Source organism: Zosterops lateralis (assembly GCF_965231275.1).
Source record: "Zosterops lateralis genome assembly, chromosome: 5".
In the NCBI taxonomy this organism is placed as follows: Eukaryota; Metazoa; Chordata; class Aves; order Passeriformes; family Zosteropidae; genus Zosterops; species Zosterops lateralis.
Window position 1 is genome coordinate 66,369,989 of NC_139766.1, and position 144,179 is coordinate 66,514,167.

General features: G+C 39.8%; 2 protein-coding genes across 4 annotated transcripts; both read right to left on the reverse strand.

Moving 5' to 3' along the window:
- Positions 1 to 13,787: 13,787 nt before the first annotated feature.
- On the reverse strand, positions 13,788 to 35,494 carry HSPA4L (heat shock protein family A (Hsp70) member 4 like). Its single transcript, XM_083861575.1, has 19 exons — positions 35,352 to 35,494; positions 32,062 to 32,119; positions 31,302 to 31,442; positions 30,261 to 30,383; positions 28,844 to 28,943; positions 27,831 to 27,964; positions 26,822 to 27,066; positions 26,660 to 26,736; positions 25,373 to 25,524; positions 24,786 to 24,892; positions 24,233 to 24,366; positions 22,799 to 23,001; positions 20,649 to 20,750; positions 20,013 to 20,150; positions 19,538 to 19,663; positions 18,802 to 18,909; positions 17,705 to 17,824; positions 17,227 to 17,388; positions 13,788 to 16,788 (listed from the first exon to the last, which is right to left on the reverse strand). The coding sequence occupies exons 1-19, from the start codon at positions 35,456 to 35,458 to the stop codon at positions 16,594 to 16,596; spliced, it is 2,532 nt and encodes an 843-aa protein (XP_083717701.1). The 5' UTR covers positions 35,459 to 35,494; the 3' UTR covers positions 13,788 to 16,593.
- Positions 35,495 to 38,383: 2,889 nt separating this feature from the next.
- On the reverse strand, positions 38,384 to 81,646 carry INTU (inturned planar cell polarity protein; the record flags this gene model as incomplete). 3 transcript variants are annotated; one of them, XM_083861574.1, is made up of 16 exons in its annotated part: positions 38,384 to 43,770; positions 44,695 to 44,849; positions 46,532 to 46,721; positions 47,347 to 47,444; positions 47,926 to 48,348; positions 48,699 to 48,920; positions 49,897 to 49,959; positions 51,106 to 51,159; positions 53,879 to 54,071; positions 54,833 to 54,910; positions 55,322 to 55,411; positions 55,543 to 55,661; positions 59,280 to 59,483; positions 64,794 to 64,879; positions 72,946 to 73,532; positions 81,543 to 81,646. In XM_083861574.1, 16 exons carry the CDS (start codon positions 81,629 to 81,631, stop codon positions 43,659 to 43,661), a joined length of 2,763 nt encoding a protein of 920 aa, XP_083717700.1. In that variant the 3' UTR covers positions 38,384 to 43,658. The 3 variants fall into 3 exon arrangements, 2 of the variants coding, with proteins under 2 accessions (XP_083717700.1, XP_083717699.1); XM_083861573.1 differs by lacking the exon at positions 81,543 to 81,646 and adding an exon at positions 77,204 to 77,337; XR_014590109.1 differs by having other exon boundaries at positions 43,649 to 43,770; positions 44,695 to 44,860.
- Positions 81,647 to 144,179: the final 62,533 nt, after the last annotated feature.

Here is a 144,179-nt window from a genome sequence, read left to right on the forward strand (position 1 = left end):
TATCCTCATAGGGCAGGTGCTTCACTCCTCATCAGCCTTGTGGCCCTCCTCAGACAGTTCTGTGTCCTAATGTCGGGGACACCAGAACTGTGAGCAGCACTCCAGTCTCACCAGGGCAGAGGGAAATAATTCCCTCCTTTTCCCTGCTGGCCATGGTCCTTTGGATGCAGCCCAGGATTTCCTTGGCTTTCTGGGCCGTGAGGGCTCACTGCCAGCTCATGCTGAGTTTTTTATCAATCATCACCCCCAAGGCTTTCTCTGCAGGGCCGCTCTCCATCACTTCTCTGCCCAGCCTGGGATTGCCACCAGCCAGGTGTAGGGCCTGGCACTTGGCTTTGTTGGACTTTGTGAGGTTTGCTCAGCCCACTCTCAGGCCTGCCAAGGTCCCCCAGGATCCATCACCTCACTCCAGTGTGTCACTGCTCCACACAGCTCGGAGCTGCCAGCAAATCTGCAGAGGGTGCACTTGACCCCATTGTCTGTGTCACTGACCAAGGTGTTGAACAGTACTGACCCCAGTACTGATCCAAGGGACACTGCTTTTAGCTGTAACTCATAGTTTTTTATGAACAAATTCCTCTTGAGTCTTTAACCTTTTTCAAAGGTACTGGAAGTCCCACTTCTGTCAGTGTGTTCCAGTCTAATAGGAGGAGTTCCAGATAGGAATTGTGCTGGTTTTGTAGTGATTGTTGTGTTGTAATTATTGTTTGAATACAGCACAGCTTTTTTTTTGAATTGTCTTCTCTGCCAAGGAGGTGTCAGGCAAAACTGAGAGGCCATTGCAGCTGCCTTAATCCTTTTGTGGACTTAATTTCCAAGTACCTTGTTTAATTTTCTGAAAATGCCGTTTCCAACTATTTTTTCTGCTGAAATAGTTTCTGAACTGCAAGTTTACAGAAAAACACAAGAGAAGATAATCAGGAATGAACCTCATTCCATCACCCATGCTTAGCACGCTCTTCTCGACACAAATATTCCTTTAATCTGAGGTGCAAACACTTTATTGGGCAGACCTCTGAGTGATGTGCCTGCATGTGACTTTAAAAGTATTTATTGACTCTTTTGTAGTGTGTTTTATCTAAAATACAAAACCCTGGAGCCATGTGTGGGGATTCTCACATGTCCCTCAGCTCCTTCATTTAACTTTTGTTTATTTTGTCACAGTAGCAATTAGACCTGGTCCACAGCGCTTCGTGGCTGATGTGAAACAAAGCAACAGAGTTGAAACAAATTTATTTTTATGGGATAGACGCTTTCTATCCTGTCTATTTATGGGATAGACCTGGCTGGATGCCAGGTGTCATTGATGAATTTCCTTACTGTAGAAAAGATGAATTTAAAAAGTGAGGGAACATCTTCAAGCTCCATTTACCTCATGGCTGTAAACTCGAGCAGTTCCCCCACAACCTGCCAACTTCCACTGTTGAAATAAAATACAGAGGTGGCTTGTAATCGAGCTGCACTTTCTCCTTCGTGCACTCCTTAATGGGTGTAAAATGGATTGTGGATAAATGTGTCAGTCCCTGAAAATCCTTACAGCTAAACCAGGAGCTGTGTCAGTGATTAAACAGACCCGGTTTGTGCAGCTGTGGAACATTAACAGTCATCACTAGCTTCAGTACCTCGGGTGGAAGATTAGTAAAAAGGAGAGTTTTAATTTAATTTCAAGGCTAGATGATTTACCTGAAGAGTGATGAAGCTGCACCTCCACTGCTTGTCCAGCCTGCAACTTGCGGTGAAATGATGCTTTCCTCTGTTAAAAAGGACCTCGAATCCCTCTTCTGTTGTTGGGCTGCGTTTATGACTGCAGGGGTCAGCATCTGCTGCGAGCAGAGCCTGAGACACAAACCAAAGATGTAACAAATCCTTTGCTGACTCTTTTTATCGGAGAGCACAGACCCCTTATCTTATTCTCAAGGCTTAAGCATTGAAAGAAATGCTAGCATAAGGTCTTCTTTAAAGAGTTTTTAGATAGTAATATCTAAAAATCCCTTAAAACAGGGCATGCAGACCTTCCGTCAGCTTTATTTCATGACCAAAATGTGAAGGTTTAGGACATACTTCATCAAGTGAAGAAGTCCACCTTTTAATCAAAATAAGTTGCTGGTATTAAATTAACACTTAGTGGGTGATGCTGTTCTTTTAGTAGAAATACTTTTCCTGGTACTTTGGAAGATCACATTTTACTTTTTCAGTCCTGTTATACTGGCAGTTTGTAATAGTTTTCATGACAATTGCATTCAAATCCTTCCTTTGTTACCATTTTTCAAGTTTAGAAGCATCTTATCATAACATAATTTTTTTTTTATTAATCCACACAGGCATGACCCTTCAATGTGTATCACTGGATTTTATTTCAGCTCTGTTACTGAAATTCTGAGAGTCATCTGATTCATCCTCTAGGATACCCAGCCCTCTGGTTTTATGATGCCCCCTAATTCTGTGCTGTCAATAAAGCCTGTTCTGGCAGCCCTCATGTTTTTATAACAGGGACATCAATGGTAATCTACGTTTTCAACATTTTGCACCTTTGATAAAAAACAAATCTAAGCTTTCTCCACATTTCTATTCCAAAATTTTCATATCAAAGAATTGTATTTTTGCTGAACTGAGACATAAATGATAGTTCTGTGATTATTTTCTATAAGCAGGGGTTTTTAGTGGTCATTTTGGTGGTTGCCAGTCCAGATTCCAAGTAGTGCCACCCCTCTCTGTCTCTGTATCTGTGACCAGGACTGTCATGGAGCTTCTTTGAAACTGCTGAACTCTTTTCTCACACTGACACAATACTCTCTAATATTTCTTCTTCTAATCACACAATAACACTTCACCAGTATTTAAGTCCGATTCCCTCTCTTCTGGACTTTTTACCCCACCCCAATGGGGTGTATGAATCCCAGTTTGGAATCCCCTGGTTGATTTGACCCTGCTCTATTGATGGTAGTTCTGGCTTATTTTGTCTGTCACATCATCAACATGTTCTACAATCTTAACAACAAAATTGATTGAGTTAGGCTTTCTGCAGTAATTATTAAATTAGATTTGTCATTTGAGACCAAAAGTTTTGCCTTTTGCCAAACATGTGCCTAAAATATGCTCAGACCAAGAGAGAAATGAAGAAACCCTTGAGTTACTCTGCTGCAGCTGCCGTGAGTAGACAGACTACGTTGTTGTCTATGCTGAAGAGAAGCAGGAGCATTGGTAATGTGTTTACCTCTCTTTTTTAAAATTTTGCATAACTACTGTCACTTATGACTGCCTTAATGTGTGAAGATGAGAGAAGTAACACATTCAGCTTGAGCTCAGGCGAAGGGGAGAAAAGGACATGATCCACACAGTGCATCATTTACTCACTTCAGGCAATTAAGGTGTGGCACAGGAAGGTGTTGGAAGGATCCCTGTCTGATTTTGTTTTGATATTTCAACTTTCCATTCAAAGTATTTGAATAAATGGTGCCTTATCTTCCCCAGCACCTGCTCAGGAGGAGGCTGTGACAGATGTCATGTTTCAGTGTCACTGCAGCTGGGGCAGCACAGCAGGACAGGCACCCACCAGCCCTGTGAGCCTGCCAGGCTGTGTCAGCAACCTCAGAGAGTCAGTGCAATTCTGTGGCCAACTCCTGCTGTCAAGAACAATTTATTTTTAAAAACTGAGTTTTGTAGTGATACAGTCCCAAAACTTAGTGGGGTATTTTCATGCCTAACAGCACTGAAATGCATGTTTTGTTTTCCTGTTTATCATGAGCCCCTTGTGAAAGAGGAGCCCATTTCAGGTACTGCTATAGATTGTTTTCTTCCATATTCTTCATTCTGGATGGTGATGCTACAAAACTTGGTCAGGGAAGGAATGATTTACCCAAACCAAAATTGAATCAAATCCAGATTATGTTTGCAGTGGATTTCTTATGTATTTTTTGGTAATTTGCTTTATTCAAGGGGAAGTATGTGATCATGGAGACTTGGCTGCTTCTGTCTCTTTTTCACTAATTGAATTCTGTGTTTCTACAAAGAATATAAAATTTTATCAAATGAGAATTTGCTTTGATTTTGTGCCCACTCGCACAAATGCTTTTGGAGCTCACCTTTCAGCTTTGCTTTCAGAGATGAGAAACCCTGCTCTTCTCATTTAGAATCCCCTGTTGATAAAAACTTGAGTGGTGAAAAGCAAAATTTCTGTCAGTAACAATTCATTTCCAGACACTTGTTTCAGTCTGGTATTTCAGCAATTTGATGAGGAATTTTGGAATGTACTTGCTGGATGTTTGCTGTTTACAGTGGTCTGCAGTCTTCACACCCTGCTTCTTTTAAGTTAAATGTAGTTATGTCATAATTGCAGTAAGTACATCTTATAGATGAGCACAAAAAGAGGTTTCCACTCAAATACTTTATCTTAAAAGAAACTGGGCCAAAATTTGTGAGAACAAAATCTCTGTGTCTTGATTATGCTAAAGCTTGGAGTGAAACTCATTACAATTTTGGCTTTGACTGTGGTCCATTAGGAGCATATGACCTGTTCCTTATGGTTATTATCCACACCTTCACTGTAAATTTATTTTGTGCTCTAATTTACAATCTAGCCAAATAATTTAGTGTTATTCTATGACTCAGAAGATAACCTGGGGAAAACCAAAACCAAAACCAAAACCAACCAAACAAACAAACAAAAAAAAAAACACCCAAAGAATGCTTTTTTTTTTTTTTTTTTTTTTTGCTTATGCAAGGCACATTCCACCTCTGACTTAATCTGAGCTGAATTCAGCCTAAAAAATGAGGAGGCTGCAGCATCAATTTATTGCCAATGCATTTTATTCATGTTAAGGCTTCAGTCAAATATTTCTCTTTCCATCTTGAGCATCACGATATCCAGAGGTGATGCTGGTCTCCAGTTTATCCTCAGCTGGAATTTTCCCTGTTTCTCTCCTGCTCTGTAAACCTTTTCACCTGTGTTTTCTTTGCCTTTTCTCTTGGCAGCTGAGTGCCACAGTCACTGGAAATGCAGCCCTGCACAGACAGGCGTGGGGTGAAGTGTAAAAAAAAAAGTGTAAAACTCAGTGTGGTTTGGTGTCTGAGGATTCACTGGTCTTACAAGCAAAGGTGGACTGTTCCCTTAGGCACCATTCCTGTGTTAATGGTGTTTCCGAGCCACATCGAGCTATGCAACAGTCATGAGAGTAATTATTGTCTTATATTTTAATCCCTTTCTTAATTAGCATTTATTCTTATATATATTTGTTCTTGTTTTCAGAACACTGACCTGCACACTGAGCTCACTTTGAGCACATGAAGCTTGCCTGTGTTCCACAGAAAGCAAAAAGACCTCTGAATAAAAAGAAACAACTGGTTTTTGAGTGGCATATTAATGCCTCCGTGCAGGAAGACTCAGAAAGAAACAGTTTTGATATTAAATAAATGGAGCATTCATAGCTCAACAGTCTTTTAGAGTTAAAAAGGCCACATGTTATTGAGTAGAGAGCTTCTTTTAAGACATCCTGGGTGAAAAGATTGAGTTAATCTGCCTTGGTAAAACTGTTTATTCTTCTGTCAGAAGAGAATGAATGGATTTACTCTGTCTTATGCTTCACACAAGCAGCAAAGGAAGAATCATACATACCTGTCACATGCAGCACAGTGTATTTATTTGTCCTGTGAATATATAGGATTATTCACTCAGCCATCAGGCATTACCTTGTGTCACATGAAGTGTAGAAGCTTTGCTGTGGGAATGAACCAGCTGAAGTGACCATTGCTGTATTCCTGGGATCCCAGACAACCTGGGACATCCATGTAGCTGCTGGGCTGTAACAACCTCAGCTTCCTCTTCCTCTAAAATAAGAGGAGCTTAGGAAAGGAGAATAAGATTTCTGTCAGTTTTAGCAGTAGAAACAATCACTGATTAAATGAATGTGGTTATTGCCCATCATCTTGGCTGAAAATAAGTTTGAAGTGCCTGCTCAGACCATGCAACTCCTCTGAAGCAATCATAGGACAGCATTTTCCAAGGACAGAAACAGTAGCGGACTATTTTCAGCTGTAAGTATCAGCAGCTGTAGTTCCATTGAAATTAGAGAAGTTGTATAGCTTTGTACAAAGGCACAATTTGATTCCTAGGTTGGGATTTACATTTTTCAAAAGCAAGGATGTCATATTTCTTCTGTGACATTTGCAGCTCAAGAGTGGACAGCTTTGCTCATGAAGAAAAATCAGAATAATGGTTTGTTTGGTTGTTTTTTTTTTCACCGAGTGAAATTCACATTTGATTAGTTTGTTTGGGTTTTTTTCCCTTCTGCATCTTACAGTCTCAGAAATACTTTGAGTTAATTGCTTTCACATCTGTGTCACTTCTCTTACAACCGTGTGTGCCTGGTTTTACTGGAGCCTGAGGCTGGGCCTGTGTTTGAGAATGAAGTAGCCTGTGTTGAGCTTTGTGTGGCTGTGGCTGCACCAGGGCTCAGACAAGGCAGTTTCAAACTGGCAGGGGTGTATTTGCAGTGTGCCTGAAGTTTGGAGCAGTGTGTTCAAAGCTTAGCTTTGAAACTCCTTTCTTAAGCAAAACCATGTGCTCAGCTTTAATTACTGAGCTCTTAGTTCTCCTCCCTGATATTCTCTCCTGCCAGGGAGACCCGACTGGTTTCCTTGAGAACTTTCCATGGCATGTTTATTGCTTAAGTCTGACTAACAGCAGCATAGCTACAGTGCAGTACAGCCTCCGTTTTCACTTTCAGTAGCCCAGGTTTTGGTTGGGTTTTTTTTTTAACTTTCTCCACTTCAGATTCCTCATGTAGCTGCTCAGGAGAATGACATTTCTCTCCTCAGCATGCTCAGAGGAAATGTGAATTCAGATGGCAGAATGTTTGTGTTGATTCAGGCTGGGAGTTGAACAAACATCTGGATCACTTTTGCTGCTTTGCCTCACCCAGGAAAGGGCTGCAGGTCTCACCTGTCTGTGTGATGTTCTCCACATCTCCAGATGTGGAACAGAGTTCTCCAGAGGGAACAGCTTTCAGACAGAAACAAAGAACTGAAAACTTCTTCATCCTGGAACTGACTGTGCCACTGCTGTGCTGAGCAAGAAAAAAGATTTGGAAAAAATTGTTTCCTCACCTCCCCTACTTCTTTTGTAGTGAAATTCAGTTTATTTCAGAAAAGGGATTTTTTATTTAAATCTGTATCTTTAAGAAACAAGTCAAACTTGTTATCCATGTGATTCAGTTTACTCATCTGTAAAGCTGACAACATGTTTCAGCCTTAGCTGAGGAGTGTGGCCGGAGGGAAGTCATGGGTAATATAAGTGAAGAAAAAAATAGTTTGTTAAAAGAATGATTGTTCCTGAGAGGCTGGTTATTAAACATAATCTGTTTTGAGTAAAATCCTTGGTGTGGCAGAAAGCTTTGTTGCAATGACTAGCGCATTTTTATGGACATTCCAACTTTGAACCCTCCTATGAAGTTACTGGCCCTGCAGCAGTGGCCTGAAGTCTGTGCTACAGCAATCTTGTGTTGCTTGTGTTAATGCTGTCAAAAACACAAGTGGGTGTTTTGTTTCTACTGATTGTGTTGGACCATAATGGCAGCATTTGGTAGCCCAGTGGGACATTTATGCCAGATAAGCTTTTTGCCCCTCAGATCATTTGTCCATCTTAGTGAAGCTAGAGAACTGTAACTTTGTGTGGAATGGTTGGGCCTGTCTCTGTAGATACCAAGGGTGAGCTTAGTCAGTGGTTTAGCACGAGAGGCAGGCTGACATCATGCCTGTGTTATGGAAACAATGAGCTCGTTGGAATGATTTGCTAATTTGGCCGATGCCTGTGTGTTTGTTGCTGTATGGAACACAGCCCCACATTGTGCCCTGTTCCTGAGCAGGGCATGAACCACTGTGCAAGTTTTTCCACTTGCCTTTTCTGTGATTCTCTTGACTGTACTGCACTTGTGAGCACTGAGTGATAGCTTCTAGTAGAGAAAACTTTTGCAAGTCAAAATAAATTCCATGAAAAAGGGTGGTCTCAGTATTTGAACTGGTTTTTAAGAAGACTTGGCTTGTTCTGGAATTTTCATTAAATCCATCACACAGTGCAGAAACTCACAGCAGTGAAAAGAATTCCTCACCCCAAAGTGAAAGTAACATTATCACAGCACAGCTGAAGGAGTTTCAAACCAGTGGAGATACTCAGGGTTAGCACCTGCATCATAAGTGTGCCCTTATGAGTGATGTTCTGTCCTGCAAAGTGAGACAAACTGAAAACCAAGGACAGATTTCTCGGTGTAGCAACGCTGCTATTTGGATACCTAGAGCTAAAACCCAATTTAAATACAAATCTATTCAGTATTTTCCTAGGCTGTTCTGTTGGAAATCTTGACTGACTCCCTTTGAAGTAGTTTTTGTAAATTTTTAGCTGTAACTAGCACTTAGTTACCAAGCAAGCAGCTGGATTTGGAAAGAAGCTGAATCACTTGGGTAATCATATCTGCTGAGTTCATTCAGGTGCATGTCAAGATGGTAACAATGGATGCAGTGTGAGATTTGAAGGCTTCCTCAACAAAATGTAATTTAATTGTCCTAAGTGTAACTAAAATACTAATTATATTTCCCCTCCTTTTTTTTTCAGATCATACTTCACCATCAGGATATGTGTCTGGCTTTGAAAATCAGTTTACTGATGTAATCCATGAAAACAAAATGTCACCAGCATAAAGGTGTAATTTTTGCATTTGTCCAGTTGTTTAGAAAGGATTTTGATCAACAGTTTAGAATATTAAGACAAATATGAAGACATTTCTTACTGTTGTTTTGGGGGCAAGCAGGTTGTTGTGGTGTTTTTTTCTGACAAGATATTAAAGGAAAGCAATACAAAATACTTCTCTAGTGGCTTGTTCCACCCCCAGGATGATACTAAAAAATAAGTTTATGTTGTCTGAGCTCGGTTAGTTTGTCTTGAAAAAGCACCATCATGAGAATTTAGCAAATTGGTCTATGGATGTTTATTTTCTTGCAAGCAAAAACAAATGCAAATACTCAAATTGTGTAATTAAAACTTGTAGGAAAATTATCTTTACAATTTCCATAGTCTTGGCAACTTAGTGAATTCAGATACATTTTATATTTCTACCAGTCAAATGAGATTTATGGATATGTATTTCATACTTTGTGTAATGTGGAAGAAAATGAAAGTTTCCTGTGGCAGAAGCTTGCTTCTGTTTGACTACCTGAATACATCCTCCTCTGTCATTCTAAAGCCCAGAGGTGTCAGTCTGGTGAACTTTTGTTGGTGTTTGTGAACTTGATGTTACAGGAAAATGCTTTTGAAAAAGCAACAGAGAAATAAGCTGGCTTGTTTATTCTTTGTACATTAACACTCAAAGCCAGCAAAGGTAATGCCAGTGACTTTTCTGAAATATCTGTGAGCTGGTTGTTAATCTTCACTTAATAAGAGCTTGCAAGAGCTGGTGTGATAATTTCATCAGTGACTTTGCAAAGTACAGGTTTAGAGATGCCATCATAAATAGAGTGAGTGATCTTTGGATCTCATTTCCCATCTCCACCCTCTGTGCTAAAATCACCATATAAGAGTATTTTGATATTGTAGGCAAGGCAGTGCAGGTAGATGATGGAGTAGGTGAGGAATATTTATTGCAACAGGATCATCTGAAAGGTGTGAAAAGAGCAAGTAAAATGGGAAAGGTTATTTTTGTTCAAGAAAGGAAGCTTCTTGGGCCATGTCTTCCTGTAGTGTTGTCAAGACAAATGTTTCTTGTTTTGTTTTGTCATTTTATTTTCCAAGCAGGAGGAACTCAAAGCTCTGGCCTAGGATTTTTGTGCTGGTGTGTTGCCTTCCTGGTGCTGTTGGCTCCCTTTCTGGGAATGGAGCATGCAGATATTTTGTGACTTGACTGATTAACTTAATTTCACTGTCTTTCAGAGGTGTAAGTAATAACCCACATTTACTTTTGTCTGTTCAATGCTTATAAAATGTTTGGTTTTATTCCTGAGTGTTCTCTCATGTGAGGATAAGGCTGAAGAAATTTGCAAGTAAAATGCTCTTGACCAGTAGTTTTTAAACGTTTTATTTGCTGTAGAAGGTGTCAATTTCTTCTTTGTAATTTCAAGTGCTTCAGCACTACTGAAAATCTAACCTTACAAAAGGAAGAGCACACTGATATTTGTAGGGAGAATGAAGCAATGTAGGATACAGTTAAGCTGAGAAGGTAAACGATAATATTTAGTTGCAGCCATGGCAATGATCACGGGGACACTCTTGTTTCAGCAGCTCTGTGACAAACACAATCCCTGGAAATAAATTGTTTTTATTCTGCAAGCAGCTTCTTTCTCCCTGAAACTGCACCGAGCCAGCCCCTTGAGGCAGTGTGAGGATATTACAGTCCAGAGAAACTGTTTTCAGGCAAAATTTGAAATCTAAGGCCTCACAATGTATTTCAGTATTTTGATGGAAATACCATCAGCCTCACATCGTGCCTGTGCTTTTAATTCCTTGAGAGTTTTATCTGGCTGCCTTCAGCTGGCAGCACCCGAGGGAATGGCTTCGAAGCCATGTCAGGGGAGGGTTAGGTTGGGTAATAGGAAAAGTTTTTTCCCCCAGAGGGTGGCTGGGCACTGGCACAGACTCCCCAGGGAAGTGGCCACAGCATCAACCTGACAGAGCACAGGAAGCATTTGGACAATGCTCAGGGTACATGGTGGGAATGCTGGGGTGTCCTGCTCAGGGCCAGGAGTTGGACTTGGGTGATACTTGTGGGTCCCTTTCAACTCAGGATTCTTTCAACATTCACCTGATTTTGCTAGAACAGTAATTTTGCAGTGACATTCACCTTATTTTGCTAGAACAGTCCTTTTGCAGTGTGACAATGGGATACTTTTCCTGGTGGTGAACATCCTTGCAGCACAGCTGGTAAATCCTGGAGTGTGAAGGGGCTGATTGAATGGTCTGAGGTGCTGAGACAGCAGAGCAGGTTAAGGGCAGTTATTTCTCCCTGTATTGATAAGGTATCAAGTTGATTTTTACATATGCATAAATACATGTAAATATATAGATTTTTCAATAGGAAGGACCTTTCCTCACTCCTAAATCCCAAACCTAGCCTGTGGAATTAATATAGCTGAAATATTTCATTATTTTTTATAGAGATCTAAGAATGCAAAGCCTGGAAGAAATGCAGACTTCGAGGAGCTTTTGAAGTGTACTGAGGAAGAGGGATATAAAAATGTTGAATCATGTTGTTTTGGTGCATTTGTATTGGTTATGCAGAAGTCTACACTCACTGCATCCTGGTGGAGGACACAGGGATTCCTGTTACACTGCTAGCACATTAAAAAATTCCTGGAGGAATCCCACAGGTTGCTGCTTTCCAGCTGCACTTCTGCATGTGCTCAGAGAATCAACTGTGCCCAAAGCCATCCATTTCTCCCAGCAGTTCAGGGCACACAAAAACCACCTGGAACTTGTATGTTGCAGTAAGTCATTCATGAAAGATGAATTACTGGAAACTTGGGAATCTGTGCTTATCCAGACACAGAGATGTGATGGCAGCTGTGGAAATAACTGCAGTTCCCCAAAGCAGGAGAAAAGCCACAGCAGGACAGGTGAGGTACCAAAAATGTCTTTATCTTACCTGTGGCCTTGTGGACAAACTCACATTTCATCAACTCACGATATCAGACAAAGTTGCTTTTAACAACACTGCTGCAAAAACGAGGTCTTGGCTGGTCATTTATGGTTCAAGTAGCGGTTTATATATTTATTATCATTATACACAACCTTGACAATCTATATTGCCATTCAAAAATAAATTGAAGTCTTGTCAATTTGCACATGATCTGTCACTACTAAGAATCCCATTTACAGACATGGTAAACATTTGCCAGACTTTAAACACCGCTTGAAATTCTGACACTCCCATCTCTTCCCCCCTCAACCCGTGGAGATATGAGAAGTTATTGACCATGGAAAGAAACTTGTCCAACCACTGCAACATTCAGAGACTACCAGCTTTATTAAACTATTTCAACACTTGGTAGAGCTGGCTGGTGGGTATAGCTCTTAACTGCATTTTTGTTTAAAATTATTCTTGATGGATTTCATTGCAATAATTCCTGGTTTTCATTGCTTGATGTATTTCCTTCTGACCAGGAAAGAAGGAAACCAAGGTTTAACAGCTGTATCAAGTCACATCACATTCCTAGTTTAGTATTCTGCAGTGCCAACAGTCACATTTAGTTGTTTTCACTGTTATTTACATGTGTTGTAAGTGGTTGAAGTCTTCAAATTTCAACTGCAGAGAATTAAAAATTCAGCTAGGAGTCAGCCAGCAAACACCTTCTGTAGCTTGTCTTTATACTCCAACTGCTATCTTGGGAGTTCAAAATTAAAATCTATGAAGCATTAACTCCTTTTGTTAAGCAACATGTTTTTTACCACCTCTTTTGAGTGTTTCTTCTCTGGTGCCTGAAAGAGAAAACTTAAAGAGTAGCAGAAGTGTAAGAGGCAACAGAATATTCCTCCATCCAGTTAATAAACTCACAGCTAGTGGCAATTGATAGAAGCATCCTTGGAGCAGGCAGACCTTGTATCAGTGCTCAACTCAAGTTCAGACATCTGAGCTTCACTTGAGAAGGGCTTACAGAAGTGTGGAAGTATTAGTGTGATCACACAGCAATGGAAAGTCCTGCTTTGAGGAATGAGGCTCTGATCTCTAGGAATTGAATTTAGCTTCTTTTCCTGCAGCACCTGGACAGGTGCTTTGAACCAGGAAATGCAGTGTTTGCAACAAGGCTTTGTGTTTTGGATGCTGGCATTGCTTAACTGAGCAGCATGGAAAACTGGAGCTCTGAGAAGTGTGGATTCTAAGTTTTGTTAGGGCTGTTAATTTTTCACACTGGTGTCAAAAAATAACAGGGAAGAAAAGCCTCCTGCCAGCTCCTTGCTTGTTTCCTGAAATGACACTTACATAATCCTTACAGGAAAACCCCCACTTAAATATGGAGTATTTGAGAACTGTTAGCAATCTGTAGGAGAGACTGGAGTTCAGCACACAGAAATGCTGGAAAATATGAAGGAATTTCAAATGTTGAAGAGACAAAGGAATCTCATCAACATATAGACTGGATGCTTTACATGAACAGCTCCCACTCCCACTTGTACGTGGAAGAACCAAAACCTCCATCCCATTCACCACGAGGTGTCCCGAATGCTGGAGCTGCACCGCAGACACTGCCGTGCCACAGACAGGGCACCTTCCCCTCACTCTGTCCCGCGGCCTGGGGAGGCAGAGCAGAAATACAGGTTGTGGGATACAGGTTGGCAGTTTCCCAGCTGCCTCTGAGCACTCAGGACCCAGCTGCTCACTCCAGGCTTTGCAAGCATGCCCCAAAGGCAGTATATAAGCAGTGCAAGGACACTGCCAGAAGCCAGCAAGGGAGAGGAGTCTTCATTCAAATACAGACAGACAAAATCAAAACCTTCATTCAATATTCAAGGAGTATTTTGTCATGAAGCAGCAGCTTCAAGAAAGAAGAGCATAAAATCCTAACTTAAAAGTTACAAATCTGCTTATATTACATTCAAAGTTTATGTTAAATTCAAAGAAACTCCTTGGAGTCTAAAGTACTGTAATAAAAAAAAAGTGGAAAGGAACTCATGAATCAGTTCTAAACTAAACTTAGTTTAGTAAAGAAAACTAAACTAATTTTGAAGTCCTTTCTTGAGCAAGTCCATGAATAATCCAGACAAAAGACAATGAATGAGTCCTCTTTAAAGGAAAGAAAGAAGCTCTTACTGGTAAAATGAAACAATGTATTTATGCTGGTTGGTAATTAGATCTTTACATGAAACTTTAGAACCTGATTTACAAAACTTTTGTTTTTTAAACAAACTCTATGGCCTTTACAAAGATAGTGTTGTTTCCTTTTTTCTTTTTGTGGGACAGAGGGCCCACAAAATATTCTAATATTTTCAAGTATTAGAAATGTATCTTGCCCTCAGCAGAAAGTTTCAAGTAAGATTATCAACAATTATCTGCTGTTATAATATACAAAATGCAGAGCAGCAGAGCACTGCTGGTTCCCTAACAAAACTTTATGTTGCAAAGACACTCACTCTGGTGCTGTCAGGGCAGGCAGAGGGAATTTGCTTGTTGAGTCTGACACACAAAACCTCAAGCTGTGCGTAGTGTGTACGTACCTAAATCTGTCAAATTACGTATGAGCAAGTAATGTATTAATGTGAACCTCAGTGTGGAAAGATCAACTCTGCTCTCCCAAACAGGAGTCCTGACATGGACCTCAGAGCCAGCTTCTGGGGGCAGCATTCCCCTTCAGCAGGGATCTAGAGACAGACCAAATGCACAGCAAAAAACCCCCTGTTCTAGAAGATTTGACTACAACTGTTTGTCTGAACTATATCTGCTTTGAAATGTGCAGAATTATTCTAGCCTTTATTCTAAGCATTGCCTCGAACATCTGTGATGTATTAAGCATCTGATGGCCATGAGCAGAGGACACTCTGTTCTTGCACATGACCTTTTTAGCTACTGGAGAGCTGACACTGGAGATTTCTGCAGTTTTGTGCTCTTTTGCCACAGGTACCAAGAAGTCTACCTAGACAAATTATTGTGCAGCTGGATTTTAGGAAGCCAGTATTTGAGAATGCTACTCCTGACACTGCTGTGGTAAAAGCCATTAGGATATAAATGGCGTTAAAGCCAGCTCAGCCTGACTGAGAGGACAGATGATGCTGCTGTACAGTCACCCCCTCAGTGCCAGAGGTGTGACTACCGTGGCAGAACTCAAGACTGAGGTTGCAGAGGAGCTGCAGAACAGCTCTCCTCAGGGTCACTCAGTTTTTGGTCAAGGGCATTAAACATGCCAACTTACAGCTGAGTAAGAGGAACAGCAATGAGAGCAAAGTACATGCACCTCAGTCACTTGATGTCAGTCATGAAGATACAATTCCAGCACCTGAACTAGTCTGGCAGATTTATGTACAGCCATAAATGATGCTTCTTTTTCTGTGAAGATATGGGAGAGTTGAATTCACCTCTCCCAGGAGCCATGAACTACTTTTTGTAGCATGAGCAGTGGTAGAAGATGAAGGGCACAGCTGAAGATAGAACAGCTGCCAAACCCCGAAATAAGATTGTGATTCTTGAGTTGTTTACAACAGCAATGCCTCCTATGGTAGAACTGCAGCAGCAGTGCCTGGTTAACATCTGGATTTGTTTCTGGGACAGAGTTCAAGTCACTAAAGCATTACACTACAACTTATTTTTGTGTCTTATGCTGGGTAAAGAAAACACTTTTCATAGTCAGAGTAGCCCATTCCCACTCTGGTAACAGAAGAGTGGTTTGAAGTCAAAAGTGACTGGCTTTAGTAAGTGCTGCAGTACCTCAGTGACTGACAGAAGCATTTGGAATATATTTGGAATATATACACTGGACCTTGACAACGTTTAAGACCTATGGAAGAAAACAGTGATCCTACTGTGTAATACATTGTAGACACTTTCATTAGAGAGCTAAATGACCACAGCTAAGTGGTAAGCTATGCAAGTTCATCAAGTAGATTCCATCTTCAGGGTAGCAATATCCAGTTTTTAAGCTCTTTTGTTTTGGTCCTTGACCAAAAAAACTACATGCTGAGCATCAAGGCTTAAATAAGATCTCAGCATTTGAGTTTGCACCAAACAGCGTTTAAGCAACTTCAGAATCAGGGTGGTTATACCCAGTTTGCACAGCACTGTTTCTGTTGTTTCTCCTCCCCAGCATGAGATACAATCAGGATGTAAACTGAATTCAAAACAAGAGAAGTGGAAATAACTGAATGTGCAATAAGACACTTCCAAGGGAAAGCTACGCAGCAGGCCTTGAATGTTCTCCCCAGCATCACCCTGTCCTAAGCACAGCAGGGTATGTACAGCAGTGTGCAGAGACCAGGAATGCCAGCACATGGCAGAGCCACCGTGCTGGAGCAGTTTGTTATGGAGACTGGAAGTGGAACGGGAACCCAAAAACGTTTAAGCTCGTATTATTTAGTTCCTATGAAAAAGACCGTACAATTCTCATGGTACATCAACAAGATGGACTGGTATGCCAACTAACCTCTATTTTAATATTTAAATTATAACAATACAATAACTAGAAAAGGTCAGTGCTTAAGTGACAGGTTTTGCCACTTCAATTCCGATAGTTTTCCAAAATAAAGATGCAATTAGATCTACACTTGAGCATCAGTAGTGCAATACAGTATCCTTTCCTGAATAAAGGAGCTGAGGTTTATCCACAATAAAAGCTTTAAATAAGGTAGATTGTTGCCATTTATATATCAATTCTGTATGTTTGATATAAAATATATTGGGAAAGCTTCAACTGACTTATACAATCTACATTTGGCTAAAGCTCCACGTAAGCAGCATCAGTGGAAATGAACATCAGAAGTGTACTTAATATAAAACACTTTCAAAACTACTCAGCAACAAATGACAGAAGTTTGGCTAGAGAATAACTGAACATTTGAGGTGTGTACCAGACAAAAAGAATGGACCCTGTGGTTACTTGCACTATTTTAATGAAGTAAAAGAAATGCAAGGTTTAGTCCACTTCCATCTCTCCGGGGGGTTTGGTCTGCTGAGGGTTGTCCTTGGCCGGTTCAGGTTTTGTTTCGGTGGCGCTCTGTCCGTTCACCGGCCCGTTGTGTTCCCCGTTGGCTTTGGACTGCCCGTCACCGGGAGCTTCTATCTTCGGCTTGGGCTTGGACAGAATGGGATTACACAACCCATCCAGCTCCTGGTTGTGTGTGACACAAGGGAGACAGCAAGGTCATTCGGTGGCACAGCAACTGCACTCAACTACAATATCTCTACTTTCTTTCTGGCCCATAATTTCATTGGCAAGGACCAGACTTCTCTATTCTATCAAGTCTAGAAACTTCAAAAAAAGCCTTTCACTACCCAAGGAGCTTCTGATTTGTTACAAACCTGTATGACAATCCATTCTGTAGAAACCTGGTGCTGTGACTCAGGGTACTTTAAAAAGCCTTTTGCAGAGGTACTACTGCAAATCAAGACCCAGCACTGAAGAGTTCTATAACTGCTCCCTCTGTATAGATCTTTTAATAGCTTAAAAATCTCTGCTGATGCAGAGATTCTAGCTCAGATCTAGGCTAAAATCTGGTTCAGGAAAAGATGATTAGAATGCAACAAGTAATTTTTTTTTTTTTTTTACCTTAGATTTTGCTATTATTTCTGCCACTTTGACAACTGGATCCTGAGTTAGACTGAGTTTGTTCTGGGCATTCATTTTGCTGTTCAACCAATTCATGGCCTCATTAATGTATTTTTCAACTTTCTCCATCTCAGCAGGATCTAGGTGGTCATATTTTTCATCCTAAGGAGAGAGACAGGTATTTGTATCACTAATTAAAAAATGCTGAAATGCTGCTCACCCAATTAAGTTCATCTTAGAGGTTACAGAAACACCAGTAACAGCTGTAAATTAGAGATCCACTACGAGTGGTACCAGCCACCATAAAACCACATAAATCTTTATGTTCTCATGAAGCAGCTCTTTCTGCTAACAATGCAGAACTGGTTTAAAGTTCTCAGGAGCAAAAGTACAACAGCTCCTCTAAAGCAGTGTAAGAGGTAACTTTACAGGATTTGTTTAACAAAAACCACTGAATCATTGAATCATTTGGCTTTACCTTATTTTTGTATGCTTCTACTGCTTTCATAAGGAGCTGAATCTTCTTTCCCAGTTCATTTAGAACTTTTGGTCTCTCTTCATGTTCCATGCATCTTTCCTGGATAGGCTGTCCAAATTTCTGGAATACCAAGCACAAAGATCTTTACAAAACATGTATTTCCTTTAGTGTGCTCTAAGAATCTCTAAGAATACAATGCAGCATAGGAAGGAAGGCTGCCTTTAACTCCTTTTCTCACCTGTTCAAAATGCCAAGTCTTTGCATATTGCTTTAGTACCACAACAAAAAAGTTTAAACACAGGAACAGACTGTCCTTTCTAGGGTTGATATTTTGCTGTTCTCTGCATAAAGAGCATTTGGAACAATGCATTTGAAACTGAAACCAGTTAGGCTTCAAGAGATGCTTTAATTTTCAAGTAGCTAATCTGAAAACTTATAAATTTTATCCACTGTTTGCTTTTTCCTTCTCTTGAATACTGGTATCCAGGCAGTTGCCTGGATCTAACCGCAGTTTCCATTAGTTATTCCTCCCCCTGAGGAAATGTGACTGCAGAGTAAACAGCTGGAACCCAAGGGCTAGACACATACTTCAACTTACTACAAAGCTGGTAGTTATTCATCAGAACGCACATTTTCCCCATGAGATCCTTAAAACCTGAAGCATTTAGAGGGTATTTGTCATCAATAATCAAATGATACAATGGAAGTTACTGTTAAAGCACTCCAGAGCCTTTATTGTTGGATATTAGACCAAAAAAATTGGTCTTACTATATATCTATAGAAGACCACTGAGAACAGGAAAAACAGAGTATGTATTCTGGAATGGAATTCTCATTACCCAGGAGTGCAGTCAAACTACTCAAAACCTCTTTCAGACTGTAAGAAGTGCGACAAAAAAAATTCCCACAGTGATTACATCTACTGTCATTAGTGACAGTCTGCTTCATTTCAACCATTTTCAATTTAGGAGCACAACTCACATTAAACTGTACATCTAGTTCTACATACCATGTTCACTTAATAACTGAACATACACAACCCTGAACACCCCAAACATACATGAGTGAGTTTTCTAGAAAACAACACAAAACCTTACCTTTAATTCCTGAAGCTTATCCATGTACACTTGTTTTGGCTGGTCCTCTCCATCTTCATAAAGCCAGTTTTCTGTGTCCTCCAACATCAAGGTCAGCTTGTTTGAATCCTACAAAGCAAGTTATGGATACTCCAAGTCACAAAGGAACACATCAAATGAGACTCCTCTCCCTGGCACAAACCCACCCTACTCCAAAAAGGACTGCTTCATCAGCTTCAAATATTCAAAGTGATTGTGAAGGAAAACAGTAATTAAGAGACTTCAAAGCCAAGATTTTACAGTGATGAGAGAGGCAGGACAGCCCTACTCATGTGATTTGCAGGTGAAGTTTATCAGAGTTATAAAATCAATCCTGAGGCTATTTAAGTCAGTCCATGCACCTCTGAAGAGTGTTCCATATTATCTGTTCATTTCCTTTTTTTATTCCTACCCACTCATGCCATTCAGAAGCTTGTGGTGATGTGTCCTACTTTCCTATGCTGACCATAGGGTTTTTGCTTTCTGCCTGCATCCCTGATCCTTCCTTGCCACTCAGGAGCTTCTCAGGCAATAAAGAACTCTGCAAGTCAAATGTCAGGTGTAAGTGTTAACTGAAGCTTCCCTGCTGGAAGTCAAGCCATCTCCTATTCCAAAACTAGTCAAAGAGACCCCCTGCAGCCTCCACAAAACACACCCCCAACATTTATAAATACAAAGGAACCTTTTCCAACAGCTGAAACATACAAGCAAGTCTTACCTCTTCAGTGATAAATTTCTCAAAGACTCCACACAGCTTGTCTCTGAATTCATACACATATTCCTCAACAGCATTCTTTGCATCATTTCGCTCTTTCTCAAGCTTGTCTTGCATCATCATCTTCCCCTAGGGTGGACAAAGGCACACTTAAAACTGAAAGCATTTGCAGTGTTAAGCTTAGTGACTACTCTTGAAACTGCACCAGAGAACCTGGCAGAGGCCTGATAATTCACAATTACTGATAAAAACACTCACTCTGTGTAAGTCATCACCACAAGCACAACCAGAATGTGCTAAGTTAAATCCAGAGAAATGGGGTCATTTCACCAAAAACCCAAACCACAACAAAACCCGTTACAATTAAGGGCAACTTCCTAAAGAACGCTAAATTAGCTAAGTCAATGATTGCAAATACTTTTTAGATATTTATTTACAGTGACATGAATTTGAGTGATCACCTCTTTATGCTGCTTACCTCATTTTCTATATAGGAATTGATCAGATCTTGTCCCAGCTGCCTATAGAGGCTTGCCTGTATAGGGAGGTCAATACTCTTAACTTTTGTTTTAGCCTTTGGCTGCGAGAGATGATCTTGCTTTTCTCCAGCAGCAGCCTATGAAAAGAATGACACTACTAAGAAACTTTCCGAAATCGAATTATTACTACAGTCTCAAAAAAGAGACACAAATGAAACTAGTTAAGACAGCTACAAATTAATATTCTTATACAGATTCTTTTGTAAATTAAGCACCTCATTATTCCTTTGTATTCAAAATCACTATTACCTTAGTTTGGAACCAAACAGGTGAAATTTAATTTCTTTAAAGAACTGTTAAGAAAACGTGTTCCATAGTGTAAAGCACTGCATATTATTCTTCACAATGTTTCCCAATCTCCCTAAATTCCATCTTCATTACAAAACCAGGGTGAACAGCAGAAACCTACTTCAAAGTCTCAATCATGCTACATTAAAAATTAAAGTGCTATGGTAGTATTCCTTACTTAACCATCTCAATATAGCTGTCCTCTAAACACAGTCCCATGATTTTCAGCTATCAAAATCAGTAAGAATACTGGGCAAAAAAATGTCTTATCAAAACTGAATACAAACCTTTGTTTCAGTTCCAGCATTTTCAGTTTCCTCATCTGCTTGGTTCTGTTGTTCAGCTTGACTTTTCTGCACACCTTCTTCCTGATCAATCTGCATTTTATCCTGCAGAGAGTTACATAACTGAATGCAAAGGTCTGCTGTAAGATTTAGGAATGATACCAATTACAGTAAATCACAGACAACATATGAACTTCAGAATCAATCTTAAAAATGTATGCTTCACCATGTTTAAACAGGCATTTTGATGTAGTATTCGTATTTTTATTTCTATCTTTCAAATTAAATGAAAATTCTACTCTGCTGCTTGATGTTGCTGTTTGTTTTATATAACTACACTAAGCCTTGTGAATACTCATTTTAAATTAGAAACAAATACATATAAAATGAAATCAAAGAACATTCTAGCAACACACCACCAACACAGGAAACAACAAAAGGATTCTCTATGGAACAGCCAGAACTTTGACCTTCTATCACTTTTGACCTAAACTTTAAAGTCTGCAGCCCAAAGCAGAAGTAATTTCATCACTGCAATCACCTGCATCTGCTTCACAAGACAGTGGAATCAATAAAAATTAGTTTCTGTAGTAGTAGCCTCTTAGGAGTACATGAACAACTATCTTCCCTCCTTGCCACCCAAAATAAAGAGAGCCTCACTTAAATTTTTCAGTAAGTTTATCACTTACACCTTATTCTAAATGTAACAGTCTGAAAGACCGTTAAATTACTACTGCAGATCACTTGGTTTAAGTAATACAGCTCAATGTCATCACTGAAAAACACTTTTAATAACATAGTAATGGGTAAGCCTGAAGTTTCTAGGATGATTTTAATACTCAGAGATCCAGAGCATTTATAACTAACAAACTGTATCTAAGGTCTGAAAGGTCCCAGATTGCCTCCCTCACAAGGAATTAACATTTCTGGATTCACAAACTACATAGAATAATTTACCAGTAGTTCTGCAAAGTAATAAAAACGATTGTTTAAGGATTTCAAACTCCAGCACAGGTGCTTATGTTGCAGTTTAAAGTGGAAAACAAGAAGGCTCCTTCTACCAAATTTAAAGTTTTGTCACTTCAGATTAGGAAGAAAGTAATACCTAAATCCTCATTTGCTGTTCTTACTGTTCACACAGAAAAGCCAACAACTGGAAGGAACTGCTTTGCCTACAGGAAACAGCTAGAGAGGGGAGAACAGGACACAGAGACACCACAAACCTCCTCCTCAGAGTCGAGGGGATCATCCTCAATACTGAAAGGTAATTGCTGACAAGCACCATTGTAAAACAGAAGATGTGTTAGATGAATTAAGTGCTACAAATGGAAAGCCTGAGCATGGAAGCAGCTGCTCTCACACTGAACCCAGCACACTCTCAGTAAGTTCCACATGCCTCTTACACTAAATGCCAGCTCCAGCAGTTCCAACCTTTGCTCACTTGATCATGAACATCACATATGGAACACTTGCCCACAAGGAACTGCACCATGCTCAGCATTTCAAATATGCCCACATTCTTGGAAAGCAGTGTAGCATTTAAGAAGTTGCTTATACCAATTATGTAAGGGTAGTTCTGTAACCACTTGCTCTCATTTCTGTAGAATATCCAACTAAAGTGGGAGAAGCTATGGCCAAACCTTAGGAGAAGGTGTTGCTGTTTCCAGCTCCAAAGTGTTCACTGACACCCAGTCCTCAACTCTGCACTGCAAAGGGGCACAGCTGTACCTCACAGGGAGCTACTTTCAGGAGGCAGTGCAGTTTTCCATGTAGAAAGAAATACCAGATTTTTTTACTCATTGAAAACACAGATCGTGAGGAAAAGCCTTTAGAATTAATTTGTCAACAGATCTCATTAAATGCTCTGCCTTTTGCCAGCGACACTAGATAATGCTAAGAATAGCAGAGAGATGATAAAGAACAATGAAGAAACTACTTTATTTTTTTAGAATCCATTTTTCCATTCTTTGTTCTTAATACCACGCTTCACCAGCACTTAAGCAACGAACATGAAGAAACGTGTTACATAACCAAAAAAAATAATTTAAGGGTGGAGAAGCAGTAACTGTGAGAAGCGGAACGCGGCGATTTACCCTACAATTACGGGCTCTGTTGTCAGAATGACAGTGTAGATGTTTACAAGCTTTACATACCAGCTCCTCATCTCTGCCTTGGCTCTTACTTGCTGACTCTGTGTCCATGGGGGTGTCGTTGTGCTCCCCCTCGATGCTCTGCTTCTCTATGATGGAGGCGCTGGCCACACTGAACAGCCCGTGGATGTTGACGCGCACCTTCACCTTCACCTTGGAGTTGTCGCCGTCGTGCTGGGGACCAACGTTCTGAATGGTGAAACGCCCTTGGAAACAACAGAGGTGCCTTTAATTGCTGTCCCAAAATGCAGAGAAAGAGGAAAAAAAACACCCAAACACCTTCCATTAAGGGTGTTAATTTAAACAGTAATTTCACGTAACTGAAACTATTTGGAAACTTTCTACTTAAGTTGACAAATGCTACAGTGCGAGCTGCAGGCAGATAAACTAAAAGCTGGCTCCCCAATTATTATCAGTTCACTGATAATTAGTAAGATGCTTTTGCTTTATCTGTATTTCATAAAAAAACAAGACAGTACTTTACTAGGTGTTCTACTTCTCTGTTGCCTTCTGTAACCAGCACACTAGAGAAACTACTCTGATTCATCTCAAATGGTTTCTTTTGTCCACGTAACTCAAACTTCACACTGAAAAATAAAACGTTAACAGAGATAAAAGATTCTGTTTGAATTTGATAACATGGCTGCACTACACTTTCTGGAGAATGAACAGTGCTTAGCAAGGTTTCCGAAAGCAGTGGGGTTGATACTTTATTTTGCAACTTGCTGAAAACTTAAAGTGTAGATGATATGCAAATGTGAAGGAGAATGTTTCATCGTCAAGACCACTGACTTCTTGCACAGACAGCCAGATTGCAGCAAGTTTGTACCTGATTCATAGATCAGTGAATAAAATAATGAATTACAGACCCCAAGGAGTGTACTAATAACTGCAAGTAAGAAGATATTAAACAACAAAATGAACAAGAAACCTATTTATGTAATCTAATTCTTTAGACTCTACTACTTGAGGTGCTTGAGGAAACACCTATATTTTATATTCTCAGATTAACAGAAAGAGACATGACAGAGAGCATGAGAGAAGTTATTTGTCCAGAGAGGCAACAGCTCATTTTGTCTAATTTCTTTGAAAAATCCAGGCTGGCAGGTACATAAGATCCTTATCAATTTTATAGAGGCTGAAAGAACCAGACAAGAGAGCACTAAACTCCTTGTGCCTACTTCTTTTAAAGCACTCAGAAACTGTGAAGACAGATAGAAGGAAGAACGCAGAATTTTTTTCAGGCATGTCAAACAGAGATGTCAATATGGTTTGCTCACCACATTTAAATCAAGAAGCCTGTGCTAAGCCTTTCTAAAGAACCTAAGAATTTCTGTAAGCTAGAAAATATGGAAGTAACATCTTACAAGAAAGGAGAACCACTTTTTCCTGTATCAACAGGAGTTAGGGATGGGGGTTTTATTCCCATGTCCTTACCTATTCTGGAGTCAGGATAAGGCACTTCATGTGGATGGGTATAATAAGCTTCCAAGTCAAAAGGCTCTTTCTTGTGGAAAGTAATTACTTTTGAGAATGGAGCAGCATGGTTCTTACTGAAGACTTCACACTCCCTAAAGCAATAAACGTTAGACAACATGAAATCTCTGAGCATAACTTCATGGACAATCAAAGACAACGTGTGTTAACAATCAGCAGCCTTGCTAACCAAGCAACAGAGTGGTTTAGTTTAAGTCAGTTTTTAATAGGAGTTGGAGGCTGAAGGCCTCTGTGTCTCAAAAGCTGGACTCTGCATTTATGTCACACTTATTAAAAATTAGGCAACCTCACCCCAACATTTTAATTAATCATATTTCCAACTGTTAAGCAGTAACTGGAACCCAAAAGGTAAAATGCTAAAAAAGAAAATTAGAAAATTAAAATTTCAAGTGTTCAAGTGTGTGACAGCTTCAAAGCTTGAGGCCCTTTTTTTCCACAGCTCAACCTTTTTATATCCAAACACACACTGTTTTGTAGGCACTGCACAACTTACCCTGTTCCTTCTTCATAAGATGATTTCCATCTCAGTGTTATAGAGTAAGGAACAACATCTGTGATGGAAAACTCACGCACTTTAAAAGCTGGAGAAAGAATTGCACACTAGGAAAAAAAAAAAGACCAAAAATTTATTATATCCATGTAGTCAAATAAAGAGCAAGTACAAGAATTAATACTTATCATATAGGCCACATGGAGGTCCTGCTTATCAGAGACATTTTTCTTTTTAACAGAAACTTCCTAGACTTAATTAAACTGAAAGACTTAACTAAAGTAATAGATGTCATTTCCTCTGTGATTTTCAGTAAAGACACCCAGCAAAGGTTCCAAGTGATGACACAGAAGTGGAACAGCAGAATTTGGGTTCTCAAATTTAGCAGGTCTTCTTAACAAACGTGATACAGCAGCAAATTAAAGAAGTAACAGAATAATTTCTGACATGGTCACTGTCACCAATCAGTGAAAGAACAAGTAAGACTGCAGCTTTTCTCAGCTGCAGTACCTTTGGCTTGTGGTTAGCTGTATTTCATTAGTACATTATGTTAAAGAAGCAATTCTAAAGTTTTATTTCAGGAACTATACCTGCAAGGCACAGCCTCTTGCAACAGCTTCATCAGCATTTAGCGTGGTGCTTATCTCTTTACAGAAAAAGTTAGAGATCTGTTCCTTCACTGCTGGAATTCTAGTAGCCCCACCTACTATTTCTATACTGTAGATATCTTCACGCTGAAGTTCTAGAAAAGAGAGTGCATGCCCTTAAGTTATCATCAAGATACTAGAAAGCTATCTTTGGAAACAAAAAGAAAAAAAAAAGTTCTCTTATTATTTAGACACTGTGACAAGCACTGAATATATTCCATGGCTGACAAGATCTTTCCAACTCTTTGTCTCTCCTGTAAGCCACAAAGTTTTCTAGTTGCATAAACCTGGGAAATGCAGAAGCCAAGCATCAATGAGAACAGCTGTTCTTTAAAGTGTGTTGTCCACGTGCATCCTCTTTCTGGCTGTGCATGAACACAGAAGGGTGAAATCGGGTCTTCTGCACTACTGGACAATACCTCACCTCTCCCAAACAAAACCAACAAAATGAAACCCAAATAGATCTCATTTTATGCACGTCTGGCTTAATTTTGCTTGCCAAAAGAGAAAAGAAAACCTTTTAAGCCAATGTATCTAATAAATAGCACACTGTGCTTGCACATTAACTTTTTAATTTTGGAATCAGGTTATGTGTATGAAGTCATCTCAAACAACTCTCAGTCCTTGAACAGCTCTGCTCAGCAATTATGAAGGTTTATTTAATTCCTGTACTTGCTATCTAGCCAAGTCACAAGACCAGCAGAATTCTTCCCTTTCTTTTAGCAGTAAGTGCTGGAACTGGGGGTAAAACCTTTCCTGTTGAAGTCTAATTCCCTCCTTTACACTACATTAGGCAGAAAAAAAAAATTTACTTTGTTATTGGCACATGCTTTAGGTAATTCATTTTAAGAATATACTGCCAAATTACCAGTATGTAAGTATTACATGGAACAGGCTGGCCAGAAGGTTGCAGTCCAGATTAGTATCTTTTACCATCATCATTTTAGTTTGGTTGAGTGGTGTTTTTTTTAATAAATCCAGAGTGCCAACCTTTTCCATGACACGGGGTGAACGAGGGTCAATAACCAAGGCTGCAGAGTAGCATGTGCACTAAATGAGGCAGGAATGGGATCATGCATTCATGGCAAGCATATGAATGGAACTTACATTTAACTTTTCAGTATTTAGCTTTGCAATTCTAATAAATACAAAAATACATTGAAAAGATAATCATTAAAGAGATCAGGAATGACTGGATTACTAGCAGCACCTCAAGTGACTTCTACTTACTGGCTTGATCCATGGCTGCTCTTAGAGGAGGCTCCACTCTGGCCAGAAGGGCAGCACACAACTGCTCGAACTGAGCTCTGCAGGGCAGGGAGAGTGCTTGGTGTTACCAGGCTGCTCAGAGACCACAACCCTCTGCCCCTCAGTGGGAACAACACCCAGTACCTGTTCATCTTACTGGAGACATCCAGGTCGTTCATGAAGCACTCGATGTTGAGCGGAAGGTCAGAGGCATTCGCACTCATCAGCTTCTTGAGCTTCTCACATTCCTGATACAATCGCAGCAGGGCTCGGGGGTTCTCTTTTACATTCAGTTTGTATTTTGTCCGAAATTCTTCGGAGAAGTAATCTACCAAAGCCTCATCAAAATTCCTACCACCTACAAAAGGGTCAAAGGTAGTGGCCAAGACCTGGCAGAAGTCAAAGAACAAGATCAGGAGTTATTAGACGAGGTTTGTTCTGTGCCATTTACTCAGCGCAGCAAGACATGCCATCATTGCCTTCTACACAGCTTCAGATGGCACTTGGCTACCAGAGACAGGACCACAAAGGCATTCAGCCAGCAGGTCACAGACAAAAAAAGCCTCCAAACCAGGAAGCAAACACTGTTCAGCCTGACTTCACATCCCACTGGATTTATAGAATTACAGAATATTCTGAGTTGGAAGGGATGCACAAGAATCATTGAGTCCAACTCTGAAGTGAATGGCCCATACAGGGACTGAACACACAAACCATGGTGGTTTTCTCACAAGGCTCTAACCAACTGGGCCATTCAGACTTTGAACTGTCATGGAGGGCACAAAAAAACCCCCAACATCTTGGAGCAACTCAAGACAGTTCAAGGATCTCCCATGAGTGAATGAGTCAGCTACCCAACTACAATGCTTAGGACACTCCCTGACTATGCAAATACCTCAGGGATATGACACAAAAACTGTGCAGGGTCCTTAATTATCAACACTTTCCAAAACACACTTTAGGATGCTTCACTTCTGCATTTTACAAAAACTGACTTGATGAAATAGCCAAAATTTAACAGAAAGGTTTTGTATTCCACATTAGAATAATATTTTCTAAAGACTTTTATTTTTTAAAAAACCTAATCTTTCCACAGAGCAGCATTTTGAGTTTTAAATACTTCAGGCTTTTCATGTATGACTTAAAAGATTACCTTCAGTTTTCCCTTGTTAAAAGCACAGATGGAAACCTGATATGCAGAATGCCCCATATCTACAAAGACCACATTTCTTGGCTTCTCTTCCAAGGCTGGCAGATCTTGCTTGTATATTCCATAGGCCAGTGCAACTGGAAAACACCAACCCATAGGAGGTAAGGGCAGGCCACACACAGCTGCAGACCATGCATTAAAAGCACTACCAAGAGACACACACTGCCCACGTTTAACCCTTATAAACACCTTCACAACTCTTATTAAAAAGTCAAAAACATGTTGAAAACACATTTTTCATTGTCAAGAGATGTCAAGTGAAGGTTTAGCACTAATAAAGACTCACCCTGCATTTCAATTCTGCTTGTAGCCAAATTAACACTGCAGTTTGTGAAACTGCACAGATTAAGACTCATGCCTACACCTCTCCCTTGAAATGCCCTACTTTCAGATTTTTTTTACTTCAGCTTTGAAAAATTCAAGCATGCCCAAGAAATAGAGAAAGTGTTTTGGAATGCTAGTTTACATGAATTTAAGCTTTCACTACCAGCTCTCATTTGGAAAGCTTTTTGAGACTTTCTAACAGCAAAGAGAATCAAGAAAAATAAAAATTACTGATTTAAGCAGCTCCAACTTTAGTCCCCATGAAGTGTTATGTATTTCTATGCTCTACCCTAGAATTCACCAAAACCAGAAGAGGGGAATAAATTACTTAATAGAAACAGTTGTGCTTCTGTTATAGCTGACAGGATTGCCACAACTTTAAGGACAGATCCCAAGTTCCTTTCCAAAGCTATTCCCAAGTGTCACCGTGCTCAGGTTAGCAACCCCCAGCTCTGATGGTGCCTCCCAAGTGCTGCACACACCACTCCAGTGCTGTGTTTCCAGTTCCCAAACTGGATAGGGCAGTACCAGCCTGGACAGCTCTCTGCCAGACTCCTCATTGTGTAACAGCAGGCTGTCATCACCCTCACATTCAACAGCCTCAAAGGACAAAAAGAGACCCGGCCCTTTACCTGCTGTAGTTTCATTCATCAGCTTCAGACAATTTAATCCTGCAATCTGTGCAGCTGCCATTACAGACCTCCTTTCTGCATCAGTGAAGAAACTAGGGACCTGTTTCCGAAAATAATGACATTGGATATTATGGGTTATGGATTTTTTAATTTAGGGTAGTCAGACTTGCCTATATAAATGTCATTACCACAAGAAACTGTTATAAGCTAACCTCAAATTAATAAGGCTGTCTGAATAGAACAGCTAGCTAATTCATTTAATATTTTAATTAAAAGTTCAAAATATGACAAAAATGAAGTGGCATCCAGGGTTATTTTAAATAAAGCAGATTTTAACACACACAAAAAAGAAATCTTGAAAATGCTTTCTCAGATTGTTTTAATGAATCTTTCATCTTAAAATCATCACCAGTTTCTGGAAACATCTGTGCAGGACAAAGTCAACCCAACAAATATCCACACACAGCCCCACAGTAAGTCAATGGCAGAAGCACTGCAGTGATGCTGCAATCAAACCTGAACCTGTCTCCATTTTTCAGATCTCACTGCCACCACAGTGCCAGCTTACAGCGTGCTACAAGGTTCAGTGCCACCAAAAATAGCCACAGCACCATCAGAGCCCATTTAGGATCTGGCTGCGATCAGCTGGCACCTCTTCAGCAGATGTAGAGCTCTCCATTTTGTTGTGTGTTCTGTTGGCTACCACTGTGGGGAATTGCCAAGGATGCCTGGCTGTGTGGGAGGTATCCTCCCAGTGTCTCTGTACGCCGTAAAGAAGCACAGGAAAAGATCAAAGCAGATTTCTAACAGCTGAAGTATGCAGCTTTCCAGCTCCCATGTCTCTGCAATCCTTTATGCCCAAACCTCCCACCAGGGCCAGTAAACAAAGAACATGTGAAAAGCAGACACAGGACTTCATATCCAACAAAATAAAAAGACTTTTTCAAACAAAGCTAAGTAGTTTAGGTGCGTCAGATTCTCAACAGACCCTCAGAGCTCTAAGTTCAGGCAACTCCCAACTGCACTACAACAGTGCTCACCCATGTAACAAGAAAGAAATGTAACATGAATTTAGGAAGGTTCTTTGGAAGCAAGGAGGACAAGCTTACACCTAGGACAGCTCCCATTTCTAACAAGCACTACAGTAATCAGAAATACTGTCTGTAGCCCTTGGAGACAGACGGACTGGATCAGCTTAAGCACTGTGTACTTTTTGAAAATACACTCTTGATCTAACAACTTTTTCATCTCCTTAAACATGCCTCGAGAAGTACTCTCACGTGGAAAACCTATAACAAAGGCCCATTTTTGGGGATATGATTTCTATCACTTGTACCTCTTACATTGCACCATGGTATAAATGGTCCTAGCTTGCATAAAGCTGACTGTGGATTGCAATACATATACCACAACTTACTGAAATCACACAGTCGGCCACTGGCTTCTTCAAAGCGCTTTCTGAAGTCTCCTTCAGTTTGGCCAGCAGCATTCCTGTGATCTGCTCCACTGCAAACAGTCTCTCTTCATCCAGGTACCTCACCTGAAGACAGAGAATTGGGATTCTGTGATCAATCACCCCACCTTTGCTCTCAAGATGTGCAGTTTGGACATTACTCGTGATGTTGAGCATTGAGACCACTGAACACCAAGCTCTAGACACAAGTAACTCTCACAGATCAATTGATCTGTGCTCTCTACAGCAAATCTTCAACAGTTCAGTTTTAGGACTTTTTGTGGGAAGCTTAACACCTCAGTTATCTCAAGGGACTATTCATAATGATAAAGTATTTCTGCTGCTTGTGTATTCTGAATTTAAAAAACAACAGCAAAAAGAGAACATAATACACATAGGATCACATTGTCCTATAACACAAGTTAAAATACAAGTTTTGGAGCAAGCCCAAGGAACATTTGCTTCCTGCAACAGTCACTCAAGCACAGGAGGCAGAGAAGGTGTAAACCAGGCAATTCCAACAGTCCTGCCCTGCTCAGGAAACGGAGCTGAATCCTCAGCCTTCATGGGAGGCTCTGTGTCCTGAATTCCTAACGAGCTATCATCTCTCCAGCAATCCCAAGCACTCCTGCCATTTAGTTTGGAAGCAAATTAAAAGTAACTTGTTCAAATTTCATATTCAGACCATTAGGATGTTTTCCTGACACTTGATCTCTGCATGTCTGATGGGGGCTAATAATCTCACACTGTAATTATACAGATTTGAAGGTAAATCTAAAATCTAGCAAGGTCAAATGAAAAGCTGATATGACTATGGAAAACTAGTATGACTGATGAGAAACCTCAATGGACAGACACCCTGGAGAAAGTACAGACTTACGTAGAAACACAGGAATGTATTTAAATTTTCTTAAGGAAAATGTGACCACACAGGAAGTTAAGTGACAAGGGCCCAAAGTGCTCATCCCTGCCACTGGAGAGATTCCACCCAGAGCTCTCACTCACCTTTACTCCTACAGAGCCATTTGGCATCTTCTGAAGTTCATAGGGAAGTTTGGCCCTCTCAGCTTGGATGTAAGGATCTTCAAATGCTCTTCCATGCAGTTTTTTGAAGCCATGTACTGCATTTTTTACGTTTGTGATGATCTGTGGCAAAGATATTTTTATTACCCATGACATTCTGTCACAGAGGGCTGTGCAGAAAGGAATTTTTTATGTTGGGCTTAATGCACACACTGACCTGTGTGAAGCCCCACACATTCAATGAAAAGCAAAGTGTGAGGAGAGAGGAAGAAACATCTACTTTTTAATCTATGACCTCTATTAGAAAAATACATTGTACTTCTCTCTGTAATATCCATTAACTTGCTGCCATCAATTTTCACTGTACTTTTTATTTTAGAGGAGCTTTCTAATACAGCATGAAATATTTAAGATCCTATATTGTTGCAGTTGCTGCCTGCAGGAACTAATGAAGTTATTATCTACATTAACCTTAAATGAACCTTCAACAAATTAACACATTTCCCTTCCTTTAAAGTTCTCCTCTAATGCAGATCCCATCTGGATGTAAAGCTTCCCACACCTACTCTCTCATCAGTGTTTTAACCTAGTTGTTTTCAGGACAGCCTTTTATCCAAAGAAAGGACCAAAACAAACAAATCCCAGTGAACACAATATTTAAGCTATCAAAAGAAACTAACCCAGGACAATCCTCCCCAAGATGAACTTATTTACTGGCCAGAAAAGTTTTTGATCCATTTACCTGGCTCTTTGCTGCATTCCCGATGGCTCGGGTTTTGGATCCTAAAGATATACATGCTCTAAAGAAGAAAAAAAAATCAGCTTTAAAAGAAAACATCAGAAAGTATTTCCACGGTACTTTAGAACACCCACAAAAATTCAAGCAGAATTCAACAGCACATGGATATGTTAAATTTAACAGCATTACTGCATGAAGCACCAGAACCTGAAGTGGAATTCTAGTTATTTTGTCCTTTGTAAATTAGTTTAGCAACAGCAAGCAACTGCAAATGTTGTCATTCTAATTGCATTTCAGGAATTCTGACGAGCTTAAATGTTCTACAGATCTTATAATGAAGGAAAGGCACTGATATTTACTTCTGGGTCACAAGTTAAAACCTAAGAAGCCTGCGAGATTTAATTCAAACCCCTGAACTTTACCGGCCTGGTTCTCTTGACTCAACAACCCTTGAGTCTGACAGGGCCACATTCACACTCTAAGAGCCCTTAGCAACAATCCTAAGACAACAATTTAAAAAGCCACAAACCTGGGGAGTTGAAGGAGCTGTTAAGTGCTTCCACAAGTGCGGACTACCAGGTGCATGCAGCAAAGAGGCAGAAAGGGAGTCCTGGGGACAGCTCCCAGGGCTTGGGAAGCTCTGCTGTAATCCACAGCACCCTGCAGGTTCTTGGATCAGCAAAGGCTGTCTCAGGTCCCAGCCACCATCTGGCCCCTCAGCACCGCCTGTGGAAATGTTCTTTTCTATTCTAACAACGCATCTTCACACCACAGACCTGAGATACAACTCTTCCCCAAAAGGCAAACGACCATTCAGGGTTAAGAGAGAAACCCAGATTTCACACAGCTCCGATGTAATCATTTAATGAATGCATAAAGGTCACCCGAGCAGACTGCTTCCTGCTTCCTCCCCATCACTGAGGGCACTGCCATTTGATAGTATTTTCTAGAAACCTCTTCTCTTTTCTGACATCCAAAACCTTCTCCAGATTTAACTGCTGCAAACACACGAGGCATTACCCCATGTTTTCAAACACGTAGCTCAGCTTTCACAAACAACTCATTACAATTTTTAACGTCACAGCACTACAGTTCCCAATTATGCCTTTTGATTAATTAGGGGTAGTCAGATAAACGAGCAATTTCCACAGCAAGCAAATTATTTACAAACCAGTGCTATTGCATCACACCTTTTCAGTGCAGGAATCTGCCCGTGCTTGCAGACTTGCACATCACCCCGTGCAGAGCATGAAGCACCAGCTCAGAGCCACCACAGCTCCTGCCATGGGTGACTTCAATTACTCACTTCCAGCACAGGGGGAGGGATAGCTTCTCCCTCCTGCTGCTGGGAAGCAGAGATGTCAAAAAAAAAAAAAAAAAAAGAAAGTGCCCTCTTCTGGCTTCAAAAAATTCAGTCGTTTCCAAGATTGCTCATTACAGCACCTTAATACAGTAGGTGATCACATTAATCACACCCGGTGTGAAGTAAGTTATGAGCAATCAACAACGGTCTTGTTTTCCCACAAAACCACGGCGGTGAGGCAGAGCACCTGAAAGGGACACTTGCCAGGAATTTAACGTGCCAGGAACACTGGGAATGTGCTCAAGTTCCCAGTTCAGGAAAAGTCAAGTGTCAGCTAACTTTCTAAGAGATCCAGGGCCAAAGGCCAGGAAATACCCAAGTTCTACTGAAATGCATGGCTTGTTGGCACAATCTTTTCCCTTTCTTTGTAAAGCATTTGTGCTGAATCTTCCAGGATGATACACGGCTGTACTAACACTGACAATCCCAAGCACTGGATTATAGAATGCAATTAACTAATAGTTAACTCAAGTACCTGCATGATGTGAGCACCTCCACAGGGACATTCAAATAAGTTCATTTACTGAGTTGCTATGTGCAATGAGGAAAGTCTTGATGACTGAAGAATTAGATCTGTCTACACCACTCAAATCGCACTTGAAGTAAAGGTTTGTCTACTATGATAAACTTACATAACAGTAACGAACCTGTTACATTTCTATCTACCTTTGTTTGATTTTTCTCAAGACAATAGCGTTAGAAAAGCTGTTCCTTAAGGTCTCCTGTATTACTACATTTTGAGACAGAAAAGGTCAATGAAAACGTCACTTAAAGTGTGACAGGTACTGTCTTTAAGTGTATGTGCACTCCAGGTGCTGTAATTGCTAACCTGAATCTTTCATAATCACTTTCCAAGTATCTTGAAAGTACAGTTAATTACACATTAGTTTGAAAAATATCAAATGCAGGTAAGCCTACCTGCAAAGAACACACGCCAAAAATAGCTAAAAAAATTGTGAATGCTCTTCATCACAAGGGAGATGGAAACTGCAGCTGCTTGAGGATTCTCTGGGCAACAATTTCATGGGATGCTTTGCATTTGAAAGGCCAGAGAATTTCAGTTCTCACCGCGTATCTAGTGCACAAGGATAATTACTTCCTGAGAGCCAATATGAGGAGCATACTCTTCTAAATAGTAAAAAGAATTTTCAAGAATATTCCCACTGAAACAGACAGCACGCTTTTCGGCAATTAACTTCTTTATACTTTTAAAAATCAAACCTACATTTCTCCGAGACCAGGGCAGCGGTGCTGAAGTTACTACAGTCTGGCACAGCAGAAAGAGTTTTGGCTACGAGCCCCGTCGTAAAAACGAGCACCATCCAACCCCCGATTTTTAGGAGCATTACACGAATTCCTGAATCCTCCTCCAAAAATTATGCACAGATGGAGCTCTAAAAATCCCAGACGTATCCCATAGAAACAGAGGAGCAAAATCTCCACCTACTCTTGCGCCTCCCCTCATCACGGACGCTGCCCGGTGCCCCCCCCGCTCCCGGCCAGACCTCGGTATTCCAGGGCCGGCAGCCGCGGTGCGAGCAGGAGCGGCTTTAGAGAAAGGCGAGAACTCATCGCGCCGCTTCCCTGCTCAGTCAACCTCCTCCTCCTCCTCAGTCTCGCCACCACTCGTGTAATTGTTAATGGAAACGCTCCCAGCCCTGGCAGCCGCTCCGGAGTTGGGCAAACACGGGCGCTCCGCGGGGATGGCGCCGAGAGCGAAGCGCGGCGAGGGCAGAGCCCGCCGAGCCCCCGGGGCCGCACAGCGCGGGATCCCAAGGACACGCCGGGAGCCGGGAGGCGCGGCCGGCCGCAGGAGCTCCCGGCACGGGCATTCCCGGCTCGGGGCGCTCCGCCGGCTCCCGGCGCGGCCCGTGAGGGGGATCCCGATCCCTCTGGCAGGGGGCCGGGCGGGGCCCGGGCCGGTACTCACGGCGTGCAGCGGTCGCTGTACTCGTTGGCGATGGTCTCGATGCCGCCGCTCCGCGCCACGCCGATGTAGCAGTTGAGGAAGCCGAGGTCGATGCCCACCACGGACATGGCTGCGCCCGGGGCTCCGCCGGCTCTGGGGCTGGGACCGGCCACTGCGGAGCGCCGGCACCAACCGGCAGCGGGCCCGCCGTGCGCAGGCGCCGCCCGCGGGGAGCCCGCCCGGCCCCGGCGCCGCTCGGCTCTTTCCGGCAGCGCTCGGGCGGCGCTGCCCTTCCAGAAGGATCTGGAACGGGAGGGACGGAACGGCGCCGCCCACCGGGACGCCCCGCGCCCCGTCAGCGCTGCCCGGGGACCGCCCCGCCCGCCTTAAAGGGCCCGGGCAGCGCAAAGGGCGCACGGTCCGAGCTAATGGGATTACAGCAATCCGGGGCAATTAGTGCCCGGCGGGGCCAGCAGCGCGGCGGGAGGCGCCACCTGAGGAGCGGGCAGCCCCCGGCTCCCGGAGCAGAAGGAACCTGGAGAACGCCAGAGGGCCCAGGTACAGGTGGAATCCCAGTTAATCCGACACGGAGGTGGGGATGGCTCTCGGCGCCTCCCGGGGCCAGGGACAGGCAGAGTTTGGGCCGCCGAGTCCCTCATGCCGCCCCTTGCCGACACCTGTGGAGGAGCCGTGCCCGCCTCGGGTGCTGGGCCTGTGCCTTTACAGAAACAGCCTCGTCTGCTTTCTTTCCCTGGGAAAAAAGTCATCTCCAGCCCCAAGTATCTCTGCTTACCCCGCGTTTTATGGGTCTCAGGTATTTGGGGATTGAAACTCCGCAAAACAAAACTAACTATAGGCTGGAACAAAGTTCCCCGAGTATTTATGTGCTTCTAAAAATGACACTGTGCACTGTGTTTCATGCAGCAGCGTGACGTCTTTGTGACACGGCATGTGACACTGCGCTGCACACTTCTGTTCCACTGGAGAGATTAAAAATAAGCACAAAACACTAAACTAGTTTAACATTCCTGTCAAGAGGCTTGATTATCTCTCCCATTCGTCATGGTTTCAATGGTCTACTAAACAACCAGAATTTTCCTCACGGAAACATGTTCTTTTTCTCTAAAACCTCCAGAGGCAAGAGAAACCACTGGTACACAGAATTTTTGTAACACAACTATTTTATCTGCCTCAAGAAAGTGCCAGTGGACTCTTTATTTGCTTTGTCAAGAGTTGGAGACGAAAGTATGAGCAGGGTAAGCCGAACTCTTGGAGACATTTCCTAAAAATCATCTGTGTGCTCAGTCTGTGAGTAGGAACAAAACTCACTCCAGCCAGATAAGCCACAGACTTGCCTGAGCACAGCCTCCCTTCTCATCATCATCTGCAATCTTGGCCCTTGGGCTGCCTCAGTCTTTCCAGCTCTTGGTCTGTGGATCCATCTGGTATTTCAGCAGCTCAAAAAAAATGTTCCTACAAACTCCATGAGCAAAGGGTTTCATGTCAGACTTAATGGTTGGAGTAGGAACAGAGCTGGCCTTAATTTCTTTGAAACCAGACATTTAAATGCCTCCTAAATGCTTCTTTTGGATCCTGAGTTATCAATACTCCCCAAGGCTTGGTCTTTCCCTCTTGAAAATTATTACCTAAGAAATAAGAGTCTTAAAATTTATGTACGTGCCAAGAGTTATCCACAATAGTGAGAAGAATCCTCAGCTATTTTTAATTTTCACAATCAGTACTGTACTAAGTGTTCTAAGTGTCTAGGTGTTGGCTCTTTATATTTTTTGGGCTGTGATTTTGGTTTAAAATGCTGCCAGCCCAGTAAGAGCCTTTTCAATGTTGTTTTGCTATGAACAAAATGGAAACACTGAGATTTTCAAACAAGAGCCAAGGGAGTATTTTCTTGGATTCACTGGTCTTTCTGTAGTAAAGAACACCAAGGAACTTTTCTCCTGATGGATCACTCCAAAAGGATCTGTTGGCTATTAAATATTTATTTGGTGTCAGGCTCTGTTAGCTGGTACCAATGGCTAAATTTAGAAAAGCTGTGATCCTTCTTCTGAGGCTTCTTTTAAGCTCTACTGGGCAAGTAGAAGGCTTAGGAATTAAATGAGGTCACTCCCATCCTAAGGGTGCTCTGAATTCTTTCAATGCTATTAAAACTTGCACAGCTCATTTTATTCCTTCTTGAGTATGAATGGGATAATTTTATACCAAGTAGATTGCAGTTCATTAGTGATCAATAGAGTCCTCTAAAACATATTAAGGGCTGTACTAGGAACCAGCAATGGTCTTTTGTCTTCACTAGCAAAAAACATGCTTTTTTTTGGGAGAGACATATCCAAATCCCTCTCATTATATCAAATTCTAGTGGAGAGAAGATACTTTTTTTAAAACTAAATTGAAGATTCAACTTAGCTACATCTGAAATCAAACCCACTTGGAACGTCAAGGCAAGGTTCTAGGTTCTCCACCATGGCAGAAAGACAATCTTGTCTACTTTAGGCCACTGATACACACATATGAAATAAATGTTCACATGATCAATAAAAATAAGTGTCATGACACAGCTAAAAAGCATTCAGCATATCTTGTTTTGCTTCAACATGAATATATGCAAATGAGAGGCCATTTGATAATGGTTGTTGCTGCTTAGCTGACAGAAACCAGTTTTGCTGAAAGCAGCAACTGGAGTATGCCTGTTGTTCCAGAAAGTTATTCCATCTGGAAAACAAGAGTCTTAACTGGAGAAATAACAGGTGCTATGTTTAATTCAAGGCCTCCACTTGGATCAGAGTAAGCAGCATGATAAGAAGTTGTTAAAATTATACTAATCAGCATCATTTGTACCTTCAGAACAACAGGAATGAAATAAGGATTACTCACAAAATACATTTATACACCCACAACACATATAAAACCTCTCATTTTCATATTTCGTTCTAGTAAACCCATTATCTTACTCTAAGTTATTAAAATTTATTTTTCCAATAATCTTGATACTCTTCTTTATCCTAGTAATAAGTTAATGACCAGAAACCTTTACCTCCTGGTAAAGCCTCAGGAGGCACAGCACTCTGAAATAAAACAGCATGGAGTGCAGGCCTGCTGCTCAGATAAAACATAAAACAGTGAAATCATATTTAGTCAGAAGGGAAGATGTCAGGAGTGCTAATGGGCTAAGCTTCAAGGTTTGTGATATTTAGGACAGATTACCAGAGGTATGCAGGGCCTTATGTAAGAATTTAAGTATCCCTGGAATTTTCTGAAATGACCTCAGCAAGTTCTATGCCAACATTTATTCAGATTTTCTTTTGACTTCCTGGAATACCAGGAGAGGACATCCTTGAAATAAAAGCATTCTGGAACCAACAACTCTTTCCTGCTATTGGGTGGCAAAACTTCCTCAGGGATGCAGAGAACAAAGTCCTGGTTTCTCAAGAGTATTTTTGTCTTTTTTAAAATCATTTGTTTGAAAATAATCTTCACAGCAAGGATTTGTATTATTCAGTGCACTTCAAATGCTACTGAACGACCTAATAAAATTATTTTACCCACAAACCTGTCCTACCTGGCTCTGAGTAGGAAAAGCCAATCCTTGTTTTCTGCTAAAAGCTTTCACCAAGCTGTCAGCTGAACATACAAAACAGAAGTGGAAGCCTGTACAAGTTATGTAAACTGCACATCAAATGCAGCAGATAAGAAATGTAATTTTGATCAATTTCTGTACTGTTAATCTTACTCTAGAAAGACTTGGCTCTTTACTAATCATCTCTCAAGCACAAATAACTGTAAAGAGCTGTGGCTAACACCCTCATTAGTGTACAATAAATGTGATGATAAAGATTTAAAAGGTGTTCACTTCTGTTTGTAAAAGCCACCTTAACGCTGTCCATAACATCCAGGACTGAAGGCCTGGGGCACAGTGATGCCCTGTACAGGCCAGGAAGTCCATCTGTATTTGGAATTTTAATAATCCAGCCCCCAGCAGCACCTAATAGAACAGAAATTGCTGCACATTGTTGTCCCTGCTTTTCAGTACAGGCTGCCTGCACAACTGAAATATTTAAACAGAGGAGGTCATTGCTGTGTCTTTGTTTTCAACAAAGCATAGAGATGTGGAGGGGTGAAGATAGTTTAAAAAGTTAAAATTACATGTGGAGATTTTTAATCTGTTTTCCAGCTCTTGGGATTCTCTACAGGTGAAAACATGGCAGGCAATAAAGCAACCTTTGAAGGAAAAACACCACCCTGTACACCTTCTTATGCCAAAAGGCATCACAAAATTATTAATTCAGCCCAAGTGCAATGCATAGGGAATAACAGGTGAAGCAAAGCAGCCAATTCCTGGGATAAACTTACACAGACAAGAGGCAGAGTTAAGTTGTCCATTGCAGGCAAATCAGGAAAGCCAACAGTCCCAGAGACAGCAGATTTCTCTCTGTACTGCAAAGCCTTCTAGACACACTTTCCAGGAAATTAATTTTACCTATATGAATGAGTGAAATGCATCTAGAGAGATAAACTACCCAAAAATCATCTCCAGTTGAGAAAAATCTTCACTTGATATTCTTGATAGAGAACAAGGATGGTCATGGATTCTTTAGATGACACCCCATAACACCTTGGTTATTCCCAACTTAAACTCCTGGTTTCTGCACCCAAAGTTGGCAAAATTCAGTTAAAACTTTTCCCTATAGAATTGAAACAAATGCAAAACTGAGAGCTGAAATTCTATTTCCAGAGAATTTTCTTTCACTCTACTTCATCCTCTTCTTTAAAGATTGTGCATTTCTCGTTACTTTAATGCTTGTAATTGCACACTGGTAAATTTTTAACTAACAGAAAGGATTCTAATACTACTGTGCATTGGTCTGCCTCTAGAATGAAGCACATAAAACACCTGAGGCACATCACTGCCCCTGCAAAGATTTCACTGCCTTCCCCAGCACGAGCACCATGCTCTGCACAACTGAGCTGATCTTAGGGGATCTGATCCTGCTCCTGCTGCTCTGCCAGCAGCCAGGTTTGCCAAGATGCCCTTCCAAAACTGAAACATAGAGATTGCTGTGCACAGCTACAAAAACACAGCATTTACAATATTAGAACACTGACCTTTGTACTAAATGGAACTTCAAAGCACCCAGAACAAGATCTACCCAAAACACTGTATTTACAAAATAATTAGGAAACGTGGCAGTCTCAAGAGAAACTCCTACACTGAGGTTTTCTTGTATTTTCACTTGTAAAAGCTGATCACAGTAGAAGAAACATCTTGCATAACTTTTTACAGCTCTGACATAGCTGTGCTGGCTTTAACTGCAATCAGGAGTACATCTTGTGTAGTAAATACAGACCAAAATCACATTTTATTTGCCAGTTTGGGAACAGCTCCAGAGCGGTAGTATTCCATTTCCTGTCCTGAACAGAACATGTAAGAAAGCATCCAAAGACCCTGAGCTTCAACAGTGGATATGCCACTTTGCTAAATATTGAACTTCCAAGGAAATTAATCTTGAGGGTTATTCATGGAATGTGTCTCAAATTTGAGTCACGAGCTCATGCACATGTGAACCATCTGGAAGCACTTCAGGAGATTTTAAGAACCATAAACAGAGTTATTTACACAATGCCTGTTTTACTTTTTTCCACTGTAAGGAAAGAAAAGAAAACCACCTTACACTCTTTATATACAAAATGACTGTAATTGAAAAGGGACTGCTTAAGAATTTGCATGTGATACCAGGAGATGAATCAAACTCCAGTGACTGACGGAATTCCTCCTGGTCAGCACTACCAGGAAAGCCTGTGGCAAGGAAACTTTCTGGCACTGTAGTAAAGAACTGTCAACAGGAGAAATCACAGAACACTGGATTTTTGTTTACATTATCAAAGTCTAATCAAAGAAATCCTGAAAGAGATAACTTAAGACAGAGACAAATGAAGCAGATTTTCCATCTATTTTCACATTAAACAAATCAGATACGAAAAATTTATTTTCCATTCTGCTATTATGAATGATTTTTATGCAATTTGCCAAATGCCAGTATCAACATTTCATCTTCCAAGACCAAGATTCCTTGTAATTAATTCCACGGGTGTTGGCCTGTGTGCCTTTCAAGAATCCATCTGAATGGAAGGACGTTTACAGGCACCTCACAAAGTCATTAATCATTTAAGATCAAATCCCAGATTTTATTGCTGCAGCAATAAGCTCCACAGGAATCCTGCCTCTTTCTACCACCAGTAATTCCCAGCCATGCTGAGGGAAAGAAGTGCACAGCTCTTGACCAGATCTAGTTTGTTAAAATTAATATGCAAAAGATTATTTTTACCTGTTTTCCTTTATCCCCTTCGGACATAAAAATATGTTTGCATTTGTCCTTAAAAGCAACCTTTAGAGCCTGTGTTGGGAAATACTGTGTAACGTTTGCCAAACCACCAGTGCCAAAAATTCTACAGAGAAAGAAATGGATTTTTAAAAATAACTAGAGGTTTTTAAATTCCCCAAGTTTATACTGCACTAAGGATATTATACAATATCTATTCTATTTGGCATGAGCTGCAACAAAGGCCAAAAATCTTCCTTTTCAGGTCCTTTCTTTTTGGAAATACAGATTTATTTGGAAACTTACCAACAGCACATGAATGTGGTGTTAGCACTAGGAAATCTCAGAACTACGAGTGAAACATCAGTAATGTGAGAAATAACTTAGATTTTCAACGTCCTGACTTCATCCATTTCTAGGACTAGGGATACCTATGGAGAATGCAGGAGAACAGAGGAGTTTCAGGGCTGTGCAGACCTTGCTCTCCTGAGGCATGTCCCTACACATTTTGGCTGACAGGGTGCTCACACTCACAGCAGTGCCTGGCAGCTTATGCAGGTATCAGAAACTTGGTGGCACTTTCAGAATTACATTATTCTTATAAATTAAAGAAAGGGTTCTCCTGGACACGAAGATAAACAGCTAAAAGCACTGCAGCAAAGACTGCTTGCTTTCCTCCACACTCCTTCTTCCACCTATCAGGAAATCTAAAACCCAAAGCTGAGTTATTTTAGACTTCTGAGAGGTGTAACAGAGTAACTCTCACATCACTTGATTTATCCACTGGGAACACAGCTAACACACCCCTGCTGTAATTTGTCTGCCTCAAACTGAAATACTGCTGCTCATCTGCGAGGGAACATAAATCCTGGGGAATGCTGATTAGCCAAGTCTTCCATCATACACTTGCACTGCAGGTCCCAGACTTCTGCTGCTTGGAACTAAAGCAACTGTTGAGTGATCCAGACAAGCTGTGAATCACCCTGTGAGTGCTGCAGGCATTGATTGACTGTTTTAGGACTACCCCAAATCGTGTCGTTTACTCGTGAAAACAACTTCTAAAGCTTTGGTCATGAAAACCCAGAAAACTGAAATTTGCTTTCCTGAAGACTTCAACTTTTTGATATCCTTGTTTAAAATGCAGTTTTAGTTATGCATTTTATGAAAAGCACTCATGAAAAACAAGTGGAATAAAATAATAAAAGAATAAATAAGCAAAAAATGAATAAAAATTTAATGCTTTAGTGTTCTTTAACAAATACACATTTTTATTATGAAATTATGGATATAAAATAAGCCAAGCCCATGCATGTCTTAAAACCACCCTGCCCGCCCCCCATCTTTCTTTGTGTCTTCAAAATTGGATTTTCACAAATATAAGTATTATTTATAGTTAAAACTCATGGAATCAAGTAAAACATCAACCACACTTTAGTCCTGGAGTGTGCCAGGAGAGCAAAAATGATAAGCCATTAGTTTTGTGAGGCTAAGTGCCAGGAATTGTCTAGAAGATTTCTCTGTGTTTTGATTAAATGCTACTGAAAACTTTAGCATTTTTCAGGCCCTCAGAGATGCAAAATTTTAACTAACTGAAGAACTACTTTTTTCTTCCATCACCAATTTCCACGTTCATAGAGTACTTTGAGGATCAGCTCACCATTTTATGTTGCATATTGTACACTGAACAGCAGTGAACCTACAAATTATGTGGTGTTTTCATATAATAAAGTTATGATCAGGATTAAAAAAAAAAAAGTGACTATATAAAAATAAGAACTTTGGTTCTTTGAAATATTTTTAAGTCTTCAATTGATGAAGCTCATTAGAAGCACCACTGAAGTATGAACTGCATCATACCACAAGGTACTTGATTTTTTAAAAAAGCATTTCAAAGATACCCCATGGGTGGCACCCAAATTGAGTTCATTTCCATTTAAGGGATGCTTTAAAGGATGAAGAGCACCATGCAGGATGCCTGAGTGTGCAGGAAGTTCATCTATGCAGCTAAGCCAAAGGACAGTTTAAAGGCCAGTTCCACAGCAGCTTCTGTCACTGAGTCATGGAAACACACATAACACTCCTGAGGTTTGGGATGGAGAATGAGTCTCCTGGGGAAAAAAAAGAGAAAGAAGAAAATGAAGGAAATCATCACAGGTGTTATTCTTTTTCCTCCTCAAATGGTAGATTCTGGTTGTACTGTGAGGTTTCAGTAAGAAGTTAAAAAATAAGCTGCTGTGTAAGACAGATGGCAAATTTCAGTGTCTGTCCTGTGTAACTTCACCTCTTTCAATGCATTGCATTTTTAAATCAAGTTATTCTCTCCTCAGTTTTTTTAAGGCTGTGTAGAGAAAAGAAGTCTTTAGGCTTTCAGGATCTTCTGTGTTACTGCTCTGTTTGCAGCAATCCAAGTTTCTGGGCTACAAGCTGCAATCAAGGTCCTTGAGAGCAAGCCCCAGGATTCACATATTTACTGATTTTTAAATGTAATAACCTCTGGGTAGTTACATTCCCACATATTCATACAATGAGCTCTTCTAGGGAAAGAGCTAAAATAGAGAAGTTGTTCATACATGTGCATTACAATTATTTTTTAGAAGGTATCAACAGTAGCATAAACATTTTTTTAATGTTTTAATAAAGATTTTAATTTTTCCACATGAACTGCAATTCCATACATTGATGGTGGGGAATGATTATTTTTGCTTTTTCTCTTTAAACATTTTTCTTCCCAATGAAAAAGCCTCTTTTATAATGTAACAGTAATTGTAACTGTTCACCTCATTTGTTAATATCATTAACTCAGCAACTGTTAAAGGTGGAAATTCACATCAATGCAACTTCCCAGTCCCCTTAAATTAAAACCACCTCAGTCAGTCAGCTCAAGTATTTCTGTGATGTGCTACAGTTGAATTTATTTTTAAAGAGCACAATAAAATTAAAGAACACATTATTAAATTAAAGAACACAATTTAAAGAACACAATGGCACAGTCAAAATGAGAAACTGGATGTGAAATTTGTCTTTAAACCTACCCCACAACCCAGTAGTTCATTGTTGGTGGTGGTTTCTTCTGGTCAGTCCAGTTTTCAGGAGAGCACTCAAACAGAAGTCCATGTTCCCTTACCAGACCTGGGTCCTCAGCTGCCTTACTAAATTCTGAAATCCCAGTGCCTGTCTTTTTCTTTTTCTGTAAAAGAGCTAGTGAAATGTTAGTAGAGAATGAGACATTTTGACATAAACATGAGCAAATACAACATGTATTTGTATGTGATTTGCTCAAGACTCTCTGATGGATGATTCTGCTGTCAAAAAGCCAGGATGAAAAGATACAACTCACTTGCTTACGCGATTCTTTTCTCAACAGTTTTGTTAGCTTGGCATCAAAAGGCTTTTCCATTCTCACACAGGTTGGAATTAGACACATGCTCCCTTTTTTGACTTTTTTCCCTTCTATCTAAACACTGTTTTTCTAAAAAGACATCTGAGTTACTACAGCACTTTTAAAAAGTGTGTTACAACAGCTAAAGCTCTCATCTTTCTTTCTCTGTGTGCCTCCCTAATTAAGAACTGTGATAGTAAGAGTCCATTGAATAAACCTGGCTAGGCAGGAATTTCTTTTTGTAAATCAACAGCTGAAGCATTTTGCTCAGAGTGTTTTCTGACTCTTACTCAGTATGAGGGCATAAAAGCATAGAAAAGAAAGATATTTTTGTGTTTTCTCCAGCTTTTAGAGGTATGTTTTGAGCAGAGCTTTTGAATAAACCTTGCGAAAGTTCCAGTTCATCTCTGGATCTGCCAGTGAAGCAGTTGCTTCAAAGGTGAGAGAAAAGATTTTTTAGAAAACAACTCAAAGAACTTCTGTCTGCCATATGCAGATGCAGAAACCACAGTGTTCAATCTGCCTACAATATTGATGATGTAGGGGCTGAAGATCCAGAAAACACGGTCAAAACATCATATTTTAGGGTTCAAGACTACAGAGCTTATTTTTGCTCAATTTAAGATTTATTCAAGATTCTTGTATGCATTTTAAATGTTACGTTGTTAATTTTCAGTTCTCAAAAATCGAGGCAAAATTAATTATTGATCAGTTTACAGTAAGTTTGCATCACTGGTGCAGTTCTCTGGATCCTAAACCATAACATTATAATAGTACATTTCTCTATTTGATTTTGTCATGCACTACGAACAAGGCAAATTTCTGTTTATTCTTTTACATTCTCCTCATGCTATAATACAGCCTGCCAATTTCAGCATTAATTGCTGGAGCCAATATGCAAAAGATTTCACCAAATTTCACTGAAAGAGATGTGTCCATCAGTTATTTCTGATTCTCAATTTTTATGGCTCAAACTATAAAATGTCTAATTAGTAGCTGTAGCCATTCTTACCATTCAATGCTAAGCAATACTCATTTATTCTCTCTGCTTTTGGGTTCCTACATCTCCCAAGAGAAATGCCCAAAATACATGGCTCATTGCCAAAGTCCTGCTCAGCCAAACCCAGTGCGATGTCACCAATCCACCAAATCAACACTATCTTTAACACTTAAAAATTCCTGGATTTCCAAGGCACATTGGTAGAGTCAGAAATTACTTCTTCAGTAACACCAAAGAAACATTAAGAAAAACTATGCTGCTATTTGCAAACTTGCCTTCATTCAATTTGTACTGTTATTTCCCCTTTTCTCGCTTAACTCACTTGAATTGTCGCTTTAGGATCTAAAAATACAGCTGACAGTGTTCCACTTGGGTTTAGAGTCTGGAGACATGCAAATACAGTGAACCACTGAAATAATGAGGTGAAAAGAACCTTGAAACACTGACTTGGAGAGTGTGATTGGACAAAGAGAAATCCAAATTTCTATACCTCTTTCCTCATGGACTGCTGGAAAATGGAACGAATGGAAAGGCAGCACTGGTAGAAATTCTCAATTAACTGAGGGTGGATGGAGCCACCAAGCTGTGCTACTTCTTTGTGAGTTGGAGTAATAAAGATTCCTTGCATTGTCTCCAAGGACAGATAGTGGAAGAGGGCATTCTCAGGACCAGATGTCAACCTTAAAAATATTAGAGAATTCATCTAATTAAAAAAAACTAAAATAATTTGCAGCTGCCATTTCTTAAGGCAGGATTGTTTTTCTAATTACAGTAGGGTACAAAATGGATACAGGCATTCAAAAGGTTCCTATTCTCACACATACCAAGGAAATCCTGCTAATTTTGACTGTAATACTCAATTTAAAAAAAAAACAACAACAAATTAAAAAACTGTGGTGCTAATTAGGCATTGCACTCATGTTCTCAAAAACTGTCCCCAAAAAAGGAAAGTGAAATAAAATCTTAGTTCATTGTACACCTACCTAGAGGTAACATGGAGGCACAAGCTAAGTTCATGTGTGGTCCAGAAACTTCCACTTGAAATTCCAAGGTCACACAGATGTGGGACAGGTGTGCACAATACTGACATATTATTCAGAAACAGTTGTCTTTTATTGTATTATTTCAGATTTTTATGTTTAATTAAGCTCTCAGTTTCACAGATTCACTTCTGCTAATCTTTGCATGGCACAGCTCTGGTTGGAGTAAAAACATGCAGGGACTTCTGTGATCTGTGTCTATTCAAAAAAACAATCCAAGCATGGCCTAAAAAGTGAAACACTCAATAAAAAAATAATTTCTTACTTGATAGCATTAAGAAGTTCTGGATCTTTCTCTGAAGGGTTCTTTTTAAGGTTTCCTGAATGAAATGGGTTGGGCAGGGTGTGTTTTTTCCTAGTGGCCTGAAAAACAAGCAGACAGATGAAATAACAGAGAACACACAGCTAAAGAAAGAACAGAATCCAACCAAACCGACAGAAAGGACAATGTAGCATGTTTAGTAAGGCCCAGTTATATCAGTTTATATAAATGTATTTTATAGCCTATTTTTGACTAAACTCTGTTAGAAGCAGCTGTACAACAGTACAACAATTAGTTTTGACAGGTTATTTTGGGGATATTCTCCAATTCTGTCTGCTTTTTCCAACACAGCTGTGCCCACTCCAGCCATGTGAAATCCCCAAATATTTACAAGCAATTATAAAATGACGGAGTGTGATAGCCCTGAGGCTGACTCAGAGCTTCCCAAGGCAACAGAATATTTTCTACTGGATTGGAGGGACTTATTCTTTTACAGTGTGCTTTTTATAACAGTTACCTGAGCTTGAATGAGCTGCCCTGTCTCTCCCCAAGCCCCCCAGGCCCTGATGAGTTCTCCCTGACCTGCTCCAGCCCAGGCTGTGGGTGTGTGCTCTCCTTCTCAGCAGGCCCCTCGCTGCTGGGCTCGGCTGCCGCGCTGCCCCTCGGCGGGCTCTGCCTCTGCGTGCCGTGGGCAGAGTCCCCAAAGAGGCTCCTCTTGCTCCCTGCACTGCTCACAGCTCTGCAGGAGTTGTGCAGCTTGCTCAGCACTGGCGAAGTGCTCAGGCTCTCCAGCCTGTCCCGTGCTGTGGGAAGGAACCAGTCGGCACAGGCTAAAGGTGGGATGGAGGGTGAATCCAGCCTTTCCTCGATGCTGGCGTCTATTCCTTCCAGCTGGAGGATGGTTGCTTTGACCTGGTCTACATAGATGCAATCTGGTCCTGGATTCCCAATAGCTCTGGATGCACAGCCCCCTGCCTCCAGCAGGACACACAGCACAAAGTGTCTCTGTAAATACAGAGGATGCAGACGTAAAAGACTGCTTACTGTGCTTTAAACAAAGTCCACATTTAGAAAACCAAAACCAGACATTGCTGATATGAGCTGTCTGAAAAGACAAGATTATGAACGTAGAAACGTTTTCAACTGAAGTGGAAAGGCATAAAAATAATGAGAATTTGTATTAAATTTTGAAAGCTTTGTAGTCCCTGGGAAATTGTATCCCATGAAACAGCTACAATTTGAGTATTTTGAAAAATTACCCAACAAAATGCACAGAAGTGTTGATCTAGTGAACAGACAACTCACAGCAGGAAGAGAAAGCCTCAGAGAATGGGCAGGCTGCAGCATGAACTCACCAAGCCAACTATCAATAAGAAGTATCTTGCTTCAGGTTCCCTGTATCCTGTCAGGCTTGCCTCCTCAGAGGGCTGGAGGTGGTGCTGGGGGAACACTTCCCTCCAGATCACCAGCTGCCCAACCCTCTGCTCTGCTGCCAGCGGTAACAGACAGTAGTGCCGGCAGTAGAAACCCACGTCAACCAGGTCCTCCTTGGGTAAGTGATTGCCAATCAGGTATCCCTTCATTAAACACAGCAAAGGAAGAGGGCTCACTGAGAAACACTTCAGAGTACTTTTCATACAGAGATATCCCTGCCCCACATACACTGAGATCCTAAGAGGTTTCTGCCCACAGACTCTCTTTTTGGTGTGCAGTTGTACAACATGGAGCTTTTGGGCCACATCTGAATAATCAAAACTAAATATAAACAAATCAACCATCAGCACACAGGCAAGTTATCAAAGTGGAGCTGGGCTTGCCCAGCTTGCAAAACAGTGTTAGGGTGCTTGAATTCTCATTTAGTTCTCTCTCCAAAAATAGTGAGCTTTCACTGGAATGAATACAATTTTCAAAGAAGATCCATAGTACAGTGGTTCCAGCACTAAGGGCTTTACAGCTGAAGTGCTGTCATAGTAGACACTGTGCAGTTCCACTTCTCTCATAACACTCCCATCACAAACAAGAATTGTCTGATAAAATCTTTAAAATGCAAGTTTTCTTAAAGCAAAGGCTATAACCTTCCTCTTTATACTGCTGATTGCATTCTCTACATTTACCAAAGAGAAATTGTTATGAATGAAGCCAAAGTGAAAAAAGCTGTCAATACAATTTCCTAAGTCTTGGATTTAAAGACAAATTCAAGATAGAGCACCTGCTATTAAAACATGGGAATGAACAAAACAGTTCCTATTAGAATATCCTACAGTCTCAGTTGAACTGACTCTTACTACTTTCTTATTGCTCTCTCTTTCCAATCCTTGGATTGTACACCAAGAAATTCTAGTTTTAAAGAAGTATTTTTGTTTTTGCTGTTCATACAGTACATATTTCCCAACACTGCTTTTTTCTGTTACGGTGTTTGAGCTCTAGGTCTGTTACTAGAAATACAAGTTTAAATCAGTCACATATTCACTTCAGATTTGTGAGATTCTGAAACACCACATCAGATTTCTAGATGCATTTTCCTAATCTTTAGGTCTTAACCATTAATATTACCTTGTAAAAGAGACAAGAGCCCAGGATCACATATAATCTTCTCATGTCATAATAATCTTCAGACTGTTGGTGAGAAAAAAAAAAAGGAAAAAAAAAAAGAAAAGAAAAAAAGGCATTGTATAGTTTTGAATCCAATGTTTTTATTTTATTTACCAAATGCAAGTGAACTAATTCTGGTCAATTGTAATGAATACTTTAATACTTTCATATTTCACCACCTCTTATTACCAGTACAGCAGTTTAATACTGAGCAGTTAAGAGAAATACCAACTTTTTAGCCTCCATTACTGAATTTTGTGTCATTAGAATTTTCTCTAAAAATTTCAGCTCAAAATAACTAGTTTCTATTTAATTGTTATGTGTTCATAAACTCTTTCTGTTAGGATATGTTCATTCTCACAGTTAACAGCAAAGCAGCTTTAGCATAACTGCTGACACCAGGGGCCCTTCTAGAGTAAAACTTAGAAGTTAAAGCATTTTTTTCCATTCTTTGACATTTTACTCAAAATACTCCTATTCATTCATTAATTTTTAAATGCCCAGTGCTCTCCCAATAGCAGCACTGTTTTAAAATGAATACACTGTATTTTAAATTAAGTAGGTGGAATCATTTTCTGTGCAATAAACTGTAACTTACAAACAGTGATTTCTGTAAATAACCATCCAGGTTGTTTAGTGCAGGGATTCTTTTCAGTAGAATTTTAGAGTAACTGTTCTGGAACACGAGCTCAAGAAAGCTCTTCCATTACAAAGTAAAGCTGAAAAGTCAATATGTTTACACCTGGCACCATCTTAATAGTAAATTATATTACTATCACCTTCTTTAACAGTATTAAAACCAAGCAGAATTTGTAACTGCATTCTGTAAACTGGAAGATTAAATTCTGATCCATAGATGTTTCCAAGTTTGTACACAACTGCTTGGGAAGGAGACAGTTATTTACACAAAGAAGAAATGTAACACCAATCACCTCTGTTGAAATTAGTGGTTTTGTAAGTTATATTAAATCATGGATTTTCAGTGACCAATCCTATGGGATCATAATACATTATAATATCCAACATGGAGAGAAATTCAGGATAAACTGCTTTGACACCCACTTGATTAAAAGAAGTTGATGGATTTTGCAAATAGTGCTTGTTTACAGCACTCAATGTGACACCAAGGCAAGGAGACACTGTGCAAAGCAAACAAAAATAAAATGTTACCAGCTCTGCAAAGTCAGCTGCTTCCAGATCACTCAGGGCTGTGTCAATTTCCATCTGAAAGAGTGAAAAAATACTTTCTAACAGACATTCCCAACACAGTTATTTCCAGTAAAAGCACATCTTACTCTGTCTTGCTCATCTCAGGTCGGGATGCACAGGTACAAAGTGAGTGGATGAATGTTCACACCTGTTTTGTGTTAGTAACAGCAAATACTAAGAACACCTGGAGATACCAGAATTTAGGAAAACCTTTTCTAATTGCTGCCTATTTCCCTGCTCTCTGAACTGTACAATTTCTGTGCTTGTGTGCCTGCTGACCCCAGTGTCTGGTATAAAGGAGATGTCACTCTTACTTTCAGCACGAGGTCTAGAGACAAACCTGGCACACTACTGCATCCAACTGAGCTTTTAGAAAAATCTTTTATCCAATGGATTTAAGTTTTTTTTGTCTCTATGGAAGTTGCCAAAACTCTCTCACACATTATTTTTGTCCTATTGAAACTACTTTAAACTTCCTTATTTCTCTAACTGCAAGAGCTGTTGGATAAATCAAGTTTTACTAAGGGTACTTTCCTTGGTCCTAGGCACTGAAACTCATGAAATAATTAATGTGCTGCTCAATGAAAAGAACCTAAATCACATAATTACAAACTTCTTGGGCTGTGTTAACAGGCTGCCTCTAATTGAAATACAGCCAGTTTTCAAACAGAGAAATGTCAGCAAGCCTGTTGGCACTCGACTACTAACCAGCCTCTCAGCTGTTCCTCAGTCAAAATTTAAGTGGCTTTCTGCCTGAAGAAATTACATTTTTAGTTTTATATTCCTTAAAGAATAGAGAGATCTTCACCGAAACACTAACTGGAAATGTCATCCTCTGCAACAGCAACACTTTTCTGGCAAATGGGAATGATCTCGAAGAACTCTGGAAGCGGTGGCTGCATTGTAAGTATCAATGATGCAGTTTTCTATTTTACTGTTTTACTTACTATTTAACTTACTATTTTATAAGAAAATTTATTTAACTTACTATTTTATAAGAAAAAAGCAGCCTGCAAGCTAAACTGGAGACCAAAGCACAACAGAGCCTCCCTACAGAAACTTGGGAAATAAGAAAAAGATGTGGAAAAAGCCCTGATCAACATATCATAAAAAACTAGTGAAAACACTACAGTGCAAGGTGGAAAGGACAAAATAATTATCAGTCTGTGACTGAAGATAAAGGAGAAGACAATTCTCCTTTAGGAGAAAGGGGAGGAAGGGGAGAAAGCCACACTGGCAAAGAAAATCTGTTTGGAAAAGAATGGCACAGATGAATAACTTGCAACATCCCTGACAACTCTTAGTGAACCACAGCAAACCTGAAATCATTCTGCAAACCCTGTCAATAGTAAATTGAGAGACTTTAATCCTTCATCCCTTCCCCTACAAACACTCCCATGAAAATTATACACAAGGGTCTTACTAAACACAAAAACAGAAATGCAGGGAAGTCCTAGTTAATGTTATCTTCAAGACCTATAAATAACAGAATATGTGACTGCAGAAGAAGAGTCATTATGAACATCCAGACTTGGGCCTTTCCCAAAGCCATTCTGAGAAGCAACTTTAATTTTCCATCACACAGCCTCTTGAAGTTCAGCAAGTACAATGGGGTTTCTTTTTTGTTGCTGTTGCTGATGAAATAAGTTTGCATAATGGAGTTTATGGTCACCTCAGATTAGAATAATTTTCTAATAATTACAATTAGCCTTAACTATGTTATCTACAAACTTAGAAATATTTTGGGTCTCTCCATGAAAGAAAACTCTGAATTTAAAATTTCCCAGCTGTTTTTATTTGCATTAAATCACAGCAGATACTCATTAAAAAACAAATTCTACCATGACAAGACTAACATATTTTAAACTGGAGTCACAGATATTGAAGTAATGAAAGTGAGCTTTATGACTAGCAGCTAAAACGTCTTTAATATTATAATTTAATGTTATTTACTGTGATCCACCTTTTGTCTTAGTCCAGCTAAAAGCACCACTCAGTTTCTAACATGGAGGTAACCTGGCACAGTGAAATGGTGCAGAAAAGCTGTAGCTGTCTGGTGTCAAAAAATTACATGTGGGAATTGATTTTAATTCTGCAACAGCCATTTATAACTCTCCTAAATTATGAGCAATACATGGGCTTATAAAATAATATTTCCTGCCTGCCAAAATACTTCAATGGTCAAAATCAAACATACAGCTACACACCAGGGGCTGCTTCCCCTACTTTTCCTAGATGACTCTAAAGTCACCGAACTACACTCACAACAGCAATCCTGTGGGAATGGTGGTGTGTCACTATAGGACACAAAACGAATGACATGCACACAGTCAGGTCATCAGGGCAAAAAGAGGGAAGTTTATTTTTCTACTTCTGCTTATATAGATTTTGGACAATGAGCATGGATTGGAGGATGAGGTTGCCACTTCTCCAACCACACTGGTGAAACTAGAAGTCCATCAATTGTCCCTGCTCAAGAGAGGAATGATAAACAAGGACAACAGTTGTCATAACATCACTTTGTTTACATGAAAATCTGTGAGAAACTCCACTACAAAAATGCAAACATCAGAAGGTTGGAAAAGATCAGGGTGACAGTGGTGTAGCTCCAAACTTGAATTTTATAGGAAAATGGATGGTCTGAGATAGAGACAGGGAGGGCAGAAGACACCTGCATTGAGTTTTTGGCCTGTGATGTCCAGGTTTTCCTGGGGAGATGTGAAAAGGACATGACCTTGATTTCCTGAGGCAGAGTCAGCCAGCGCAGGCCTGGGAGGCTGTCCAGGAACAGGGCACTGCAGGAATGCTGCTGCTGCTGAGCACTGGGGCTGCTGCTGGGCTGCAGCCTGGCAGGATGAAGGGCACGCTGGAAGAACAGGCTGAAAAAATGATCCAGGCGAGAAACGTTTTCCACCTGGCAAAAAGCACTGGACAAACATGAACTCCAAGTTAGAACAACACTGAGAAATTTGCAGCTTGCTTATATAACCCTCAGTGCTACACTAAAGCCTCTTTACACATTTGGATGTATTTTTTAAGATGAAAAAACCACTAGGCTGATATCCAGGTAGTACCTACAAATAAAGAACAAACTAAACCAGTGTGGTATTACAGTAGATGTTGTAGAGCAACTTAAGGTGAGTGACACATCAGTCTCATCCTTTTGGCAACTGAGATTTACTCTTTTTTGGTCACTGTGGCATACACACATTAACCCTGAATTAAATGCAAATGGACAATTTAATTTAACAGTCAGACTGAAAATCTGGGTGATTTCCTAAAGCAGAGAAAGACAATCACTCTGCCAAATGGAGTTTGGCACTCCAGATACTCATTCTGGAGAAGTCCAGAGTGTTTACTCTGTTCAAAATGTAACACTGATACACACCTGTGTTTTATAGACACAGAGTGCTGCTGACATCCACAGTGACTTGGATTATGGGAATGATTTAACCTAATCAAGGACAAAACTTCCTGAAGTGACAAAGACTGCTTAAACACTGTCTTACTAGTGTTAAGATTGAAATCAAAAGGCAAGAACAATGCAATTCTTGTTTTCATACAAGTGTAAAGGAACATGCAAAGAAATTCCCTGGAAACATTAAAATTAATCCTACAATTTGTCTTTTCCAGTGAGCACCAATGAAAAATGAGTGACTGAAAAGAAAATCCTTCTGAAAGAACTCACCTGTCCAAAGAACTGTACATGAATGTCAAGGTCCTGACAACATCTTGAATCATGTTCCTCAGCTGAGGAAGTGGCACACTAACAAATGAAAATTAAAATGTACAGCTATGGTTATGACATCTTTATGATGAATAAGCAGTCCTCCTAGAAGGTGTAAATATGTAATATCACTGATGTGATTCAGCAGTCTCTGCAAAGAATTTGAGTTTACCAAATCCTAGGATATTACTCTAACTTACAAATATTTCTGGGATCTTTTTCTCTTCAGAGGAAATGAAAAAGAAACGACAAAAACGGATATATGAAAGATCTGAATAAAGTCAATCAAAAGAGTGGAATCACAGACATAAAAAACTAGTTACAGTAAAAATAGTACATTTAAAGCCCTTTCTTCCCTTTTTTTGTTAGAAGAGTACACAAAATAAATCTGAGAACACAAAATTTAAAGGAAAAATTAAAGGAAAACAAAACCTTTCCTTTGAAACTCACTTTTCTTCAGGAAGGCCAATTACGAGCAACTTGTCAGATTCTTTCCAGTAAACAACTTGAACCAGTTTTTCACATAAGAAAAGGGAGGAACTAGAAAAATGAAGCCAGAAGTGTTTCTGTTAACACCATGAAGTTATAAAGGAGTTGAAAATTATTTCACTCAACTAAAAATGTACATTATGAAGTAATAAAAACAGTAGTTACATTTCAAACACTTTTACCTGATAATCTCGGTACCAGTAACACTTTCCAGTATGTCAGACAGTGTGAGAAATATCCCTCTCACACTTTTCAGTTTTTGGGATGCTTCAGATATGGGGTACTGATAAATAATTTCTTGCTGTGAAGAAAGTTAGCTGTTAGTTAAGCAAATCAAGACCAAAACCCCTCCAGAAAATCCCCACAGAAAACAAGATAATGATTTTTTTTTTTTGGTGGTAACAGCTGGGTTTTTTTAAAACATGAAATCATTCATATGACATTGAAACAAGTAGTGTGCTGTATGGGCATACTGGAAAGTTCTAAAAGGCACAGGAATGTTTCTGACAGTTCTAAATTCCCTATTTTATAGAAAAGCATGACTTATTTAGAATAATTATTACATGGAGAAACATGAAATGACAAACAGTGTGGCCACTGCATCAGCTTTAAGTACCCTGTTAATACACCTGATGCTGAGAGAGAGGCAGAAGTTCTTTATTGTGAGGGTGGGGAGGCCCTGGCACAGGGTGCCCAGAGAAGCTCTGGATGTTCCATCCCTGGAAATGTCCAAGGCCAGGCTGGATGGGGCTTGGAACAGTCTGGTACAGTGGAAAGTGTCCCTGCCCATGGCTGCAGGGTTGGAACTGTATGAGGTTTAATGTCCCTTCCAACCAAACAATTCTGTCATTCTCTGATTCAAGTATTTGTACAGTTCTTTCAAGTTCTGACTTAAACCACCATCAGACATACAGCTCTTCAAAACTAACATAAGAATATGAAAACTCAAGTCTCTCTGTACAACTCTACCTAACTGCTTTACATGAATAGCACAAAACATAATTGATCAATTTGCTCAAATTTTAAAATCCACCTTTAAGATTTCTCATTAAACATCTCACCAGATACACTCCCACAAGTCATTTGAAACTAAAGCTCTATAGAGATAAAAATCTGTGAGACTTTTTCTTTTTCTAACAATTAAAAAAAAAATCTTTCTTTTATTCAAGCACTTTCAAAAATCTTGTATTATTTCATCAACTATAAAAAATACAGCAATAAGCAAACATGACTCCCCCTAAATTATTGCTTTCTGCCAAATCATGATGGGCCAAAAATACTGCATGTAATATTAAGCATATCCACTGCAAAGATGATGGTAAAGTATCTTTCTCCACAAACAAATGACACACAGGCATGATTAACTTCCCTGTTAATGTCACTAAGCACATTCAGCCAGTGCCAACACCCATTAGAAAATTTTCCTTCATCAAGACTAAAAGAATGCAAAATTTCATTACAGAAGGACCTGACAAACTCTTCATTCATATCCAATTTAATTAACTCTATTTCTAAATGCTCATTAGTGACAAGGATCTTTTTATTTTCTGGAATCCCTCAACTGGAGAAGCCCTGCTGTTTTCTAATTGCAGCACTGCAAAGGGCTAGAAAGAGCCTCTTCTCCCTCCTCCTCACTATGAACTGGGGTCTTTACACTAAATTTGTTTAAGAATTATCTGAACACATTCCCAGGGAAAGAAAAGCCAACTGTAACAAATGGGCAGAGCTGTTATCATGGATAGATATAGTGATTATAGTGATTTAGCACATGCCACCAGATCAGCTGTCTCCAAAGCAAGCCCAAAGGTCACAGGCCAGGGACAATGGAATTAATAAATACAAGTGGCTCATTTCTTAAATGTAAATCCTCCCTCAACCCAACCCTTAAACCTGGACAGAGTCTTCTAGTAACAGCAGGAGGAACATGAACATTATTCCTTTTAAGACATGCTATTGCCAAAATCAGGTCAAAGACAAATGTAATTGTGATTGTAAAATGTAAATGTAATGTCTAATTGTAATACCCACCTTAAACTAAAATACAAAAAAAGGCAGGACAGACCTTTACTCAGTGAGAAACTGTTACCATAGGGACACCCCCCACAGGCACACACACACCCCAAATGACTCCCAGTACTCTCTCCCTGTAGTGCTGAGCAGACAGAGCTTACAGGTCTTAAATCTCATTAATTCTATTTTAGGTGCCAAAAGCTCACAAGTGCAGTAATTATTTACAAGTTCTAGTTGCGACAGTTGACACGGATGTGATTTGCATACTGTGCCTCCTCTGGATATGGGAAAAGCAGCTTCTTAAAGGATCATTATCTTTCTATTGTGCAGGATGGCTTTGGTGTACCAGAACTTAATTTAAAATACTGTTTGAACTTAATCTGGGACGGTACATATACAGGATAGAAGTTGCCTGAAGTTCAGAAAATGAAATTAAAGGCAAATGCCTTAAAGAAGGAGGCATTCTTTTGCAAGGAAACATTATAAAGAGCTTCATTGTATCAGCAAAGCATCTCTCAGCATATTTGGGGCTGCATAACTGCCAAGACTTCTCAGGAAACAATTATTCCATGTTGTGAAGGGACAACGAGGGGATTACAGTCCCTCTTTTACCTCTGCTCAATGTTCAGGGTTAATCCCTGTTTCTTGGGAGAACGTAAAGGAACAATGGGGCAAGAAATCAGTACTCAGTTTACTGTGAAGTGCAGAATTGCAATCAGGCATGTAAGAGAGGGGCCAGTACCCCTGAAATTATTTTTTTTAAGTATTTCATAAAGTTTATGTGGTGAAGAAAACAATGGTCTTGGACTAGTACATATAATGGTATCAGGTAATTTTCTAGGGTTTTCCTTCTGAGCCTTGTCTCTAGAAAATATAATTAAACTCTGTTTTGTGTAGCTGTAACACGTTTTCTCTGTTACACATCACCAACAGAATGTAGACTTGTACCAGTTTAAAATAGTATTTTAAAAAAGTAAAGTATCTCAATCTAAGGATAAATTCCCAGGGATAGAAAGCAAAATGTTTTCTTTCTGCTCCCCAGTCCGTCACTGTCCTGCCATCTTAGTCCCTTGAGAGTGGAAAAACCTGTGCTTTGTTTGATGTCTCCTCAGCACAGAGATCACTGGGACATAATGCTAAATTTGAGAATTCACACAAAGGCAGAAGAGTCTTTTCCCAAATGCCTGTTCCTAAGAAGCCCACTTTATCCACTTGTCATTTCCAGACTGGGCAAGAGGCCAAGCTCAGCTCTGTGTCCCTGCCTGGAGAGGAGTATTTGTAGCTATGACTACATCCTGAACAACTACACAAACTTACAATGGCTTACATGCACACTGGCAAAATATTCCTGAAGAACAGAAAAAGGAAAGAAATGACAAAGAATGCTTTACACGACAAAGGAAAAGTGGCTCCAAAAACGCTGCCCAAGCAAGAATGAGCAGCTGACTCCTAACAGCAGAGCCCTCTAAGAAAAGGCACATTAGCATTTCTAAACAGGAGGGGGCAGACAGATTATGGATGTGGACTGCCAATAGCTCCTGCTGGGGGATGTTTTTGTGACTGGGCAGATCCCTGCGTTGCAAACATCCGGGTGAGCACCGAGAGACAGCTGGGGACTGGGGATGGATGGAGGGATGGATGGATGGATGGATGGATCTTGGCTGTGCAGGCTCCACCCCGGTTGCTCCTCACCTGCTGCTGCTCAGCTCAGCTCAGGGCCAGCGAGGAGTTTGGCAGCAGCAATGCTGATTCTTCCCCCCTGGAACTCCAGGCCTTATTTCTGCCAAAATGGGTATTTTATGGCTGATTCACCACTCCAAACCGTGAAGAGGATTTTTAATTTATCCTTTTCTATCAAATGTTGTGGTCAGTTATCTTTCAGCTGAGGTTTACTGAGCCAGCCACATACCTCATCCTTGGATGTCTCTGAGTCCAGTTTGAGGGTAAGGAACATGACAATGTGAGGCACGTCCTGCACAGCCTGCTGCTGCTCCACACTGTTCTCTCCCCACAGCAGCCGGACTAGGTTGTTCATACCTGACTGTGTCTGTTTGCTCCTTTGCTGACAGGTTCCTTCAGGCTCGAACACCGAGGTTTCAAATGTCAGCTTAACCTATTAAGGTAATTAATTACTGTGAGAATGAGGCTGTACTTACAATTACTCCCCATTATCAGAGGAAACAGTTTGAACCCTGTAAGAGGTTAGGTTTTCTCAGCCTCAGCTTCACTGAGGAAGATGTAAGCAAACAAAATTCCTGCTGTTTCAAGAAAACCAATTATACATTCAGCATTACATAACCATCTATTACAGAGGACAAAGCCAGCTATTACATGCTCTATGAACCATGTGAGTAAGCATGTGGTTGGCTATGTTTTCATACTTAATTCTTATGGTTTTGAGAATGGAAAAATATACTTACTGCTCTGGCTTTGTTTGATCACACAAACCCATTATTGTTCCTTTGAAACACACACACAGTATCTGACTTCTTTCAATATGTCAGCAGTTTCCTAAGTACATATCCTGAAGGCTCTTTCTTGAGCATTTCTTTGCCATTTTGAGTGCACTGACATATTTGCACAGGGAAATCCATTTGAATTTACATTGGACTGCAAAAGTTCTGTTAAATCATGACGGTAGCAATTCTTTCATTTTCTATATTTTAACTTTCCTTTTTTTAAGTGTAAAATCAGAAAACAAAGAGTTTTGTTGCTGTATTTAATAATTTACACAACTACCAAGTAGCCTAATAAGTGTTCACATCCCTCATTGTGCTGTCTTCAGAAGAAAAAAGATCAGAACACAAACAGAACATCTTCTTTTAAACAAAATCTTAAGTTTAGATCATCAAGCTTATTTTGCCAAAACATTATATATTTACTGTCTCTTATTTCCCAAGTAAGTTTAAACCCAGGAGTTTTAGAATAAATGCATATTTCCTGACATACAACATATAATCCAAACTTGATGTGGAAACATGTTTCAAAATTTGCTTTGTAGACCTACTTTTTTAAGCCTTGACTTTCAAACATTCTGTTTGTTAGTTGTCTCAGCAGTGATGAAAGTGATTTTTTTCTTTTTTTGTGAATGAACACATTATCCTAAGTATGAAAGGAGGAGATGCGAGAAACACCTATCTCTTGACTGAGCATAAAAATTGCAATTTCCAAGGAAAAAAAAAATCATTTATGTTCTTGGATGAGACCATTATCAGTTTTCAAAGTGACTGAAGATGTATTTGGACTAAGTAGACATTCTCTTAGTTCCCTCTTCCATGTGTTTTTACTCAAGAATGTTTGTCTGCCTTGAAATACCTGTGACATGCCTATTGACTGGGAAGTTCTGAACATAATATATCACACCAAATCCTGCTTCTCTGTTAAAATCAGTGGCAGTTTAGCCTGAGGACTGATGCAACAAAATCCGTTTTTATTTTCCCAACTGTGATAAACTTTGAGAAGCCCAGGCTGAGGTAATTTATACATTTCAAAACAGATCATTTTTGTAATTGTGTATGTGTGTACACAAAGCTCAAGAGAGGAGTGCCAGCAGGAAATAGTGATGCTTTAAAACACCCACTGCCTGTCAAACTAGCTTGGAGAGAAGTGCCATCGTCAGCTCTTACAGCTACGCTTATGTCACTGCTTGGCACCTTCCCCTTCCACTTTACTCCCTCTCCCAACACTTTCCATTAATTTCCTCCTCTCCTATTTGGGCTGCTCTCAGCCTTTTTTCTCTTTCTATCCCCCAGCAGAGCACTGCAGTCAGTCCTGCTCTACTGTGCTGCTGTACTACCCCTTTCTTTTCTGACAGGAACTCATCCCTCACCCTTCTCCTCATCAATTCAGTTTTGATTCCTGACACTGCACATCAACAGGGCTCCAGGAGCAGGAAGACCCAGCAGCTGCTCTCCAAGACCCAGTAACCTGAGAATTGACAGTTTCAGAAGTGTATGTTTTCTTCTCCAGCATTCTGAGACTCAGTTCTGTGTCTTTGTCACGCCATCTGCATATAGTTCAGAATATTTTCCTCATACCCTTTCTAACTTTTTACGGATTTCCTCAAGGCTCAATAGTTATTTGTCTTAACTTCTACTGCATCTTGTCTGTGGACATTTAGTCATGACACTTAGGCTACAGTCTCTACACTAATGACACACAGATGTCATTCTTGCTGAAGTCTATCTTCCAGTCTCTCAGGTTTCTAAAAAACAAACTTTGTCTGTCTTGTCTTAGAGACACAACCCTATGATCCTCCAGGGAAGAGCTCAAAACAAACTGGACTGAGCAGAACTTTAACTTTCTTTCAACCTGGAGTCATCTATGCTGCCTCCCACATCACTGTAATAGAAAAGGACCAAGAGATGGCATTTCTACATATCCTATTTTTTTTTTAATTTTTTTTGTGGAGAAGAAATTAATCTTCATCCTGAGCAGTACATAGGATCTGATTAAATATGACTACTGAAGTCCCCTTTTATAAGTACTGACTGTGAAACCTTCCACAGCTTTCATTCCATTTCTCCTGAAGAAAATCAGTTCAATGCACAAGAGAAAACAGAAAAGAAAACAACATGAAGAATGGGGAAAGCATTAATATTCCACTCTATATATCATGCTCATGTTCTCAATACTTAAAACATTTCTCAAAATGAATTTAAGCAAATGCCAAGAAGGTGACAGGAACTGTGAGGGACACAGATCACCATTTTCTGCTTAGGAAAGGTGACAAAGTGGAACATGTCAGAGCTCTCTTTTTCTCCTAACACAGGAACATAGGGATATGACATGCACTTGATTAGATGGCAATTTGAAAGCCAGTGATAAATTAACAGAATACAAATCAGTGACATAAATCACTGCTCCAGGATGCCGGGGAGTCAAAGGAATTTAAGAAACAAAGGAGAATATAGAAACCCTTAACTGATTTGAAAAGTCCTTTACTATTAACTGCTGGAAGCTGGAAAGCAATGACTGGAAGGTCACTCTGCTTCTTAATTTAAAATTCTGTTTAATCTGCTTCTTAATACTATTACACATTTCTCAATCTAGAAAGAGCAAATGTAGCTGTTGTGTCACTGGTCTGCCCCAGAAAGGCATGATTTCATCTGCAAGAAAGCTGCATGGCCTGGAAGATGGATTTTATTACAGACAGAGCTGGGGGCACTGCCTGCCTTTTACAGACTGCCTGCTGCTTCCTGTTTTCAGTATCTGTGTGCCATGTGCTTATGGTCTACACAACTGTAACTCAAAATTTCAGGCTGAAATTTCTGATTCTAGATGTCCGCCTCAGGCTGGATGTTTTCAGAAAGTTTGGAGTAACACAGTTCTGCAACTTCTGAGTATCAGAGTAAAGAAGTGTATATTCCTTTAGCATATCTTGCCCTTCCTATTCTGTCTTCTCTGTCTCCTGGTGCCAGGAAACAGAAGTGAAATGAAAAACAAAGGACTAATGTAGCATTTGGAATTCTATTGCTCAGTAAATGCACTAAACCAGCCCTTACAAGCCTAGATCTATTGCCTAAACTAAGGTAAGAAAAACAAAATCCTGGAAATACAATGAGATGTATATTATGTCACATGGTGCAGTTGAATCTAGGTAGTGAAGTTTTTGAAATTAAGTCAAACAGTTTTAATGTGAGTCCAGAAGAGCAGGGACTTGACCTAAGTAAATACCTTATATGTAAGTGAAAAGGCTTTAAACTGCATCTTTTTTCATATTTTGCAAGGTAAGATGAATGAGAACACAGTAACAATTCTGCTTGTATTACAAAATATCAGCTACAACAACCCTCTATTCCTTCAGCAGCATGATTACAGTGTACTACATTGCAAAAAAAAACCCCAGAAGTCTGCATTTATATCTCCACTGGTCTATTCTAGCCACCACTTGTCTGGCTTGACTCAAACTGCACAGCAGAAAAGGAATAATTGCACTTTAATGACAGGATTTGGAAAGGCACCATGACATGTTACACATCTCAAGTAATCTCTGCCTGCCTGACAGATTTACTGACAGGGCAAACACTGACACTGCAGCATCACAAGGAACTGCTCTGTCAAGGGCTGCACTGCATTTTAGCAACCAGTAACACCTAAACCCTCATCTAGAGAGGATGTAATGACACAAACTCTGCCATCTCTGCCTTGTTCATCATCCTGTATTTAATAACAGTTACAGCAACTCCCTATTTGGTTACAGATGGACAAGAGAAGGTTTTTTGTACCATGGAGCTCTGCCAGGACCTGACCACAACTCCAGTAGCTCAGGCAAACTTCAGGCTGTCAGATTATCTTGGAAAGCTTCCTGAACTGACATCCCACTACAGCTGCAGATATATTTCCACAGGAACTTCCACTGTCTAAGTTGCAAGCAGAACTCCTGTGCTCAAGAAAACATAAAATTTCTACCTTTAAAAACATCTGGACTGTAAAATACTTCTATTATTATCATCACCTCACACACTCTACCTGAAGAAAAACTACCAAGAGAAGCCTTCATTTTTAACCTGCTCCTGCTCATACCTCTAAGTTTCAACTTTTATCTTGTCTTCCTGTCCATCAGGAAGTGGATTTAAGCAGAATAACTCAGAATATTCAATTTTATGCTAGTAATATCCTAGATAAGTAACACTCCTGGCTTAGTTCTGAAATAGCTATCTAACTCTTCATTACTTATTTAATTCTTCTTTAGAGCTCCAAAATTATTCAGCTAGAAGAAAAGATATATGCAGTAGGTTGTGGGGAAAGAAATATTATTCATCAGGTCAGATTTTTTGCAACTCTTTTTTTGGTATCAATTTTTATTACTGACTTCTATCAATTTCATCTCAGTTGAGTTTTCAAAGATATTAAAAGTATTCAATCTAACATCTCTTGGAACCCAAATTTTTGTATTCAATATTACACCAGTATCAATTTCACCATTTAAATGCTCTTAAATATTTTTAAGAGCACTCCTTGTTAACTCAGGCTTGTTTTTACACTCTTGTTGTTAGTCTTGTTTGTATTGATGAAGATATAATTATTCTATTTAAGTATTTTCAGAGCAATAATTACCATTTTAAATACAGTAATTGGCAAAATCCCTCCACTATTCTGCTGGCATGTTTGTTTTTAAGCTAGACACCAGCACCTACCTATTTTCATAGGATTTTTCTGATTCTGATTTTTATCAGAATTAAACTCTGAAATTTCTACTCTGACTGAAGTCAAGCAACCCATTCAAAAGATAACAGAGGAAGTTTTAAGGAAAAGGCCACCCAAACTTTGTTTCCTCAGGAAAAAAAAAAAAAAAAAAAAAAAAAAAAAAAAAAAAAAAAAAAAAAAAAAAAAAAAAAAAAAAAAAAAAAAAAGCTAGAAGCAGTACTAACTTTTACAGAGGATTTTTGGAATAAAAGTTCAACTGTAGTGTATACTGTACCTGCATAGGACCTGGAATGCAAGACAAAACCCTCTCTATGTTTTCTGAATTCACATCAACGTCATTTACAGCAACAAGAACATCTCCTGGAGGTGGAACAGACAAGAAATGAGAAATTCAATTGCTACTGCATCACAATACAGAGCAAAACAGTGTCTTATTAAATAATTAACATGCCATTCAAGCTGTCACAAATGTCCACTTGTTACATTTTAAGGAGATATTTGCTTCATGCAACATTCACCACTTTTAGTCTATTATCACCTCACTGCTCTAAAGGCCTTGTGGCCACACTCATATCAGTTGACAAAAATCACAGAAATATAGAGTGGTTTGGGTTGGAAGGAACCTTGAAGATCACCCAGTTCCAACCCCTTACCACAGGCAGGGATACTAGACTACTAATTTAAAGTGCAAAAATCAAACGGATTTCTGTGTGAAGTGAAGGAAAATATTCTCAAGAAGTATCCCAGTGGTAATTAATTATACCTCCTCCCCCTCAAAAAGATGCACATTTAAGCAAGAAGGATATGAGACCTGTGGAAAAGAAAACCAACTTGTGAAGCTAGAAAATATAAAAGTAAAATAACATCAAGAGATAAAAACAATAGAAATTGGAAAATAAAAACAAAAGGGTTTTTGACCATTCATTGTTTGGTCTCTCCTTGGAATGTAGGTGAGTGATCCCACCCAGAGTATTCCTTACAGTCCTATCCACCTGTGCCCAAGAAAAAAGAAATCAAATGAGATCAAATAGACAGAAGTTACACTGCAGCAACCATGGGAAATGAAGAAGCTCTTGGTTAAAGACAAGGTGAGCAGAGCCTAGGTGAGAAAGCAGTTAGAATGGAGATCAGAAGGTTCTGCAGACTCTAACCAGAGAATTCCTAAAAACCTTTCCAATAAAGGTACTTGGAGCAAATTACCTAAGATGAGGCAACATCAATTTATAACAAGAAGTGACTGGCAGTGATTTGGTGGTTCATTTTTTCCTTTACAGAGGCAAATATTCAACTTTAGACTAACAAAATAAGGCTTATTTTCTACTTGATTTTTTTTTGGTGGCACTTTCAGTTGTCTCTGCTTTCTCTGGTAAAAAAAAACTCAATTAGTTTCTAGCTTGTATCTTCTGTAGATAGGGAAATAAAGAAATTGGCTTCTCACTTAACACTGAAAGTGACTCAATTCCAAGGTCATTCTTATGTGAGAACTAAAAATACCAAGAGCTCCTCTGAAGGAGCAAATTGAAAACCAAGCTTTATTTTGGCTTCAACTGCACAAAGACTCCCCTAGAAAGCACCTCCACATCCTCTCCAAGATTATTAACACGGTGTCCATCACTCAGGCAGTGGAAAGGGATTAGGAAAAGGACATGGATTTGCAGAAGTGCATGTGTAGCACAGTGTTGTGGTTTGAAAGCAAAATGAATGAGAGGCTCCAAGTCAGAGATATAATTTAATAAGAAAAAAGGTAAAAAGGTAAAAACAAAACAAAATAAATGCAATAACACAAAGGATCACTGACAGAGTCAGAATACAACCTGAGCAGGATGGTGGAAGCAGTCCAGGTGAGGTGCTCTTCCTGAAGCAGTGATCCTGTAGAAAGGTCTGGTAGCCCTGGTCCTCTGGGAACCCAGTGGGTAAGTGCTGCTTGCACTGTCCCACATACCAGCTTATATCCAGGTGAGAATGCTTGGCTCCTCCCCCTGGGCAGAGCATCTCACAATAGCATGAGGAGTGTGAAATGGGTCCTTGATGGCCCATTAAACAGAGATAACCCCTGGAGGGAGTTACCTGTGAGTCATGGGCCAGGCGTTAATGGGCCATGAGCAGAAGACACTCCAAAGGCCATTAGCAGAAGACACCCCAAAGCCAGGGGCTTGGGAAAACACTAGCCCACCTGGTTTCAACAGTTCATGAAGATGGTGATAGAATAAATACTTTGTGTACATCCTACACTGCAACCCAGGACACACAGTTATATTTTAAGCCTTGACTTGTCAACTGAGATGTCATCAAGTGCAGAAATGAAGCACTGAAGCACTGTGAAGTTCAGGGTGTATTTCAATTTTCCAGGGAGAGGACTTGCTCAGCTCAGACAGACACAGTGCTAATGACATGCACACTATGGAAAATCATAGACTGAGGCTCTAAGCTCTTTCCATTCCCTAGGAATCTATTCAAGGCCACGAAATGTGCAAGTTCAGAAGAAGACTGACAGTTACCATTATTTCTGTGTTCCACGTTGCTTTTAAATACCTTCAAATTGCAGCTGGGATTCTTCCCAGGTACAAGGTCATTGCTCACAATCAGTGCAACACACAATCAAGGCCAACAACAGACAGAACATTCTTCTTAACTAATCATCAGTAAGGAAACACTGAGTATCTCCAAAATGCAAGCAATTTGATACACCAGATAATAATCAATTGCTTGCTCTTCTTTTACATTAAAGAGAAATTCATTCCTACCCCTCCTGAATCCAAAATGAAGGAAAAGTTACATTTTATTCTGCATATAAAGTATTTTAAGTTTTCCTTTTTCAAGAAATAGCTCTCTCCCTAACCTGTGTGTTTCTTGATGCACAGCACAGTTAAGTTTTAGCCTGTCAAATTTTGAATACAACAGTAGTTCAAAGACAGAAAAGCTGAAAGTTAAACAGCATTTAAAAGGAACTCAGTAAGTCCATGGCAGAGTCCCAGGACATGAAAATTAGTAATGAAAAGCAGAACACTCAGGTTACAAGAATTATAAGCAGGATTACTATGTTCTTTGTTAAGCACACTGTATTAAAGATCATTATTCACAACTACAAGAGAAAGCATAAATTGCCCTTGTACTCATCCTAAACTCATCTGCTTAAACAAAAGTAATTTGTGTTCTGTTTGTTTGACTGGATCCTTAGGAATTCTGTTGTAAAGCCATTCAGAGGAGCTGCACACACTCTGTGAAGACATCCACACCTTAGCACTTGAGGGAATGTTCTGGAATCTCATCTCCCAGGGTGGAATAGACAAAGAAACACTTTGAAAGCAGAAGAGCCATCAGTATTTACATGTTGCATACTCCAAATGTTGTATTTATTCAACGCCTAATGTACACATGTAAAACTTTCATTGCAGCAGTAAATATTTATTTCACCCAATTGGTAAAAAATGTAATCATGGCTCATACATGGAACAGCTTTCCAGAGCACACAGCCCTGTAAGGCTCCCTCCCTTCTGCCAGAAAATGCTGTATCACTATCACACAAAAGCAACTTCATAGACAACAGAAAATCTTTACTGATTAATACGGATTTTCCAGAATTGGGGGTGGAGGCAGTGAAGGTGGGTGTTTGCATTTTTTGCTACTTTTCTTTTCATCACACACAACAGCAGTCAAAGGATAGGAACTACGAAATAACATCACTGGGCAAAGTATAAACTGTGTAAAATTATGAACCCAGAGTAGTCTGAAAGCAGGACATGACCACAAGATCAACTTGGTGTGATAATTAACTGCAGTGAAAGAGTTAGTACATGCAAGTTGTACTTTGTAAGAGCTCAACATCTACATTTTATTTGAGAATTGTTTCTTGCCCTTTAGCAGTCTGAAAAACTTAAAGGACAGACTGATTCAGGTCTTCAGACATGAATTATGTCATAAAATTAATGCAATTGTATAAAGTTTAATCTAATTTCACTTACCTAATGCTTAAACAATTCAGGTTAAATTAAATCAAAGTGTAAACAGCTTTCGCAATTGTTTAAGTTGGTCTAACTCAGTGGTCTGCAGAGTTAAGTCAAACCATCCCAATCCAAAACATCACTGAATTACAGATATAGGGAGAAACATCAGAACAAAGTATCACTCAGCTCCATTTTTAGAGGTGTTGCCATAGAGGAAAGGAAATTTCAGGAATTCTTTCTATCTTATTTGTTCTAATCAGAAGAGACCTCCCCCATCCAGTCCGCAGCAACCAAGACCAGTGTGTGTTGATCTCAGACACCCAGTCTGCACACAGCTGATGGAATTATTTCTGCCTCTTTAAGGACAAAGTTTAGGAAAGTCTTTGGCACTGCTGCCATCCCTAGAATGTTCCAGAGCTGCCTATCCCTTTGCCACTTGAGGCACAAGACTATGACTTCTGTTAACCATCCTTTCCTTCCCTAGAGATAACCTGCAAATACTGTTTCTAAAAGCAGATCCCCACTGGATTAAGCCCAGGGACACCACACTGTGATGGGAAGTGCACATTTTTTTTTTTCTGGTATCATGAGGATCAAGTTGTTCTCATGGGGGAGGATGGAGGACACTTTTGTCATGGAATCCTGATATTTTGTTTTCTCCGTTCTTGGGAATGACTTGGTGGGAGCACTTACAAAAGTTCCTATATGCCTTTCCAAAAAAGGCAAACTGTGGAATGCATTCCTACTGCAGAAAGGCAGATCAATTACTTGTTTTATACATTAACAGGCTGCTTTCATCCAGACCAGTGCTGCTGTGCTTCAAGAGGAGATGAAAAGAACAAAAGCCACATCCCAAACGCCACAGTGAGAACACAGCAAAGCTTACACAAACTCTGGTTCCATCTTGTGAGCTCCAGCCCTACTCTGGAGAGTCCTTTCCACAAATACACCATGTAGGGTAATTCCACATAAAAATCTCAAACTCTCACAGTATTTTGGTCCTTTCAAGGGCTTTTTTTCCTGACAGGGCTTGAAGGACATGAACCTTTCAAGTGAAGTTTGCAACAGCAGCTGTAGCTTTTGCACACACGTTCAAAATGGGATTATTGTACCCTATCTTTACCATCAAACATAATTAATTCTTGTCAGTGGGGAGTTTCCACAATTTTTTTACAACTGTATGTACTGATAAAGTGAGAAGATTCATGCTGAGCTATTTGGTTACAAGAGCAATAAGATACTTTCAAAGAGGTTAACAACAGCACACTTTGCTAGTGTAAAGAGCTTTGCTGTATTTTCAGTGTCATAGGAGTTAGGTTTTTATTTTTACTATGGTAAAGGTGATGCTCATCAGCATTTACAAGAACTTTTCCCCAGTGTGAATCCAAAAGGTTTCAGTCTAAAGGGAGGTGGGAATCAAATTATAATGGCATTACCTATCACAAACCTTATTTGTCAGCACCTAAATGCAAGTATTTTGACAAGATTTTCCTCTTTGAAGATTAGCTCAAAGTTTTCCACATCAGACCAAGCTTTGCATAATGTTGCAAATTAACTGAAGCAAGGAAATTGTTTTGCCAAAAATACAAAAGACACTTAAAAAGCACGAGATAGAAGCAACTTATTTCATCTTAACAAAAAAGAAAGTGGCAACAAACTTAAAAATCAACGAGGGCTTTTCTGCTTTGAAAATTTAAGATGGATGCTGGCCTGCTAATTGTAAAAAAAGAAAAAAAAGAACTGATAAACAACACATGAATAGAGTGCCATCTTTTTAGAGTCACAAAGCAGCAGGGTTTTTTAGCTTGCAAAAGTGTTGTATTTACTTTCATACGGTCAGCGCCTGCATTCCGCTTGGTTAATAAAGTACAGCAACAAGACTTATGACTTCCATATGCAATCTTAAAACCAAAAATTAAAGTGTACTGCACAAATAATAAACAGATGTTTTAAGTGTTCAAAGCTATAAGGGATACACATTTCAAAACAACTATGAGAAGCCACCTGAGGAAAGCGATTATTAAGGATGGAAAAAGAAGTTACTTGTAGTAGAAATGCTGAAGCATAAACCACTCTGAGTCAAAATAAGTGCTGCAAAGTGGTCACCAGGAAGACAACCAGATGTCATTTTAAAGCATGTATTTGTAAAGGAAAATGTAATCTGGACTTGCCTCACAAAAGACTACTGCCAAGCTGGTCTGGACCACTGAAGGCCACTGCAATATTATAAAGCTGAACAAGAAGAGGTTAATGTTTATGAGCAGTCAGGTCATGGAGATGAACACAGTTATAACCGGAGCAGCCAGCAGGCATTGTGCTGTGCTCATCAGGTATTCCTCCCTCTGTGATGGCCTAAGAAGCTGCTCACTTTTGTTCTAAATCTTCAGTTTTACACTGACCACAAAACCACCCTTTACTGGCTGTTTCCACAATTCTCCACATGACCCCTAAAACCTGCTTCCATCAAGAACAACTGAAAGGCAAAGTTCCACTGTTATTATCCCTGAACTTTCCGTCCAACTTCAGCTCCTGTGATGATCTAAATCAGCCTTTGGGTGTACACCACAGCCATCCCATCCTGTGATGTGCAGTATAGAAGCAGTAAACCTGACAGATTTTTGACAAAAGCAGATTTTTTTTTACTGTATAGTCTTTATGCAGACAAGACTGAAATCTGAGCATCTAATTTATGCAAAGCATCCCTATTTCTAGACACCACATAAAAATTCCACAGGACTCAGCTTCACTATAGATATATAATTTGAAAGTATTTTTATATGAAAATTACATGTTTTCCACTGTTGGCACTGAACACAGCTCATTTTCCCAGATAAGAGCTGAATAACCCCAGTATGCCTAAAACTATTTAATTTTCAATGTGCAAAAATCCAAGGCAAGGGTTGATGGTAGCCTAGGACATAATAAAGTGCAAGACTCTTCTTAGATTAAGCTAAGTGTTCTTCTATTTGAAACAAACAAACAAAAAACCCCAAAGTTTTTCTCCTCACAAGCTCTGGGAAGCATTAAGTGCAGCAGACGAAATACTATCTCTGGTTAGGTCAGCTTCATCTCCTGGATCTGGTATTTGCCTGCACTGCTCTGACTTCACACCTGCTCTCACAAAAGTGTTACATACAAATCTGTGTCCCAAAATTAACTTACAGGTTACAAACACCCACTCTGACACTAATTAGATTAAACACCCTTAAGCAGATCGAGTTGAAACTCGCTCTCTCCTCCCCCTCAGCCCACATCCCCCACTTTCTGACTAATCAGTTCTTGCTGGTAAAATCTGAAAGTTATCCAATTTTCCCTCTGGAGTATTCTTTAGCATCTCTACCAAAAACACACGCTGGAGCAATCAGCCAGTCGAAACACGATGTGCCTTTTTCCACACACCACACTGCAATTTCAAAAGCCCTCACGCTGACTTTGTGGGATTTGTGCTACTTATAGCATTAAGATTTCTAAGGATCTTCTAACCAACATCACATCTTTGCTCTCCCACTCTGTGAGCAACCAGCTTCAAGGGTAATTAAGTAATTTTTCACCCTTTACAGAGGTGGCCTGGTTGTCTCACATTTACTGTCTGAGGTTGGTGTCCTGTGAGTGCCAAGTTTGGAGTGGCCCCAATGCTGGGAGGGGGAGTATTTCTGCTCCCTTATCACCCCTCACAGCAGTTCATTCCCTTCCATCATTCACATTTGGGTGCCTGTCAGACCTTCTCTGACTCAAGCTTAACTTATTACACCAGCAAAATACTAGACAGCCAATTTCTCAGCTGGGTGAGTTTTCCTGCCAGGTTATTTTTCCTCAGCTCATGGAAGTGCCCGAGCAGCCAAACCAGCACAAAGGCTGTACTGGCTCACTGCCTCCCCAAACTGCCATGGATTTGGAGCCTCCCAAAGTCACAGCTGCTGAGGAAGCTGCTGTTGGATTTGCTAAACAGAAAAATAACCAAACAAGGCTGTGGAGAAAGTCTGTAACATGAGAATGTACCTTACTCAGTGTTTTTTCCCTCATTTCTATGATACAAAATCCATTTAAAGCATATACACAGTAAAGCTTTTTATCTAATGAGGATGCTGCAGAGAAGAGGGGAATCTAAATATGGTATCTAGCAGACTATAGGTTTGCTCTAGTCCCATTTATCTACTGAGCAAATCCTCAGTTAAAGGTGGTGGTGGGGTATTTCTTGCTCCAAGCTGCTCAGTCTCTGAACACTAAGGGATGGTCATCTTCTTGCTGTGTTAACATCTTTCAGGTTACACCATAGGTTCTTAAAATCAGCACTACAGTAAAACTGACTAGGTAAAAAACCATCAGATGCAATGACACTGACCTAAAATATTCCCTTGAGAACTGATGTAATTGCTTATGTCTCAGGAATATTCAAGTCAGCTGCTTCCAAGAGCAAAAAAATCCATAAATCTTCATATTAAAGGAAGAATACAAAAGTTAGCTATTCCTTCAGTTACTCACCAATCATGATTTGACCTGTTTTCATTGCAGAACTACCTGGCACCAAGCCATGCACCACAAGCTTCTCTTCACTGACTCCTCTGGTGGCTTTATCCCTCCTGCCTTGTTTTTCCACTCTTCTGCTGCTCCATGAAGATTGATGGACAATCCCTACTAAGGCCTCCAGCAGCCTCTGCTGCTCTTCTTCCCCAGCACTGTAGAGTTTTCTGGGATTTACATAAACAGACACATCTTTGTACTTTTGCTGAACAGTGACACCCATTTTCTGAGCAGACCTGTGCTTCAGTATGGAAGTAGGACCAGAGGGGTGCACATTGCAGCTCCCACTGCCTTTCTTACCAGAACTCTTTGGTAAAAGACTCTTCTTTTTTAGCATTTTGGTCCATTTCTTCAGTTCATACTTTCTTTCCTTGCGTGATCCCTCTTGAATAATTTCAGCTTCATTTTCACGGAACCTGACATGATTCACTGCTGGCATTTCTGGACAGCTGTTCTGAAGCAGAATTTCTTCTTCACTCTCACTTAATTCTAAATAAAATAATTCTCCATTTTTCTGCACACTATCCAACCACTCAGGCTCGAGGTCACTGGAAAACAAAGAAGAATGGTCGGTGAGTTCTGATAAGGAAGATCACTGTGCAAGGGAGATCTGATTATTTTAAGTAAGGAGGGGACAGAGAGAGTGCAAGGGTTGAATAAAAACCAGGAGAAAAAAAATTGCCTCCTGGACATTGACAGCTCAACTGCTTTAAGTCTGCCATGAGGGTTAGAGCTTGTTTTAGATAAATGATGGATATGGCAAGGAAAGACATCCCTCAAACCAGTAAAATAAATTTCTTCAAATGCCTTAGAGGAAAACAACCACTGTAAAACAAACGTTTCTTTGACATGCAAGTTTTAATTACTAATTACACTGAAGCACACGATGGAACTTTCTTTTAAGAGTAAAAAATTTCATTCTGTTTGTTCTCTCTCATTTTTTTCCCCTTATTCAATTGTAATATAATCATGGCATGATTTTTAAGGTGGTCCTCTGCAGAGCCTGAAGATGGACTTGTTTTTTCTTGTGAGCTCCTTCTAACTCAGGATATTCTCTAATACTATGGAAGCACAGATTGTACTACCAGCCCTTTGGAAAGACAAGATAAACATTTTAAAAATCACTTAGATTCAACATAAAGAAAAAAAAAAACTCAAAACAATCTAAGATGAAATCTAGGTAGCAGATTTTAAAAGCCAAGTTCCAAATAGCACATGCGAAAACACACACTAAAAAGAGGCAGCACTGCTACAGAAACTGATCTGGCAGCTGGTGTGGATCACCCAAAGCCAAGAGCAAGACACTTCTGCAAAGCAGCTCCAGGATGTAACAGAAACATCATCAGCACAGTGCAAAAAAATTTTTGTCCTAATTTGGCAACGGTGATGTGCCAGCCACGTCCAGCTTTGGACAGCAGGTTTTAAGAAAGATGTAGTAACTGGAACACACCCAGAGCAAAGAGACAAATGCTAAGTAGCCTATAAACACATTTAGAGGGAAGGAGAATGAAAGAAATCATCCTCTTCTGGCTGAGGAAAAAGAAACCCAACCAAGAAATGCCTGCTGAGGGGCACCAGACCAAATGAACCTGGAGGTGAACCATGGAATGTTACTCCAAATAGAGGAGAATCAATAAAGGCCAAAGTAAGAACAGGGCTCAGAGGTTTCATTAGCTGGGATGTTCTGCATGGAAGATTTTCACGAAGAGACAAAGCCAGTTCACTCTCCCTAGCCAGATGAGAAAGAGGTTTCTCTGTTTCATAAAAATCATGTAAGGAAAACCCAGACTGGAGATTTACATCATAGTTAACACAGTAATTTAAAGTTAACGTGCATTCATTTGTTTTACACTAGAACTACTTTTACTGAATAAAGAGTGCAAATCTGGTTTAAAGCTAGTAATAAATATTCAAACAGAGGTTCATTTGAAAGCACAGATAAATGTCAAAGTTTCAAAGTTTAGCTGAACAGAGAACATTATACAGACATTGCACCAGAGCACCTTTAAGGGCTCAACAAAAGGATTTGACTGGACTAACAATACAGAAAAATTGACATTACTCTCTTTCTGGAGCCTCAGTTATTGAGAAAAGTCTATTGATCTTGCAGACAGGAAGAAACATCACCTATCTCCTCTGCATTTATTAGCTTTTTTGCCCAAACAGTTTAAAAGAAGAGCCACCACTTGTGATCACTTGGCTATACTGAGGGATAAATCCAACTTTGTGATTTCTGCTGAGTCTTACTTGAAACCCTGAGTTCTTATTCAAGAAAGTGTCAGAATGCTAACAAACCCTAAAGGCTGTCAAGGGCACACTCCTTCTGATCCAACATCTCTCAGAAGGTTGCAGGCAAGAAATAACATGAGTTTTTCCCTGGTTTGTTTTTTAAGGAGTACTCCCACATCCTGGCATACAAAAGCAAAATTAAGCAAAACCAAACAAACCAAAAACAAACAAACAAACAAACCCAACAAAACCCAACCAAAACAAACAAAAAACCCCAAAATGCCCAAACTAACCAATGAACCTCCCCTCCCAAAAAAACCCAACCAAACAAAAAAGGAAACACTAGAAATTTACAAAGAAATAACATCTGGATTAGCAAAAACTCCTGTCATGTATGATACCATTTTTATTCCCTCTTTAAAAGAGACTGTGACCTTTGGAAAAGCTCTTTTTTCTTTGGGGAAGATATCAAAATTTCAGCCTGGACATCAGTTCATGCACTCACAGTCTCCAACTTTGTTCTCTGTTTTTATTACAACAATATGGACCACGGGAAAAAAAAAAAAAAAGGTGTGGGGATGTCTGGTGTTTGCTCTGGGTGCACCCAAACAGAACCACCCCAGAGAGAAGCAAAGAAGGTAAATAAACTCTCACTTTCTCAACACAGATCCACACACACATCTGGAAAAGTAAATCTAAAACAAGAAGCCTGCACCTAGGATGAGAGACTTTTCCCCCTAATGCTGTGGTGTCACAATAAATTTAAATCAAGCAAGGAAAGAAAAAAGGAGAAAGAAATATTAAAATAAAAAAATAAAAATCCCATTTTGATCTCTTTTCCCTTGTGCCAAAACAAGTGCTTGCACAATAACCTCAACTTGCCTCTAGGGCTGGAAGCTTCAGTCAGGGGAGCTAAAAAATTTCTCTGAGAGCAGTTTCACTGCTCCTATGTAGACATTTCCTCTTTGGGATAAGTGCCTGAAAAACTGTGCTGATTGAAATTGTCCATTTATGGAAGAAAGATGAATTAGAAAGAAAGGATCCAAGTTCTGCTGGATGAATTTATAGATAAATTATTAGAAGTATGACCCATATTATTACAAATATTAGAACATGTGTTACGTGCTGAAATCTGTGGAACAGCTTTATCTCCTAAACACATATAAAGAATGACAGTAAAAAGGCATTTTAGATGAAAGAACTGAGAAAAGAAAAAACCCAAACACACAAAATATAAAAAACATAGCTTCAGGCTGAAATGTTACAGTTGAGTTCTGGCTTATAAATATAGGAATAAAGTAAGGTAGGTGTACACACAACAGGTTTGTCTCTGAGCCAGAGCTACAGGGCAACTACAATTTAACCCACACTTGGACACAATTCTAACTTCTCCCACTGAAATCTGTTTTTTCCCCTCCACTGCACAGCACGATGAAAATAACACGATGAATGAAATACCACTGATTAGACCCCGAAATACACATTTGAAGTGTCAAGCAGAGCTGTTTTAACACAGGGAACCAAGTTAATGCTGTAAGCTTAATTTCATCCGAATTAAGAAAATATACAGATTAAAACCTTGGAGACAGCATTTATATCTTTAAAAAATATATTATTACAATAGTGTTTTCTGACTTAGGCAGGACACTGGAAGAAAGACACTACTACACTTTTATTGCTATAGCGTGTGCCAAGCCCCTCCTTCCCCTCTGTCTCCCAGCTGGGACGCAGGACTCAGTGCAAGGACTGAACCTACTTCGCGTTGCCGCCAGGGCCCTGCAGAGAGACCCTGGCACACCCTCACACCGCGCTCTGCTCCAGAGCCCGCCCCGGCCCGGCCCGGCCCCGCACCGCCCTCAGCGCGGGGGGCTCCCTCCGCCTCCCGCCGAGCAGGGCAGGGCAGGGCAGGGCAGGGCAGGGCAGGGCAGGGCAGGGCAGGGCAGGGCAGGGCAGGGCGGCGCGATCCCGGCAGAGCTCCCCTCGGGCTTACTCGGAGCTGGCGGACAGCGAGGAGCCGCAGGAGCCGCTCTCGCTGCCGGTGCCCGCGGGCCGGGCGCCTTCTCCCCCGGGCGGCTCCATCCCCTGGGCAGCGCCGCTCTCGCCGCCCGGCCCGGCGGACGCCATGACAGCGCGCCGCGCGGGGGGCACGTGACGCGCGCCGCGCCCGCCCATTGGCCGGCGCCCCACGCGCCATGGAAACGGCGGGAAGCGCGAGGGGCCCCGGGCCGTGAGGGGCCGCCCCTCCGCCATGGGGGTAAAACCGGGAATTGTGACGGGAAGTGCTGTGTGCCCGGCCTCCCCCGCCCCTCCCTGCCTCAACAGGAACGCAGCACGCAGAGCCAGACTTTATTGAGCTGTCTGACTGCAAAGTCCCAGCACCCGTCCTATAAAAGACACCTTTAGTGAAACTCCAGAGTCCTGGGCTCAGAGCGGTGCAACCAAACACTGATCAGGAGGGGGAAACACGAGGTAAAAACTGATTCTCGGGCCAAGTGGGATGCCTCTGTGCTTTAGTTTATGTGCTATTATATCAATTAAACGAGCTGTGAGAAATTAAAGTAGCTTCTCCTCAGGTTTGTCAGGAGACCAGTGTGGTTCAGGAGAAGCAAGGATGTGACAAACCCAAACAAATAGCTTATGCAGTCTACATGTGTAAAATAATGCACGGTTGAGAGACAAAAAAAAAAAAAAAAAAAAAAAAAAAAAAAAAAAAAACAAAAAAAAAAACACAAAACAAAAAAAAACCTAAAAAACCCACAACTCTGCTCGGTTTTCAGAACTTTAAATTATTCACATCCACGACAAACAAGACGTGTCGCAGCCCTGCAGACAAGTGGCTGTGTAACAGTGTCAGTAAAGCCATCAGGACACACATGGCGAGGAGGGAAAAGGACAGAGAGTAATGGCTGGAACATGTTTAACGTGCTGGATTTAATCTCTGCTCTGTGGGATATTTGCACAACTTCAAGCAGTGAGGTTTTATAACACTGGAACACTGTGGAGGAGTGTCAGGATCCTGGTATGGAATCCCTGCACTCAAAACTGCTTTAGGGAAGAGTTTATTAATTAGTAGGGGTGATTTCAAGTTAATTAACAGAAATGCTTTGGACTCACATCCATGTGATTAAGGCTTCAGCTGGAATAAAAATACCTGTATTAAGTACTGTGGCTATTCTGAAGTCCCTGAAGAAGACCTGAAAATCACTGTTGCGTGGTTATTAAGGCTACAAACCCATCCAGAGGGGGAGACAGAAACATTTCATAAAGAAAAAGGTTTGTTCTACTATGATTTCATTTAGAAGCAGGTGAGATACACTGTCCCAGCCCTCCCTAGTTATGCTGACACTTGCAAGCACTTTTAACACACTGAGCAGCACACTGAAGTGTTTCTGTGGAGAAGTGATAGTCAATGCCAGATGCTGCTGTGTTAGTTAAATTTCACTGAGTTCAGGAGTTGATTAATTGGTTCCAGTTGTTTGCTCACCAAGTGAGAAACACAGGCTCTCTGTGAAGGAGGCAGTGCTCTTGCCCCACTTGCTATTTTATAGGAATAAGTATATTATGAATGGAGGGATGATTGGAAGGCTTTGGTCCTCTGAGAGGAGTAGCTGGGGAGTAAAGACTTTGCTGAAATGAGTGTGGAATTTTCACTGCTGTGGGAACAATTAATGACTGCAGGATATATTTCACCCAGCAAGATCTTATTTTAGTGAAGACACAAATTTTCCCACACAGTCCCTCTTGAGAGGAAAGCCTCTCATTTTCTTGGGCATAAATATTAGGAGGAGACTTGAAATAATTTGTCTTCTGGCAGCCACTTTACACTTAATCCAAGTAGCTGGGGCTGATGCTCCTCACTAAGGAATCCATGAATCCTTCCATGCCAAGTTGCTGTTTTTAACACCCAGATGGTAAAAATCTGCCAGGGGGCATCACTGGCATCAACAGCACTGCTCACCCTCACTGGACAACCGGGTAATGAGCACTTAGGAGTGGATAATTAAAGCCTGGAGGCTCTTCTGATTAGCTGTTCCTGCAAAGAACTAAACCCACGTGTGGAGATTTATTTCCTGAACAAGAGTTTCTTGTTACTATATTTTTTTTTTGCTTAACCTGTTTCAGAAGCTTTAAAAATAACAGCCTGCCTTGATCCATGCCTGTATTCAGAAGGAGACTGAAGTCAAAAGAAGACAAGCATATAGGACACACTGGTTCCATGCTTCAAATTACAGCTCTTCATTAGTAATTATGAGGTAAGGCAGCCCTAAGTGACTTGTTAATGTTTCATTTTTCCTTTCTGCTTGTTTTCAGATCATTTAATATTTCCAGGAAGGTTCTACCAACAGCTGGACAGACACAAATGATAATACTGTAGATAAACATGATATGCAACAAGCAGATAAAACTAATAGTTTTCATCTTTGTTTTTCAGTTGTATTTCTTGCTGACACCTGCTTTACTGAAAGAAAAACGAACAAAAAATTGTAAGTGACATTATATTTCAGCTATTGATTCCTGGGGTTTTTTTTATTCCTCCAGTGCACAGCACGAGCAAAATATGTCAGAAATAATTCCCTCTCTTTTAAAAGATTAAAGACAACATCCAACTTTCCCCTCCCCTGCTCAAGTCTTTCTTAAGGGGCAAAATACATATTTCACAAGGATTCCTTAATAATTAAGATTTTTTTATTATGAGCTTTCCATAAAACCGTGTAAGCCTGTGATTACAGAATCTCCTGTTCACAGCTCCTCTGACAGGACTGTGTAGAGACCATCCACAGCAAAGTGGCGTGAATTGAGGAGTGAAATCAGGATAGTTACATATAATCAGACTCCACGGAGAAAGAAGGCTACTTCTGGGACCAAAGAAACTTCGTGAGCACTCTAGTGCTCAATCAATGAAATAGAAAGAATATTCTGACTTCTGAATCTTTCTGTATCGACGCTGATCACAGAAGGTATTTCAGAAGAACACAAAACCAAGAGGAAGACACCCGTGAGGAATCTGGGCAGAGCAGTACACCCCATCTCGTTCTTTTGAAAAACATTCTTTTACAGAGTTAAGAGTTCTCTCCAGAATGAAAAGCAGCTGTAATTTTCATTTTTTCCCCCTGCTTTTTTTTACTTCACCTTCGATGTTTAAAATGCCTTTTTTTTAGGATCACCTGCTATGCATAGCAGGCATGTCAGGCATGAAAGAAAACCATTATTTGCAGTCAGTCAACATGCAAATCTTTCGAGCACGAGTAGCCTTATTCCACTTAGAATATATTAACGTAAGCAATACCACAGGGCAGCATGTTTTTAACCCGGCTCTGAAACAGAACATTTCTGTTAAGTCACTGCAAAGTTCATGGCGTTGTGTTTGCATAGGAGCACGTTTATTGTGCGCAAAGCAGCCTCAGCGTGCCCTTCTTGCTGCGCTCTGTGTTTGCATCCCCAGCGCTCGCAGCGATGGATTTCGCACTGCTGCTCCGTCTGACGCCTTGAGCCGGAGTTAATAACCAACCGCTCGTTCGTTTCCATAGCAGGAGCTGCCTGGAGCTGGCACTGGAAGTGCCCGTGTGCTTTTCCTGTGCGGCTGGAAATAAACCAGCGTGGCTGAGAAGCGGGAAACGGGCGCTTAGCAGGACTGGAGATGAGCTCCCCTTATTCTGCTGAATGGGATGTGTTTTTTCTTTGAAAAGTTTCTGCGGCTCTCAGCTAGCGCATGGAAAATGCCATTAAGGGTGGCTTTCTTGCCTGTTGGGCAAGATCCTATTGTGGAGATGGAAATACCGATGGGGATACCGTGCAAAATCGCCCGTTAGGGATGGTGAATGCAGGAGAGGAAAAACCACTGCTTCTCATACAGTGTGCCGCCTCCTGTACATCCACTTACGGATTTCTTTCCCATCCCTCTTGGATTTGTGTGCGACTTTAGCATACATTATGCCGTCCCCTTAGAGAAGAGTTCAAAACGCTTATGGCAAGGATACAACAGCCTCAACCCTTATCAAAGAGTATCAGCACGTTTGTCTGCACATCTAAGAGTCCCGGGCGCGGTATCCCCGTAGCTCCCCTCACCTGCACGTCCTTCCCTCCTCCAAGAAGGAGAGAGGGGAACCCGAGGGGTCCCCGCCGGCAGCCGCCGTTTCCCTCGCCGTGGACACAGGGGCGGCCCCTCCTGCCCCATTCCCGCTGCCGCCACAAAAGCGGAGCTCGCCGGGGACCCGGTGATCAGCTCCACTGTCCCCCCGCCCGGCGGGTCCTGCCCTGCGGAGAGCCAGAGGTGCCGGAGCCTCCTGATCTCGGGCAGCGATCTCGCTCCCCCCGCCGCCGGCACTGACCTGTGCAGCAGGACGCTCTGCACCGAGTCCAGGTCCTCCAGGTTCCTGGTGACGGGCCGCGGGATGCTGTACCTGCCCGCCCCGAACATGCCGCATGGCCCGGCCCGCGGCCCCGGCACTGCGGGCGGGCGGCGGGGGCAGGTGGGAGCCCCGGAGCCCCTCGGCCCGCCCGGCCCCGCCGCGCCTCCCTCCCCCCTGCCCGCCCGGGGCCCGGCGGCGCCGCACCGCGGGGCGCGGGGGAAGCGCGCCCTGGAGAGTGCGGCCGCTCCTGCCGGGAGTGCGCCCTGCCACGGGGTGGTTTCTGTTAGCAACTAAATAGTTCTTCCCCGTGTATTTTCCTGCTGGTCAAACTAGTGAATTGCCCAGTTGGTCCTCTTTCCTTAAGTAGCGATATGAGTAATTACCAATCTCTCAAAATCCAATCCGGTCTTTGATTCTTTCTTTCACAAAAATGTTAGTTACAAGTGGTTTCAGATGTTCGCGGGACTCCTTACTGGGTTCCCATCTGTAAAATTCTGGACGTGAATGTATAAACCCCATATATTCACAATTTTTATTCTTTCCTGTGAATTGCCATAATTTATTTTCTCAGCTCCCTTTTATGAGATCAGTTTTCTCTAATGACGAGAATTTTGCAAGATGTGGTCATCTGCTCCAGGTTCTCTCCAACAGCTGACATAAGATCAATAGCTAATAAAGTCTTTCAATTTGTTATAAAAACCATTAATTTTAGTTTCCCTCAGGCACTGTGCCTGAGGTAATTGTAGCAGCACAGCAATGCAGTATCTTCCCAAAAAGACCATTAAGAGGAGGACCACTGGCATGATACACAATGGGTAGGAAACTGGTAATCACTGAATATTTTAGCACCAAACTCTGTGGGATGGTGGCCACCATATGGAGCAAAAGCTTCAGCTTTTTTGGAGACTTTGTTTTGAGTAGATGGTGGCAACAATTCAGTTTGGAGACAGTGAATGCAGAATTACTGAATCCTGTGGGTGGGATTCTCACCAAGTAGTGTGACTCAAATATTTAGGTCTCTTGACATTTTTTCCTTTTCTTAAAATTCCGTTTTGTTTTTGTCTTTGATACCAGCATGAAATTTTAAAAGAAGGACAATCCCCTCTGACTTCTGTCAAAGATGCAGAACCACCATCATCCATTGAGGTGAACAACAGCAGCAGGACTGACAATTGTGACCATAAAATCTTTGGCACCAGGGTGCCAGGGAAGCTGAATCCTGAATTTCGTGTCTAAGTAGAAGTGAAAGGAGGAGTTTGGTATGTACATTATCCAGATCAGCATAATGCTTCCACAGTGGGCACTGAGCAAAGAATTTTTGCAATAGCCACATCTTGATTTCAGAAAGCTGATGGAAAATTCATAGTGGTTGTGTCACCATTGCCTTAGAAAAACACTTAGGCACCATCCATATTTTAGCCTTTGCATCTTTCTTATGCCCTGAGGGAGCAGAGATGTTTCACTTGTACAGAACAGGGGTGTGTTTTCCCAATTCACTTAGGACAACACAAACCCCACATCTGGGTCTAGAATTTGATAGCAGAAAACAACAAAACTCCCAAATGTTACCATCAAAATCACCCTGTGTGTCCAGAAGGCCTTTCCAAGATCCTTGCCAGATTTCTATTTCCCTGGGTTCCTTCTCCCTGGGAGACTTTTTTTAGCTGTTTCTTAAACTCTTAAACTAAGTTAATGCTGAATTTAATGGTAATACAATCTGCTACTAGTATTTTACTTTTTATGGGTTTAAAATTGATGGTGAAGATCTTTATTAGAATTGCTTACAACTCAGCAAAACTAGAACTTGTAAATATAAGTATACAGACCCCCAAAATGTGCCAGAATGAGAGAAGGTGACTTAGGTTTTGTGTGGCTTATGGAATGGAAGATCACAAAGCACCACGCACTGCTGATAAACAGACTAAATCACTAATTTTAAAATCAAATAGAATGTTTTCTAGGTGTGAATTACAACTTCTACCACATTTAGTATGCCTAGACTCAATATTTATGGGTGACACAACTGGAAAATGAAAGAGGAGAGGAGTGTCAAAAGTGATTCAGGGGATACTTTCAGAGCCCTATATTTTTTCTGGAATATATTTACATTGGCTTAGTTGCACATAAGTTTCTAAAGTTAAAAACAGAGTTCTGAGCTAGCATTAATCCTGTAACAACTTCTGCAGATAGCCCAGCCTTTGACATTTACAAGAATTTCTTTATTCAGTTTTATAGGTTGCAGTTTTGCTAAAATACAAAATGCAATCACGTATTTTCTGCAAGATTTTAGGTCACCTGAAGGGAAGGTCACTATTCCATTTGAAGTTTCTCAGATCTTGTATTTGTATAGGAATGAGAACATGGCACTACAGCACATTTTTCTGAATCCAATAAAATACCTGCAGTTGGAGAAAGATTATAAAATCCTGCAATGCAGAGAAAATGAAACCATTAGGGATTGAAAAAGGAGGAAATTCAACCAGTTTAAACGCACAGAAATGACAACAATAGAGTCTTTTAAGAGACAACCTGCCTACAAAGTAACAATAACATACCTGGGCTCCCTTTCTATCTGTGGTACTTTTGCTGCCAGCTGAGCTGCCTTATGAAAACCCTTCTGCTTTGTTACAGAACAATTGTGGTCTTGCTGATGCAAAAGGAAAAAAGAAATAGCAGAATACTGTGATGCTGTGTTTGTGACATTCTCCTCTTTCTGAAATTATACTGTGTTTTTTTTTCTCCAGCAGACATTAGGCTCTAACAGATTATGCAACTATTTCCTATGCTGACAAGGTCAGAAGTTTTTGAGTCATAATCCCCTTTTGGAAAAGACTAAAAGAGGTGGTAAAGTGACTTCTGAAAGATTCAGACACTTTTGATCTCCTTGACTTGGCTGGTGAGTTTTAGTGTGTCCAGGGATCAAAGTTTACCCAGCATTCATGGGCTCCACAAGGTGGAAATCAGCTTATTACTGCATATGTGATTATGTCATGAGATGTTAGCACATGATGGGGAGAGTTGAAATGTTTTGGGAGATATTTCATTCTTTCAGTTGAAGGAAAAAAGTCCCTTTTTTCTTTCTGTTTGATCATACCTGTGAGTAAAGGACACTGTACTTTACTGTATTCAGTTCCCAAAGTGAGGGCCATGGCAAACATTTGTTAGGGTATAAGGTTATTTCCTGTTCTGCCATTCTGTCTAAAACACACTCTTCAAATCTACAGTGGTTTATTTCTGGTATGACTTGATCTTCTGCTGATTAGCAGTGGGTAGTGATGCCAGTTCTGTGGCATGGGGATTGTTCTTGGACAACAAGGTAAGTTCTCCCTCACCAGAAAATGCATCCTCAAGCTGCCACTGCCTGTCTGCTGTCATGTTTGAAAGACTGAGGAGTGGAACTGGTAGGTATTTTTCGAAGGGGATGTTTACAGGCTCTGCCTCTTGCCTACAAACAACAGTAAAGATTCTAAAAGGCAGAGGGAACACTCTAATTTTCACTTCTGACACAATCAGATACGGACATCCACCTCTGCATTTGCCTTCATTCTCATTGAGGCTAGTGAGGCATATGGAAAAAAAACCCCAGAGAGAGATTTTGGTGCTACTGCATCACTTAAAGAATAGCTCCTTGTTTTGTGTCTGTATGGAGACAGCTGGGCTCCCCAAGCTGTCCTGTCACCTTCCCTGTGTTACATCAGCACTGCACTGCAGAGAGCAGAAGGAACAGCTCTGCTACACTGAGTTTAAGGAGCTCTTCTTCTCAGGCTGCAGGGGTACTAAACGTTCTGTGCATTCCAGGCTCTGCCTTCACTCCAGCCTTGCAGCAGCAAATGAGAAAACCCAGTTTATTTGTCAAACAAATCTCCTCTGGTTCTGGGCTCTCTTCAAAAGCAGCCACTAAGGCAATGCTTTTGACAAACTGGTGAAGTCAGCAGTACAGGAACCCCTGGAAATATGAATTTATAGCCTGTGGGGAAACCATTAATCTAAGGAGCAAATGATAAGCTGAAGAGCAGCATAGGATTATGTCACTCAGTTCATATCAATCTTCCAGTTCTGCAAAGAACCTTCAGCTTGCAGAACAGTGGGGATAGGTTGGCAACACGTGGCTGCTTCATGGCCTTTAAAATAACTTGCTGGATTCTTATTACTTCCTCTAAGACAGTTTTTGTACCAATGAGAAACCTAAACCTAATTGAAAAAGCCACCCTAAAAATAATGACATGACTGATATATTGCGAAGATTGATAAAACATGATTAGACTTGGTTAAACTGAAGGTGATAAAGTTCTTGTAAACTTGTCTATAAATACAGTTTGTGGCCATGTGTTCTTGTGAGAAATAGATCAGAACCATAAAAAGGGGCAACTTATGCTTTATATGAGCATCTGGGCAAAGTATATGTGGCAAACATGCTAAATTAAAAAAAAAAATCTTTGGACTTTGACCCCAGATTTATTTTTCTGGGATTGACTTTAAATCTCTCTCTCCTTCTTATCCCTAGCTTCAGGACTTGTTTGAGTTTCTGGAGGCACAGGCTTTGGTGCATTGCTTTGGAACAGCCTGTCTGTAATTTACAAAATTTACAAGCAAATACATGCACTTTATATGTGCCACCTCACAAAAGGGCGTTTTTGGATTAACACGAATTTTCTTTTTTTGTGTGAGAATCTGAGAGAAGCAGAAGTAGAATTTCTATGCATTAAACAGTTTATAAAACTAGTTTAATTGTGAGAAAAGTAGGGTTATTTCAAAGGCTAAAGATTTTTTAAATTTTCATGTCAGGTGTGTTGTGAATCTTCTGCTTCTTAAAAATATAAATACATGACACCAAAAGCAACCACAAGTAATTTAAAGCATGAGAAAATAGATACTCTTCTCACTCCTTTAGTTTTCATCAGAGCTTATTATTTAAAAATGTAAATATTTTACCAAGCTACAAAATTTTAAAAAAGCAAAATAGCACCACCTGGTGCTGATTAAAGTTTTTACGATCAGCTCCAATCTCTCAGTGTGAGATTGTTGCTGTGCAGATAAACCAGTGGCTTCATAATTTGAAGTCAAATAAAGAAATAACCTTAGCTCTATTTCTATTATTAATGCTTTGGCTCCTTTTTCTTCTAGGCCTTTCTTCCCTCTAAATCTTTATCCATTATTTACCAGTTTTTAGGGACTTCTAGAAAAAGTTCTTCTAGCTTAAACATTCTGGATATGTAAGGAGTTATTGATTATATTGTGATTTCTAGGCTTTTCTTCAGCTGGTTTAGATTTGAGGATGATGAGAAACTCCAGATAAAAATTAACTTCACCACTCTTTTTCTTTGTTTCTAATTATTTCTGGGCTTCCTTCTGGTGCTCAGAAATAAAAGCATAATTGAGGTTAATCCTTATATCCTGAAAGGAGTGCAGCTGCCTAAAAACTGTCAAAATCAATGGGCAGTGAAGTGCCTGAGGATGAATCCTGAAGAATTCAATTTCTAGGCATTATATATTTATTTCTGAAAAAAAGTTCCCCATTCATTCCGCCTCAGTGACTGATGGCAACGTTTTGATCACTTTGTCCCACAAGCATAATTTTTGTGTCCCACTGTTTTGCTTAAGTTACTGATAAAAATGAATCACGTATTATTTCTTGTGAAGTAAAAAAAATAAATTATAAAGCTGACACATTCATGGAATAAACATCAGCACATTCATAAAATGAGAAAACCAACAACTAGGTAAACTCTCACAAATAAGTAGGGGATAACTTGGAAAAAAAGTTTGTTTTGGAACTTTTTTTCTCTGTTCTACTTTGATGTGTTCGAAGTACAAAAACCAACAAAAAATGGAATTTACTTCAGATGAATGAAGCAGAACTAAGAAGTTGCTGACCAGGAATCTCAGAGACACTAGAGACACGTCTTCCTGAGTGCACACAGCAGGAGGGTGAGGAGGTCTCAGCTACCAAGCCAGAACCTTGCAGGACGAGGGTGATACTGTGGGAAAGAGTTGCTTGAACATAAAAGCAGGATCAAAGCTGTTTAGCTTGGGCACGGTGCTGTAATGATACATTGCTGCTGCTGTGCTGCATGTCAAATCAAAGCAGCCCCTGCTCCAAAAATAATTGTTATTTCTTAGATAGTCGCTAGCTAGATGACAAAACCCTGATGTTCGTGCGGCTTTTATGATTTCTGCCGTTTTGAGAGAGAATTTTGTAAATACATTGTGTCATGTCTTGGCTTGATTGTTGTGTTCCAGCCTCAGGACTTTCTCACTGTGTACACACATAAAATTCAGGGCAGTCAGGGAGTGGTGGTTTAGGAAGGGGTGCTCTCCATGTCTCTGATATGATTCCAGTCAAAGTACACTGAAACTTTAATTTCTTCTGGTCTCTTTGCCTTCCATCTCATGGACGATCTGTGTTTCATGGTGTGGCTCTATTTACAATGGGTATGTTTTCAGTATCCATGGAGGGACTTAGAAGTGCAACTAACCAAGCTTGCTAAGAGAATTTCACTCTAAATTTTGATTTCCAGGCCAGAAACACTAGAGGGCATTGCAAGTTCTGTGCTCATCCATGTGGTAACTCCACAGCGCTCTTCTGCAACAGCAGTCTTCTCAGTTAACTAATAAATAACTCAGATTAACTAATAAAAGCTTGCTAACACGGTGGGAAAAGCTGTGGAGACCTTTTGCAGGCTGCAAAAAAACCTTCTGGCAGTTAAATGACAAATACAGTGTTTGCTTTGGTCAGCAAGCACACGCAGCACACACCATCAAAACCAATATAATGTGAAGCTGCACGTGGATGTCTCTGAAAATGGAAGAAAAACTGTGTTAAGGAGATCCATTTCTGCAAATAGAATTGTCTAACTTGTGACTGGCAGCTGGCAGGGTTATTATAATATTCCAAATATTTTAATAATATAATATTCCAAACCATCTCTGGTCTGAAAAGTAGAATATTTTTTCCCCATATGCATTGTATAAATTCTGTTAAAAAAATGCTGATAATTTCATGAGGGTCAGTTTTAACCAAGTTTAAAATTGTGCTGTGTTTTTATAAAGAGAGAAGAAAGGTACAGGCAGAATGTATATACACAAAGGAGGGATTTTAGGAAGAGTTTGGAGGTCAGTGAGGGAGAATAATTTGCAAGACTCTTTGATTCTGCTGCCAAAAATCCAGGCTTTTGAGAAGCTTCTGTCCCCTATAAAATGTCACTGATTGTTCTTCCCGGAAATAACAGTGCAGGAAGAATTCCAAGGACAAAGAGAGTTCTTGAGACAGAATTGCTCATCTGGGATGCACAGAGGAATGTCTTCCTTTGAGGAGACAAGTTGCTTACCCTCCCTTATCTTTTTATCTGTTTTAGATGCCTGTTTGTGTCTGCACGTGTTAAGCATCAAAGATGTTTGTGTTTGGGTTTGTTTTGGTTTTGGTTAAGTTTTTTTTGGGGGGGGTTTGTTTGTTGTGGTTTTTGTTTGTTGGGTTTTTTTAGAAAGTGGAAATTGTGCCACAGTGTGGGAGGTGAGGGAGTGATGCAAAGTGATGCAAGGAAAGGCAGCCTCCTCCTGCTTCCCTGATTCCTGACAGCTCTGCAAACCTGCACTGGCTGTGCACTGTCACAGGCTTTAGTGTTTAACCAAAAATGATAAATGTTGGATGTTTTTCCTTAGTCATTTTGCATATTGGTAACTTACCCAGCCCGTGCAGCTGTTTAACAGCATCTGTCACAACTGAACTATTCTCAGGAATGTTGTAGATTTCATATCAAGAAAAAAACATTACTCATTTTTCTAACTGAGTTGTCTCTTTTGGAAAAATCACAGGAAATTGAGAAGTAGGATACATACAGATACAGATGTCATTATCAGGAATATCAGAAAATCAGAAACCCAACTCCAATGAAATTTGCCTGCCATGACTTTAGACCAGTCTCAGCAAAGGCATATTCCCATTGGAGAATGAAGGCACATAGGGAGGAATCCTAGGAAATTCTGCAATAGGAAAACAAGCAGACAGTGCTTCTCTTTTGATTAAAGCTTTTGTGCAAAATCCAATGTAGAATGTACCATTTGACTTGCAGATAAAAGTAATGGTGACTAAAGTCATGCTTTCACAAATAGAAAATATATTATTTGAGGACCTGAATTTTGTACTTTGGCTACAATATACAATATTGTATACAATTTTTAAAAAGTATATTTTGTAGGGAAAAAGAAAGGGAAATGAAATTTTTTCATCACTAGATTAGTGTTTCAAGTTCACTTTCAAAATATCTGGTAATTCAAGATAAACAAGAAGAGAAATGTTGACAAGGTTATAATATATTGTATATTTAACTGCTAACAACAGGAATAAAGAGCAACTTTTAGCAAGGGGAAACATCAAATGAGCTCTCCCTACCTGTCATAAATTCTGGGGCTTACAAAATAACAGACATCTTATTGCATTCTTTGCAAGTTGTCAATAAAAATCTGCCAGGCTTGAGGTCACACAGAAATGTTTGGAAATTACAGAAAATCTGCTGTGGAAGCTTACAAAATGAGGACCAGAACTCCTGTAGTGTTTTCCAGCGGTGCAGCACCAGATTTGTGTTTGACAGTTCAGGCTTTTGTGAATTGCTTGCTTTCTTGTTATGAAAACCTGCTGGAGTGGCCACTAGTTCTAGTTTTCACTGGAACAATTTCACTGTAAGGTTTGAAAATGTTTGTGTTCAGTGTCAGATGCCATGGGTTCTGCTGTTTAGCAGCAGGTGTGACAGGGAATTTAGGTGCTGGCAGATCAGCTATAGCCCAACACTGATGAGACAAAAGTTACTAAACAAGAAGACTTCAGGAACTCAAGCACAGTATCTGCACCTCCTGCACCGGAAATACCTTGTGTTTTGTCATTATAATTATTTTTAATTTTGTTTTCTTTACCTCTTAAATATTTTTTCTGTTCATAATCAGCTGTAACTAAGAACTTGAGCAGTTCATTGGTGCTTACTTGTCATCCATTCCAGGTAGTAGCAAATCATGTAATATTCTTTTTCTAGCTATGGTTAGTCAGAAAATTATTTTTGCTTCTTTGGTGGTGAACTTGCCCCAGCAATCCATGCATTAATCTGCAGCTTTCAGGTTCCAAACAACATAAACTTTATTATCTACTGTCTACTCTCCCTGGCACACACTCTGTGGCAGGGTTTCCAGCACATTCCTGGCACAGACCAGGTAAAACATGGGACAAGGCAGGCTGAAGAGTAAGATGCACAACCAGAACTTGGCCAAAATGAATTAAAGGACTTTTTATTGACTGTTGCTGCTGTCTAACCTGATTACAAGATCTTTGACTTCAACGGGAAAACATGTACATTGAGTTGAACATTGCAGTCACAGTGTACTTTATGCAGATGTAATTGCATTTTTAAATTAGCAAGATAAAGCCTCATTTCCTTCTCGGGAGCATCTCAAGTGCTTTAATCTGTAAATTATCTTTAATGTGCATAGAACAGCTGTGTGACTGCCTGTTAATATTCAGTAGTTTATTGAGAAAGAAGACTGGGATTCATTGGGAAGATTATTAAGAAGAGAAACCAGATCAGCCTATTGCCAACTAGGAAAGCAATATGGAAACTCCAGGCCATGTTGAAGGAGACTGCCATGATATATACAGGGAAAAAGGAAATATTCTGTTATTTTGGAGCATAGACTAGCTTAAAACTCTTTGTAATATCTGGTAGCTGCTGCACAAACCACTGCAACTTATGTTTAGTTGGAGCTCTCTTAAGCACAAGTGGTCTGTAGGAAGAAAAAATTCAACTGCAGTACAGCAGAGCACACCTCTTCAATTTGAACCAGCATGCCAAAATAATATTGATACATTCCAGAAACATCTATAAAGGCAGAGCTAATGCAACTCTGCTTTTATTAATGCCCAGTTATGTCAAGATGCATAACAGACCTTCATTATTGTAATAAATCAGTAGCAATGTATGCCATGAAATCATATTGTAGCTTAGTGTTATGTTTTCTGATTGGTAACCAATGAGGTCAGGCTGTGGATTTACTGGAGATCTCTAGAAGGGCAAGGTGCAGTCATATTGTTTAGATTATGCACTAGTTTCCATCTCATAGTGAACTCTAAAATACTCCTTTTTTTTTTTTCTGAAGTGTTATTTGAAACATTTAGAATATTTCTGCATGTATTAAATGTAGATATTATTTAAAAAATGCTTTAAAAATAATTTAATACACAAACACTTCAAAGCTCACGGGGCCTTTTTTGACAAGTACCCTGTAGTGGTGCTGTGCATATCTTTGGATGTTTACAGGTTAAAGCATCCAGTTTTCTTCTTTATGTCACTGAAAATGGATGTTCAGAACAGAGAGGAATAGTTAAAGAGCTCTGAAAACAGCAGCTGATCAAGTAACAAAAAACACATTCTTACACTTGGAGAATTGGATTCTCAGCTTTAAGACCTTTCATAAAAAAAGAAATAAAACTTTGTCATTTATATTGCATCAGTTCCATAATAAACAAGATTTTGCAATGTATTCAGATTTTTAAAGGGTAGTTCAGCATCTGATTAGAAGACAGAGCTTTCAAGAAGAATCTCTGATTTCATGCTAAATATTGAGGAATGCATTGAGAGAGCAAGTGCAGGACGTTCTTTTGCACCCCCAAAACAGAACATAAAGTTACTAACAAGTTACTTTCCAGAATCCTTTTGAGGTTGGATGTGGCCTGATTGCTCTCATCATTCTGCAGGGCAGCAGAGGCAGCTCTTTCAGCTCTGTAAAGAGAGAACACGACAAATTGCCCTCTAGCCAGTTAAGGAATTCTGTAAAGGTTAAGGAGTTACATTTCTGGAGAGAATCCCAGTTTGATCTCCTCCACAAAAGAGGCCAACAGTAACAGCAGGGTGTTACTGATTAAAGGCTGGAAAATGCAGACAATATAATTTCACAGAAGACTAAAGAAAAAAAAAAACATATCTTGCAATTTTAAAATATATTAAAGCCAAGATTTAAAACCAATTGTAAGAAATTGTTTTTAAGTTAATAAGTCATTATACCTAACAACTACTACTTTTGATAACCTTTAAACAATATTTCTGTATTTGAAAGCTTCTTTGTTTCCTCAGATATAAAAACAAACATTCCAGCTCATACTTTGTGCTCACTAATAAATTGTTTTCTCAAGTATAGGATTTAAAGAAGTAAATTCTGCTTAATCTGCAGAAACACTGAAAACAGCCTCAGCTAGCTGCTTCCCCAGAAATCATGGGAACTTTTCTTGAGTACTTAGACAAGGAGAGAGGCCAGGAAACAGCTGACTGCAAATTACTTCATATGTTGTTGTTTGACCAGAATTGCCTGGAATTACTTTACACTTCATATGTCAGTAAGAAGTTCTTGATAACCTTTCTCTGTACCATAGGTCATTATCTCTTTTGTCTAATCTGATCAATGCACATGAACTGTCAAAATCCTAGACATTTTCTGCTGAGAATTGTGCTGATGTTTGCTGAGTAATGGAAGACTTCCTTTGGGCAAAGGTAGTTAACCACCTTGTAGATATAATGGAAAACAAGAAGCATTTTGAAAGATTTCCTTCCTTACTTTGCTATCTCTTTAGTTGCTGGCCAGCATTCTAACTTAAAAAAGGACAGTTTAAGAACTCCTAAAAAGTTAAATGGGACAATATTGTTACCTTCCTCTCCTTATATAGTGAAGAATAATAAACTCATTAGTATCTTGAAGTATGTTTTATAATTGAGACAACTATTCCTTTAATGGTGAATGCAGTTAAAAATCTGTGCCCTATCTCCAGTTTAAATTTGTCTTCATTCAGCTACAGCCATTGTCCACATTGTTCTTGTTAAACAGAATGTATCCTTTTTCTTTTTCTGAAGATGACAACCCTTCAGCTGTTGGGTTTTGGTTCTCTCTTTTTTTAAAATAAATAGGGTGACCAATGTACATTCTCTCACTCTAAGGTGATGCAAGGAGAGCTGAATGTGCCTTCATGTCGGTGGCATTACCTTCTCTAGCCATCCTCCAGACTTCTAGTCTGACACTCTTCATGGATTCCACACATTTTACCAACTGCAATTTTATATTTACTGGCAGATCATTGATCAAAACATTAAATACCAGTAAGTTTAGTTCTAATACCAGGAAAATCCTATCAGATACAGTTTTATTGAATCAGGATTTCTAATGGATAGACATTTTAAGATACATGAGCAATTTTTTTCAAGCTATTTAATGTGCTATTTTAAAGAATATTTTTTTCAGATATAATTAAAAACCTACACATATTGCCATTCAGTTTATAATGTGGTCCAAAGCCAAATATAAATCAAGGAAAATTCTTTATTTTAGTCTTCTTTACTTCTTTATTTTACTCTTCTTTACAACACAAAGATTTTATTAAATGAGTCCAATATGTTTTTTCATTTATGTTTAAAATTTCTTATTAGGAACAGCTTAACCCATCTTGATTAACTGGAATGGGAAGAAAGTTCACAAAACCATGTTTGCTATTGATTTGTCTCTATAGAATGAATCTGGAAGCAGGACATCCTGGTTTTCAAAATAACTGAAAATTCCTTTTACTTCTGAGTATTGAAAGTTTCCATCAGATTGCAGAGACAAGATGAATGACTTTCCCACAGCGGGTGATATGGTCACCATCAACAGGAAGCTGCAAAAGTCTGTTTAGATGATTTATTACAGGCCAGATTTGATTTTATGATGTTTCTCATCTTGTGCTGGCTGTACTTTGGGTTGTTTCAGCATGTCCACAGGCACTGAATTTGATTCTTTAAGGGACAAATACAGCTCTCTACATTTTTACAAGTTCATATTTATTTTCCTGATGCTGTACTAAACATAATGGGTGCATTTAAAAATATGCATAGGGTGCATTTAAAAATATGCACAGCATTTGATTACTTAAGCATTTTTATCTCCTAGAGTTCCTATCAGATGTGGAGAGCTGTCAGCATGAAATTGGATCCTGTAACTTCTCAACCTTATCTAATGAAAAAAAAAAATAATCAGAACACCAGAACGTTTTATGGGTTTTTATTGTTTGGAGATGCCTGTAATTGCTTTGAATTGCAAAAAAAATACATGCCGTGTTCCAGCTATGCTCTCCAGAGAGCTGGATCAAGAATTCCCCTTGCTAACTTTTAGTTATATTTGCCTGCTGGGGCTTTTGTTTTAAATTACTCATCCAGTCATTAACTTTTGCAGATTTTTTATATTAAAGGCAACAGTTACAAATGCTTTAATTTTATATTTTATTATTCACTTAAGCCCTCCAGCTGGCCAGATTCCTCCTGTGTCAACATTCTGACACTTTTGTTTAGAAGAAATATCAGCATGTACAAAGCAATGGCCAATGAAATCTCCATTATCTCTGTTTGACAGGGAATGCTTTGAAAGGCTGTGTATTTTTAATGAATAGGGGAAAAAAAATCAAAGACAGGAGAACATCTTGGGCCTTTGCACATAACAAAGGGGGCATATTTATTGACTGGTTGATACTGGATGTCAGATGGCTGCATTGGGAGTCGGCAGTCCCAAGTGTTCCATCACCTACAGGGAGTATTAAATATAGAATAAACACTGCAGTATAAACCAACGGGCCATTTTTCTATCACAGTAGCGGGTGGGTCTATTAACTTAAATTATTAACAGTGAAACTGAAGTCACAAAGCCTCAGATGAAATTCCAGATAATAACTCATAATTTTATAGCTTTCTATCCCTGATTATTCCTTCCTCCCCAAACCTTGAGCGTATTTCTTTCTACAACAAAAATAAGCCACCTTCCTCTTTTTTTTTTTTTCCCTTCTCTTTTGACATTTGGTATTGATTCTATTTTTCCCCTCACTTCTCTTGTACAGGTTTTAACAGCTCATCTCCCTCCATTCTATTTATTCCCTTCTTGTCCTGTGCTACTGACACATCATCCTCATTGTTCTAATGCTCAGTATTTGCTGCTCTAATTTCTTATCTTTCCTTAGAGCTCAATTTTTATGATAGAACAGTCATGGAAGCAACTCCAAGAGGTATAGTTATTGTGTATATAAAGGAAAAAAACTCGTTATAGTGATATGATTTGGGAAATGTAATAGCCATGTATTCATTTTCCCAAATGTATGTAATTTCTTTTGGCTCCACTAGGATATCAGATCTAATTCTTTATGTATACAGAAAGGCTGATCATGCCCAAATTTAAATTCTATAAATAAGCCTAATTTCCTGATAAACAAACGAGAAAAGCATTAGCTCACAAGTTTTTAGGCTCTCAGACTGTTTGGGTTGGATGGTTCTCTGCACATTCCTAAACTGACCACAGAGTGCTATTAGATTTGTATATATAGCAAGCAAGACCTTAAATAACTTAAAGATTCAAGTTGTTCCCAACTGGAACTGATCATACTTCCTGATTCTTCAATGTTTAAAACTGGACTGGGACAAGATAGTCTTAAGAGGAAATGTGAGCAAGAGATTTCTGTGCACAGAATCCTATGCACAGGTGTGTGCAGGTGTGGAGGATAAGGCATGGAGACCTTGCATTGAATAAAAACTACTTGGAGTCTGGTTTGCTATCAACAGGCCAGAGCTGAAATCCTCACCATGAAGAACCAGTGAATGAAAATCTTCAGCGATGTGACTTCTTCCCTTGGTAAACATGTTTTTGCTCCAGCAATTTCAGCCCACAGAATTTTCCTGGATCGTATGAGAGTTTAATAGGACAAGAATGGGTATAAAGTCTCACAACAAGGGCAATTATCATCCCATTTGATATCCTATAGCAAAAGCTCCAGGAAAGTGTATCCTGCAGCTGACCCTGTGATGTCAGCAGCCACTGCATGTGCTCAGGGGGACTCAGCTCCAGCACTTATTTGATCACAGGCCAGGCCTGCTGATTGCTGAATGTCAAAGAAAACAAGAAAAACTGAGCAGATAACACGAAATTGTGTAGAGGAGGGATTGTTGCTGAGAGAGTTCAAACAGAACATTTTGGACTCGAGTCAAGAAAAAGCTGAGATTATTTGGAAAAGAGTGTAAGGCGAAAGGATATGCCAGTGAAAAGGTCAAAAAGGAAGTTTAAGGCAAAGCAACTTGTCTTAGATAGCTGAGAACTTTGAATTAACAGACTAAAGCTTGATATTGTTGCAAAGAACCAGCAGCTTTCTCAATTAAGCCCTATCAGACTATTATATTTATGACTAATGCCTCCTGAAGTCCCCGCTCAGATCCAGCAAGGCTGGATTAAAACATGACCCAGATCATACAAGGTAGTTCTTACGTGGAAAGAGTAAGATAGGTGTAACCAGTTACCAAATGCAGTATTTGTTACATCCTGTACCCCAAGGCACTGTTTACATTTATGTAAATACCATTTATGTAAATAAAGCTTACCGTAGTTATGCAGTTAATTTAAAAAAATTCAAGGTCAGGATGACTGGCTGAGAAGGGACAAAATCTGGGATCTAATTATGCTTTCATTAGTCCTTTTAAAGCTTGTTCCTTCTGACACAAACTTCTAACTCCTTCCTGTGTTTCATAAACATACTTGCAGACTTTGTGACCAAAAGAACACAAAGCTACAGCTGAAATTCAGTTACAATTTATCTTGGCCTGATCTGACATTGTGGGGTCATTTTCTGTGCCCCACAAGAGCCAACTTACCCAATGCAGAGCTGTCTATTTCAGAGGAGTGATAAAGGCACCAGCACATTAATTTGTTTACTATGACCTGGTTACATTTCAGTAAGCAGGAGTTGAAGTGAAAGGGATGGGAATAGAAAGTTTTCAGAAGAGCCTCTCTCTTAAGCTGTCACTAAGTGTTCAAGATAAAAATCACATAACCCTCAACTCAAATTCCCATAAGTATTGTAGATTAGGAAATTCTGTTGTGTATAGTAGTAGTCCTGTGGCTGGGGACCTTACAAATAAAAGCAAATGGAGTATACAAATAAAAATGGGAGACATTTCTATATTTGACCCTGAAAAATCTGTCTCCCAAGGTCATGACTATACTGGAGCAGGGCTGTCTTGTACCTCTGTAAAGGTACTGCTGCAGAAGCTGTGTAATTTTCTGCAAGATACTGAAATGTGCCCTCACTCAGAAGTACTGAGAGAGAACAGTTCTCTGACTTGGTGACAAGAACTCTTACTTTATGAACAAACCAGTTCCTGTTCCAATGATTCTTTAAAACATGTTTGGGACAGTTAACTGTTTCCATAGGAGACAAGGGAGATCTAGAATGTCTCAAAAATAGCAATTGGGATCCCTTCTGTTTTAGGGCTCACTACAGCCTTCTTCATTTTGTTTGGCCAACCCTTAAAATGCTTCCAGGTGAGGTGTTGAGACAAAAATAGGCACTGGAAAAATTCAGCAAGTAAAACATTCTTTTGATAAATAGTCAATTTCCAGGAAATGTCAGCAACTTGTGAACACTGATTAATAAAGAGAGAGCCATTCATTACTAATTCCAACACGACCTCTAAATTTCTCTACAAGCATTGCTGCACCAAAAAGCCCATCAAGATTCAGCCAAAAATTATTATATGTGTCATATATGTATTAATAGATGTATTGATTCAGGATTTTACCTGTTTTTGAAAATAAAGCTGGAGAAGAGTTAGCATGCAAAAGCACAAATGCAGGGCAGGAAAATAATTACCTAACATTACATGTTCCCCTTTTCAAAATGACACAATTCTTGACTAGATAGTATACACTGGGTGTAATCATTGGAGTCACAGCTTTGCTCTGTCAAAATTTCCCCTGCAAATGGTGTTACACCTCCCTTCATGGTCCAGAAACATCAGATTTATCAAATCTGGAGAAGAGAGTGCTAAAGTAGTACTTAAACCAGCCTCATTGTATCACTTAATGATGATTTAAACAGACCATCCAGAGAGAAAACATCAATAGCAATTCTCTGATAAACAGAGCTTTAAATTGATTTAATAAAATAAAATGTCTCAATTGTTATGAAAACATTGCCAAAAGCTGTGAACAGACTCCACTGCCTTGTTTTTAACATTCAACTACATGTATTTTAATATCTGTTTGTTCTGAAAACATAGCAACCTGCCTCAGGCAGATCAGTAACAGGGAAGCTGGCACACTCAATTATATAAGAGATTCTGAACAAGCAGCTGAAAAGCAACTATTTAAAAATCAGCAATCTTGTTTCAGAGGACAAAATAAGAGACTCCAAAGTGTTCTCTTTACGAGATTTTATTACTGTTTGAATTGCAACAGAGGAGAAAACCCAGGCTCTTTCTTGGAATGGCATTGTTGAAGAAATTCTTCTCAAAGATAACAGTAACGCAGAAGTGAGTGTCTTTACACACAGGCCAGTTTGCATCATCCTCACACAACCAAAAAAGTCAGTAACCATGGTAGTTTTGTTTGAAATGCATTAAATATAAGAAGAGCAACCTTGAACTCTCTCTTTTGAAGGACAACCATTGTGAAGTTACAGAGATAATTATTTTAAAAAATCACATTCAACACGTTTCCATTAGAATTTACCTTCTTAGCATACATATTTGTGTCATATATCAATAATTAATCTTAAAACTCACCCTCAGCTGTAAGTCTGGAATGATTCTGAAGGTGACAAAGGGCATCTGTTGTTTTTAAACCAATATACAGCTCTTCCAGTGTAAGAGCACAGCTGGGTCACCTCATTCTCTGCCTCCCACTCTACTGATTCCAGGGCTCCAAATCTTTTCTCTTTCCCATTTCCCTAACCTTGACCTAGTCCAGTTGCTCTTATAACAAGCATGCTAATTGTTTCTGTCAATAGGATGGGTCAACTGCCTTCCTTTTTAACACCAGCGACTTTCCTGAGGCTGAGAGGGGGAGATGGTGTTTTCTCATTAAGGCAATAAAGAAAAACTCTTGGAGCATAAATGTTTCTGAGGATTTAATGCAGATATGCATGACTGTCTCTTTTGTGTGTCTGCTATAATGCAGCAACTTAATTTTTTGGACTGGTCTCCTGTCAAAAGTTTTAATTGATCCTGTGTCTAATTTTATTGCACCAGAAGTTAACTACATATTGTAGAAAGAATTAAATGTGCCTCTATTACATATATAACAGTAAGAAAAATGAAGTGCTAAACTAAAACATAAATTCAAAACAAAGATTTTGACAAGTGAAAAAATAAGTTTTAGTTGGCCTTTATAGGGGGCTATGTACATTTTTCCATTCACAAAGGCTGCTTTCCTTTAATTTCAGTCTGTGAGGAAATGTGGAAATTTTTAGTTTTTGTTAGTGATCTCTACAGTGAAACTATGAAAGTAATGGGGAAAATTTAATATTTCTTATCTGAAAGTGATTTTGATGCAGAATTTTAATTTGGAAGGTGGAAATCAATATTTCACTTAAGATTCCTGTGATGTCATCAGTAACTCGGGTGTATCAATTAAAATACACATCCATGCTGCAAATACTCCCAGACTTTGCATTACTGAATGCTCTGAGGGAACATCACCAGTCACCTGACAGGACAGGAATGAATTAATGAATTCACTACAGCAAGGGAGCCTGCCTTTATCTTTGTGACCTCAAAAATTTAGGGAATGTCTATCCTTAGAAGAATTACAGAGGCATAGGAGTAAAAAGGTGCAGAAGAGTTAAATTTTCTCCATTTATTTGGGAATTGTGTAGCAGGTTATACTTCTGCTGTAGGTGTAGAAGAAAGGATTACAGGTGATCTGGTCCGTGATAAGTCACAGCTGTACTAATTACCAAAGAAGAGGAACCGCCTGGCCCCTAATGGGTCACAGCTGTGACTAATAAAGGTAAGTGTGATAAAAGGGGTGGGTTGGCTGGCTGGGGGAGACCTGGAGCTAGAGGAGTTCTGAGGAAGAAGGAATCACCTAGAGAAACACAAAGAAGAATGAAGCAAGAGAGTTGCTGCTGTAGAAGCTCTGCTGTGAGGTCAGTGTGGCTCTGATGAGGTTGGAGCCTGTAGCTATGGCTGAGCTGAGGTAAAACCTGTGGTCTGAGGTGGCAGGGAAATCCTTGTAGTCATATTCCAGCAGACAGAGTCTGCAGCTGGACCCTGCAGTAGGAGCTTGATGTAGTCAAGAGTCAGGCTGGCTAAGCTGTAAAAAAGAATAAACTGGGGCCCTTTTTGTGTTGTTAAATGAGAGTGTGTCTTGGCTCCTTTCTTCCCTTAACAAGAGGTCTGCTGCATCACTCTGTGATGTTAGTGGAACTGATAAAAGGAATATCTGCTGTTAAAACTGTATTGTGACATGATCGTCTGTACTGCCTTGGGGGACTGACTTGCTCTTGTACGTTTTCCTCATTTATGAGAGTTTTTGTACCCTTATATAGTAAGAGTTTTTTCTGAGAGTAGAAAAGCAGCTCAAGCCCTGTTTGTGTGTGCCCAAACCACCAACCATATGTTTAAAGAACAATAAGCACTGCACCTGAATTGACTGGGTGTTCATTATGATTTTCTTAATAATTAGTAACAATTACTTGTGTCTTTAAATGTTTGCTGAGGATTTTGTGGTATGAGGCTAAGCCTTTTGAGGTCATTGGACAAAATGTCACAAAACTGGAAAGGCAGTGGTTCTATAAAAAATTATTAGGCTTGGCAGGAGAGAAAAGGCTTGGATGGGAAAAAAACCATGTTCTGTAACTCCTGGCATTGCTTAGATTCATTGAGAGCATTTTCTGTTTGATAGAGTAAAGTGATACAGGAAGCTTTGTGGGCTAAAAATAGATTACTGATACAAAACTGTCAGTGAGAGTCATTGCAGTACTTGGCTACAAACAATGGAAGTGGGAAGAGATTAGCACTGTTTTCTCCTGGCATTTTGTTTAGTTTGTTTCAAAACTGGCAGTCAGGCATTACGTGGTAGTTTTGTGAAGTCTTTTGTGTTGCTTATTGGCTGAAATACAGCTTGGGCTTTTTTGGATGGGTAGCAGGTTCTTGAAGAATGAATGGGTTATCTGTAATTATTAACAGAGCAGTCAGAGGAAGGGATGTGATTGTTTGCTTTGCTTTTGTTGTCATTCTCTGCCCATACTCATTCTTTGTCCAATAATATCTTGGCTACAACATGAGCTGGATGTTAAATCCTATTTTAGTGCTCCTCTTCAATAACAGGACTAGTTACTTCCACACCTCTGTGTGTCAAACAAGGTGGTCCTACACTGGGTATTTTGGTGACATCATCCTGCTTCCCAGCTGTGATAATAAATAAGGGGCATAACATCTGGCACCTGTAAACTCTTACTTTGGAAGCATTTGTCCAACATCTGGATAAAATTATTCGAAAACCTGTTCCTGTAAATGAAATGTTTTTATCTAAACAGTGATATGTGCCGTGAGCATAGATAAACTAATACTGTTCAGACACACTCATTAACAGCAGCAACGTGAAAATGAAATGGTCTCCTTCTCTCTGTTTGATGTGTGTGCATGGGCTTATCTCATAAGTTATTAAATTACGGCTAGAACATGCACATCATTGTGCATTTTAATCAGACTGTGATTCCTTTTTTGGTACTTTGATAAAACAGACAGGAATACAAAAATGAGGATGAGTCAGATACCTGAGGTGTAGTTATCCAGTGTTATTTTACATGCTCTGGTATATCCCAGCTGCTAAGGAAGAACAGCTCTTTCAGCACAGCTCTTTCAGCCCAGCTCTTCCATTTGTCAGACCAAGGCAGGCAAAACTCCTGGATGCCCTGGGGTACCCGACATGACAGTAGTTGCTACTCTTCAAGCACATGGGTTCTTCCAGTGGCTTTTGCTTGCACTGCTGGCTAATAAGCATCTGTAAAAAAGGGCTGGAGATAAGGATTTTTCTGTTAGCAGAGCTTCCTACTGTGGTGGAAAGTTTAATCCCAAATACAGAGTATGACTTTGGCAGCACGTCTGATCAATAACATGAAGCAGTTCTATGTATTTTCATACATGCTCTAAAGCTGGCTTGGCCCAATTGAAATAAACTTAAACCCTTTTAAGGATCAAATCTCAAACACTTTAATTTAAAGTCGCATTTATAAATAGTCTTTTAATATCTGTTGCATGGTTTCCAGATGGACTCCTGGTCTTTTATAGCAAATGATTGGGTGTGTTGTGCTTCTTTCTTATGTTGAGTTCTCAGCAAGTGATTCCAATTGCAAGAACTGTAAATAGGCTGTAATCCAAGTAAATATTTTTAAATATGCCTGGTTTATACCTTCTATAGGCTACTTGAAGTCTGAATTCTTTCTGTGGTATCAGGGTTTTGTTTGGGTTTAATAGGGCTTTACCACTGTGTCTTAAAAGTGGCTCTGGGCCATGTTCTGACCATGCCCTGAAGGGAGACTGCAGGGAAGATGGAGAGACTTTGGCACAAGAGCCTGGAGTGACAGGTCAAGGGGGAAGGATTTTAAATTGAAAGAGGGCATGTTTAGATTAGATAGTAGGAGGAAATTCTGTGAGGATGGCGAGGCACTGAAACAGGTTTCCCAGAGAAACTGTGGATGCTCCCTTCCTGGGATTGTACAAGGCCAGGTTGGATGGGGCTCTGAGCAAACTGATCTAGTGGAAGGTGTCCATGCCCATGGTAGGGGGCTGGAATTAGGTGATTTTTAAGGTCCCTTCCAACCTAAACCATTCTATGAAAATGGGACAACAATCCTAGTTCCCACACACTGTCTTTTACCAGGAGATTTATGAAAAAGTAACTTGATCAGTTTGACTGACACTTTTTAACAAGTCCTGAATATTTTCACTTTCTTTAAAGATTAAAGATAGGATGTATATGTCTGTACCTCTGGTCAATGTCTAACTCTCAGATCCCTGGTATGATGGAAATAATGCGTGTTATGAATTCACAGATTGGTCTTGAAGCTAGAGATTTTAGTGCTAAAATCTTGGTTAAGTTGGTAAATGCACCTGCCACCTTGCCCATTTATTAATGATTTCCTTCTGAAAATCCTGTAACTTTTTCATTACTGCCAGCATGTGGAAATTGTCTGATTCCTATTGTAGTTACTTTGTCTTTTTAATGAAGTGATTGAGTTTCAGTTTACTTTGTTTTTAGTTAGATTGTTTTTTCTCATAACAGAAAAATATTTTTGGGAAGGGTAATATGAGACTGTTTTTTCTTTTCCTTTTATTGAGCTAGCATTTAAATCTGTCATCAAAGTCTAGATCTTCAAAATCTATATCATATATCTATATTTCTAATATTAAAGTCAGTGGCAATACCAAACATGACAACATTGTTATTTAATATCAATCTATATGATTAACCATTCTTTCAAGCCTGTGTTGATCTATGCAAGCCCCACTGTAATGATAGCGATAATTTTTACTGGAACATAATAACAGTTCAATATGTTCTGTACTGGTTTGTGAAAGAAGCTCTCCATGTGCTGGGGAAATCTGTGAAGTTTGTGCTGAGTGGTAAAAACAGTATTTGATGCTCTCTTTGATGTTTATACTGAGGGTAAAAATCTGTCCAACACATGAGATGCAACTTGTTCTTGCTTTACTTCAGCTCTAAAAGAAATAAAAAAAGAAGAGAAAGGTGCCTAAGAGGACTATGCATGTAGTTTTGCTCACCTCAGTCACTGTTACACTAAGTCACACTCATGGAATACTACTGGTATCTCAATTTCAAGTGCTGTTATACCAAAGATTTTTCTTGGCCCCATATTGTTGCCCTACGTTCTTCACTTTCACAAACTTCAGCTGTTTGTAGGTGTTCTAATTATCACTTTGTGATGGGACATGTTTAATGTTTAGCTCTGGGAGTGTAATCTCATTGCTGAAGTGTCCTGTGATGCCTGCTGAGCTAATCTTTGAAAAGCAATGCTTTCTGAGGTCTTTTTCCCCTATGTTAAAGTTCTTTTCTGTTTATTATTGACACTTCCAGATACTGTGAACTTGCTAACTGTAACTTAATTCCACTAATAAAGTGACTTACTATTCCTTCTTTCAGCAACCACTTTGACCTCTTTGGCAGTATTGTCCGCATACTTCCTCTTGTCTTTTACCTCCATTTTCTGGTGCCCTCTCCTTTGTGTGGGAGCCAGCTGCAACTCTGTAATGCCTGTGATATTGCCATGGGAAAAAAACTGTCACATTCATGATGGCCTTGGATGGTATAATAGCTAAAATCTATTCTTCAGTTTAGTTTGGAATTGGTGCACTAATGGTTTTTATTTCAACTCTTTGATAGTGCTTTTTGGTGGAATGGCTTTTCCTTAGTTGTGAAACCTAAAAGCAAGTGTGGTTTTGCCAGGCTTTCCACATTCCCATTTTGAGACTGACTAAGTTTGTTTGTAGCACTCAGCCTCACTTTCCGTGTCCCCACCCTTTATTCAGAAATAGCTTATAAAATACACAGGGTTTTGCATTCAAAATATAATTTACTTTCTTGGTTGAAGTTACTGCACTGAGAGGACAGCCACATTCTTTTGTTGTGATCCCACAAAAGGCTGTTACAGATAATCTTGCGTGGAATACTGACAGCACTTTTGTGGGTAGGTTGTTTGCTTAATTGAAATTGAGATGCCTGCCATTTGAGAGTTTGATCTGCAAGCCAAGGGACAGAAAAGCCATTTCTTTAAATTTCAAATTCATTAAGTTTTAGAGGAATTGTTTGTCTAGTACAAAATACAGGAAGGCTTGAAGAAACAGGAGGCAATCTGGTGCTCACTATTGCTGTAGCAAGTGTTTGGTAGGGCAGGGATACTTCAAGTTTCTTCTGCTTTGAAACCTGGCAAGTGGCTGCAGCCCACCAGTTTGAGCAAAAGTTTTTGCCTTCTTTGGAATTTTCTTTAGAAATAGAGTAAGACTTCGGGGATGTGGAAAGGTGTTCACCTGTAACATTGTTTTCTGCTTTCTCTTAAGGGCCTGTGTTACTTGGCTAATAGCTACAGTCTGGTTTGCAAGGGAAATTAAAAGCTCTTTTTACCTCTTTGGACTTGTCAATCATTCTATAATACATACTTCAGGAAAACATTACTAGGCAGCATAATTGTATACATGACACTTTCAGTGTATAACACTCAAGATTAAAACTGTGCAACCTAATATATCCTCATCATAAAAATGAGTATCCTGTCTTGACAGATCTTCTGACAAATAAAAGTGGGCATTTTAAAAGGGTTCATTCAAGTTCTAATATTAACTGTCAGGTATGCTTTTATGCTAAGAAATCACAGTTCATGTCTTCCAGGATTGATATAGATCTACTGTAGTTCCTTAAGATTTTTCTGAGGATAAAATTAATTTAACAATACACTATATATATATCAAATATTAAAATATTTGAGGACTTGAAGAGGTGAAATTCATCGGCAGTAACCTTATCTTCATAATGAAGTTATTGAAAGAAAGTTATACACAAGCCATCCCAAGTTAAAACACTCTGGAAAAATAGGCAAAGAAATAATCAGCTGATGTATTTGCAGTTTCCTAGCAGATAATTAAGTGATCAGAAAGAACAAACATGGAACTTTCAAGATAAATCTTATTAAACCAGTCTAGTTTTCATTTCTGGCAGGATTCCTTGTGTAGATTAGAAATAACATGTCACAAGCACCTGAAAAAAGCTTTTGAGGTTGTCTCAGATGATATTCAGCTAAACAAATGAGTGCAATTTGGTGTGGATTAAATGACTTCCATGTGAATCCAGATTTTCCTGGAAAGTAATATTCTATGCATCAAAGATTCCAAGCAATATGGAAAAATACACTAGGAGTTCTCCAGGAGTCTCTCCTATGTTGGTTTTTCTTTATTGTTTCATTAATAACTTGAGTGATGGAAAAGAATATTTTATTGTAATCTCTGTGGAGAAAATAATCTTGGATTTAAGAATTTCCTGCTAGAATTAAAAGACAATAGAATTTTAAGGCATCTTGATCAATTGCAGCAAAGTTTTGAAGTACTTAAAAGTACAATTCACTCATGGTGTGTAAAACCTACTGCACTGAGGTAGGAATAATCAGACTGTTTTTATGGGATAAAATATTGAGTTATTGGTGTTCTGAAGCTAAGACAGATAAACATAGAGCAGGTATTAGAGAGAACTCATTGGACCTATTTAAGAACAGGTTAGAAAAACATGTAAGAGATGGTTTGTCTGTTTAATGCTGCCTCCTGGCAATGGGGTGGATCAGAGAGCTTCCTGAGTCCCCAGTCTGCTATGGAATCTATTATCCAATGAACCTGCTGTGCTGGGAGTAGTCACAGCTGAGAGGTTTGGATCTAATCTAATGTCAATCAGCCTTGCGTGAGTGGTTTAATGACTATAATTGAGCTACAAGTTAAGCCCTGTTTGTGGGGCTGTCAGAAAATCTCAGTGTCTGCCTAATCTACCCTGAGCACAAGGTGCATAATGGCCCCTGGAGTTATCTGGCCTTGAGATAAAATTAACACTTTTGAAAGTTTCATTCTGTTTTATTTATCAGATTAATTTCATTTATGGATCTGCATCACTGAATGTATCAGTACCTCATGGTTTCTGCATCCATGACTGGATGTTAGTACCAGCAGGGATGACCTGCATCTGTGGGATGCTGGTTGCTACTTTATTCTGAAGGGTGTTGACAGATGAATTAATTTCCCTCTATTGTTTTCTTTCTTTAATGGCATACCCATTAAAGCTAATTCTTTTTGTTCTCACTTCAAAGCTGCATGCTTCCTGAAAGGCCGAAGATCTGCTGATGGCAGCACTCTTGAAATCTTGCTGGTCTTGGTGGGAGCAGAAAATAATGATACATTTTAATTCCTCAGGCTTCCTCAGAGCCAGCCTCTTGTACAAAGGTTCTATTTCTGTGTTGGCAGCTCATGAAACCACAGCAAAGCAGAGAAGGAAAGTTTGGGACAGGACCCAGTGCACCCAGAATTTAAAGGTGCCTTTGTGATCTGTTTTCTGTTGTGAAGCTCTCCCCTCAAATATGAGAAGAGCACTGAAATATAAAATGTGCTCTTTCTGTGCTGAGCAAGTTTACCTGCTCTGAGGGGGTGATGAAGCTCCTGCTCATTTCCAAAAACAGCATCCAGTAACCCCCAGTGAACATTTGCCATTTACAGTAGACCTAGAGCATCACATCCACTGTCCCAAATTCCTTCAAACCTGTCACCACTCTGAAGTCACACAGCCAGCAGACTGGGAACAGTGTCACAGGAATTATTTTTTCAAGCTGTAAATTAAAACTTCTATGAATCTCTGGCATTTCTCCTAAGTTGTTTGCCTTTGCACAAGCTTAACTTCTGTCATGTATGTAGGGCCATTGCTGGACTTTGCTTTTTAGGTGGAAAAGTTTATTACCCACAACATTTCAGTCTTGCAGTTCTCTCCTGAAGCTGGAGATGTGATTCACACTGCTGTGAACCTGGAAATACACGTAATGTATGCATATGCATTCAAGTGAAAAACTGCATATTTTTGACAACTACAACCTTTCCTAATAAGAATTTATAAGATAAACACCTCTATATTTAGAAGCTAACTTCCCTTTCTCCATCCTTGAAGAGGTCAGACCCTAGAACATGTGTGCAGTGAAATTTCTAATATTTACAGGAGTACTTACAGATGTTTGCATTAAAACATAAGCTGTAATAATTCATACCAACAGATGATGTCAAAAGTCATATCCTATGGTGTAGAAAGAGGAGTATTGCATAGAAGTGCAAGAAGGATCCTGGATTCCCTTTCCTACTGGACAAGCAGTACTTCCAGATGAGCATCACCACCTTTGCACAGGTTCCTTGGCACTCAGTGGCACATTAAGGGGTATGAAAAACTTCACATTCCTTTTCTTCCATGTCCCACTTCTGTGGAGGATATGTAGGTGTCTGCTGATATTTTTGTGTACTGACAGCCCATCAAAGTTCTTACTGATGTGTGCTGGAACCTTTAGTTTGGTGGCACTTGGGCCTGTCAGTTCAAAAAGAAAAGAAAAAGTTTGATAGGAAGCAGAAAACTTGAAAGTAACAATGAGTCAGAAATATTTTAAATTCCAAAAGTCCAGTTGAGTTGCCTGCACTAAATGAAACAGCCTTGGGGGCTTTAAAAACTGAAATAGGCTGGAGATTTTTTAATTTGAAAAGGGGAAAGAAGTTTAAAATCAAGGCTCTATTGTGTGACATAGATATTGAGCTGATCTGTGGGTTTTGAACTAATTTTATTAAAACCCTATCAGATCAATTCACTTTTTACATGAGTCATCCCATATGGGGCACATGGGAAAATTCAGGAGTAAGAGCAGCAAGTTCTAGTCCATGGTAGGAAGAAGAGTCATAACACCTGAGTTTAAAAGCCCAATCTCTTCTGATGATATTTTTACAATTTTAATGGAAAGGATCCCAGGATCACACCGGAACCATGACTGTGCCACATGATGAGGAATTGCAGGCTATACCAGTTAGCACTGACAGCAGGCTAAAGTTCCCATCGGCCTCTTCCGAAGAACTGGTGATCAAATCAACCCCAGGACTGCATGGTATGTTTTTTTCTGAGGACAAAAAACCCAGGATTTTTTCTTCTTGCAGTAATATTTTTACCCTTTCCTGTGAGAAACTTGAAAAAAAAAATTCTGACTCAAGCTGCAATGGAACTTGGAAGTAAATGTGAGTTTATGTCCTGTGGTACTTTGCAAGCAGAAGTTCTGCTTTCCATTTTCAGATGGTTGACTGCTAGTTGTGTTGTAGAGTCTAGCTGTGAACTTTGGCTTTGCTCTGGCCTAGACATGTGGCATCTAGCTTGTTCCAGCACAGAGTATGTAAAGCATTCAGCTCCATAAATCTCCAGTCTCAAAAGAGCCATCTTTCCATATCTGACATTAATGAGGCACACCTGCACAGTGTTTGACTATCTCAGTATCATTCCATGTATTGTGGCTGTCTGATTCCAGCAATGCGCTGCAACTAAGACAATAAAAAAGGAACAGATTGCTCATTAGGAATGCAACAATTTCAATGTTTTGGCTTTCATTCTTTGTAACATCTGTTGAACAGTACTAGGTTTGATCAATGTCTAAATATCTCCACACGCATTTATGAAAACAATAATGCAATTTAAGTTTCATCTTCAGTGTTGTGGGAGGAGAGGGGAAGGTGCATAATTTCACATGTGGTCTGAAACCTGGTAAAAAGAGATGCTGTGTTAGCCTTCTGCCTTTTATTTAGATTAAGAGCTATTTATTATCTCTGTTTAATTAACCACATAAAAGCTGTTTGACTGAATTTGTGTCCCTGTGAGAAAGAAATGCAAGAGGGTCAAAGACAAATTTAAAAAACATGGGATGAAGAAAGGAATGCAGGACTTACAGAGCCAGCTGGTATCTATAACATCACCTGCTTTCTGTTAGGGTGAATCTTCTATCCTAATGCCTGGCTTTAGACTTCTATTTGGGCAGAAATACTTTTGTACAGAGATTCTGCTCTAGACCTTGCAGAACTGGAGACCAGAAACATTTCCAAATTTGGGAGGCTGAAAACTGGATCAAAGATCCTTGACAGTGAAGGCAAAACTGGGTTAGAGCTTCTCAACAGTGCAAGCAAAGTTCAGTTTTGTGGAGATGTGATTCTGGCAGAGGTGGTGAAAAGCTCTTGGATAGGATCAGTGAAAACTGGAGTAGATAAATGAGAAGAGTGCTGAAGAAAACAGGGAAGTTGTGAAGGAGGGAGAAAAGGGTTGGGAGGGACAGAGAGAGGGAAAACTAGTAAGGAGTCTGAACAGGTAAAAAACGAGGGGTGTTTTAAGGGATTGAGAAAGTTGTGTTGATTTTTTTTTTTTTTTTTCCCCCTCTCTTGCCTTTGTGAAATTATGTTGCCTTCTCTGGCCCCTGCATTCATGCTCCTTTTTTAGGGGCTTCCAAAATCTGTTTTAATCGCTAAAACTCCTTTTTCTCCACTATGCTTCATTCTTTCTCCTCTGCAGAGTTTTGTGTGCCTGTGAGAATTAGGGAAGACCAGAGAGCCACTTTTGCTCCTGCTAATTGCGGAAGGGGAAATCAGCTCTTGCTACTACCCCTCAGTGTAGTGATTGTTGTGCCATTGGAAATAGCTCTCTCCTGTTTACGGTATCCATAGCATCAACTGTTTTCCTAGGGCTCTGATGCACATAAACTGAGGAACAGGGCTGCAGCCTTCACTATCTTCAGCAGTGTTACCCAGGAGAACTGCAAAAATATTGCCACAAAGGACCATTTTTCTGGGGGGAAAATAATAAAAGTATGTCTGTCATTAGTTTTGATTCAGGCAGAAGGAAAACTTTTTTAACAGTAGGGCATGATGGAATAGAGAAGCGCAAATGTGGGAAATAGATTTGCAGAGAAGTCTCAAAGCCCGACAGAAGGCTCACATAATGTGCATCTGTATACAAACCTTGAGATTAAAAATGCTGACTTAGCAATGCCATGGAATAGAATGGACATTGCTGAGAGAGAAATGGAACTAGAAACAAGTTTCAAAGGATGGCCTTGCAAATAAGACTGGATGTTTTGGAGAAACAGAACTATGAAAGGTGCATTGTAGTAGGACCCACGAGGAGTGATTTTAGATGATTGGCTTTAAGGCATTAACAGCATTGTGTGGCAAAAGCTGATAAGCCAAGAAATGCTTATGAAGTATTGTAACTAGGAAATAGTTTGGCTTCTGATTGTGATGGTGTGAACTGTAACATCTATACTGTCTCACCCTTCACATGAGACTGAAAATGGAATATAAGTTTTTAAAATGCCTCTCAGTTGCCTCATCTCTGGGTCAGAAAAGGGTATAATCTAACAAAGTTGGTGCCTCTCACAAAAACTAGAAAAGCTACCTTGTGTCTGCAAAGTAAATTCATGATTACTGTTACAGGTCCCAAAAAGAAGAAAACAACCATCCATCCCTTTGTAGTGCAAAAGCCCATCACAGTATGGGGGAGAGATGCACTATTCCAGTGGGAAGCAAAACTAGAAGTGAGTCTTTGGTAGGAACCACGTCAAAACCCACCACTCTAAAGTTGTCATAGAAAAATGATACCCTTGTTTAGATTGATTAATAGCCTTTACCAGAGAAGAAGCTGGGTGCCCTCAAAAATCTGGTACAAGAGCAACTAAAAAAGGATCACACTCTCGAAGAGTTCCTGGAATTCACCAGTGTTTGTCATCCACCAGAAAATTTCTGACTCCTAGAGATTGATTCATGACCTGAAGAAGATCACTGAAATGATCAAGAACATGAGACCACTCCAACCTGAAGTTCCCTCTCTATCAATGATTTCAAGAAAATGGCTTCTTCTTATCCATTTAAAAACCTGTTATTTCAACATACCACTTCACCCAGAGAATGCCCTGAAGTTCTCCTTTTCATTTCTAGCTATCAAGAAAAAACATTGCAGAGGTGTCACTGAAAGTCATTACCACAAAAAACAAACAAACAAAAAAACCAACAACAACAACACCAAAACAAACAAAAACTTGCCCACAATTTGCCAATATTTTATTGCACAAGCTCTGTCTCCAACACAACAGGTTGATGAGATCATGAATGAGAAACCCATTTGTCCTTAAATACAGAGAACTGTAAAGGAAGGATCGCCTGGCTTTGGAATTACTATGGAATTTACATAGGTAGGAAGAATTTTGCTCCAGGAGGCTAATGCTAATAACATTTGGGTTACTTTTGCTACTTGTTCTTTTACCTGCAAATTACATAGTTACTTATCTTTAACTGTTTATGTTTGAGTAGTTTGCATAAATTTATAAGAATAAGAGGGTTTTTTGGTCTCTGCTGAGACTTCAAGATATAGTTCTCAATGAAGATGCAATGTATATCCTAAATATAATACTGGGAAGGCTTAAAGAATTTTTGATTTTATTGTTGCAAAACCACATTTTAATAGATAGTTCCTTGCTTTGCATATAACAGTTCAAAGTATCTCCTGACCTTACTATTAGCTGTGATTTTTCTGGGTTTTTTTTCATCAATGTATCTATTAATTAAAAAATTCACCAAACAAAAGGAAGACCAAGAAACCTAAAACTGCTATTGCTTGAGAGGGAAGAGGGACTGTTTATTTTCCATAAAACTCCTGTAAGTATTTCTATGGGGAAATAGAAAATAAATTGTGTTTCTGTAGAAAAATAGATAACATGCTGAAGTGGAAATGTAAATGTCAGCGTAGGCTGCTGCTTTTTGCTTTTCATTGTGTTCTACTTAGAGAAAGCAGTAAAGAAATCCCAGGCTGTGTGAGCCATCAGGAGATTGCTGTAGCACTGGATTGCTTTTGAAGAATAATTTAAGCTGACACTGGAAAGCAGCATGCTCTCCTTTCATTTCTCTATAGTTATCCTTGCTGTCCCACCTCTTTTCAACCTGATTAAAATGGTTGCTGTCAATTACAAAAATCCTTATGTACACTTGTGCTCCAGTTGTGTATTTTTTTTCCAAAGTCAAAGTCTCTGTTCCTCTTTTAGCGAGTGTTTTAACTGTTGTGAAATTAGGGGTAGGAACTCTTTATATCTCTAAGGTTCTCATCTATCAGACAAGTCCTTTCCTGGAAGTTTCTTACTCCTTCTGCACTTTGGACCACCTGACTTGCACAAAATGAATAGGAAACACAGAGAACTGACTGAATACAATAATGATATCCTCTTGGCTTAAAAAATATAGTATTTTGCCTCTATTGATGGCTATGTGGAAGGCAGTCCTCTTCAGGAGGTGATGAATTGAATAGTATGTTGAATTTAAACCTACTTGTAACTCAGCACTCTTATTTACTCCTGTAGCTTTCTTAGATCACAATATTTCATATCAGTTTAAAGAAAAAAAGAAATACTCCTGAAAGGTTGTTCATTTTGTGCTACACAAAATTGTTTGTCAACAGAGATAGTCACAATTTTCTTTTGGGGAACTAGAAGCCAGTGAAATGTTTGCCATGAAACAAATATCCCATAGAGCACATGAATCCAGCAATAAAGCAGTTTCCAATCAGGCAGCAGAGCACGTGGCACAAGCCATAACTCTTCTCCAGAAACTGTTTCCAACTTGTGCAACACTCAGGAGACTGCTGCTCTGCTACAGCCTCTCTTCCCTGGTAATGTGAGCCACAGAATGCAAATCAGAAAATTAAAAGTTATACAGAATTACATTACAGCACCCCTATAAAAACTCTGCTTTGGTCAAGGGTCTGTGAGAGGAATTTGTCTCCAGCACTTGTGACCTGCCATATCTTGATGAGGGATTATTTTCAGTATTCAGCTCAAAAGGCAGAGAAAATAGCTCTGGAAACTGGACATTGCCATTGAAACTGAAAATATAACTGATAAAATGAAGCTACAAACCAAGAGACAGAAATGTCTACTGAATATGATTACATCTCTCTGTCAGCAAAATTCTGAGAATAATTCAGCAAAGTAATGCCTAGCTGGTAGATATATCTGTGGATGTACTTTTAAATTCAATTTGCCCATTGGAACTAGAATTCTAATTTATACATCTGGTAATTTTGCTTCAGGTAACATAGTGAAAATTGGTATAGCATTCATGTATTTATCACACATGAACACTGTAATTAATCAAATTAACATTAATTTGTACTGTAGCTCTTCCTGTCTGTTGTACTCCAAGGGAATTGAAGTGGGTCTGCCTGTGTAGCACTGAAGATGGTGTCTGGAATTTCAAACATGCTAAGCCTGATGGGAATAGCTGGATTTCTCCTTGATTTCCAATCTCCTGTTTTAAATAACAATTTTCCACAGTAATCTATGTGGAGCATTCTCTCAGCATGATAAAAGTATTAGTAATTAAATATTTGCAAAGGATTCTGTTCAAGAACCAACAGAAGATTAGCAGCATGACATTAATCTCTCAAGCTTTCATAAATGTGACCTTCAGAAATTCCTTCCTCTTTTTTTTTTGTGTAACATGCAACAGATTTTATTTTGCATTCATTTTCCTCCTGAAACTTAATGAATATTATATCATTGGGTTTGCAATGGGGCTTATAATCAAGATAAATTAATTTCAAATATGCTTAAAAAACCCTTTTTCTCTTCAGAAATACATAATGTATTAAAGAGGCATATAAAGTAGCAAGTTAAATACATTGGGGTAATTAACGAAGTAAAATTAAATTACATTATGTTCATATACATATGTCAGTAAAAGGTTTTTCTAACTTATTTCTTCACTTAAGTTAAACTTTGTCATCTCAACTCATTTATTAAATTCTGTTTTTTCCGGCATCTGTTAGCTAAGAACATAGACCTCAACAATGGTGTTTTCAGGAAAACCTTTGCTCTCGTGTCACTGGCTGCAAAAATGCTTATGCTGTATTTGGATTTTTTTTCAGGGTGGGGTTTTTAACTCTCAAGACACTAAAAGAAACTCTCATAGATGCCATTTTTCAAAATGATTGAATTTGACTGAAGAAAATGGGCTGTTAAAATATCCCTATCCTTTAAGTCACATAGAAGATCAAAGGACTTTTGTTTTATTACTTGGGAAGGAGATTTGGTAACATTTCTGTTGTTCAATTTATTTTGTAAACATTCCATTCATCTGCTTTTGACACAAATGATGTGATAAGTTGTACCCTGCCTGTATCCTCATACTCCCTTTTATGTTGAGTGGTTTTTGACCTCCCAAAGTGCTTTTAAAAATGTTATCTTAGTGACCTTAGTACCAGCCAAATGCTTATTTTGATTGTGAGCTACTCATTTCTGTCATGACTGTACCGTCACATGGTAATACCAGGCAAAAATAGTTTAGTTTTTTTATTCCATGGAGTAGATAAGTGTCTAATTAAATTTGTATTAAATAAAAAAAAATCATAAGAAGGTACTACAGCCCTCTGCAGGAAGGGTGTTGTCACTCTTTGAAGTCTCTTGCAGTTGAAGGAGACTTTTTACGTTTTTATTGTGTATGAAAGCAGTTAAAAATACATAAAATTTAGAAACCTCTTAGAAATAATGATATATATATATATAAGTGTTTAGTGACAGGACAAGGAGGAATGGCTTTAAACTGAAAGAGAATAGGTTAGACTGGATATTAAGAAGGAATTCTTTACTTTGAGGGTGGTGAGGCCCTGACACAGGGTACCCAGAGAAGCTGCGGATGTCCCATCCCTGGAAGTGTCCGAGGCCATTTTGGATGGAGCTTTAAGCAGCTTGGTCTAGTGTAAGGTGTCCCTGCCCATGGCAAAGGAGTTGAAATGAGGTGATCTTTAAGGTCCCTTCCAACCCAAACCATTCTATGACTCTGTAATATATTTTATAATAATTTATACTTTTACAGATCTGTATTATTATATATAAATGCTGTATTATATAGATTGTACAGAGTTTGTGCTCTTTGTTTCTCTTTGGATGTATCAGTAGCTCAGTCAGTTCTGCTGACCCTATTCAAAAACAGACCAAGGATTCTTTAGAGTAGGAAAAGGCATATGGCCCAAACAGAGGAATTCGTGAAAAGTTAATGTAAACGGATTTCCAGGGTGAGAAAATTCCTGGTTCTGATCCTCCAGTCCTCACTCATGAATTTGTGTTGAAGAAAAATAGGGATAGTTGTTAAGAAATATTTGAATGAAATAAAGGTCCTGTGATTTTTATTAGAGAAATTGTAGGAATAGGCAGTTGTAGTATTGGATTAGAGGTTTTTTTAGTCATTATTGAGGCTGAAATTTATTGAGGAAGATAAATGTGATTGATGAATTGGGTTACTGGAACACAGCCTGTGTGCCTCCTAAATTCTCAATCTGACACCAACTGAGTACCAATGAATTTATGCTGATTTACTTAAACTGAGCATATGTCCCCCTCCTTTGAGCTGCTACCTAAATTCCTATACTTGCTAAAATTCTCCTTTCTCCTTGTACCCCTTTCTTTTGCTCCCTGCCCAACAAAGCTCTTTTTGCTGGGTATTGCAGTGCCTGCACATCTTGGGTTTGCACCAAGGAAAAAAAATACTTTGCTCCTCTGGGCACTGTAAATGATCTGATAGTATTTTTACCTGTGCAGTGCTGCAAAGAGTAATTATTCATATTTTCCCCTCAAATGTTGCCTAGAGGGCTGTTGCTTTCCACAGTTTATAAACAGAAGTAAAGCCAAAACCTCAGCAAGCAAATGGTTTCCAGTTATTTGTGTGTGAAAACTTAACGTATTCTAGTATGGAAATCTTAATTTGAGACTTCAGCAGACAGAAAATTTGTTATTAAGCAGACACAAAATAACAGTCTGAAGTTCCTTGGAAATGTTATTTTTGGTAACTTTTGGGGAATGGTTATTTTAAGAAGTTCTACTTACACAGAAGTAGAATTCAGCCCTGAAATTTAACAGTTTGTCCAAAATTTAGAAATTAGTGGTGTTGTTGAGTAAAAAAATTATTCTTCCAGTGTGATCCATGTGTGTAAACTTCTGAAACATGTCTGCCTTGTTTACCTTCTATGTAATCAAACTTCATAATACTTTACCCACATTTAGATGTTGCTCTTACTGGCTGTAGAAACTTCTGCTCCAGATAATCAGTTAAAAAGGGAAAAGTCTCTTAGTACAGCTCAGACTAAGAACAGCCTACATTTTCATGATGACACTGAAACATTGTATTTCTATTTGGCACACTTCCCTATTTACTCTTCCTGTCTTGGCTCAGTAGTTGGTCCTTTTCACTCTGTTTAGCTTTCCTTGCTTTCACAGCAGCATCAATGTGAAACACAATTTATTTTACTGTTTAGTAAATATTTAGGTTGGGTTAGATCACAAACAGATAAGGACTTCAGAACTGATGCTCCACCTGTTGGTGAAAATACAAACTTGAAAACGCATTTAGAAATCAACATTAAAGAACTAGACTTTGTTTTAGAAAAGAAGTCAGGTTATTCTGAACCCAAGAATGGAAGGACACAAAACATTTTAAGGCTGTTGGCTCGAGTTTCACTTACATAGGAGGGGTCATCTCCCCTCTCTCCACAATGTGCATATCTGGGCATCCTTGTTCTCCAGTGCATTCAAAAGGGCTGATTTTTCTAAAGATGCTGTTCCATGAATCCAATAGTCTGGAAAACTATCAAGAAGAATTTCCTAAGCTGCACAGCCACAACAGGATGTCCAGCTCTGTAAGTTGGAACAGAACATCTCTATGGCCCAGAAATACATAATTTGAAAATTCAGTAAACCAGTCAAAACTGTACTGGAAGATCCCACAAGATGAAGTAGTTTTAAAGCAACTCCTGTAAATCATAGCTGACCAGAGCATTTTTCCAATAGTTCGGGAATTGGCAACAGAAATTGTGAACTGAAAAGGAACCTTACTGTCCTTGAAATGTTACAAACAAGGGTTTGTATTTTATACCTCAGCTCTTACCTGCAGCAAGCAAAGACTGGTGAGGTTGTTTTGCCAACTAAATTCACCTTTGTGATTAGAAGCAGAACTGCTACAAGGAAAGGAAACTTCATTGCTGCTGAGTTTTGTGACACTGCCATGTGCTAATGAACACATCAGTGTGCCTAATGCCCAAAACCAGGGGCTATTTGGGTTTGATTTACATGTATGAGTTGGATTTATTGGTAGATTAAGCACTACCTCCTAGAGCAGATATGTTGCTAGGTTCTTATGTGTCCTAGAGAATATCTTACTCAGTGGCTTTCATGTATTTATTCTAGATTGAAATTTTAAGAATGCTCACCCCTTGGGGAAAAAAAGGAGGTGTGTGGGCAGGAAAAAAAAAAAGGAGCCAACTGCAAAATTGCATCCTTGTTTACTTAGGAAATGATCTTTTATTGCCAGCTAGAGGAGACTTAAAGCTCCACTTACCTAAGTAACTCACCTAGCTGAATCAATCTCATTGATGTCCCCTATTTTTACTGATAAGAAAATTAACCCAAAGGCTACTTCAGATGCCTGTGGTTTTTATGTTATAATAATTAAAATCTTCCATTTGCTCTACTTGCAAACAGAAACTATTTAAGTGCAACCACTGAAAAATAAGATCTTTTGTGTAAGCATTAGGAATTACAGAAAAAATATTTGCTGCTAATACTTTTCTGTCATGACAAAAGACTTTTCCAAGGGTGGACCGATTTCCTCTCATTCTTCTACACTTCCCTGTATTTCAGCCATGCACTTGGTATGGTGAAAGTTCCAGGTGACCTCAAGGGTGTTCATGTCACAAATAAAGGTGTTTTACACCTCTTTGTGTCACCACAAACTACTAGGATGACCTCTTGTTATTTTCTCTAGTGACTCTTCAGATTTAAAGAGAGGTTTCCCTTCCCTGGCACATAGCTTTTTTAGAGTAAAGGATGATTCCTTTAAGTTTTCAATATTCCTTTGCAAAGCTTGCCTGATCAGATGCAGAGTGCTAAACTTGCCTTTGTGGTACCATCAGAAAAGTCTTTCCTTGAGGCATCATAAGTAACAGTTATGAATACAATATCTAATGTTAAAGTGACCTAACAATCCAAAATGAGTATTTTGAAATTAGCAAGCACTGGCATATTGTTACTTTGTCTGCACCTCGCCTCATTCAATTTCCAGATTATAGCATCTGTTCTAGCTGTAAAGGTGTTGATGTTGGTAGTGTGAACAGATCCAAGTTCAGCAGCAGAAAGCAGTTTGTACTAAGCAAGAAGTAATTCTTATTTATTTTACAAAACCACATTCCAGAGAGAAACCACGCATTTCTTCTTGTCCATTTGTGTTAGTAATGCATGATTTTACTTCAGCTGACACTGGCAAATAGGGACAGGGTAATTGGCAAAGCTCTACTAATCAATCACCGTTAAGGTGATGATTTTCAGCTGAGGAACAGGAAATTCTGGATAATTATGACGCTGGTAATCAGCAACAACAAAGAATGTAAAAACCACCATGAGGCTTTCAGGATACAAAATGGTATTGATGTCTCTGTGTCACATATAATGGTTTAGAATAGATGCTAAACAGAGATTTTCTTTTACCTGATTGATTTTTTTTTTTTTTTTTCCCTTCTGAAAGCCGTGTTAATTCTTACAGCCAGAGGGAGTCAAATAGACCTTTTTGTGGGTGTGGCCTGACATTGTTTTCTGTGGCTTAAAACAAAGCAGTGAAAGACATTCCCTTTTGCTAATTTTCCAGTGCATTTCTGGAAACTCAGACCATGAAGTTTGCCTCAAGAAATTGGCTCAATGTGGCTAAGACCCTTGTTTACTTGTTCTCAATTAAATAAGCATTAATAAGCTGTTCCATTTGCACACAGATTGCCCAGAGAGGGTGTTTTTGCTCATTTTGGGTAACTTTGGCAGCAGTGTATTAAATCATTGTTTTATAGTTCAAGGGTAAAACTGTATTGGAACTGAAAGATCTGATATTTAGAAAATATGTTTCCTTAGTTCCAGTTCTGCTTTGCTTTACAAATAGTTTTAGTGTCATTGAAGAATGAGTGGTTAGTTTTGTTACTTTTGGATGCATTAGAGAAAATGAGATGGAGTGTTTGTTGGACCCTTAGTAAGAAAAGTTTGAGATCCCAAGGAAAGTGAGCTGAAGTATTCTCAGTGAGTGGTTCTTGGGAGCAGACATTGAATTAGTTGCCTTTGATGTTGGTGATATCTGTTTATCCTTAAATTAGTCCTGCAAGTTTGGATTTCCTCTTTGTACCTTCAGTGTGCCAGTGGTGACCTGGCAGCACACGTTCTGCAGCTCAGCTTGTATTCTTTATCAGAATATTTTACTGTTCTGCCCACAGTGGCACCACTTACAATGCAGATGTTGGTCCAGCTGTGACTGGCAGCCATGCTGTGACTGGCAGCTTGCTGGAGCCAAGCATTAAAATACCCATCTGCTTTTGATTGCTTGCAGCATGTTCTTCCTCTGAACTGGGGAACAGTCTCTCATTTGTAGTTTTGAACTGTCCATTTGCTGCCATTCTTGAGTGAAAACTGGAGTGAGCCTGTGAAGAACCACGAAACAGATGAGGGATGGACAAATTGAAGGACTTAGTCCTGTCCTTCTCCTTGCAACACAGGGCAAAAATAGCCTGGAAACTGACTCATCCCAGTCTGTATTAGCTGTAGTGCAGCTGAGGTGACAGTGGTAGGGGCCCAAAATGTGTGGCAATGCCTGAAGGTCTGTGCACAACACAGCCTCATACCTGGCCCCCAGCAGGTACCACTCCAGGAGCAGGAGCTCCTGGAAGAAATTAGTTCTCTGTCTTGGCTCCAGGAGAATTATTTTTGGAAATCTCTCTTCCCTTTCCTTACTTCTCCTCATTTCTGTGTCATGCCAATGTGGTGTTTATGTTATCAAACCAAGTTAGCCACTGAGAACTTTATCTAAGCTGTAGTTTCCATTTCAATTTGTTGTGATGTCTGGAATGGGTGGACATAAAAGCATGGGTTTTGTTTTCTGGACTTTGTTTTACATGACTGACATTTGGCAGTCTGGACCTGCATACTTAATTGTCTAGCTCTTAAAATTATCTTTGTTAGGAGAACATTTAGGAATGATGGTTTGATGGCTATAAGATTTCTGTGTAGAATAGTCACAGCTCAGCCTTTCTTTTTTAAAAAACTTTGTTTCATTTTGTTCCGAAAATGAAATAACAGAGGTGACACAGGACCACGAGAGGGCACTCTGGCTCTTTGAGTCCCTCCTTATTAAACTTTTACCACTGAGGACTGCAAAATAGAATAAAATCGTCAGAAGAAAAATGCTTATTTATTTCTTATAGAAGAAATTACAAACAGGTATATATTTTCTAGCTTATCAATAGTCTTATCACAATCTTGGTATCAATTATGCACTGAGATGATAGCACTGCTTTTGGAATGCATTTGTGAAGTGTGTAAAATAGGAAGATGCACCATGGAGCTTTCCTGACGGTTACCTTTTGGTTTGAAAACAAATGAATTTTCCAGTTTATGTATTTTTCTTAACACTGTCAGTCTGATAATTCTACCAAGTCAGATACACAGATAGGACAGTTTGGAGGTTTGTTTGTTTTTTATTTGTTTAAAGGCATCTGCCAGTAAGCACACATGACTACTTCTCTCAAAGCAGCCGGACTTAACAGAGAATGGTATTCAGTATTTGTCTCTGTGTATTTGGCCATTGTGATTTTAACAGAAGTAGTGTATTAGTTGAGAGAGCTGAAATGAACACACAAAATGCTCATCCTGGGGGTTTTCTACTTCTGTGTTAATAGGAGTGATTTTTGACTGAGCTGGTAAACTGCTGAACACCGATCACAGCTTCTCCCCGTGGAAAGGTTACAGTGATAATGAACCTTTTTTAGCCTTTCTCACTCAGCCAGATTCTTTCCTCTGATTTTAGACTCCGTATGGACCCTTCTGAAGAGATTCTGCTACAAGTGCTTTCCTTCTGTGAGTTACAGTTTACTAAACTCCCCAGTAACAAAACTTCTGACTCTTTTTCACCGGTTTGTGGTTCCAGTGCCACTTGGTGATTTCAGCCAAGGCAGCCAATTGTTTAGAGTTACCAAATGACACAAAAATGTCCCCACTTCGTATATGCCCTTTGACTATTGCCACTTCAGAAGCAACTGTACTAAGAATCACCACAATCTCAAGCCCCAAAGTCGCAGGGCTGTGGGGCATTGCACATTTTGTTTGGCTGTTGCTGGCTTTCAGCACAGCGCTGCCTCCATGACAAAGAAAGATGGGTTCGGTGAGAGCCCCTGGTTGTTGCACACAGACTTAGCTGCTCTTAGAGAGGCTCTGACAGGCAGAAGGCTCTCAGGCAGCTCCTGACTCAGCCCCAGACCCCATCTTTTGCAGATTATAGGCTCTCTTCCTGGCCAGTCACCAAGAAATCCTTCCCTACAAGCCTGATTCCTATTACTAGCACAGGGGGGCAGAGCCCAGAGCACTGCATTAACCCATCCCTGGCCAGAGGATGGTTTGCATATTCTGTCATCTTGCTTTATTTTCTCTCAAAGCTTCTGATTAGGAGTGTGTGCCTCTCTGTCTACATACGCATCGAATTGACACAACCAAATTACAGAAAGTTTTCTTTAAATTGGTTTGGAAATACTGAGGATCCCAATTTTTGATAGTGGCAGAAAGTTAGAATAGCAGTTGTTGAAGAACTGGTTAAAATACATTGTCAGTGCCTCAAGTTCAAAACATTGAGTAGGAACTGTGGGGTTGAGGGGAAGGTTTGTTTTCATGGCCTGTGGAGGGCTGGCAGTTTGAAGTTTTCCCTTCTGCATAAATATGACAACGTTTGTAAGCTACTCCAGATCACTTGTTGGAATGTAAAGTCAGCAAAATTCTGCACTTCAGAAAATGATTGTACAGCAGGACTCCTGTAGAAGGAAATATTTTGCCTCTCAATGAGACAATGTGTTTAGCTGTTTAGTAGCTTTAATGGTGCTCCTTAAGGCATGAATTGTGGTGCATTTCCTCACTTTGTTTCTTCCTCACAGAAGAGTCTGTGTCCTGAGCTGCTTCTCTTTATTGTCACGGCTGAGCCATACACACTGTGGGGAAGGATGTTATTTCACAGGACGATTCACTGCGTTTACCATTTGGGAGAAATCGTGCCTCCATCTCAAATTTCCTCTCCTCCCTAGTATTCACTGGCAGCCAGGAGTCATGGTCAAGGGCTGGATTCAAAACTCAGCTGCAAACTAAACATCAGAGCCAAACCAGTAGCTGAGTATCCAAACTGGTGTCCAAAGTGTCGAGCAAGACACAGGGATGCAAAGCAGCTGCTGTGCTGAGCACAGAGCTGCCCACCACTGGCATGGGGGAAAGATAAAGACAAGGGTGAACGCTGTATTTGAATTGTCACATGGTTCAAGGAGGTCTCCCACCCACTTGAGACCTTCACTCAGGACTGCTGCCCTTGGAGGTGAGACTTGGTATATTTCAGGTTTGTGGCACCTGGTCAGGACATATGGAGACTTCTGCAGTTCCTTTGTCTGCCTGTGAGAATTCAAACTTCTCACCCACATGCCTCAGCTCTTTTCCATGTCCCAGGCCTGTTCCTGTCTATTATTCAACAACTGTTTCGTGCAAAACGCTGAGGGGACCATCTGGCAACAAAAGCACTCTTTTCTTTAGCTCTGCTAATTGTACCAGATGCCTTCCATGGATTCTCCAAACCACAGTAGTTTTAGTTCTCAAAACGTTGATGATACATAAAGATAGCAGAAAGTAATATAATGTGGTAAATTGCTTTTTGGAGTGATTTCATGGAATATAAAATACTTAAAGATATAAAATGTAACAAAAACACGTGTCAGACAAATGAGAACACAGGAAATCTGAGGTAATTTCCCTTTGGGACACTGAAAGTGTTATGGGCTATGCGGCTGCTGTGCTCCCCAGGAGACTGCAGTGGCATTTGTGGAACCACTGCTTGGTGCTTTCTTAATTCACACTGCATTGTCTTTTTTGAAGTTGGACACCTTTGGTTTTTTCCTTTAACACTTAGGTGAAATAAGCCTGTAAAATACTTTTTTTTGAGGAGTAATGTCCTGTCCATTATTTGAAAGGCTGGCTGTGAGGGAAGTTCCAATTGATATGTATTTGACTCACACTTGAGAACTCAGATATTCTGGTAACTAGGTCACTTTGGCATCAGTCTTGTGAAACTGTGACAGTTTTTGTGGCTTCTCTGCTGAGTTTCACACTCAACAACTTACATCCTGCTTATATGTGCCAAACATCTGCGCCTGTTACTTTCCTTTGTGTTGTTCTGAAAATCTCCCAGTTCTTGACATTAGAATGGGTGGCTGAGAACCTGATGAGATCAATTAGTTTCTAACTATTGGAGAAGGACTCTTGACAAAAAATAGTTCTGGCCACTGTTAGTTCAGGGTCATAGATATTGAAAGTCTGATATTCTACAGAATTTTAAGGAGTGTAATCAACTTGGGGTTATAGCTAAGCTACTGAAATAAGCAGCAAATGCTGGCTGCTGCTTTTAGGCTACTGAAGGCTGAATTGCTTTCCCCTGCTTCAGTTCCTGACTGAGATGGAAGACACAAAATAACCTGAGATGAAGATCACAAAGCAGCTGAACCAAATCTGTGCATTTAAAGGATTATCCAAAATCAAAATGTTTAAATGAGACTTTCAAAGGTGCCTTTTCCATGTGTCCTGAAGCTTCATCCCTTCTTTCATCATGGGAGAAAGGGAGTGCTGACTTAGTCATCTGTAGTCAGAGCACAATGATACTGACAGTCCTGGGAGATAAATATAGCTGAGGACCTCTGCAAAAGGGGTTGAAGCCATTATCCTTAGGAAGAGAAGTATTGTAAGAGACCATCAGTGAAACGTGTAGATACCTTTGTAAGACTTCCAAATTTCAGTGAAATTGTTATACCCTGAATAATGGTAGATTCAGGCTTTGCCAAAATGCAACTGGGCAAATCTGTTACTTCCCATATGGAAAGCAACTGTTCAAGCAAGTTATATAATTATACATTATAACATTGCTTCTGTCCAAAACCTAGGGCTGCTGCAGACATAAGCCAAGATTTTTTTTTTTCTTTTCTTGCTATAACTAGATTTTTTTTTTTTTTTTTTTTTGGTGTGTGTGTTATTCAATTAAAGCCATAAAGGAGTAAACAATTTCTTTCTTTTCTCTTTCCACCCTCACCAGTCCCATATCTGATGATTTACCATCTACTATTCTGGAATATGAGTTGGCAGTTTTGGTCTTGCTGCTCTGTGTTGGTTTTCCTGGATTGAGGCTAATGAAACAATAAGAATTTTCCTGCTGCAGTAAGCCTGATTTCCCAACCCTGCACTTCTAAATGTGGATTCTGAAGTTGATACCTTAAAGAATCATACCTTAAAGAAGTCAATGTAGATTAAAGAAAGCAATTTGGAAAATAAACAGAAGTTCCCCTCATTTTGCATAAAAAGCTCTAACAGTGTTTAGAACTTAGTGCTTGTCTTTTGAACCCTCCACAAATATTTGCCTTATGCGGCAGATGTCTACATTAAAAAGTAAAATCCCCAAAAATGGGGAGGAAAAGGCCTGTATTTAGAAGAATATTAGCCTAATTAATTTGGAACTCTACTACTTGTTGTAACTAGAGAAGGTAGTTATGGTTGCAAGACCTATTCACTCTCTTGCCAAGATATCTGTGCTGCTTCTCAGATGGTGATGGCTGAGAGACCAAAGGACATCTGGATTTCATGTCAACAGATGACTTTCACTTTACCACAGCCCAGCTTTGATCTGGGTTAAGCCTAACCCAGCAAAAAGCTGTGCATGTTTAACCTGGATCACAGGTAGATAGGGGATTAATCCAAGGAACTGGAACTGCAACCCAAAGACTTGTGGTGGCCTGAGGGATGGAGCAGTGCAGGAGGTGACAAGATGGCCTTCCATGTCAGGTCCAATTTATGGTGGTTTAAAATGCTTTGTAGACCTTCAGATTTACTGTGAGAGGCAACAAAGTGAGCAAAATAGTTTAAGGCATTATTAGTGGTATTATGCTTGATTTAAGGTATCAATTTTTCTTCAGTGGAAATTGAATGTGTATCACTGGTAACAACACAGCCTTTTCAAGACATGGCATCCAATGCATTTGGAACATGCTAATCAAAAAAAAAGGGCATTTATTTACTAAAAAAGAGTAAAGCAAATACAATTACTGTTCATATGTGAATAAGTGAGGCTGTGCTCCTGTGAGTTAGAACAAGGTAAGTGCTGGGCTGTGGTGTGGATGTGTGAGCTACTTGGGGAGCTGTATGGAGGAAATGTGAGGAGTTAAGACACAGCAATTGTTTTCAGCTGGAGGTAGATGCAGTTGTTTTCTCCTAACAGAGATGTCACTGGACACCTTTGCTCTGAACAGTTGTGGACAGCTGGAATTCCAAAGCCAATGCTTAGAGATTTGGTGCCTCTGCTTGTCCTGGGACTCATGGCAGGACATCAGCAAAGTGCACAGACTGTTTGTGGTGTAAAACGTGGTTCTCTCTGTGGAGCAGGGAGTGGTTTTGTTATAAACAACCCAAAACCCAGGTGGGAGTAAGTAAATAAAATGTAATTAGAGCCCTTAAAATGACAAAGCAAATGGGGGAACAGGACTGTGAACTCGATGGGACTCCTGCCCACCACAGGCTCAGGTCAAAAAATGGTGTTGCTGCCTTTTATATACTGAAATTGCATCAGCCTTATTAATATTCATGAGCAGTCCTTATAGGTCCTGGCCCTCCTGCAGGCCATAGTTTTGCCCATGTATGGGCACTTGGCTCCTCTCAAGGCTTGTCAGTCAGTCTGTCTGTGCTTTTCTTTGATGGTGGAGCCCTTCCCATATTGGTGATGCTGTGTTACCCTGCCAGGCCTCTCAGCAACAAGTGTCCCCACTCCCTGCCATCTCTTACAAGGAACAAGTACACACCTTCCCCCACATGTTTTTACAGCCCTGTCAGCCAGAGCTGCCAGGCAGGAACCACAAAAGGGGAGGGGAGCATTGAAAGGAGAACAGAAAAGGGTTCAAAACCATACTGGAACAACAAAAGCATGTGTCAAAAGAACTGCAAGCCCCAACAGAACTTCTTCTCACCATACTCAACAGCTTCTCCTCACTGGCATGAGCCAGTCACCACACCTCATTCATAACATTTTCCTTTGCTGCTCTTCTGTTTGGCTTTTCCTGAGCTTTGACCAGGAACTCCACAGTTCCTGACTGCAGATACTCAGCCAGGTCAAATCCTCTCACCAGATTAGGGTGAGATAGGGAATTGCATCCCCTTCTCCTCACCTCCTACCTGCCTTCCCAGGACAGGAAGGAGGAATGCTGAGCCTGGGCTTCTCTCTGAGTGGCTTGGGAACATGGGACATGTTGTAGGACACAGCTGCACTGCATCTGGAAGGTGGACAAGCACAGCTGCCCTGCACCTCTCTCTGGGGTGCCCCAGGGCTACCAAGCACGCAGCTGTAGAAAGCGCCAGTGAAACACCACACAGCATTGTTTGCCCTTCCTCACCCAGAAAATCCCAAATGGGTAAGCCTGAGGAGGAACTAATGAAGGGGTTTATTTACCTTCAGAAACAGAGAAATGAGGGTGTTCAGGATTTTTGTGAAAAATCCTGTCTTCTCAAATAAGCTCTAGGTTTCAATAATGTTGCTGGATTTTTGTGAGGCACAGTTTCCCCTCAATTTAAGCCACTGTTTTTCATAGGAAATTTAATTAAAAAACATGTATGTGTTACTAAATGGAAGCCTGTGCTAGAAAAACAGCGGAGGTTTTCTGAAGCCAGTACTTGTCTGGTTCTGGCATTAGTAAAATAATTGCTTTTAAAAGTTCTCATCTTATGAGAGCAAACCAGAACCAGGATCGAAAATCTTAAGATTTGTTTTAGAACCCTATGATTATTTTCTAAGTTGAATTGTAATGGAAAAATGATAAGTCTCAGACTTATAACAATCTCTGAAAATTATTTATCTTTAAGAATATTTCAGTTTTTATTCTTTTTGTTTTATATACTGCTTTAAACTGATGCCTGATGTTGTATATGAATCTTAATCTAGTGGACACTTCCTGGGATGCTTCCCACCTTGACTTTAATGCTGGACATCAGCTTATGGATATTATGTGGCCTTTGAACTTTTCTTATGAAAGAAAACTAAAATAACCTCTGAATATTTGCATTTATCCTTTCCCCTCAAATAACAAAAACATTTTTTAGTTTATGAAGTAAATGATATGTTCTTTTAAAGAAAATTCCATGGTGTTTGGAATAAAAAATATAAAAGTAGCTGATTTCCCAGCTGCTTAACAGTTCTGAGGGTCTGTTATAAAAAATCTTTTTTCCAGTAGCCAAGTCCATGAACAGTTTCTTTTCAAGCCTCTGAGTTATTCTCTGAGCATTAATCACTTTTAAGAAAAAGAAAACCTAATTTTAATTGTTGGAACTACCTTTTTTTCCCAATTTTATTCACTTAAGCAAGTGGAAGGCTCCCATGGTTCTCACCCCTGCTCATACTTATTTTTCTTTAAAGCAGGCTTTGACACTTCTTTGGGCCACTGTTTAATAAATTAGGATTTTTATTAAATGACTTCACAAAATGTTAAGTTTTCATAATTTTTAAACCGGCTGCTGAAAAAGAGAGGTGCTAGTGGAAAACTAAGCTGGCTCAGCACAGACCATCAGCTGGTGGTGCTAGTCTGGGTGGGACACTGACCAAATTGTCTCACTGCCATCACAGCCTGGTTAGTGGCTCTTACTCCTGAAGGAATGGCCTGGAATTCCCTCTCATCCCTCAGCTCCTGTGAAAGGTGCCCATTCCCAAAACTCTGCGTGGTGAAACCTCATTAGGTGTTCTGAGACTTTTAAGTCCAGACTTCTCTGTTAGTGTTGTCGCAGTAGGGATTAAAAACTCACTGAACTGGCGAGTTTAACAAGGACACTCTTCCATTATCCTGCAAACTGCTGGGTTTCTCAACAAGTACTTAAAAAATGTCCTGATCATTATTCCTTCTTCACTTCTTCCCAGACTTTGCTGAAAAATTCTGCTTGATAGAGGCCACAATATTGCCCAGTGCTGCATCTTTCCTGACAGTCTTGTCTCTGCAGATTCCTGGTATACATTACTTTAGGTTTTTTCCAGTTTGAAATTAGATACATTTATAGTTCTAAATCATTCTGTTGCTTACCTGGATCTGCTACAATAATTCATTTTCCTGGTGAAAACCTCAAGGCAGAGTGGGAGGTGGCTGGAATTGTACTGTCTGGAAGTCAGTGCAGGGCAGAAATGACAGTGCAGTGCTTTATGGAAATGAAATATTATGTGGAATCTCTATGCAGCAGTGAAACAAGAACGAGGAGAGAGGCTTGAGAGCCAGGAAATAGTGAGACCTGAAGAAGAGACTTTACAGAAAGAGGAGTTTGGGCACTCAAAGTAGTGGAGTATGATCATCTCCCATTTATTTCCATGGCTATCTGTATCACAAACAGTTGTGTTTAAGTAACTGTTTCTCGGTTCCCCTGACATTATGCATCCTCTCCAACTATTGCTTCATATAGGTTTTGTTATTAGCAGGACAGAAATTGTATAACTGTTGTACAACTGTAACATCATCGGGAATCTGCGTTGCTCAACATAAATTCATTCTGAGCGTCCCAGACTGCAGTGTGTGATGAGAGATCTGAGCTGTCTGGGGAATCCAAACCATGGGAAATAAAAAAATAGGGTTGCTAAAACTCCTAAAAACATGAACAGCTTTTCAAAATCATTGTTTGAGTCTGATTTTTTTCACCTAACTATTTTCTTTGTGGTTTAAGTTATTTTTTTGACATTCTACTCCATGCATGCATTTCTCCCCTTCCCTATTGTGCTCTTGCAGCTGTAGACTGACACTGGTTATTATGCAATGTATCCCTTCTTTAATACTTAAAAAAAAATTTAGTAGAATTCTGGAGCTATTTCATTTGCTAAGTAGCAACAATAATTCTGTATGTAAAAAAGGCTGATTTCTGAAGTTCTAAGTCTTTTTTATTACCAAAGTTTTCAAGATCTGAAAAGTTAGTTTAAAAATCCTGAAATATTTTGAAATAAACTCTCAGTTCCAGAAGAAGGGCTATGTGCAAACCACTAAATTTTGACTGCAAGTTTCACAGGAATATTTGTACAGTATTTAATAACTAAAGTTTGAGCACTCCAATGCTTTTGTCCCTCAAAAAATACAGGGAATTTGAGCTTTGGGGTTTTTTTGCTACTGATCAACTTGAAGTCTAGTAAGGAAATAGAAGAAAGGAGAGAATGAGGCACCATGCAAAGAGCACCAAGACATTATAAAGCTAAATCTACCTAATTTTTTTTGATGTCAGATTCTAGTTCTAAGGGAAAAATCACTACAGATTTTACAGGTAAGGTCTTAAAGTTTTTTAGGACTTTGTGTACTTGTTTCCAAAAGGGAAATAAAATGTTAAATTGAAATTCTGAAATGCTTTACAAAACAGACAATGAACAAAACATCTATGTTCTCCTTTTTTTTTTTTTTTTTTTTTTTTTTTTTTTTTTTTTTTTTTTTTGTCTCTCTTTATATCATACAGTTTTCTTTCTTGGTAAAGGTTTCCTCTGGTTTTGTTTTTTTTTTTTTTTTTCCTATGGCAGTTTATCTTCATAATATGAGATCAGCTGTCAAACATAGTTTGGAATGCCAAGATAAACAATATTCCTGCCCCTTACTGATTAATTCATCACCACAACAAAGCATAGCTAATGTGCACATCATTTGATTATTTACTTCTAATATTGATGAAATATAAATTAAAAGCTAGAGATAATGCCAAGGAGGAGAATATTTGTGAAACGAAGCCAGGGAATTTAGAAGAAAGACACTAGACTTCCTCTTCTTAGATTTTGTCCTAAAATACTCAACTGGATAAAAATTGCTTGTAATATAGCACCAGACTTTATAAATGTGCTGTTACTGAACTCATGGGTAGCATTACTTAGTTTGATTAATACTAAAAACACCATGTCAGATTAGCAGTTAAATTGCTATTATGTATCTTAATTTTTCACAACCAAAATACTTTTTAGATGATAATTAATTCCCGAAATGACCTTGTAGAAGAGCTAGCGGTATTCTTGTTCCTCAAGAAAATGACTAGTTTTACAGAGTAGAGAAAGTTTCTTTAGGGGATTTTCTAGAGCAGAAGATTCTGGAGTGTATCAAAGACACTGAATGTTGAACTCCAGGTACACAAGTTGTCACAGACCTTCTTTGCTTTGGTGGCAACATTATCTGAGTTTTGAATTAAAGGTCTGATTTTGAATTAATCTATGCAGAGTATTTGTTTTGTCTGGTGCCTGCTTGAACATCTGCCATATGGTTGTGGGATAACTGTGGGATAATGCTGTGTGAATATATGATTCTTCTCCTCCTGTATATATTTTGCAACAAGCCATGGAGAATCTATTCGTTGCTGGCTTAGTGACAGAAGATCCTGTTCAGAAGTGCAGAAAACTTATCAGAAATAGAAAAGACACATGACATGCTTGGTGAAATTCTCATATACAGGAATGGTAAGAAAGTCAACTGATTTGCCTGCAACTGGTGATAGGGCACTGTTGCACCTTCATCAGTCAAAAAGATGCATGACAGAGCTGTTTCTTTAGTCAGTTTAAAGTTTATTTTATGCAGAGCAACCTGTGACAGACCTTTGGAATGACTCCAAGTATGTCTGTGAGCTTAGTTTGTGTTTCTGATGCAACCATATCAAAAGTATCTGAGAATTAGATAATCAGGAGCTGCACCAAGGGCAGGGTGGGGGTCACAGGGCTTCAAAATCTGAGACCACCATTTTCCAGGCATCTGATAAATTGCAGGGAATTGCAGTACACAATGAGTTACTATGGTTTAGTGAATACATGCTGTAAGAAATCTGGGTGCTTCTCCATTTTAGATCTATTTGGCTTAGAGTCTCTGGATGGAGCATAACCTCCCTCTTCCCCTTCCTTCAAAATCAACCCAGGTCAATGCTTTCTTTGTGGAGGTCAAATTGCATGGTTTGGTTACCTCCCCTGAGCTGAAGGGAGTTCTAGACACAAATAAAAGGAAAAGCTATAAAACACAATAAAGAGAAAATAAGAAACACGTTATTTGTCTTAAAAACATTTTTAATATGTAAACAGTGCAGAAGCTGGGGCGAATAGTGGCTACAAGTTTGACAGTTGACCTCTGAGGTACAGATTCTTCCCAAGTTTCTTGCTAAAGCACAGACAAGTTAGAAAGGGTTCTTTGGGTTCTTAGCATATGGTCTGTTGCGACAAGTTCTGTGTTCAGTAGGATGCTCTGAGGCTGCAAGCAAGTCCCACACCTGGTGGGACTTGGCTGTGCTGAAGTGGGGGATTTGAGTGATTTTTAAGAACTCCACAATAAGGCCTCTCTTCACTCTTTCTGAACTGTGTATTTGAAGGACTTTTGAAATTTGTAATTTTGAGTGTGCAATGTTTTCCTAAAACGGCCAATGACACCTTTGACAGCCTTTCCTTCTCTGAATTGCCCTTTATGAGAAATGGTTGTGATTCATGATCTCTTCCATGTAGCACATGTGCTGGGAGGGAAGAGAGAGTGGGAAGTGGAATAACCCTGCTCTATAGGTTATGGTTTGTAGCAACCTGTTTCCAGAGACTGGTGGTAGTCTTAACTTTTCAGTTGTGTATGAGATAGTTAAAATTGGAACTGGCAAGACAGAAATGTGAAGAAGTGATAGCATAGGGTTAAATTGATTTCTGAAATAGCAAGGGCCCAAGAACAGGGATTGGCTCCACTTGTAACCAGGATTATTCCATGCTATTGTTTTAATTAAATGAAGTATAAAGCATAACTTTACACAGGTGGTAGGAGGAGAGAAAGGGGGAACCCTGGAAGAATGCACAGGCTCTAAAAGAATAAAGTTAGGTCAGGAGGATCTGTACCAATATAATCATTAGCAGGACGCATGCCAGAATTGTCAGTTGTAATATCAGTTTGGTAACTAAATATGATTATTTTCTCCAACCAGAATCTTGAGCAAGAATCACACAGACCATTGTTCCTCGGGATGGAATCAATGGAACAATGGGGTTTAATGATTAACACGAATCCTTATGTAACAAGAAAGGTATAAAATTGTAACCATTTAGCATGTTGGACAAGCCGAGATCTGGGTCCGGACCCCCGGCTTCCAGAGCTCTGAAATAAAGCACCGCATACAATTTCACGATTGTGTGTTCTTTCCTTGGCTAACATTTTGGCCACCCAAGATGGGACCTTGTGAGCGCTGCTGAGGACCTCCCAACCCGATCACGCTCCAGCTGGCACCGAGGGATTCTCAGGGAGCCCATCGCGCCGGGACCCCCCACCGCTCACAACGTTCCCTGGGAAAGACGTAAGGTGCTTTATTATTTGGTTTGGTATGGGTGCCTGCCTGTTAGACGTGGCGAAAGCTGTGCCGTGGTTGGGCTAAGGAATTCCTGGTATTGCCTAGGCAGCCGTCTGTCAGTCAATTGCGAAAGCATTGCAGGTTCGGCGGTGGTGGTTTTATGTAGTTATAATGGAGAAGCTAAAAGGATTAAAAGGGGTTTTGGGTGGCAATGCCCCCATCCAACATGGTTCTCCATTGGGTTGCTTGTTGGCACATTGGAAGGAGGGAAATTTTGGTCAAGAATTACATAAGGATAAGTTGATTGATTATTGTACTGTGTGGTGGCCTGAGTACGTTTTGCCTGATAACCGGAGATGGCCGGAAAATGGGTCTTTACAATCGGAACTTACATCACAACTGATGACACATTGTAAACAAGAATCGAAACTTGATGAATTGCCATACATAGATCTTCTCTTTTATTTAAAAGAGAAACTGGCATGGTTGGTGGAATGTGGAATACAAGCACTGATCTTAGAAAATAATAATTTTTTGGCTTGCGTCCAAGATAAGCGTTGTGTAGAACACCTGGTTTCGGGAAAAAAGGGGGGAGATGATTTGGAAGCTGATTTATTTGTAGGACCCACTGCCCCTACCAACGTTCCCTCAGCATTAAGTTCCACTCCACTTACTCTCACTCCACCTGATTCTGTTTCCTCTCCCCTGCTTGCGCCTATCCAAAATGCTTCTCCTGGCTATCCCCCTTCTCTACTGACACTTGCTCAAAGATTTATCCCTCTACTGACCCTCCTCTCCCACCTACGCCTATGTCATCGGCTCCTGTCCTCTCTATCCCCAATCCTCCTCTGCCAGAGTTGCCCACTGCTTCTATCCCTGACAAAACGATCAGGATTTGACTGTGGGGTGGGGATGAAGGGGAGAGAGATGCAGAAGGGACAGAACGGAAAGCAGTGATAGTGGAGAGGATAGCTCAGATGCAGCCAGGAAATATACTGGTCTTCAGATAGATAGTGAGCAAGCAAGGATTCAGCTCACCTTTATTTTTTCTAGACTAATCACAGGAAGACATTAGGAAAAGTTACAGAAACTGGAAAGCAGAAAGTTAAGAAGTTTGGACAAGCTTTTAGAGGTGGCGAGGACATGGTGGCAGAACCAGTCGGGACAGTAATAGAGGTGGTTTTGGCAGAGGCTGTGGACTATTAAGAATAAATAAATTAGAAGGTTATTAGAAATGAGAGTGCCCAAACTGGTTTGGTCAGTATATTCAGCCTCTTTTCTCATTCAGCCTCAGTTGGATAGTGTAGCCAGAGTCATAGTTCTATGAGGGGAAGCTGTGATGAAAGGAACCCATGGTCACTCTGCGCTTAGAAGGGAAAGATGTCACTTTTCTTGTAAATATTCCATATCGAATTATATAGAAGGGCAAACTGGGAAGAAATTGACTGTAATTATTAGAGCCACAAGGAAGGAGGAGATCTGGCCATTCCTGCAACCTCTAGATCTGAGCTTTGGAAATAAAACTTTAACACATGAATTTTTATATATGCCTGGGTGTTCAGCTCTGCTCTTAGGGTGTGATTTTTCTGGCAGCTCTAGAGGCAGTGATTACTTTTGAGAATGGTGAACTTGTAATGAGGATACCTGAGTCTAAAGCAGGAAAAATTTTAACGGTAAAAGAGAAACCTAATATTCCTAAAGAAGTAGAAGAAGCAGTGATTCCCTCTGTGTGGGAAACGGATATACTAAGGAAATCTAAATTGGCACAGCCAGTACAGGTGGAATTGAAGAAAGGAGCAAGTGCTGTGCGAATTAAACAATATCCTATCAAGGCAGAAGCACGACAGGGAATAATAAAGACCATTGATAAATTCCTAAAGTACCAAATTCTAGAAGAATGTGAATTAAAATACAATACTCCAATATTCTCAGTAAAGAAACCTAATGGTGAGTATAGACTTGTACAAGATTTATGGGGCATAAATGAGATAACTAAAAAGACATTCATCTAGTAGTTGCTAATCCTTATACATTGCTAGCATCTGTGAAAGAGATATACGAATGGTTTACTGTAATTGATTTAAAATATGCCTTTTTCTGCATACCCCTTGACCAAGATAGTAGGAAACTATTTGCCTTTGGGTGGGAACATCCAGAAAGTGGAAGAAAGACCCAGCTAATCTGGACTCAATTGCCAATGAAGTACAAGAACTCTCCCACCCTATTTGGGAGTCAATTGGAAAAGGAACTGGAAATCTGGACTAAAAGACAAGTGCCAAGAGACCAATACCTAATACTGCAGTATGTATATGAAATTTTGATTGCAACTGAGGAAGAAGTAACTTGCATAAAGGTAACAATTGAGATTTTAAATTCATTGAGAATGGGAGGATATAAGGTGTCCAGAGAAAAAGCACAAATTGCCCAACAGACTGTGATCTATTTGAGATGCAAAATCTCACAAGGGCAAAGAAAACTAGGTACTAATCATATCCAGGCTCTTTGTGCCATTTCAGAACCCCAGAATCTACATGAGCTGCGGATTTTCCTTTGGATGACCGGTGGTGTCACCTGTGGATAATGGACTATGGACTGATTGCGAAACCTTTGTATGAGGCGCAGAAGATGCAGTCATTCACCTGGGGAAAACCACAGAGAGAGGCCTTCCAGAAACTGAAGGAAGCACTGACGACTGCTCCTGCTCTAGGGTTACCTGATCTGTCCAAAGACTTTCAGCTGCATGTACATGAAAGGCAGCAACTGGCACTGGGAGCCCTGACCCAACGATTGGGAAGCTGGAAAAGGCCAGTGGGTTACTTTTCCAAACAACTCGACAACGTAAGTGCTGGATGGCCTTCATGTCCACGGGCAGTGGCAGCTACTGTGCTGCTGATACAAGAAGCCAGGGAGCTCATGATGCAAAGACACATAGATGTCTTTGTGCCGCATACGGTGACCACGGTTTTGGAGCAAAAAGGGGGCTACTGGCTCTCTCCAAGCAGGATGATGAAATTCCAGGTAACCCTGACTGAGCAGAATGACGTGACTCTGAAAACCACTTAACCTTTTGAATCCAGCCTTGTTTCTAGGTACCACAGCTGAGGAAGGTCCACTAGAACATGACTGTGTGGAGGTAATCGAGCACACCTATGCAGCAAGAGCAGACCTGAAAGACATCCCTCTAGAACAACCAGAATGGGAACTCTTCACAGATGGAAGCAGCTTCATGGAAAATGGAATCAGATATGCTGGATATGCAGTAACCATAGTTGATAGGGTAGTGGAGGCAAAAGCATTACCACCAAGTACTTCAGCTCAGAGGGCAGAACTGGTTGCACTAACCAGAGCCCTAGAATTGAGCAAAGGAAAGACAGTCAATATATGGACTGACTCAAAATATGCCTTTGGAGTAGTACTTATACATGGTGCCTTATGGAAGGAGAGGGGGCTGCTATCCTCTCAAGGCACACAGATTAAACATCAGGATGCAGTCCTGCAACTAATAAGTGCAGTACAGAAACCTGAACAGGTAGCGATTATGCACTGCAAAGCAGATCAGCCAGGTAACTCCAGAATCTGTGAGGGAAACTGAAAAGCAGATTGGACAACCCGCCAGGTGGCACGAGACGTACAGACAACAATGGCACTAATACCATTGAAATTTAATGTATCTCAATTCAATTTGCCTCCCCAGCCAAAGTACACGGTGGAAGACGACAGGTTAGCATGTCTGCTGGAAGCACAGAAGAACTCAGAAGGGTGGTATGTAACTGCACAAGGGCAAATAGTGGTACCCCCCTTGGTAATGAGAGAAATTTTACAAATAAAACATAATGAGTGTCACTGGGGTGCAGAGGCATTGGTAGCATTGGTAAAACGACACTTAATCTCCTCACAGATGCAAACAATGGCAAAATCAATAATATCAAAGTGTGAGATATGCTTAAAGAACAATCCAGTGGCTAGACAACAGGCACAGTTAGGGAGGATTCAGATAGGAATAGAACCAATAAATTATTGGCAGGTAGATTTTGCAGAACTACCCAGAGCTTGGGGATACAAACATCTGTTAGTAGGGGTTGACACATTTTCTGGATGGCCAGAAGTCCTTCCCTGTCGCACCAATCAAGCAAAAGAAATAGCTAAGTGGTTACTGCAGGAGATCATTTCTAGATTTGGGGTGCCCCTAGGGATATCATCAGACAGAAGTTTACATTTTATAGTTACAGTGGTACAGGAAGTAAGTAGATTATTAGGAATATTTTGGGACTTCCACACACCATATGAATCTCCTAACCCTAATGCAAATGTACATATCGTGATGTGTATAATTATGTTCTGTCTCTTGGGAGAGCTTTAGCTCAGCTCCAAAGTGTCCTTGTGTAGAATAAGCCACTGACTCTCGAGAATCCAGTCCATGATATCGAAACCAGGAGATGAGGCGTACACCAGAGCCCAGAAGGAAGAACCACTGAAAGAGAGGTGGACTGGCCCTCATCAGGTACTGCTAACCACCTTTACAGCAGTCAAAGTGGCTGAAGTGGAACCCTGGATACACTACACTCGAGTGAAGAAGGTCCTTTGAGGAGTTCAATCATGGGCTGTGCAAGCTGTGGGACCAACAAAGCTGAGGATAAAACAACTGTAACTGTTTTTAATGGTATCAGTAACTATGCTCATGCTTATATTGTGGTTAATGCTAATTCTATGGATTCTAATGTCACCAATAGGGAATGCTGTTGCTTTGGGATATGGAATGCAACAAGGTCAATCAACCGCTCTTCATTCTAGGATGAAGAGAGAAGTGCAAAGACACAGGTAATAGAAGCTCCTAATACAATTTGGGCTGAAAATGTGATGATTGGATTGGTTAAAGACTTTGCCAAAATGTAAAATACTAGTAGAATAACAGCCTGGCTGCCAATACCAGTGGCAGCAGAGGACCGAATAAGTTGGGGAATCATAACCTCAAAATTATCTGATATAAAAGGGAACAAAACAGTTAGATGTAAACAAGTGTCAGAGTCAAAGATTGTGGTTAATGAATACTGGAAGATAACAGAAAGAGCTTATATGAAAACCCTGAGTAGGAAGGACTGTAAGTTAAGTCATGCACAGGTGGAAAAACTGGTAGAATGGTGGGTTAAGGATGAAGACCTTGCAAAATGGGAATGCTGGTTACCACACTATCAAAAGGTTAAAGAGAATTCTACAGAGAACAGTGTGGTAAGGAGGTGTGAAGAAAAAAAAAATTGAAAGGCCTAGAGCCCTGGGACAGTGCATGGACTGCAAGCATACTCCAGAAATTCTAATATAAGGCAGACACTCCCTGGTGCATTAAATGGAAAGGCCCCGAGAATGACACAGACCCAGCAGTAACGAATACTGAAACCAGCAGTAGAAGGGAAGCAAATAAAGTAGATTGGTGGGCATGTGATAAGATTTATGACTGCATTTCTGATGACCTGGAAATAAAACAATGGTCACCATTGGCAGTAGCCTTACGAATTGGTTGTGGTTGCAGAGGGATCAGGCATAAACAAGGTAAGATAGAATCTAGGATTGTGGTGGGATGTAGCAGGAGTACGATCCGGAGTCCGGGGCAATTTGTATGGGCAACAAGTGATGGTAGATGGATGACACACCGGTCGGTGGATGGGGAAGTAAAAGAAATTACCATGGGTCTCCCCATGTTATGTCCCATTTAGAGAAGGTCCCCATTTAATGGGAGCCATGAGCTCCTGCAAATCAGAACAAAGTGGGGTGTCCCAGATAGTGAGAATCAAGAGGCTACCTGGCAGGAACCCTCTAGTGGAGTAAAGCTTGAGTGGGCCCTGGAGTCTTTGTTTGGTCCGGTTGCAAACTATCAAAATAGAGAAATGCTATATAGGCTCACAGGTCAGGTAGATAGACTAGCCAGAGTTATGAAAGGAGGATTCCGAGAACTCAATATGCAATTACAAGCCACTACCAAAATGACCTTACAAAATCAATTGGCTCTAGACATGCTACTTATAAAAGAGCATGGAGTGTGTGGATATTCAAAAGGACAAATTCACCACTGCTGCGTCCACATCCCAAATGTAACTGCAGATGTAGAATATGATATTAGTCAAATAAAACATATAGAACATGAGGTACAAGAGGAGCAAAAGGATTTAGCTACTATTTGGTTAGACAAAATCTTTAACAATTTAGGATGGAATGTGAGTTCATGGGTAAAATCTATCCTTGAGAATTTGATAATTTTACTAATATTTCTAGTGATTTGGTTAGCTTTTAGAATTCTGAAGAAAGAAATACAGAAAAAGGCATCCTGGAACAGAACAATAATGAAGACATTGACACGAGACAAGACCCCATATCCAGCCCCTGCAACCCATAACAACTTCCACCATGGGGCCCATGTCAACCACGGATTTGAAGATGAACATCCAGTACAGACACAGAAGATGAATGGACTGTAATTTCGTGAAAGCATTTGCATAGTAGAATGAAAATACTTTCAAAAGGGGGAATGATAGCATAGGATTAAATTGATTTCTGAAATAGCAAGGGCCCAAGAACAGGGATTGGCTCCACTTGTAACCAGGATGTTATTCCATGCTACTGTTTTAATTAAATGAAGTATAAAGCATAACTTTGCACAGGTGGTAGGAGGAGAGAAAGGGGGAACCCTGGAAGAATGCACAGGCTCTAAAAAGAAAAAAGTTAGGTCAGGAGGATCTGTACCAATATAATCATTAGCAGGACGCATGCCAGAATTGTCAATTGTAATATCAGTTTGGTAATTAAGTATGATTATTTTCTCTAACCAGAATCTTGAGCAAGAATCACACAGACCATTGTTCCTCGGGATGGAATCAATGGAACAATGGGGTTTAATGATTAACACGAATCCTTATGTAACAAGAAAGGTATAAAATTGTAACCATGAAGCATGTTGGACAAGCCGAGATCTGGGTCCGGACCCCCGGCTTCCAGAGCTCTGAAATAAAGCACCGCATACAATTTCACGATTGTGTGTTCTTTCCTTGGCTAACAGAAGGACTGAAAATTTACCTCCAGTGGTGGCGACTCAACCACTTCCTTGGGCAGCCTACTCCAGTGCTTGATAACCCACTGATATGAACAAGAATTCAGGTTGAAAAAAGAGGATTAAATGTGGAAACAGAAAAGAACCCCTCCATTTTCCAAGCCATTTAATCAATGCTACTTCTTAGTGGGCATCCTTTAAATATTTCTTTTCTGTGCTATCCACTTTTTCAAAAATCTGTGTGACTGTTTGGGAACTTACTTTTTAGGAGAGTAACCACTGCAGTGGTCTTAGGGACAACTGAACAGTCAGTAGAATCAAACAGAACTCATCATACCCTCAATAAAAGTCTTACCTTCATCAAAGTCTCCCCTCACCATCCCCAGAGGAACCTGAGGGAATACTAGAATGATTCTGCTAAGCTTCTGTCATCTGGGCTTCCACCCAGTGAAGGAATTAATTGTCCACTGGGGACATCCATCTCGTTTCTACAGAAGGAAACTGCTGGAACGCAGCCCAGAATTTGGGCCAGTGTATCTATTTAGACATAAACATTTACATGGAGATGAAAAGGCAAAACCCATTCCTCCTGTCAGACCACTGAAGCCTATGGAAATACAAAGGGATTCAACTGATCTAAGAGTTGCACTGGGGAGAGGAAAAGCTACCAAAATCGAAGATGAAAGTAAAAAGCCTCTCTGGACTTCCTTTTTAGATGTTTCCTCTACTCTTTCAAGACTCCTTAAATCACTCTCTTTTGTGGCTAGATCAATCAGAAATAACTGTGCTTACCATTTCTGTTCCAACCAAAGTGTTTGAAGGAGCTCCTTTAGCCATATTGTCTGGTGAATGGGTTATTTTGGTGATGAAAATATCCTATTTTCCTGGTAAGAAATTTAAGAAGCTGCTAAGAAATCATCAGCAACTAAATGGGCTCCAGTTGTACTATTCTGCTGCTGGTAAATTTGTTCATAGTATCAGTAGGAGTGGATGGATCTCATTTATCAGTCAGCAGCGCAGCACTGTGAATGACTTTTTGCAGGTAGAAACAGTACAGGAGAGGAAATCTTATGTTAGGTTTTTCACATAACAGCTCTGTCTTATACATTTGGTTAGAAAAATATGACTGCTCTGCTTCTTTCTCTTGTCAAAAGCTTCAAAATTTGCTGGGGTTTAGTGTTGCCAAATCTGAAGATTAGAGAAGATCTAAAGGCAAAAATAGGACACGGCCTGGAGCCTGTTACTGCTTTGAACACTGGATGAAAGCAAATGGCATTATCGTAATTAGATTGGGAAGCTATATTATACTTTATTTAATGTCAGTCAGCTATGAATGCTATTTTGGTACGTTCTGAAATACCCAAGGGACTAGATCATGGACTGGCATGGATCAGAGAAAGCAGAGTTATATTTTTGTGTTCATGGGTTATAGTTTGGAATTTCTGTTTAAGTGCAGCTTTGGCTTCTCCTAAGTGCAGAAAATTTTGGATGATAAGTTTGAAGAATGGTGGAAATTTGGTAATCTTTTTCATGCTTAGATACAGGAATAAACTTGGAAGAATTCATAAAGAGAATGGAATGTAATACCTTAGGAGTAGCAGGTTAAACATATGTTCCTTGGTTCATACCATGGCCCGACTGTAGTGTATATAACCTTTTGAAAATCAGAGGTAATATTGCTGGGTCATAAATCCTGTTCTTGTGTATTATGTGTGTTACTCCAATTGACGTCAATGGAAGACAGAATCTGAACCACTCTAGCTGACACGTGAGAAGGAAAAATGAATAAGGAAATGAAAATAACATCTCCTTGAGTTGGCCTTAGATCTCTCCATAAACCGTGTGTTTCTTGAAATGATTTGTATGGGCTATTATGGTGTTTTGTGGATTACAAAACCACTAAAGAAGGAGACCAAAATAGTTAGAGGTGGGGATTCTGAATTCGTCTGCCCAAGCTGACATGTGGATTTGTTTCTCAGCTGTAGAAGAATCCACAGAAATCTATATATTGGAGGAAGTCACTGCAGAAGTTCCTGTTGGACAACCATCAGTCGAACCACTCTGAATCAGGGATTCCCTCCAACTCTTGAGGGCTGGTTAACAACACAGTCTCCTCAACTCAGTTCTTCTCAAGTTTGATCTCCCAAGCTGAGTATCAGGTTGTACCTGTGAGCCAGGTTCTGTCTGTGCTCCAGTGGAATTGCAGTCCAAGCTTCATTGCTTTCTCTTGGCACAACAAATGTCTGTTGTCGACTATGGATATTTTTATACCTAAGCCACTGTATATGCAGCTTACACTTGAGCCTGAGAAAAACTGGATCAAATGCTTTTTAAGCACATATACATTGGTGTCAAGCATTGAAAAGTTTTGTAATTTTGGATAATTACAGTCCACTACAAGCAGTGATTAAAATACTTCTGAATCTTTGCCATTTGGATTTTTGTTCACATTCTAAATCATCTAGCTGGTTTCCTGCATGAATTAGAAGTTTAGGAGTATGTAGTGGCACAACTTGTCTTGGGCAAACACTCTCATCTTAAAATTTTGTGCCTGATCTATCTAAATACTAATACTAAATCTTTTCAGAATCATTTACTGGGACATGGGTGTACCAAATGGAAAAAAAACCCCTGTAACTTTCTGTATCTCATCATGTCTCAAATAATTTCTTTAGGTAATCCAGCTCTTGAAGTCAAGTTTTACATAGCTGGTGTCCACTCTCTGCTTACCAACAGATCAGTCCAATATTTGAGGTCAAGAGGAATTAAAAGTGTGCAATTCAATAGAGCAAGCCAGTGCTGTGCAAACTTGTTGTGCTCAATTTTCTCGTCAGAAACCCTGTAAACGATCATTAAACTATAAAACCATTGTGACAGCTTTGATCCAGTTGCCTAGACAAAACCCAAAGCAAAACATGAACTGAGGGACATCTCAGCTTCTGGGAAAGGAGGTGATCTACCACAGTTGTTCCCTGAATAGAACAGACACTTAGCTATAGATTTGAAAAGATTTGAAGCTTGAGGGGTATCGGCTGCTTTACATTTCCGACCCTTGAGACAATTTCATGCTTCTCTGCCTGCAAGATTCTGGATGCACATCTGAGCGCCGTGTCTGGAGGTTCTGGGGCTCTTTATAACCCTGAGAACCTAGAGAATAAAGGAAGGAAACAACATATATTTCTTGAATGAAGTGGCTAAACAGCACTCGTGAGTCATGATATGAAAGGAAATAATTTGAATTAGGTGAGATGTGCAAGGCAGCATAACGGAAAGAGAGTCTCCTCATTTTCATCAGCTAATAATCAAAACATTTTGACATAACTTCCAAAGGAAGCCAAAAATATGGAAACAATTATTTAGAGAAGAATACAGCAAAACGATGTATATGCTTGTATTTTGCATCTTAAAGTAAACTGTACTTTTTTATTTCCAGATGGATATCCTAGACAAATATATTGACCCAGAAAAAAGAAAGCAAGACCTCTGAGTGATGTAAACAATTTCATGTGTAGAAATATATATATTTTTAGTTACATACTTAAGTTACCATGTTAATTCCAGTGCTTAACAATCGTATTGTGCAGTTGAAGAGCAGAAGAAATGCTCTTGTCACTTACATAAAGAAGCTTTTTTGAAAGTCAAAAAGTGCATGACTTCTTTGATGCAATATTTGGCAGCCATTTTGACCTTGTTCTTTCTGCTAGGGTTTCAATGGCAACATTGTGCAAATAACAGATTTTAAATATGAATTAGTTTTTTATTCAAAGCA

Excerpts from the sequence above, each read along its gene's own strand:
- HSPA4L (XM_083861575.1), bottom strand. The coding sequence starts at position 35,458 with ATGTCCGTGGTGGGCATCGACCTCGGCTTCCTCAACTGCTACATCGGC. Across the intron at positions 19,664-20,012 it reads ATTCCTATATAGAAAATGAG|GGGAAGATGATGATGCAAGA; the intron begins GTAAGCAGCATA and ends TGTCCACCCTAG. Across the intron at positions 17,389-17,704 it reads TAGAAGCATACAAAAATAAG|GATGAAAAATATGACCACCT; the intron begins GTAAAGCCAAAT and ends CTCTCTCCTTAG.